Source organism: Metopolophium dirhodum, chromosome 3, assembly GCF_019925205.1.
Source record: "Metopolophium dirhodum isolate CAU chromosome 3, ASM1992520v1, whole genome shotgun sequence".
Lineage (NCBI taxonomy): Eukaryota > Metazoa > Arthropoda > Insecta > Hemiptera > Aphididae > Metopolophium > Metopolophium dirhodum.
In genome coordinates, this window is record NC_083562.1 from 29,884,319 (window position 1) to 30,028,497 (window position 144,179).

At 29.3% G+C, this 144,179-nt stretch overlaps 7 protein-coding genes and 1 long non-coding RNA gene across 14 annotated transcripts; 3 read left to right on the top strand and 5 right to left on the bottom strand.

Annotated features, from left to right (window-relative positions):
- Positions 1 to 45,763: 45,763 nt before the first annotated feature.
- LOC132940739 (terminal nucleotidyltransferase 5C) lies at positions 45,764 to 64,219 on the bottom strand. 2 transcript variants are annotated; one of them, XM_061008468.1, is made up of 2 exons: positions 63,699 to 64,219; positions 45,764 to 49,015 (listed from the first exon to the last, which is right to left on the bottom strand). In XM_061008468.1, exons 1-2 carry the CDS (start codon positions 63,834 to 63,836, stop codon positions 47,699 to 47,701), a joined length of 1,455 nt encoding a protein of 484 aa, XP_060864451.1. In that variant the 5' UTR covers positions 63,837 to 64,219; the 3' UTR covers positions 45,764 to 47,698. The 2 variants fall into 2 exon arrangements, with proteins under 2 accessions (XP_060864451.1, XP_060864452.1); XM_061008469.1 differs by lacking the exon at positions 63,699 to 64,219 and adding an exon at positions 51,730 to 52,141.
- A 693-nt stretch (positions 64,220 to 64,912) lies between these two features.
- On the top strand, positions 64,913 to 73,618 carry LOC132940738 (sodium leak channel NALCN). Of its 2 annotated transcripts, XM_061008467.1 has the most exons (28): positions 64,919 to 65,260; positions 65,332 to 65,517; positions 65,582 to 65,805; positions 65,872 to 66,000; positions 66,073 to 66,218; positions 66,294 to 66,541; positions 66,700 to 66,921; positions 66,979 to 67,146; positions 67,224 to 67,415; positions 67,469 to 67,606; positions 67,676 to 67,882; positions 67,958 to 68,160; positions 68,235 to 68,363; positions 68,449 to 68,805; positions 69,576 to 69,828; positions 69,908 to 70,075; positions 70,146 to 70,354; positions 70,455 to 70,575; positions 71,047 to 71,180; positions 71,238 to 71,403; positions 71,461 to 71,655; positions 71,729 to 71,946; positions 72,023 to 72,246; positions 72,326 to 72,462; positions 72,720 to 72,856; positions 72,920 to 73,076; positions 73,134 to 73,250; positions 73,307 to 73,618. In XM_061008467.1, exons 1-28 carry the CDS (start codon positions 65,159 to 65,161, stop codon positions 73,616 to 73,618), a joined length of 5,199 nt encoding a protein of 1,732 aa, XP_060864450.1. In that variant the 5' UTR covers positions 64,919 to 65,158. The 2 variants fall into 2 exon arrangements, with proteins under 2 accessions (XP_060864449.1, XP_060864450.1); XM_061008466.1 differs by having other exon boundaries at positions 64,913 to 65,260; positions 72,920 to 73,250.
- On the bottom strand, positions 72,587 to 78,234 carry LOC132940740 (acyl-coenzyme A thioesterase 9, mitochondrial-like). 2 transcript variants are annotated; one of them, XM_061008470.1, is made up of 10 exons: positions 77,703 to 78,234; positions 76,255 to 76,367; positions 76,056 to 76,174; positions 75,807 to 75,927; positions 75,638 to 75,750; positions 75,351 to 75,573; positions 75,063 to 75,265; positions 74,815 to 74,988; positions 74,591 to 74,741; positions 72,587 to 74,532 (listed from the first exon to the last, which is right to left on the bottom strand). In XM_061008470.1, the coding sequence occupies exons 1-10, from the start codon at positions 77,747 to 77,749 to the stop codon at positions 74,450 to 74,452; spliced, it is 1,347 nt and encodes a 448-aa protein (XP_060864453.1). In that variant the 5' UTR covers positions 77,750 to 78,234; the 3' UTR covers positions 72,587 to 74,449. The 2 variants fall into 2 exon arrangements, with proteins under 2 accessions (XP_060864453.1, XP_060864454.1); XM_061008471.1 differs by lacking the exon at positions 77,703 to 78,234 and having other exon boundaries at positions 76,056 to 76,201; positions 76,279 to 76,367.
- A 1,597-nt stretch (positions 78,235 to 79,831) lies between these two features.
- Positions 79,832 to 84,250, top strand: LOC132940741 (NADH dehydrogenase [ubiquinone] 1 beta subcomplex subunit 7). Of its 4 annotated transcripts, none has more exons than XM_061008474.1 (4): positions 79,832 to 80,091; positions 80,168 to 80,336; positions 80,865 to 80,979; positions 84,122 to 84,250. In XM_061008474.1, the coding sequence occupies exons 1-3, from the start codon at positions 79,983 to 79,985 to the stop codon at positions 80,974 to 80,976; spliced, it is 390 nt and encodes a 129-aa protein (XP_060864457.1). In that variant the 5' UTR covers positions 79,832 to 79,982; the 3' UTR covers positions 80,977 to 80,979; positions 84,122 to 84,250. The 4 variants fall into 4 exon arrangements, with proteins under 4 accessions (XP_060864457.1, XP_060864456.1, XP_060864458.1 ...); XM_061008473.1 differs by lacking the exon at positions 84,122 to 84,250 and adding an exon at positions 82,166 to 82,468 and having other exon boundaries at positions 80,865 to 81,008; XM_061008475.1 differs by lacking the exon at positions 84,122 to 84,250 and adding an exon at positions 82,166 to 82,468.
- A 245-nt stretch (positions 84,251 to 84,495) lies between these two features.
- LOC132940742 (uncharacterized) lies at positions 84,496 to 87,717 on the bottom strand. Its single transcript, XR_009664100.1, has 3 exons — positions 87,292 to 87,717; positions 84,848 to 85,100; positions 84,496 to 84,772 (listed from the first exon to the last, which is right to left on the bottom strand). It is a non-coding gene; the product is annotated as an uncharacterized LOC132940742 (long non-coding RNA).
- A 15,262-nt stretch (positions 87,718 to 102,979) lies between these two features.
- LOC132941143 (DNA polymerase epsilon catalytic subunit 1) lies at positions 102,980 to 118,832 on the top strand. Its single transcript, XM_061009071.1, is given in 31 exon segments — positions 102,980 to 103,158; positions 103,231 to 103,363; positions 103,460 to 103,678; positions 103,756 to 103,985; positions 104,212 to 104,534; positions 104,595 to 104,832; positions 105,676 to 105,922; positions 110,544 to 111,096; positions 111,159 to 111,600; positions 112,394 to 112,631; positions 112,702 to 112,904; positions 112,963 to 113,113; positions 113,167 to 113,565; positions 113,628 to 113,939; positions 114,120 to 114,547; positions 114,604 to 114,724; positions 114,726 to 114,806; positions 114,880 to 115,052; positions 115,133 to 115,299; positions 115,362 to 115,701; positions 115,806 to 115,945; positions 116,091 to 116,301; positions 116,404 to 116,488; positions 116,583 to 116,654; positions 116,656 to 116,787; positions 116,864 to 116,998; positions 117,063 to 117,325; positions 117,401 to 117,530; positions 117,595 to 117,806; positions 117,899 to 118,031; positions 118,112 to 118,832. Coding segments are annotated over 31 exon segments (6,729 nt in total). The 5' UTR covers positions 102,980 to 103,102; the 3' UTR covers positions 118,274 to 118,832.
- LOC132941465 (LIRP-like) lies at positions 105,953 to 107,120 on the bottom strand. The gene is made up of 3 exons (XM_061009529.1): positions 106,981 to 107,120; positions 106,650 to 106,839; positions 105,953 to 106,199 (listed from the first exon to the last, which is right to left on the bottom strand). The coding sequence occupies exons 2-3, from the start codon at positions 106,831 to 106,833 to the stop codon at positions 106,012 to 106,014; spliced, it is 372 nt and encodes a 123-aa protein (XP_060865512.1). The 5' UTR covers positions 106,834 to 106,839; positions 106,981 to 107,120; the 3' UTR covers positions 105,953 to 106,011.
- On the bottom strand, positions 118,342 to 120,034 carry LOC132941144 (uncharacterized). Its single transcript, XM_061009072.1, has 6 exons — positions 119,939 to 120,034; positions 119,536 to 119,715; positions 119,353 to 119,466; positions 118,845 to 118,976; positions 118,578 to 118,720; positions 118,342 to 118,510 (listed from the first exon to the last, which is right to left on the bottom strand). The coding sequence occupies exons 1-6, from the start codon at positions 120,032 to 120,034 to the stop codon at positions 118,342 to 118,344; spliced, it is 834 nt and encodes a 277-aa protein (XP_060865055.1).
- Positions 120,035 to 144,179: the final 24,145 nt, after the last annotated feature.

The following is a 144,179-nucleotide window of genomic DNA, read 5'->3' on the forward strand; positions in this document are numbered from 1 at the left end:
GCGAAAAACCAGACAACTCCGGAGCTGTCTTGGTTTTGCCGTGAATGTTGCCTATACTGTATTTAACACGTGGTATCGCATATTATGCTATCATCAATTTTCAGTTTTGATAACAGTAATATTGTTAAATTTAAATTATTTATTTGTTTGAATAATCAATAGTAATGTACTAATAATGTTGTCTATAAGGTTGTAGTCTAGTAGACTCTAGTCTGATCTTAGTTGTTGGTTTTATTTTATTATATAAAATATATAACGAGGAAGTTTAATATGTACGCTAGAAGTAGAAAACTTATATATGATGGACTTGAAGAGTCGTTTGATTCAGAATCAGAATCAGAATTTGATGACGATAATATAGATCCCGATTTTGTTATTGAGAAACAGACACCAGAAGCATTATTTATTATTATAAAATTTAAGAATCAAGGGGATCATTAGTTTTGTTTTATATATTTTATTGTTTTGAATTATTATGTTGTTTAAGATTTCAAATTTGAATTATGAGTGATATTATTCATTATTATTATAAAATTTAAGAATTGAGGAGATCTTTAGTTTTGTTTTATATATTTTATTGTTTTAAATCATTATTTTGTTTAAGATTTCAAATTTGAATTATGAAAGATATTATTCATTATTATTATTATTATTATTATACAATTTAAGAATCAAGGGGATCATTAGTTTTGTTTTATATATTTTATTGTTTTGAATTATGAGTGATATTATTCATTATTATTATAAAATTTAAGAATCGAGGAGATCATTAGTTTTGTTTTATATATTTTATTATTTTGAATTATGAGTGATATTATTCATTATTATTATAAAATTTAAGAATCGAGGAGATCATTAGTTTTGTTTCAAATATTTTATTGTTTAACTATGACTGATAAAAAATCAAGTTAATTAATAGTTTTGTTATAAATATTTTTAATGTTTTGTATTATTTTATTTGTTGTAAGATGTTATGTAATGATTGATAAAATCAAGCTGATAAATAAAATACCTATGTTACTAATATTTTTATTTTACTATCTTTTATCTAGTTCATATTATTATTTATTATGTAGGTAGTTAAATGTGTTTAAATTCTACTATGACTAATATTATTACCTATCTTTAAGGTACGATAGCCAGTTTTGATGTAAATTCAAATGAATAACAATTTAATTTTTCAGTTGACATAAAACTAAGTGGTTAAGGTAAAAATACTACTGAAGATTAAATAAAATTCATAAAGTAATATATTTTAACTATATATAACTAATATTATTAGTGGAAAAACTTATGACTTCTATACATTTACTAAGCTTATTTTAATATATTCATTTGTATATTTATCAGAGTTCAAACTGAAAACAATAAATCATTTTTGGAGTTATCTTGTTTATTGTCCAGAAATTATAACTATTTTTTTGTTTATTTTCGAAAACATGTACAGGCTTAGTTTTTTTTTCTTAAAACTCAAGTATGCTGTTTGATAGTATAAGAACATGATAGTTATTAACTTAGTTAAATAAAAAAAACTAATTCTTAGTAAGCTTTTTACATTATATATAAAAAAAAAAAAAGTATTTACTGACTCCGAGCAATAAACAAGATAACTCCAGGAAAAATTTCTTATTTGTGGCTAAAAGTGTAAAAAATATTCATGTAACAACTTCATTAAGGGCACCACGGTTTTTATCACTATTTTAAGTATAGAAAATAATTTTTCTTTTTATTATTCTTCACTTATGTATATATTAAACATTAAATATGTGCTTCCTGAAAAAAATGATAAAACGGAGCTGTCTGGTTATTGCACAGAGCCCTTCAATTGTACACACATTCTCGTCAAGTTCATTAACTATTTTATTGATTAGTGATTACCTTTTTATTTGATTTTCATTAATTATATCTTTAATACTATTAGATTTACTTTAACATAAGCTTTTTACTAGACTCTGTACTTCGTTATTTAAATTGTTGAATATAGTTTTGCCCATGTAATTGGGGGAGCTTTAACTTGTTAATAATGTATATGACGGTTTAATGTATTTTCCTATTCTTCTGTCCATTATTTCTGTAGCATTAAGTGTGTGGATTTTATTACAATTTGTCTAGTACTCTAGTGTATAATATTATATTTGTATGGTTGAATAATATTCCTCTGATGGATATTTTAATGGCAGGGAGAACTCTACTTTAAGAGGACGTCACACCCGCATGTGTTGTCTCCGTCTTACAAATGTACAACATACCAAAAACTGTTTTGCGCGAGACAACTTTTCTCGCACCATATTCGTTGTAGAACTACCAAATTTTCACAACACCTAGAGAAAAACTTTATCTGTGGAACAGCGTGCTTTTTTTTAATAGCACTATCCAATCATTTTTTATAAGCAAGTGAAAAAACAAAAAACACGAAATGTTTGGAAGCAAATAACTTTTATTGTATTTATGTTATCTAAAATATAGGCATGCTGTTGCATAGATAATTTTCTACCCTATATGTTCAGAAATGTTAAAGCCACTACTACAAACACAGAAAGATAAAAATTGTCCCACGAAAAACAGTTTTTACTATGTTGTACATTTGTAAGACATTTGTTTCTTATCTAGTATACTTAGCATTTCATGATAGTTTTGAGCCGTTGAGCTGTTCAATTATTTGTCGTAAAAGTTCCGTTGACGAACAAATTTGAAATGCAATTTAACGTTAAATCATCTTTGCTGCATATTTATATAACCATATAGGTATCCTTTATGAGTTTTCTCTCAAATCTCCAAATTAACAAGCCATACTATTTGTTGTCAAATCATCAATAATAAGTTCATTAATACTTTCATCGGGTAGCTGCGGCGCATATACCTAGAAAAAAATGTATCGCGTTCAATATGGTTATGAAGGCGTAAGGTAGGTACATACATTCTTACACGAATTATTCATACCATAATTTATTTATGATTATTACATTATATTAGATATATGTTAAAATCCTTAATGTCGATGAACAATCTAGATCATATTAATATTATATACGACAACGTGTACCTATGCATACGTCGCGCGTCGCGTGATGTTTGGTTTACATCCTGCTCGTCATTGTCGTCAGTCTGAAATATAATTACACAAATCAGAAGACCGCCATGCTCTCTGCTCTCTGCTCTGTGCGAATCCAGCTTACCTTTCCTCCTTCTAAATACCTAGTGTAATAATAAATGATATAGCTACCATTACCTATACATAATATCATATAGCATTATTGGGGATCTATACGCGCTACACCGTTGCATTTATATGATGCAACTATTCCGCATATTATATCGTCTAGGAATGACATAAGGTCACACATATACACCAGTCGTCCGTTTTACATTATATTGCATTGCTTGTTCTATTAGAAGTAAAATACGAAAATCCGGTTACGGGGGCAAGTATGTATTATTGCTCGTGCTTGGCACGCCCAAACTGACCTTGATCCTTTGCCGTACCGGCAACAGCAGCAGGTCAACATTTCTAAATGTGGACTGCTGGGCGGATTTTTAAACGAAATAATTATTGTACCACAATTATTTTTTTTCTTACCGATATAATAATGAGTTAGCACAGCTGCAAAACATTACCGTATGTCTGTATATATTACCCATACCTGCAGCCATAACTATGATACTATAACCCATAAACATATTCTAGGTAGGCACAGGGCGATTGTTTTCGCGCGTGAAACGGCTATATAATAATGTCTCCTGAAAATATTACAGTCTCCATTTGAACGCCGACAATAGATTATAATAACGGCTAAATTACATTAATATTCGGATATACTATGTAGGCACCTACGATATTTTCATTGTGGTTATAATTACAACGGATTTGTATACGATTGTATATTCTTTCCTTTTTTATATTTTTGAATACTTCAACAAAACTTGATTATTATTTACTCTATATCGAAGTGCAATTAAACTAATATTTCGTTCAGTAGAAAATTCAAATAAAATGTTGTCAAACCTATCATTTTTCGGTTCACTAAAAAAATATTTATTTTACATTAACTAAAGTTTTAAGTCGTGTCTAATAAATAAATAAACAATTTAGTAGTGCACTTTTGTGTTGTTGCATTCTCGTTACATAATTTCATGCATTTTACTGCTTATATTGTGATACTTTTTAGTGCATAAAAATCCGTGCTCTGATTACGATCAGTACATGTTGACTGTTGAGCAAAAGGTTCAAATTATTCACCCTTAAAGCATGAATATAGTAGATATATGATAAAAATGTAAAATTAATATCATCGACTTTCGATAATAAGCAACCACTTTAACAATGATTTCGCACAGATATCTGATGATACCATTGCGTAGGTAATATCATACAGTCGATCCTTTGACGGATTTAGATTTTTAAATATCAAATGGTATGTGATTCACGTTAAAAGAATCACTCTGTAATCTGTATACCTACTATGCATGCATAATTAGATAAGCGTGTACAGAAATTATATACATATATTATGCAAAATATCAAAACACATTTACCATTAAAAATTACAAAGTAAAATAGACAGGTACAGCTATATGTCTATATATAGGTAATATCATAGATACTAACATCTGTACTGCAAATATTAGTTTAACTATGGTACAACTTTTACGAGCAATTTCTAAGAAGTTAAGTACGTTAATATTTCACGTGTTCTTCAATATTCGTTTGCAATTCGTTGCCATTAATTATAATTTATGTACATCAAAACTTAAAAGTAAAATAATTTATAGACGAAATAAGTTTTAATATTTGAAGTTAAAATGTAAAATATCTATGAACATCACCATTTGTATATCTATGATAATATATATAGGTATACATTATAATAATATAGCCTACCTATGTATAACAATTAATACAGGAGTACTAGTGTACTACAGCCCAACCAATTCATTATACATATTATGTTTTATTTGTGGGAATAATAAATTACTTATTGAATTTGTTAATAGCTATATTATATATATATTATAAAAAAAATAAAAATATATAATTATTAATTATATAAAACAACATCTTGAATAAACATTTTTTTAATAATTATATAATAAAAATACAACGTTTATCAGTAAATGCAAATAACATAACAATTGACTGTACATTTTGCCAATATAAACTAGGTATTTAAATAATATTAGATGCTTAAATAAAAAAAAAATTAAGTTATAATATATTATGCTCCAACCCACATTCAGAGAATATATTAAATTCATAGCCCTGGTTATAATAACATAATAATAGATTATGTATATTTGTAATATTCTATCAATATGAAAGTAAAAATAATTCCATTATTATTCAAATTATAATACAATATATGAGTGTAGTTTTAATATTATTTTAATACTTAGGTAATACGAAAGTAAAAATAATTCAATTATTATTTAAAAAATATGTATGGTGTAGATTGTGATTATTTGGTTGTGTATTTATAGGTATTATAAAATGAACATATAGAAATATATTATAATACATAGGGTGATCCACTTTAGTGTCTTACGTTAAATGGATTACTTCATATATATATAATTGTACAAAGCAGGATGCACCAAGCTTACTCACCATAATGTTTTCCTTAAATAATGAATTTATTAAATTTTTGATTTTTGGAACTTTTAAATAATACTTAAAAGCTATATTTTAATTATTTTGATTTTTTAAGTGTCTGAGGCGATATGAACTTTTTTCCAGCCTTTTTGATTGCAAATTGTTAAGTAGATGGTTTTTTTTTTGAAAAAGTTGATGAATCTTAATCAAAATTTGAATGAATTATTTATGTTTATGTGTATATTTCAAATAATATTCCTTAAAAATGATTTTACAAAAATACAAAACATATTTACAATATCTAACTTATTATTTATATTACCTATACAAAGACAATTTTCACAAATTATAAAATGTTGATAAAAAAATCTTTATTACAAAAATGTTTGATAAAAATACGCGTTGGAATTTACATTTTGACAGTTTAACATGCAACTGCAGGGTTGAGTTTCAGCTTTTGAAAATTACGTTATATTAAACCGATCCAAACGTTTCTTATCAGGAATCCTTATAGTTTACCTTGCTCATATATACCAACCTTCATTTCAGTACGGTTTGTAAGTTTGGGGTGGGTAGCTGATAATACTGTATATCCTTCAACAAAAACAAATTCATTAGCATATTATGTCTACTCAAGTGTACTTCAGAAGTCTCCTCTTCAAATAATTTTAAGACCTTTAATGTCCTATTCTGGTGAAATTATTATATAAAAACTGCAATAATATCTTTGATTGAAAATATTAATTATTGGGTTATCACTTATCGTTAATACGAAAACCTAAAAAAAAGGAAAACATGTAGCACATTACTATGATGCAAAAATTATTTATTATAAAAAATCCTTTGGTCGTATAATTCGATTAATTTAATAATAAAGAAAAATATTATCTGCAATCAGTCTATAATGTTAATAAGCTCTAAGCTCGTCACTGATTGGTTGTTATGCCTATTTAGAAATAGGTAGGTATAGGTACTGCCTATATTATAGTGTTTTAATTATTTTATTGATTTTATTTTATTTTATCTTGCTATTTGTATTTATTTAAAATAAACTACCTCTAAGAATATTTTTGTAATAACTACATAACCTACTTACTGTTTCTATCAATTTGTTTAAATTTGTATCATTATTTTTTGTTAATTATCATACGTTGTATATATTTGAACTCTCACCTTTAACACAGGCATCGTTTAAATTATGTATTTAATCCTATAAAACAAATTTTTTATATATTTATAATATTATAATATATGAGATGTTATGTAATTTGAAAAAAAAAATAAAATTGATGGTAAATAAAATTATTTTGAAATCATATTTAAATATATATATATATCGCCCGACTTCATGAATAACAAATAATTATTATAATATACCAAGATTTTTTTAACGTTACGATTTTTTTGTGTATTAGAAGAATTATTAGGATCTTATTTAGAAAAGTTACGGCATTGATGTAAGTAACGCGTGTGATCCACCGACAAGAAAAGTCCAATTCGTCGTCAATCTTCAATTACCGAATAACATATTTTCCTTTACGTCACGAAGAAAATCAAAAAAACATTGTTTCTTTAGACAAACATGGTAGGTGGAACACCATAATTTTTATTTGCTGAAAATTAGTAGATACAAAAAAAAACAGTAGGTACCTATATATAGTTATAATCATATATATTATATGAATATAAACATATAGCTAAAATATCCAAATACGAAAAAATTAATTATACGTGTCATGTCAAACAACTTAATAATGAAACACTACATATTCGCATGTACCTATACATTAAATAAACAGAAAGTACCTATATATAAACAATATTCAGAATATTATATTAATTTAATTATGTGGTGTATGCATAATATATTATGTATATATACAGGGTGATACACCAAGCATGCCCAACCCATTTTTTCATTTAAGAATGGATTTATTCAAATTCAGATTTTTAAAATGATTTATATTATACCTACTTAAAGACTATATTTATGTTGAGCTATAATAATTTAAGTATAAGAAGCTACTAAATTATTTAGTAGATGATTTTTTTGGAAATGTTGATGTAGGTACTCAATTAAAAATTCAAACAAGTAGTTTCACAGTTATTAAAATGTTTTTAAGTAATTTAAAATATGAACTTAAGGTATATTTGAAACTATAAAAATCAAACTGAATAACTGCATTATTGAAGAAGAAAAGGGGGTGAGCACGCTTGCGGTAATATACTCTGTATGACTGTATAACTACTATTCAGTGGCGTATTTAGAGCGGTGATGGGGGGTATTTGCCCCGGGGTGCCAGATTCTAAGTCCTTAAAGGAGCACCGTCGCCAAGGGTTATAACAAAAAAAAAATTTTTTTTTATTGGATTTGTTGAGAAAATATATTAGTAATAAGTGATAACCTGTATCTTTCTTATAGTATTTTTTACATTTCTATACATATTTCTGTATATATATATATATATATATAATGTATTTTATTATATTGTCATATGTAGGTACAATTTAGGAAAAAAAATTCTAAAATCTAAATCTAAATCTAAAACTATAATTTGTTTTATTTGATTATAAAGGTTGACTTTTTTATTAGGAATAAATGGAGTGGCAATAGTAAAATAAAAGTGTTCTCTAAATTAGTGGAAGCATAAATGCAATAAGGGGAAAATATACATTTTGCGCCTTATCACTTTTAACGGAAAGAAAAAGTAAATTGTCTAATAAGAGGGGGCTTTAAAGTTGTTTGTGACAATGAGTAAAAGGAAAATGAGAAAAAAGGGGCGCCAAAATGTGTGTACCTAGGGCGCAAAAATCGTAAATACGGCTCTGTGTATAACGACTAATAATAATAATTTTATGAAAAATGTACACAAGAAATATTCAACATTCACAAATAGTATCACATATTCATTTATACGGTATGGTGATGTATCTAAGTATGTAATCCAGTATAATGATGAGTGACACACGCACAAGTATTATAGTCGTTCACTCGTTCCCGAAATTATATTATCAGTCAATAAACGCGGGCTACACTAATAATAATATGATATTATGCTATTCACATATTTGTATTATTATTAACGCTGCAACGACTAACTATTTAAATATTTTATATTGAAGAAATATGATCGTTGCGCATTTGTTGATATGGTGTTGAACATTTGCCACGGCCACGAAGTGATATTAAAAAAAAACACAAGAAATTAACTATTTTTGATTACTTGGCAGCTATGAGGATGAAAATAATGCATATACATCGTGGGTAGAGCGAAATAAAATTCACTATTATTAGTCAACGGTGTACGGTACACATACAGGGCAATCCAATTAATCTGAAACTTCACTGATACGTTTACCTAGTACCTACATACTTTCTCAGTCAAAACGTTGATGTATGAAATTATGTAACACTAGGTTCATTTTTGTAAGAGTTCACATTTTTAATACTTGAAACGAATATTTTTTTATTTAGATGATACCGTTCAGAGTAAGTATGATGAGTAATGTGGCAGGAATACCCAGACAACTTGCTGTGTGTCTCATCATACTACTCCGTTCTTCAAAACTTAATTGTTACTTTATAAGTTTATTAATTTATTATAGTCATTCAGTCAAAATAAACAGTATACATAGGTATTTAAGTAGATAGGTAAATATCTACCTAATTACTGTACGAAAACAATTGATCATATTTTTGACACAGTGTGTTGTAATAAGATGGTTCCAACTGGCAACTGTATAAAAATGCTTCTCCTAATCGTTCTGTATATTACAATGTAGGTATTTACATAGATATACAAATAACCACCGTAAGCATTTCAAAAAGATGGCCATAATTACAACATTTTCGCACTGTTCATATTATATTGTTCAATGCGACTGTGATGTAATCACTTGTATAATAGTTGTATAATATCTATAATAGTATAATAGTATATCTACATAAATATAAAGGTGGACAAGCTAATTAACGTGAAGTTTACTAAAAGTAGACGTAAGTTACTAAAGTTTAGTTAGTTTGTTGCGTTAAATGAATCACACTGTATAATATACCTGTGTACTGGTTTGTACCGTCATTTAGTCGAACAATATACTAACGACTATAATCTCCGTTTTGAAGGCATTAGGTCTAGGTCTAGTGAGAAATAAAATATGTATGGTATTATCATATTTTAATGTGATCCGAAAAACATAACATACGAATATTTTGACGGACAAATGTCCATAGTACATACATAATATTATTATTATATTATTAGGTAAGCCGTACACGTAATATAGATGTATTCTGTGCACACATCGATAGCTATTGCTGCTGTGGGTTTTTTTTTCATACGCCAGAGTATTATATTATATGCTTTGAAAACGTAATACATAGATATAGTATTATACAGACCGGAGGCGAGAAACAATACACCCGGAATAAGTACTGAACTTTGGTGTATTGATATATATAATAAATCAGATCGAAGCATTTCACTGTTTTCCCGTTCGCAGTAGACGATTTAAGTCTAGAAATATTACTATTTATTTATTTATTTATTTATTTATTTATTTAACGGACGTTAGTCCAATTTACATAATACATAGTGTATAAATTAGATAAAAAAAAATATTAATATTAAAGATAGATATATACAAGATAACATGTTAAATTAATTATACAATAAAGAGAAATAAAGATAAAATATAAAAGTTTATAATAATAAGTATTAACTATTAAGGTATTAAGTGATAGAGAAAAAAAATCTAAATTATTTACTAAATTTCCAATAGAAAATAAAATATTTATAGGTGTATAAGACGTATAATTTTGAGTGTAGGGTTTTATATAAAATAATTCTTTATTTCGAGTGTTAGGTTTGTTTGTTTTTAAAATGATGTTGCTTAGGAGGGAAGAATCGTCTATTTTATTATTAAGGAGTTTGAATAGGAAGGTTATATAAAATTGTTTTTTTTCTATCCTTTAATATTTTCAAATTTAAAAAGTTTAAAATATTTTCATATCCAGAGTGAGGTGGTCTGTATAGATTGCATTTAAAGCAGATAAAACGAAGCATATTATTTTGAATTTTTCCTAATTGTTTGCAATGGCCTATGTTATATGTTTTCCAAATGATTGGTGCATATTCAAATATAGGATGAACAATCGAAGTATATAGGCATTTTAGTGCAGTAAATGGGTCATTAAAGCTAGAGCAATTTCGTTTGATCATGCCAATTAAAGAAAAGGCTTTCTTTTTTACAGCTAATATTTGGAGATTAAATAAAAGTTTAGAATCTAAGATTATTCCAAGATGTTTAACTTGAGTTGAACGAAAAATATTTTGGTTGGAGAACATGTATTCATGGGAAATTAAATTTATTCATTACAAATGTTACCATCAACTCAAATCATCACAGTGCTTATAAACCAATATATACAATGACTACCTACAGCGTTTGTACGTATTAGTGTCGCGTGCCGAAGGGTAACCCCTCTCCAAACCACATTACCCGCCCGATCATCTAAATTCTAAACTTTAACTACTCGGAAGGAGTTCAAATTTTATAAATTGGAATTCTTAAAAAAATATTCAATCTCGGGATATGAAATTTAAAATATATGTTGTCATTCAAAACAGTAAAAAACATTTTAAAAAAAAAATGGTAAATATATAAATTCAAAAATGTTGTTTTATAATGACTTAAAATTATGCGGAAAAATATTCTCAAATACATTATACTTTTTTGATAAAATTAGTGTTTTTATAGCTTTGCAAGAATCACCCAGTATATATAATAATATATTATAGATCATTATTTTAATATAATGTTATGCTGAAAATAATGCATTTTTTAACGACACCATATAATACATATAGCATTAATTCAATTTTTTTCTGAATGTGGCAAACGTTCAAACATTCTGTCGAGCAAGCGTCGCAGACAACCACTTTTATAGGTTCAAGAAATCGAATATTAACTTTATTATAATTTACAGTATAGTTTGTTTGTACGCGTACGAGACACACTGTCGTATAATATAATACTGTAGGTGTACTTTGCTTTATTATGCCAACATCATCACCAACAGATATAATCTATCAACTATTTTTGTGAAAATATATTTTACTACGGTTACCATTATATGCAGGGTTATTCCAGCTCCCATTTTTTTCATTTAACAATGAATTTATTCAAAATCTGAGTTATGAAACTTTTAAGTATTACTTAACTTTGTGTTATAAATAATATAATAATAAGACCACGATAATGCGTTTGGAAGATAAGGTGGCTATGGAACATTTTAATAATAATCTATCAACATTTATAATTTGTAAAAGTTGTCCGAGTATAATAATATAACTCACTATATTTTATTCATTATCTATATATTCAATATTAAATGCGATTTATATTTTTATAAAACTATTTTTAAGGATTATTGTTCTTAGTTTATTTTACACATTATATTATTTTAATAACTTAGGAATTACTCATTCGAATTTTTATTTAGGTAGATCAACATTTAAAAAAAAGAAGTTTTATTGCCAAAAAACACTCCTTAATAGTATACAAATAAAAAATAATATAGGGATAACTCTTTCAAGATCCATAAATCAGAATTTGAATAAATTCGTTATTAAAGAAAAAAATTATGGTGACCAAGCTTGCTGAATCATCCTGTATACATATTGTATATAAGGTAATAATAAGTGTTGACAATCGATCTAAAAATATTATAAAATATATAATTATATATTATATATTTCGACTATCATGCCATCATCAGTGGTATATACGACCACTGAAGTAGTTAATATAAAATTATAAATAAATATAACTATATTGTTTATTATACCTACCAACTGTTTAGATTTCAGTACTTTTTTTTGATTAATCATTTCTGACGTATTTTATATTTACGATATCTGTACAACAAACTGCAATGATGTGACAATCACAATTTTGTGATTAGTTATGTAATGAATGTCAATTGATTCGTTTCAAATTTTGTACACTGACGATTTACAAAGCAATAAAATTGAATTACACAATTTCAAAACATATGATCGAATTGCAAGGTATACAGTCATAAACTAACTTTTTAACATACCTAATTCGCTCAATTGATAGGTAGGTATTATATTTTGATATACATATTATTATCTTTTTACATTTTTAATAATATAACAATTTTGTAGAAGTCTAATATTGATACATTAATTACGTTTATTTATTAAAAATATATTATGCAAAATTGTAGAAAATATAAATAATATAGGTAGGTAGGTATCGGAAAAATAACCAAAATTACAACAATATTTAAATAAAGCAAATTATTGTGTCAGTTTATAATTTATATAACAAAAAAATTGCATAAATAAATACTTGACATTTTGCAGAATATGCATTATAATAGAACTTATAAGTAGGTATAGGAAGTCACTTCAATACTCTTCATATTATAGGTACCTAATTAAAATAATAATAATTATGGTAAATATTAAAACCGAGACTAGATAGGAGGGAGAGTTGGAACACTTGTTGGGTACCCGTATAGTAAAGTGTGAAATTAATAGAGTTACAGTACTCGCAGTAGATTACAATAATAGTAGTGGATATAGGACTTTCGGTTACTGTGAATAGATAAATAATAAGCTTATAGTATATCATTTAGAGCTAGGATGCACTTTGAATTTTATTGTTTGTTTTTTAATTAAGTAATTGTTTTCCGAAGTTAACCACGAGATATTCGTTTTGTAACATATACGTTTCATGTATTTTTAAATCAGAGAGTTTTCAGAAAGAAATTTTTATTTGGAATTTTTTGAATTTTTAAGGTAAATTATTTATTTTTAAAGCTTTAATGCATTCAACACTAAAATCCGGATATTAAAATTGTATTATACTTTGAATTAAAAAATGCTTACAAGGCTTTTACCTAATCGAATATTATTAATCGCGCATAATTTTCGAACAGTACAAGTGACGACGGCAAATTAAATGAGAATAATAAATTATTTATTCAGATTAAAATCCACGTAGAAGACTTGAAATTATGCAGTCCTGCAAGACTTCATTTTAAATTTAATAAAAATATTTTTTTATTAAAAATTTGTTTAAAATAAAAAAAAACTATTGACATTATTTAAAATGTTTAGGACTTATATATAACATTATGTATTTACTATTTAGTATTATATCCGTATAGACAAAGGAGTTGTGCAGGACTGCAGGAGTTGTACTATTATAAATATAATATATAGGTCATAAGAAATCATTATATGTAGGTATGTGTATTACTACTTTTTGCACGTGGTAATTAAAAAATAATTAATAAGTACCTCTGCCAATTTTAGATTTTTGAAAACATTCCGATATCAATTTGTTCGCTCTCCCCCCCAAAAAAAAAACTAACTAATTATCTAACTCACGATTATAAGTCATCAGTTATGATGTTTATGCACTAAAAAATAATAAAAAAAAATATTGAAAAATATGCATTAAACATTTCTATAATTTAATTATTGAACAAAAATAGAAAGTGTTTCAAAACAATTTTTGATAATTAATCACAATATTATAAGTACATAAAAAATTTCTTAATTAAGAGAGTTACATTGAACAACATTAATTTTTTTAAATGATAGACTGTGTATGTGCAATATAAAATTACCGATAATAAATAAGCGACAATTTTTATATAATCTATATAAAATTCAGATATACAAACTTAGATTCAATTTTAGTTAATTACGTTTTATTTTATATTTTGTATCAAAAACCATAATAAGTGATTAAAACCAGAAAAAAGCTAAAATATCCACTTATATTAAATTTCGGAAAATATGCAAATTTATGCGATATACAATTTTGATATTTGAATCTATAGACATCATGAAACAAATAATTGTTAATACATGCAATAGGGAAACCTAAAAAAACATGCAAAATCATAAACATTCTAGCCCTAGTCAACACAATATATTGGTGTACCACCATACCCATAATATATACGTGTTCAATTAATTAGTTTATCAACTATTAAGTATGAAGTATAATATGATGAACTGACTAGGTAGCTACATAGTAGGCAGTAGCATATTGTATGATAAATAGCCATATAGGTAAAATAGCAACTGCCTACTTATTAATTATTATTATTATTATTATTAAAGCGCTTGCAATGACAAATGAAAATTAATAATAATATGTTCATACCTGCTGCAAGTTATAATATGACTTACTAAAGTTATCAGGTATGTAGCATTGTATGGATACTTATTTGATTGTTACTTTCGTTTACAAGTATATTTAATACATTTAGATATAGTTGACTAGGTAGTAAATAAATACCACGTGGATCGTTTTTCATCATTAATAATTTAATTTGTATGAGGAAAAAAATTTTAAATTCTATAAAAACATTTCTGTTGCAGATAAGCTAGGTTACGGTGTACAATGATAATTACCTACACTAATTAAACACAAACGAGAAATTTTATATAACCAACAATAATTATAAGGTTTAATTTAAAATGTATAGGCTAACTATAAGTACCTATTATTTGTTTTTAATGTACAATATTTACGAGCAAAAGCCGTAATGAATTTAAAATATTTTAATTGACTATTGGATTGTTCATAATCCCGATTATATTCTTTTAAAATAAATGCCGTATCCATTAGCATGTTAAACGATTTTTTCTATTAAAATAAATATAAATATGAGCGGTATACAAAATTATTTTAATTCTTTAATACTTTAAAACATAATTTATTTATGAAGAATACGACGTAAATTATACAATATATTATGAGTAGTGACCTACCCCATTCACATAAAATATATTTGCATAATGTTTTTTTTTTCTTGATTTAAATATACCACATATTGTATTCTTGTAATATATACGCATAACTTTTTCACGCATAATAATATACCAAAACCATAATTTTGCGGAAAAAAATTAATCGAGATATTCCATAAAAAATCCGACCATTATTACTTTATATTTAAATATTTTTAATTTGCATTACACAATATGTGCATCTTATTGATTAACCGGTATATTGCAGGTTTCCAGTTTACACTCGTTACGAAAAATTAAATCATATTCCATTGAAATTATAAAATAATATACAGAGTGGTTCACCAAGCATGCTACCACCATTTTTCATTTAATAATAAATATTCTTAAAGACCATAATTTCAAATTCTTGAGATTTTTGTACTATACTTGATGAGTCTTATGGCGTTACAAACTTCTGTTTTTTTAGAGAACCCTCCTTTTCACTGTAAATTATTTAATGCATTTTTAGGTTATGAGCGAAGCGATGAATGTATTGATTTTACAATGAGGTGTGTGTGTTTTTTTTTTATTTTTTTTTTTTTTTGTGTCTGTCATCACCTTTTAGGACAGTAAAAGTGCTTGGATTTTCTTCAACAGTAACTTTTCTGATAGGAAAGTGAATCTAGTTGGTATCTTGGGGGGTCAAAAGTAAAAATTTCCCAGTAATTTTCAAAAGCGACGTGAAAAATAAAAGAAAAATTAAGGAAAAACAGGAATTTTTACGCAAATTCTGTTTTCGAAAAAATCGATTTTGGTTTTTGGTGTAACTCTAAAACAAATGACCGTAGGGACATGACATTTTTAAAAGTTCAAATTTTGACAACATTTATCAAATTTATAATTTATTAATTATTTTGTAGTTAAAAATGTATAAAATGTTTAACTTTTATGGCCAAGGATTAAAAATTTAAAACAAGGCTCCACGTAAATAGGTTATATATAAATTACTTTATTCACAATAATATCATCAAATATACTTGGTAATATCATAGGCTGACTGACCGTTTTCGCTCAGAATCGTTTTTCTTATACAATGATATTATATCATTGAGTTCAAATTTAACACCATCCATTACAGTGACCCACTTGTAACCTACTGTACAGCAGAGCGACATCCACTTACCCACCTTTTTTGGTTTGAACATTTTGACGTATACCTAATTCAAAATTCAAATGAGTAGTTATTCAGTTATTAAAATGTTTATACTAAGGACAATACCTACTCTTTAAAAATGGTCTTATATAAAATAAATGATAATATTTATCGGATCGAGTATTTATTATACTTGCAACATTTTTATAAACTTTAATTAATATTGATTAATTAATATATTTTTTTACAATTTTCAAAGTACCATTTAACTATCATAGCCCACATATCTCCCAAATTCATCATTAAGAAAATATTTTTATCCTTAGTAAGTACATAAAGTTCAATAACTCAAAATTACTCTTTCGAATTTTTATTTTTATACGTAAAAATGTTCAGCAAAATGATCCGCTAAATAATTTACAGTTGAAAGTACAAAAATAAGATTTTGTATAACAGCATTATTGAAAGTGAGTATGCATTGTGAATCACTCTGTATAATGTAAATAAATATACAATATTACAATATGTCTACTTACCCACCTGATTGAAGTATTCCTTTATTTGTTCATATATACTTTAATAAAGTTAAATAAAATTGGACATAATATACTATTATCTCATATTGGCCGATTATCTTTAGATGTATTTGTATAATACATATATATTTACACGTCGACCCTTAACTCCGTTGTGCTATTGATTCATTTGTATATTGTGACATTTCTTGCGGGTCAAATGTACTTATGTACTTACCTAGTTACCTCTGCCATCCATCACCTTTCTGTTTTATTTTAAATGTGACATTCCAATGCTGCGTTTGTCTCAAATCTTTAATAGAGATTCTCTTTTGTCTTTCGTGTAGCAGGGTTATAACCTTTTTACTTTTTCCTAGCCATTGGACATGACCACATGGGTCGTTTCCCGGCCTTCTATTCTGTTTTCACTTTTCAAATTTGTATCCTAAACAGTGGCTTTTCTAACTCATTATTCATATTGTGTGTAATTGTAATACCTGTTTTGTTTAAGTTTTTGAATGATATAGCTATGACGCTATGCTTTAAAATTAAAACTGAGGGCAAATGTTATTTTTTTTAAATACATTAAAAATATGCTAAAATGTGCTTTAAGTACTTAAAAAGGATAAATATTTAATTTAAATAATAATGTAAGTATACATTATTGTTTACAACTTTATTAATTTAATATTTGAGAAATAAATAAAACGCTTTAAAACTTACTCTTATTGAGTTTCTGTTGTACAACCAATTTAATAACGTAACCAAATAAATCAATGTAATCAATATTGTTATTTTATCGTTGCCTATCCCAATTGAATTGAATGGTACATCATGGCAATAATTACAAAGAGTTTTATAATCATAAAAGGGCACGGTTAAACAATTTCGACATTGTTCGTGGTAATTTCCCGTAATAAAATCGTGTGTTTCTTTTAATCAATTTTCAGTTTGACGATGTATATTTTTTTTTTAACTGAGCAAGGAAATATTATTGATTGTGTAGACTCCAACAATTGAATTATATGTATTTCATTTTAACTTGTTTAACAATAATTACTAATTATTAATTATGGTATTATTATTATTAATAATAATAATAATAATAATAATAATAATAATAATATAATGAGCATATCAAGTAATGTGAGAATATTGAATAATAATGTTGTTTATGAGTGAAAATTCCTTTATGTTTTTCCGACAAACCTTAAATGATTTAAATTCAAAACGATTTGTATTAAAAGCTATTAATGTGAGTATATACAAGAATATAATCTTACTACCATACTACGAATACTAAACAAGATATTGTGAAATATTAAAATAGGTATGTAATAGTTATATGGACTTATATGTCATTAAAATAATGTAGTTGTTATTACTTATTTATCATTTTTAAGTAGCTTTAATGAAAATCTATCTTAGAAGCATTTGTTCATAACGACTAGGTACTGATAACCTAATTGATAGCTTTTGATGTAGGTATCAATCTCAATTTTTAAAAATTAACGACAACAAACAACGTAGAATAAAATCTCGTACAGCTGTTTTTAACTTAGGGCTTAGATGATTTAGGATATTAAGTATTTTCGGAAATTATTGGATACCATTTGAAAATTGAAATTATATAGTATTGAAATTAATAAAGTATAGACCTGCAAGTAAGGTATAACATTGTTATGACTTAAAAATCTGATAATTTATGATCAAACATTGAAAAATAATCCATGATTAAAATTTTCTATTATAGGTATTATATACCAATCATATATTTTATACCTAATAAAAAAAAAAATAAATATTTTATGGTATATTTCATAAAATGCCTGATGGCTGATCTAAGAGTACAATCAACGTAGAAAGAGTCTAAAATTAGCTTGCTAGAGTCGTAGAGTCTGATTTGTATTGATGTTTACTTCTCACTCTCAATCTTCACACTTATTTCGAATTAAAACAGTTAAGGAAACATTATGATATTATACACATTATAACCCATTCGTATTGAACCGAATATAAACCATAATTTATTGTATAATATATAGTTTGATTATTTACTTTATTTTGATACATAGCTGTTTCTCGTAAATTGCATGATCTAGTGTTGTAGGTATTATTCGTGATTATAATAACTGTGGTCAGATGTGCTTAACGAAAATCACTCGTTATTCTATTTCACAAATTAAAATGTTTTTGTTATAATACATATTGCGAGTAAACGCCATATAATTATACAAATTGGATGTTATGTAGTGATTCGAGTACTCAGTTATTATTTTCACTAAAGACATAACCAGAATTAATTATTTTTATTGATTAGATTACCCTTTCTTATTATAATTATATTATAAAATAGTAGAAAACTAATCAAACTATATAATAAAAGCTATGCATAAGCAGGTGTAAAAATATTTTTTTTTATGACCATCTGCATACATCATATAAGAATATTCTGTAACTAAAATACAGCAGTCATGTGCATTCATTTTACAATTTATTTGTTATGATAATTATTTATAAGTACCTACCTATAGGTACAAAATAATAAATATACATGAAAATATTTATAACGAAAAAATGAATAGTAAGTAATAAACTAAAATCCCCACTGAAGTGATATAAATGAAAAAAAATTGGAAAACTGAAATGTTTTGAATAAATAGTACAGTTGCAATAAGTTGCAATCAATATAATAATTAATATTGAACATGATGTGAAAACGTATGTATATCTACGTATACGGCTATAAATAACTGATATTATTATTATTATTATTGTTATTACTATTGCATTATATTATTGTACTGACTGAAACTTACTTCGTTTTATATCAATTATGATTCTATTGCTGATGGTAGCAATATTATTAATGTATTTAGGCATACAAAGTTAAATATTGTATATTGTGTATAAGTACTTAGGTATAGGCTATAGGCACCTGTTATAATTAAAATTATATGTATAACTATTAAGTATACGAAATAATTAATTGAGATATAGTTTAAATATGTTTAATTTCTAACGTCATAGAGTACATATTAGGTACCTACGTCCTACACTAGGTACTACGCATATTAATATATTTCATCTTAAATGTTTGTGTAACAATAATAATATATTTCCAATGAACGAATATTTCAAGTATGTAAATTGATCTATTAAATTTATTCAGTGAACATTATAATATAACAAAAAAATAAAAACATTTTTAGCAGTAAAAACATACCATAAACTTATCTTTATGTACTGCAGCATATTAAAAATTTATATTTTGACAGTTTCAATTCTTTGGAACAACAAGCTATGTTAGGATTTTACATATTATTTATATTAAAATGATAATTTTACTGTCTAAGAAAGTGAAAAGCTTGAATTGAAAATCTCATCAAAATAAGTCGAAAAATAGGTAGGTATTACATAGTATGTAATTGCGGCCGAATAATAAATTGAAAATTACATGGTTTCGAAATGTAAAATAAGTCAATAATTTAAGAAATTATATAAACCAAAAATAAATTATTTTACCTATCTACTAGTTTTAACTTTATTTTCATGAAATAATTTGAAAGCACAGACAAGGCACGAAGTACATACAATAAAACTATAACGTATTATTATGCTGTATTACAATAATTATTATGTCGTTGTTCCTAGTAGTGATTCCAGAGGGTCGTTCAAGTGGAGGGGGGTAGATTTTCAAAAATATATATGTATGATATTTATTTATTTAAATTGTTAAACGCTGAAAAAATCAATATTACCGCTATTACCTATATTATATTAAATAGACATTTTCATATATTTCAACCACATAAACAATTATAGAATATTAGAATTACGTAAAAACACACGACCCAAGGGGGGCGATCGCCCTATCACCTCCCCCTCGTATCCACCACTGGTTGTTCCGAAATGTATTGATTTAGACTACCTACCTATACTTTATATTCTGAATTATTCGAACGTTACGTAACATTGTAATAAACAAACGAGGACTTGTGAAACATTTATTACTTTTACATATTCATATAGAAACCAAGAAACATAATATATTTAATATTTATACACAATATATAATTGTATAAGTTTCAAGTTTTTCATCATTTATAAGTTATTAATTTAAATTATGACAAAATTAAACATCTTCATAATATTTAAAAATCTATAAAAACTACACTATACTAACCACTTCTATAATAATAATAATATACTTCTATAAGAACGCCGTTTATTTTAATAATATTAAATATTACATAGATTATAGGTATTATAGGTATATTAGGATTAATGGTTTTCATTTTTCCATATTTTCTGATGAGTTATGGGTATTTTTTGTATCCACTGATTTATAGGTAAATTATTTATATTTTTAGGTAATCTCACATATGATGTCAGTCGTGTAGTCATCGATATGCCTTCGGATAAGTGGGTTATTGGTATAGGTTCATAATATTATGTATTATAATTCAAAAGTCAATACAAACTAATTGTTTAGATAAGATATTGAATACCACTGAAAATAGATAAAAAATTGTTCCTACTGATGTGTACAGGTGTTTAAGTTGGAAAAAACCCATAATATGATAAGAATATTTTGTACGTATCGTGTAAAGATGTATAGTCATCAAAATTATTTAAAATATTATACTCCAAAACCATTTTTAAAAATATATATATTATACATAAGCTGTGCCAAATATCACAAATATGGAAAATATAGGTAAAATATTGGGCACACATAAAAAGTTAGAAAATTATTCAATGGGGATCGTATATTGTCGAAAAATATTCAGTTGGAAGTTGGAACATGTCATATTGCTAGAATAATATATTTTAATTTTGCATTCACTCATATTCCGGTGGAATCGAAATCCGTTTTAAAATATATTATTTAGAAAAGGAATTCGCTCGGAAACGTAATTGCGTATGTGGAAAATATTCTGTTGGAAACATATTATGTCGACGGAACTGTATCATACTGAATTTGGTCGGAATCGTATATTTGCTCAGAAACTTATTTTCATGGGAAATATTTAGTTTGAAATGTGTATTATTGGTTACGGTATACGGTTTCGAACAAATACCTATACTTTTCCCGGAAAAGCTTTTCGACCTAATAGGTTTCTGAGCTATATAATAAACTAAAAATAATTACGATTCCAAAATAATATTTTCCAACCGTTTAATTTCCCAACGCAAACTCTTTTGCGTACCTAAATACTAACCTAACCTAACCTAACCTAACCTATTTCCAAATCAATACAGTTTTAGATAAAACCAGTCAAAAAATTTTCCGAATTATTAAAATATAGTCCTCTTCCAATTGTGTGATGGTCATTAATCATAACGATATAGTTGCAAATACTTGCAATAAATACAATTTGAGTATTTCGTATTTAGTCAAAATTATATTATTTATTATTACATATTATCATGATTCATGATTTCTTTATGTGCATGTAATACTGCAGCATTTATCTCTAACAAGGTCGAATAACTGTAAAAGTGTACAAAAGTTATTAAAATTAATTTCACAAAACATAGAGTATTTATAATATATGTTCGGAATAAAAAGTCATACGGAACGTATAATTTTAATTTTCAATATAACAATAATAATGATAGGTATAATAAAAAAAACAAAATGTTGGAGAATTTTTTTTCTATTGATAAATTTTTGTTTCGAGAACATGTGCAGCTCGTTATATTAAATATACTATTTTAATATTAACTGCTCTTACAATGTTATTACCTATTTGAAAAAAAAATTGTGTTGCTGTACCTAATCAGATTTTTGAAATCTAGAAGGTTAAAATTGTGTGAACAACGATTTTTCTAGACATAATATAATTTGGCTGTTTTTAATCTAAGACCTTATGCATAATCAATTTATGTATCACATATAAGATATAGTGTTCATGCATACTGACATAAGAAATTTTTAAATTCTATAGACATTTTTAATTTTAAAGTTGACAAACTTTTGTTTTTTTTTTTGGGAAGGGAGGCAAAAATATTCATCTCTAAGTGAGGTTCCCCATGAACTGTTCTCATAGCAGTTAAAAAATATCAATAATATACATAGACAGTCAAATTTTGTTTTTGGAAAAAGCGTCTGAAGTTTAAATTTCATGATCAAGTTAGATATTTAAACGAAAAATAACGATTTTAGTTATTTCGTTATAATTGAAACTTGAAACTTTTCACAATATTGTGTTTATTACAATTTCCTTTACACAATGAAATTTCCAAAATATTTATACACATTTTCTGCTATTAATACCACAAACTTATAATGTCATTATATAAGGTACGACTGTTGGGTGATATGTTATAAGTTAAATCATAAATGCGATGTTTTTGGCAAAAATTAGTTCAACTTACGAAATTAAGAAATTAGGTACTAATGTACTATTTAAAATAATAATATCTAATATAAATATTCTTAGAAATAGATACTGCTCTACCTACCTACTTTACTTAAAATCGTTTTTCGTTCTTGTAGAATGATTGAATTTAAATTTAACACATCAATAGTAGAAACCTATTATATACCTATTCAGTACTCAATGATGACGAATAAAAGTAAAAAGAGCAAAATATGTATATAGCCATATAGGAATAATGCTTATATATAGTCTTACATCTTAACATCATTTTTGTATTTAATCATTTCTTAAAGCATTTTTGTTAGTTCTGATTGCTAATAAGTTTATAAGTAAACTTCCTCCGTAAAACTTATCACACAAAATAAATAATATATTGCAATCATTTAATATGGGCTCGAAGTTTTAAAATGTGTTATACTTTTAGTTACTTAATAGCTAATATAATGCTACCTACCGTAACAACCGTTGAAACAATCGTAAAATCAACCTACTGTACCAACATTACCCCTACAACAGCTAATGGCCATAGTCGCCGGGCTTAAGTTCAATAAAAAAAAAAATAGTTTATATAGATACTCTTCAAGAAGGCCGTCAAAATGAGAATTATTAAAATATTTAAATATTGAAAACTCTTTTACCTATATTAATAGGATAAACAGATGTATGACAATAAATATCAAGTATGCATTAAATAATAATTGATATACGTGATATCGCTGACTCGACAAAATAAACCGCGTGGGTGCATATAATATAGTCAATATAAACTATAAATCGAACAGATTCGATACAGATTCTACTGTAATAAAAATATATTATACAATAGGTAACAGTACATAATATTCCTTTTGAATCTTAAACTATTTATTATTATCCACTTTTACAGTTTTACCGGCAAAGAATAAAATTAAACATAATCTTTGGGGCCCGTCGTGGCGTGGTGGTTGGAAGCAGTCTTGAGTGCAGCTGCAGTCAAGCATCGTCCGGCGTCGCTAGCTGCCAGTGATCACAATCAAATATTTTTGAAGAAAAGCTTGCTAACATGTATGGTTTTAAATGGTACTTTTAAACAAATATTGAAGTTTATAAAATTATATTATTAGGTATACTTACCGCGATAATTGTTATACTTCATTTATCCGTTGTATTATGCTCAACCGGTGTCAAATAATATACCACAACAAATGTTATTTTTTAGCGTTTACCATTGATTATGCCCTCCCCCCCAAAAAAAAAAAATTAAAAAATGACCCCATATATATATATATATATATATATATAAATATAACAATTGTCAATTAACAATACTATAACATTTCAAGAAATTCTTTTTCCCTTTTTGAAACGGATATGTTAATATAAATTGAGTTTAAGATGTATTATTCATATAACTCCATCAGTCATTGACGTTAGAAACCAAATAAACCATATAAGTTTAAATTAATATTTGTTATGATTATTAATTTAATTGAAATGTATAAATGGAAATTATTAATACAACAATGTTTTAGTGTATAAAGTATAAGTATTCAAGGGGCGGAATGGCGCTCACCTGCGTCGGTTGTTTATACAAAGTCATAAAAACGTGGCCCGTTGATCGATTTCCGAAAATGTAATTTTATTGCAGGATATTTGATTTTGATATTTTATGATTGGTTGGAACTAATCATTAATTTATCGTAGTACTTACTATTTAGGTACTTAAAATAGTATTAAATATTAATGGAGAATAGTAGGTGCTATTAATTAATCTTTTTATAAATCTGCACTCACTTATGTACGGCGTATAAAAATCACAGTTTTTGTTTAGGTGTAGGTATAGCAATTGGGTTTATTGATGTTAATTTAACTAAGATTGACAACTTGTTGTTTTATATAAACATAATAATATTATTATAAATTATTGTTAAGGCGTTTGTTTCTAACACATTTATATTTGTAGATTTTGTTGATATGTTTTTTTCTTTTCATTAAGATTTATAATTATAGGTTAAATTAATTGTATTACAGTGAAATGAAAAACAATGATAGATATACCTGTATAATAATAAAATTAGGTAATGGAATTTCCGAACTGCATGATAAATGAAATCTTCGAATTTCGAAGCAAGTGTCTAAATAATTAATATAATAAGTGTAGGCTTCAATATTTATTTTTTGTTATAGATTTGTTCAATATAATGTTTATTACAGTAACTATATTGAATAAATTATCAAACTAAATATTATATTATATTATTTGTTGGAAACTTTTAACATCCTTAAACTGGTTGATAGTCTATATGGCAAAAATTTAACAAAATGTTTAAACTATCTATGTCCTATATAAAAGTTAAATTACTTATAATTTTTAGGACAAAAATTTCCAAAAACAGGTGGTTGAAATTTTTTTATAGGAAAAATACATCTATGTATAGTAACAAAAGTAGTTTATTAGTACTACCAACAGTATAGTGAGTAAGCGAAGGGTAAGTGGCGTATACAAAACATTTTATCACCTACATCAATATGCTAGTATGGGACTATGGTGTCGTAAATTTGTCTCAATTTCTGGTTGTGCAGAGAAATATTTAATTGTCCAAGCCACTAATTCTATATGCAACATTCTTGGTCAATCCCTGACTAATAAACAATTAATTTCCACCCACAACAATTTTTTGCAAAAAACAGTAGGTATCGAATTATTTGAACAGTAAAATCTTTACAATCTATATAGTTATTAAATATTATAACATGAATTAAATTCTCGGATGAAAATTATGTCACGTACGATTACAGTAAAATACTAAATTATCATAGATGAAACCTCGAAAATGTCACCAATAAGTGACTTCTTTTCACAAGACTGCATGTCAACATTATTCTTAGGTGTTATTTAAATAAAAATCTTTATATTGTATATTTGTATGCCTAATACAGTAATACAATAGTAAAGCCTGAACAGAAAATTGATAATATGTGAGCATAGTGAATTTAACTCACGTAATTTAGCTTAACGTACCTACGAATACTACTCCTTATTGTATATCATAACCAAAATGACAATAGTATGTACCTACCAGACAAATATTTGCTTTTAAAAATATAAATTATAGATAAGTATTAACCGTCCTAACCTAATCTACCTTCGACAAACCTGTACAAATTTTCACGATTTTCTGGTGGTCTACATTTAAAATGTGGCTGAGCAAGACGTACTACATTTGCACAGGATAATTGACGCCACTGTTGAGAGAACAATTGAACACTGAACAGTGTTCACTAGCCTGAAAATATCTGTTTGCTATTAGTAAAAATTTTGAACCAATTCCCGCCCCTGTGGCCATTGTACTAAATATCTGTAGACTGTAGCGACACGTTTTTACTTTTTAACAATACAATCAAATTATCAATTATCTGAATGTCTGTAAAATATATTACACTTCAACAATGTTTGAGTAAGATCAATAAAAATAATTGCCATATGTTTAATAATAATAAATTTTTATTATTAATAATATTATATAATATTATATAATATCTATAACATTGCTTATTTTCAGTTTTTATATTAAAATCATATAAAAAAAAATGTTACATAATACTTGCACAGCAGTCTCGTGTATAAAGTATAAACGTATATATAAACTTCGACGAATAATAAAAATGTACCCACCTTTACGCATATTATTATAAAATTGAATGGATAAATTGTTATTTTAAGAAAAAAAAAAACGTAAGATTATAAATACTTATATAAATGTATGGATAGGTATGGACTGCAGTCGGCAACATAACTTCTATTTTATGTTCAGTATTTAAATAAGGGCGGGCAGTGAATAATAATATTTTAAATACACGTATCGTGTAATATAAATTCGCTATAATTTGTACCGTCGTCGTACCGCATTTGAGATTAATCACAATTCACAACGTCCATTTAGCATGCATATAATCGGTATTATAATCGTTCATGATTGCAACTGTAGTAAGTATAATAATAACGACGGAACACTAAAGGGTTGTGACACTTTTTTGGCTCCGGTCCGAACAAACGGGTTATTATTTATTTACTATAGTCTCGATATTGTCACGAACGCTTATTATATAATATTATTATATAGTGACCCCACCCGTGGGAATTTTGTTCACCGGGGTGGGTTCATCGCGGGGCGTTCGGACTCTATGTCTCTATATTATTATGTATACTACAGATAAGCACAGACAGTATTTTTTCTCAGATGCATCATGAGAATGATGCTACTAGTAGATAAAATAATTCGATAATTACGCTGCAAATACCACGATAATTTCTAAAATTATTTATATATATAATTCTAGTACAAAGTAATAGGTCATTAGATGTTCTTTTCTAATCAAAAATCTGCAGTAGTACTGACAAATAGCTATAGCGTCACGCAATGGCATACGGCCGATATAAATTTATTGTACCTATAGTTATGTTGTGAAGAAAAATTTTGGCGCCGGATTCGACATCGCGCGTGTCTGTAAAAACGTATAATAATGATCAAAGTTGGGCAAGTTAAATTATTTAAATAATTAACTAAAATTAGGTTAAGTGCGATGAACACGAGATCGTTGAGTTTAAAGTAAGTATAGTGTATAAATAATAAATTTAACTATTTAGGTTTAAATTTACTATGGAAGAAATTCTAACATAACTCAGTTAAAAAAAATATAATATTATATAATAATACAAACAGTTTATTTTTTTGCGCCTATTTGCGTATAATATTATTTTATCAAGAAACTATACCAGAAATGATGGTGTTGTTGCTATTAAAATGTAGTATTAGTAATTTTTATTTACTATACTTACCATACTAATGTAATTAACTATGTAAAAAGCTAAGTCATAACAGTCAATTAGACCGTTTCTTTGTTTTTTTATCCTTCAAACTGTATGGACAGTTTTCAATAAAAGTTGTATCAACCGATTCCTGGAGATTCGATAGGAGTTTAAATCATAGGCGCAAATAAGGGGGTTTTAAGGGCTAAGCCACCCCCCTCCCCCAAAACCCAAACGCTATTTGCACCTATGGTTTAAATCTTACTTTTTAACCCCTATAGGTTGCTATATAATATGGTTTATCACACATTAATTTAGTTTTGGCTCACATAAATTGAATATTTGTTCGTTTATTCAAAATTTAAATGATAATAGTTACCGCCATTGGTTACAGATTAAATTTATAATTAATAGAAATATGGCATATAAATATTTTTACAAATTTATTTTTAAAAAAAAAACAGATCTTAAGATCAAATACTTTATATATAGTTATATGAACACGATTATTACAATGATTACTTTTATGATTTGCTTTCTTAATCCTGGACATATTTTTGACGTTAACACATAAGGGCGAGAATACCAATCGTAACGATATTGGGTTTACGTCGGTATTAGTTGGATCTGTCTCCGGTAGTTTGGTGTTTACATCACAAATATAACGTCCAATATTAACAAGTCGAAAATCATTAAATTAACCATTGTAATTGAATTGAAGGGGTCCGTGCAAAAACCAGACGATTATATTTATTACATAATATTTCTCAACCGAAGCAAAACAAAAATCAATAGAAAGATAGAATAATTATTAATTTTAACCCGGACCAAGTCAGGCGATAATAAACGTCTACTAAAAAATCAAAACATATTCCCAAGTGCACTGCAGTCCTACAGGCGCCACGCGGATATAATATATTATTTGTTTTCCATTTAAATCTTCTGTAAATCGTTCAATTATAATTTCACACGAGACCGCAACACTATACATTATTATTATTATTAGGTATTATTATTATTAATAATAATACGCGTGTTAAATACATAATATAGCCAATAGGTATACGCTCGCGCTTTAGCGTGTTTGTGTGCGGTGTGTGCGGTGTGTTCGCGTATAATTTCGACGTTATGAAATGTCAAGGTCGCGTGTAATAATTATTATAAAAATCACTGGCGGTTTTCATTTTATTTTTATATTTTATTTTTCTCTCTCTTATTTTCGCCGAGGTAAATCGCCCGGACAAGGTCGACGCCGCCGACGCCGTAGCCGTCCTTCTAGAGGTCTGTCGTCCGCGTGCCCGCCGGCCCAAATGGTCGTAACGGCCGTTGCTGTTGCCTCCGCGTTACACATTATAATAGTAATAATAGTAATAATAATAAATAATAATAATAATAATATAATAGCCGTCCGTCGCGTATTGCGTATTTAATTGCCGGATGTGATCGGCGGCGGTGTCGACTTTCGGTCGCATTTAAAATTTTATAATCGTGTGTGTGTGTGTGTGTGTGTGTGTGCACTGTAATATTAACGCCATTGCTATTATTATTATTATTATTATTATTATTGCTATTATGCTATTACCTCGTGAACCGGATGACGTCGACGGTTACGTGAAGTATAAAATGAGTTCCAAAATAAACAGTATTTTATACATAGTAACAATAATCAGGCCCCTTTCTAAGACAATTTCTAGGAGCCCCCTAAACCATAGATCAATATTTCGTTGTTTATAATTTTGTATTTATAGTTGAGAGGACTTAGAAAATGTACGTTCAGCATTTTGCAATGTTGAGTTGTTACCTTAAATATTAGAATGAATTGACTTATTCAGTGGCGTAGCGAGAAACTTGGTGGCCCTAGGGCCATAAGAGACAGAAGCCCTCTTTTAAGGCACCCGGTGCCAATGTAATTTTGTCACAAAAATACGGTCTACGGGAATAATGATATACTGTTCTGTAGAATCAACCAAATTTGATAATTTTTTTTTGAACTAATAGCGGGTAATAATTAATAACTAATATTCTACAGGCCGCATTGAATTCAGTTTTTCAATATTTTAATCTCAAACTTTATAATGTGTCTTCATAATTATTACAATTTCGAGCTTTTTTTTACAAATTATATTTATAATTTACCTTTTTTTGAAATAAAACGAAAAATCAAAGTTCAATGCGGATTGTAGGAAGTCTTCTTCTTTCAGATCCGTATCAACCACCCGTCCCCTGCCCCCTAAATAGGTATTGGGCAGTAAATTAGTGGAAAAGTATTATAATTAAGGTGGCAACCTATTATCAAACATAAATGTAAGAACATTATCCGTATTCTTTCGTTGATTGTTTACAATGTTTTAATTTTCAAGTAAAGTTGAACATTTTTAAATGTTAATATTTTACAAATTCATATGATAATCACTTAAAAATTTAAATATCGTAAAAAACGAAGAACACAGATAATGTTATCGCCTTTAATGTTGATAATACGTAAATTTACTCTAATTCACTGCTAACCACACACAATTGGAACTGCTGAACGTACATTTTGGTATGTATTATACTATTATGCAATGCGTTACCTAGCAAGGCGACGACAACACATGTAGGGACGACGTAATTGGTAACGATTGGTAATGCAAGTAATGCAACCCTTGTGGTATCGTTCGTAATAATTTTATCTAAAAAAACTTCTAGTAAATTAATTTACTCATAACATGATTTCTGAAATAGTTTAAATTTTAAAATACGTGTATTATTTACAGATTTACTAATCTAGAAGTTTTTTTTGCAATGCATATGTGTTTGTTTAAGAACAAACACATAATATAAGGTAGGTAATGTAACATTGAATTATTTCACATATTTGCAGGTTATCAAAATACCATATTTTATACATATCAACATATGTATTTTTACGTATAGAAATAAATAATTATGTTAAACTTAAAATATTTAATTCAACAATATATCTATAGTGATGTTATTTCAACTATTGACTTATATTGATAATATTGTAAAATATTTACAATATTCAAGTTATTCATTTGTTCAACGCATCTATTCAGAATTAATATAATTTCCTTTATTTAATGCTGCAGTATAACGTCTAGTATTAAACCACATTTATTTCATTCTTCGCAGGCACTGTTGTTATTTTAACACTCAAAAGCACACAATTTACAATTTAGTTTGACAGATTTAGTAAACCGTAAAATCAACTACAGATTAGTTTTATAACTGTGTCTGTGTGCATGTGTGGAGTAAGGACTGACTTGTGTGTTAATGGTTAATCAGATAATAATACCATCGATTATAAATACTAGTATTTATAATCAATGATAATACTTATCAGGCTCAGGATTTACACGGCGTTGGTGTGTTAACCCAATTTTACATATCATTGAAATCTAAATCTTTTTCTCAATGACATTTTAACAATACATTTTTATTTAGATTCTGTAGTTTGTACCTAATTAATTACATATTAAACATATTTAAGTCATCTCAAATAACATTAATTATCGTTTAATACTGTTGGTGTGCCGCAGTGCGAATATTGATGGTAAAAATATCTAAATTTATTCGTAGAAATTCGTTATTGCTAGTATCGACGACATTCGACCTGGCCCGCGTGACATACGGGTGGTGACTATATATATATAATATATATATGTACTTTGTATATTATAATTATTATACGTCTTATTATTATAGTTACCCACGAACAATATTATTGAATGTGCAACATTTTCGTTATTTCTTATTCATTGTTTGGTTTCAGCTAATGAAGCTGCCGGAGTATTATTAATTAATAATTATTATTTTAATACATTGTAATAGCGGTCAACACACGTAGTGGAGCATAGACATTTAGACGTGTTTTCATTCCAATGTGATTGATCTAGTGAAGCGATAAGAATTATAAAAACAAATTTGAATTTGCCGTCATGTCTACTTGAGATCGACTATCCCACAATTTTGATTTTATCCCCCTAAATCCTAAAAAAAATATTATGGAAATCGAATGACTTTACTATAAACCTCTTTTTATTATTACTTATTAATAATATGCTATAATATTTTATCTTCATTATCATTTATACATAATATTCAGAATTCCATAACAATATTTTATGCATGCAGTTCCATAAAATAACTAAGACTTTATAAATTAAACAATACTTGTCTGTTATATATAAATGTTTTTTTTTTTGGTTGAGGCTTCGACAACTGAGGTTATTAGCCGGTGGAACTGTGGGGGAGGATACTGTAGGTTTTTAACACGTGTGTGTTTGTCTTGGCAGAATTTTTTTAGTGGGCACCCGTAGGTATCTGTGTGCCCGGGTCGGAGAGGCCGAGTGGACTAAGACGTCGGTTGCGACGCGCACCGACGCCGGTTCGATCCCGGATACGGGCGGAATTTTTCTTCGGGCAGTCAAGGTGTCCGGAGAGAAAGGCCGCCATCCCGAACCCGAGCATGACAGATACCTACAGGTGCCCACTTAAAAATTTTGCCAAATACAAACTCTCACGTGTAAAAACTCACCGTTCCAAACCCTACAAACAGCTAATGACCATAGATGATAGATGAAATTAAGATCTCGGCTTAAGGATCATGAAAAAAAAAAAAAAATACAATAGTTTGGCGTATCTTATCAATACTCAGCGTAGCCCAGGTTTGAGATGGGAAACGGTTAGAACGAATATGAGGTTGATTAAATCTGTATTATAATATGATTCAGTATTTAAACAAAAAAATAAATATAAAATAAATTTTTTTTTTTTTTTGAAAGAGTACTTTCCGTATTTTATAACTTTACAGGAGATCAGCTGACCCGCAGTTAATATTTGCTGATCAAATTGGTCTATTTTCAAATCTTGGGTAGCTGGACACTTGGACCCTCGAATAAACACATGTGTTTATATGGTATAAATGCATTTTTTTGTTTTATATACCTAGAGAATGAACTCGGACGTGGGGGCCGCTGTGACGGTAACAGAAGATAACCGTTTTGACCCAAACCTTACCGAACACGCATTGTCACCAAACTACCACGCCAAAGTCCTCGTCATTTACACTGTCAGGACCGCCACCAGTAGTCAGTTCCGAGGCCACCGCCTCCACCTCCCTCGGTAACCTCAGGTTTTGGGTAATAGACGATGTTAAAAAACTTTCGGGCCTCGTAGAATCGTCGGATTTTGATGACTGTATTTTTTAATTTCCTGCTGGAAGATCCTAACATATTTATAACTTAATATTTGTTTATACATTTTATGATATCTTCTTCAACAGACAAACAAGTAAAATGGTGCAGATATTGTTAGATTGTCGAAGATCTAATTTAAGTTTTGAAAATACTGCGTTTACACTCAACTTGTGTGCACAAGTACACGGAAGAAAGGAAGAATAACAACGTATTTGAACACTACGCACAATGACGTGTTGAATAAACCAGATGTTGAAGTCGTTAATTCAAAAAGAATTTGAAACGTCCCACTCACGACTCGTATAAGTGATTTAAATAATATATATACATTTTCCGATTTGGTTGTATAGGGCCGTAAATATTGAAAAACATCCCGGGGTCCACGTCAATCTTCGCCCGTCGGGTGTAAGCCCTGTGGGCCAGACCGACTCCACTGGGTAATATTATTTCGGGAAAATATCTCCAAAAGAATAAATAATACCTATATGGTCATTTACTGATCCACCAATTACCAGCATGTATATTTCATCCTGATATAAAAACTATAATTAAAACACCGCAGTATAATAACATACAAGACTACGTCGGTGTACAGATTACAAGCGAATAGCTTATACAATGTGTTAGGTACCTACCTATGTTATAACATTTTATTGCTTTTTAAGTACAATTTCCGGAAGAGAATATTGATTGGTGAGAATATACTCAGTAAGTACCGCTGCAGAGATTATTCTATGTTTACATACTAATTTACATTTACCACTCTGTACCACCATAATAATATACTGTCTCTATTATATACTATAATACACACTATGAGCATACGTTGACCCGCGTGGTTATCTATAATAGCACTAGCAGATAACAGTGGTTGAACCATACGCGTAATCTTTGGCGTGGTTTGCCTCCTCCCGCAAAGATATCGTTATCATCCCTGTTTCAACCTCTAATTATTATGCATTGATTATTGACACATAATTTTTTTTAATACTTTTGCTTTGGCTTGAGTATTATTTTTCTACGTGCGTTCAACGTAATTGATAATTTTTTGTTAAATTATTCATATCGTAATCGATACACTTAAAGTTTCGCTCGTTATAATATGGATAAGCACAAAGGTATACTAACTTGACTAATTTCACACTTCTATAAAATTACTGTTTATAATGTTTACACGTATAGATCTATAATTATTGGTAAACTATTATTAGAGCGGTGTCACCTCCTCCCACATTTTATTTTTAGACATAATCGGTAAAAATATTGAATATAATTTGACCTCCCCCCAACACCAAAAAAATACAAATACTCTAAATTATGCCACTGCGTTGAAATGCTGAACTGTTGTATTTGGGTGATATTCCCTTTGGTTTTGATACAATAAACTAATGTCTAATATCATATAGCTACCATTATTCTTCAGTGTGATTTTAAATTTCGTTAATAATTTGAATTAGAGACTGAGTGTTTCTTTTAACATAAATATAATTTTGGTCTGAATACAACTTTTATATTTCTGCCCGATTTTGCGCTGTTACAGTTGCCAATCAAATGTATTGCTATGGTAGGTACCTAGGTTGCCACTATATAGCAACTGACGAATAACATAATTACGTTACCATAACAACCTCGTTAGCCGAAACGATATCTGCAGCTTCTGTCGCACTATTAGGAGGAAATAATTGACTCACGACCGATGAAATTAAAAAAAATCATCTTTACAATTCCAGCCACTATCGAAAATCAATTTTCTGTCTGAAAATTGACGTAAAATAATTGTAATTTGTTAAATGTTGAGCATTTCCTACCCGAAAGCGTCCCCGGAAAAGTGTAATTTTGCACTTTCGCATGATAATTTATACATATGACTAATATTGCTATGTAGCTATTTGCTCAGCGTGCGTGTAACCTACACGCAGCTACGCATTATTTATTGTTTTCCATCTCAGTTTTGCCTGTGTCTTATCGCGGCATAAGTAATTTGTTTACTATTATAAGCTATAACCGCTTTGCTGAGCTAAATGTTGTTATTGTTTTTGTTATTACTGCTGTTGTTGTAGGACCGCATTACACGGCTGATATACGATTCGATATATATTATAATATGTGTACGATCAAAATAAAGTAAACGTCAGTGTGTGTGTGTGTGTGTGTGTGTGTGTAAGCCATTAGGAGATATTATATTATATACGAGCAATGGTTTTCGATGGTAAAATTGCGAAAGAAAAAAATATCAACGCCCCAAGGATACTCTGCAGCAGTGGGTGCAGTGGTTCATTTCTTGTTTGGCCGCTAAGTAACAACGCGTATCTGATGAAAATATTGTTGCGGGCTGTCTGGTTCTTATAAAATCCAGCCTCGTGCCTCTCGCCCTTGTAGCGTGAACAATGATATATTTTTACGTTTTACGTACCCATCGGGTATTGTAATATAACGACCGAGAAAACGATCGAAAAGTAGTGTTTTTGTTTTCAAATAGTGTCCTCGACAGTCTCACCCACTGCGATGAGAGAACATTAAACAACCACCGTCGGTTTAAATGACTTTTGTTTTCTTTTTCCTCCGTTCGCGACATTAAGTTTTAATATTATATAGCCATTAGTCTGCGACTCTGCAGTATACGTATGCGTACACACGGTAAACGTTTTATACTAATACGTTATTATTAGGTGTGTCTCTACTCTACACGCCTTTAATGGTTGACAATACTGTTATTTCTTAAATTCTTAAATGCCTTTATGTATGTGGGGAATATGCGACAGACGGCCGCGGAAGTTCTAGCAGTACCTACTCAAATATACAGGGTGATTCACCAAGTATGCACTTTTTTCTTAGCAGTTACTCAATATCTAATTCTTAGAATTTTTAAAAATATTAAGTACTTATGAAGACCGTATTTTCTTATTCTTGAGATTTTTTTAACTACTTAAGGAGTGCCCTGTAGAGATAAAAACTTCTTTTTTTTATATTAGAACCCTTTTTCTACAGTATATTAGTTAGCAAATAATTTTGCTGAAAATTATGAAGTATCAAAATAAAATAACTACCTAAGGATAATAGTTCCATGCTAATGGGTTTGGAAAATATGGGGTCCACAGTGATTTGAACATTTTAGTCATTAATATCCATCAAAATTCAATATCATGTATTATTTATAAAAATGGCCCAAGTATAATAAATACAAGATCCAATATTTCTAAAACCATTTTTTAGGACTATATTATTATCTTTAGTACAAACATTTTAATAACTGGAAACTACTCGTTCAAATTATGAACGAGCTACATCTAGATTTTCTAAAAAATAATCCACTAAATTATTTACCGTAAAATGAGGGTTCACGTTTTATATAAACAGCGAAGTAAACATATGGTTGAAAATATGATATTTAAGTATATTTAAAAATCCTTAAACCAGGACTTGTAGAAATACATTATTAAAGGAAAAACGGGGGTGATCGTTCATAGTGAATGGTGACCCTGTACAGAATAATATATAGGTAACAAACATCTTACAATTAAAACAGCATTCTGGTCAGTGTTTTTCGAAAAACATTTTTAACCGTATTTAAAATGAATACTCATTAAAACTTGTTTTCGACGTCCGAGGAATGTTTTCAACCAACCGCTCGAACATTATCTACATTTTAAAAATAAACAAAAACAAACTATATAGGTACCCATAAAATGTAATAATTGTACATTGTATGAAAAAATAATGAAAATAAATAACAAGTAGGTAATAAACAAGTTGATTCATTTGGGTATGAAGGGCATAGAATATAAGACAAAAATAAAATTCTTTCAACTTCAAATCAAAGCAATTAAAATATTTAAATAATTATGGCTTTAGGTACATAATATTTTTATTATTTTAGTTAATTTAGGTACCTAACTTACCCTCATAATGGTGTAATAAATCATATTATTACATTCTGCAGTATATACACACAAAATACAGAATTGTTGTACGATAGCTTCGAGTAATATACCTATTTTGTTTCCAGTAAAATCATTTTTAAAACAATAATTGTGGTTTAGCAATCCTATGTGGTAAAAAAAAATTGAACCAAAAACAAAACAAAAATATCCGGTGTAGCTATATACACGGAAATGCTTTAAAAAAAATATCAACACATGTTTTTAATACCTACTATACATCGGCAGATTTATTTTTTTTCAAATCATTTTGAGTTTTGACGTTACAACTGTATATGGCTCTACGATCGAATTAACTGAATAAAAGCGATTTAAAATGTAATCATCAAATATTAAAGGTTTTAGGTCTTTTTTTATAATATATGTATCTAGGTTTACAATGTTTACTGAATATTAAATAATACTTAAACAATAGACATTAACTATTTATAATAATACAATTATAACTAAATTAGTATATAATAATAAAAAAAACTAGAGATGTTACAAACTGTTATGGGTTTTCAACATTTTGATAAATGACTAAAATTCTAAATGGCTCTCGCAGTGGCGTATTTAGGTTTTTGTCTGGAGGGGGGGGTATGATTTTATCCAGTAGTCCCGACTTTAAAGTTAGAGGCCTTAAGTTAGGGCTCCAAAAACTTTTGCATATTATATACAATGACTTGCAAAAATAGTTGTTTGACACGTTCAACGCCGCTTGTGATTTCAGAAACGACGGAAAAAACTAAAACTAAAACCACCCATACCTTTAAATATTTAGAGTTCATTGTCAATGGCCTAGTTTCAGAGTTTATTAAAAAAAAATCCGATTTAATTATAGCGTATATAAACGACGTTTGTTTTCAATTATTAAACGTGTACACGCGTCACCGGCGCCGAAAGTGTTAAAAAATATAATATTAATACGTCGTATACCTACTGCACGTGCAGCATCGGGAGGTATACGAATTTGGAACGTTCCAATTGTGAAGTGCATTGTCGGAGCCAACTTCATTCGACCGAAAAGTGTATTTTCGTCTACATTATTGGTGATATCCATTACAATGTAGTGTTAAATTGTGGATTTAATGTACACGTTTATACGGCGAAACCATTCAATAGGCTATGGCGGACACCACGGGAGAATTGAAATGGTTAAGGTCAAATCGCGTTCATTTATGTCGAATTGCACTCAGTTTTGAAAAAGGTAATGTTTGAATATTACACTCGTTCCGATCGTTGTACATAAAACCTATCTACGTTAGGTATTTACCAACGGATATCAGCCGACGGTCGGCGGAATTATAGGTACTTATACCTAACTAGTATTTTTAGTATGTTAAGTGCGTATAATTGTACACAATTACGTCCGGCAGAAGACGCCCATGTTGAGCGATGGATGCTACCCCGCGTATTATGTTGTCTCCGTCAAATGTAAAACATAGTAATAACTGCGGTTTTTCGCGGGAAAGAACCGAGAACGACGATACAGTGATAACTAAGAAACGAAATTTTCACCACATAAAATGAAGAACTATATAATAGCCGTGAAATATCGTTTTCATTTTTTCGATATCGGAACTATAAAAAAAAGTCATTCAGAAATCTGGAAAACACAAAAATTAATGGATTTTGAAACAATGCGAACTTTTTTCGTACAAGTGATATCAACAAATTAAACCGACATTTCACGGATTACGTTCTGAACTGTATTTTATTATTTTATATCAATTTGGACTTTGGAGTTTTAACTACAGTTGGAGTGGTTCTATCCCGCGCGCAAAACAGATTTTGCTGTGTTGTAAATTCGTAAGACAATTTGGAGACAAGACATGCGGGTGTAGCGTCGTCTTAACTCTGATTGTAAGCGTATTGAGCTAATGAATGATAATATTGACCCACTGTTTTTAATCACAATTCACAATATACTTAATTGTATTATGTTGACAGTCGTCTAAGATACTATGGAGTAGGCATTTTGAAAAGTACCACATGTACACAATAATATTATACAATTATTATATATTGTGTAAGTATATGTGGTAATACTAATTAAGGGTGGCTGTGTGGGTTGTGGAACATGGTTCGCCTTATTCACGAGCGATATCGATCATAATAACCACGTCATTAGGTTGGGTACTTCCTCCGTACCTACCCAATCGAAACAATTTGAACTTTGGATCCCCGCAATATCAAAGCTGAACTGGGACGGACCGTTTATCCGAACGTGACTACTGACAACCACCGTCATAATAATTTCCGGTTTTAAATTTGAACAACAGTGACAACACAGTTCATAGTATTATAATTTATAACAACATATCTCTCTATTATATATAAAAAGTTATGTATAATATTATATTTCGTACATGTTGCGCGCAATAATAAATTGACATGGCAACCAAAAAATAAATAATTATTATTATTATTAACGAAATAATAACTAAATAATTACTTGAAACTTTCTTAATATTTAAAAAAAGTTTTGTAGGTATATTTAAATATTTTAAACTACAGCTGATATTAGATTTCAGGATGTTAAGGCGGCGAATCTTAGGTCGTGTAAATCAAATCCCACAACGGGGTTGACGAGCGAAGTTATAGTTTCCGCCAAAACAAAAAATTTATAGTTTCCGTCAAAGTGAAAAGGTTTGATTTTAGTTTCCTCCAAATGTGTACATAGAACATAATAATATGTCATTTTGGTACTGTTTTCAAAAATTCCATTCTAGTGATATTTTTAGTATTATACTTTTTTAATACAGTTTTGCGTGTTAATTAATCTATTTTGAATATTTTATCCGTTTGGTTTTCTGGATGTTCAATTTATAACCATTTGTTTGTATATTTAATACATATTATATACATAAACCATTGTACATTAGTATGAACATTACAATGTGAATGTTTGAAATATATAATATATTAAAATGTGAAAATACGATTGTCGATTTGTAGAACTTTTAGTTGAAATGTGCATGGAATTATTTGTTGTTTTGCATAAACATTGTGGTCCGGAAACGTCCTGTTTTCGGAAATATAATTTCAAGAATACCATAAAACAACAAGTACACAAAAGCAAAACTACGACTAGTGATGTGGTCCTCATCAAATCAAAACGATAATAATTTCTGAAGAAAAAAACAATTCTGCGGAAACGAAAATCTATTAACCTCTTTCATTTTGGTGGAAACGATGATGCTGCACACGTCAAGGGGATGAGCCCCAATACACATAGAGGCTAGTAAATTTTAATACCATAATATACAGTTTTATATAAAGTGGGTATATACCCACACGTGTACCGGAAACGAATCTCTACGCGATCCATAGATATTATGAATCGCATAACGTGTCCGGTGTTTGGTCATTTACCTCGTTCGTGCCGTTCGGTTACTCGTTCATGTTTTTATCATCACGACTGATGTAAAATATACACGCAAACTAATTCATACAATTATATTTAGCCACGGCACGTCACGTCTATACAATAATAGTCCATGATCAGTCTACGCGCAAGATAGGAGGTACAATAATAGTACATATTGATACATTACTTACTACTAATATAACTTTTGAGTTCCGACTTAAATGCGTTCATTTTGATGCTTAAAAACTAGGTAGGTATTTGATATATTTAAGTGCTAAATTCTATAGGATTTTTGAATTTTATTTGACTGTACATTGTTGATATTGTCGTATAAGTCTATAAAAAAAAAATATTTTATAATCATAATTTAAGCTATTTATGTGAGTACCTACCTGTATAGTACCTATATTAAAAACACCTACCTATACAGTTCATTCCGGTTCTCTGGATTTTATAGACTCTATACAGTCTAAACTATAGAGTCTATATATAGTACATTAGTACCTAAAAAATCTATTTGAACTGTTTTTTTTTTTTTTTTTACATTAAATTTAATATATATATATTATTTTTTTTTCTATTAATTAACTCGCGGCAACTTAGGCCATTGGGTGGTTTTTAACTGTGGGGGAGGGTACTGTAGGGACGTGTTTGTTAGTTTGGCAGATTTTTTAGTGGGCACCCGTAGGTATCTGCCATGCCCGGGTGGGGGATGGCGGCACTTCTCTCCGGACACCGTGACTTGCCCGAAGAAAAATGCCATCCGCAGCCGAGGTTTTGAACCGGCGTCAGTGCGCGTCGCAACCGACGCCTTAGTCCGCTCGGCCACTCCCCCCCCCCCCCCTAATATATTTTATAGATCTATTTAAACACTTGTCGGAAAATAAGTGTATATACCTATTTTAAAAATATACAATATACCTACGTATTAAGTATTTTTAACAAGAATGCAGCCATCTCGCATTGTTACCAATCATATATGTACGCGTGTAAACATACCTATAAGTAACACGGACAACGTATAAAAACACGATTACCTCGAACGAGAAAAACACTTTTTCTCTAAAAAAAACGACGGTAAATAACGTCATCGCGCGCACGGTCATACTAATACGAACGATCGCGGCGATCGGTGACAGAGACACGACGACTGTATTTTGGCATTATAGAAAAACGTTTTCGACCTTGGAAACTTCGGCGGCAGCGACGGGTCGTCTTCGGGACGTTATAACGATATAGGTAGTAAAATATAGGTTTTATCATAACTCGTTTTTTCAACGAAAATCCACATCTTAAAATAGAAAATTGAATAATTATTGTTGTTTCGATACGCCGTAGGCGGAAAGGGCGGTTTTATCGGTGGTCATCTATTCGGTTATCGGTGCGAGGCTGTGTGTGACGGCACATGAAATCCAAAAGGATTGTATTTTTAGTTATTTTCAGATATAGCTACCACACACGACATAATATTATTATAGCAGTGTGCGTATACATAAGTTCCTACACAACATAAATACACTCGTGTTATATATATATTATATGTCATATTATGTAAATTCATGTAGGCGAACAATAAAAATTTTAAATATGTAAGTTCCTAAATTATTAAAAAATATATGCTCCTACGGGAAAATTACAAAATCGCGAAAACGTGACAAATTTCTTTGCACTTTATTCAGATTTAGGACTGGATCCAGTCCAGTTATTGTGAGTAAAAATGTATTTATGTGATATATTATTAAAAACCAGAGATAAGTTTCCAGAGTACCTCGTCATTGTGAAGGTTACTGTAATGGATGTGTTCAATTTGAATTAATTAATTACATAATATATTCATATTTGCGATAAAATACCATTCTGAGCGGAGGCCTATATTTCCTATGATATTTTATCATAATTTTATGTTACTATCAGTAATTAATTTTTCCATTTGTAATAATAAGGTAGGTAGAACTAATTTTTTCAATACCAAACCACAAAACCAGTTTAAACTAGTTTTGCGTGTAAATTCCCATTACATATTCCTTAATTTTTTTTATTATTTTCCCGGTTTCTTAAAAAGTACTGGGAATGTTTTATTTTTAAGTTTTGAACCTCAACATTTAACAGTTGGCTACCAGAAACTCTAGCCTCAAAGATGAAAATTGAAACAGTATTACTGCACCAAAATAGGGGTTGACGGACATAAAAAAAAATGAGAAAAAAGATGTCATATCATTTTAAGTCTTACACAACCAATACATTCATCGCTCGGAATCTTAAATTAAACATATTGTATATGTATAAATCTTACTGGAAAAGCCTAAACACTTCAAAATGTCTTCGTTTTAATCTCCTTGTAGGTACTGACTTATAACATACGACGGGGTGTATTTTATTAATGTTAGCGGATGTAATCGTGATGAGTGATAGCTCATTTTTATTTTGCATATTTAATACATTGTTTGCATGTTTTAAATTTTTTTATTCGCATATTTTACCGGTCTTATAACTTCAATAACTATCAGAGTCTTATAGTTATATAAATATGTATAACACCTATTACAATTTTATAATGGTCATCATTTTCATAATATTCGCTCTAAAATTTAAATATCATTAAAAGCATACGAGATGCTACAGTATAATTTATATAATATTAAATTCTCGCCTTTAAAATTGATGATAGGATAATTCATTCTAATATTAAACTGGCTGCAACACTATTCGCAAAATTGCGGAATCGTGTATATTTTAATTAGCATTTTATACACGGTGCACGATTGCGCAAAATTAATTTTTTTATTCACGATCCCGCATGGTTTTAGATACGTTACTATACTGAAAAACACGAAAAAAACAAATTTGTTATTGTAACGTCATGGGTACTCTGTCTATAGTCTATGCCCTATGATACACTCGTAGTTCTACATATAATTTTTTGCAATAGACGAATTATATACACTGAATTGAACAAAAACATTTCGGTAAAACATGATTTTAGTTTACACTTTTCACATTGTTGGACTTAGCGTATTTTATATTTGACTTAGATGACCATATGATTATAAAATATTATATTTTGGAATTATTAATAAGATATTTTAAAACATTTTATTTACCTAAGCTTCAATTTGGTACAAAAACATCTTTTTTTCATTTTAGATTCTGAGCGAAGCGATGAATGTATTTATAACATATTATTTATATTTTGTAAAAAATGTTTTGTTATTTACTTGCAGAACTCGTCAATACTTCAAGTCATATAAAAACTTTATTTAAAAAAAAACCAAAAACTGACATGGAAAATAAATGCATTCACTGCAGTAAAAGCAATCGTAATATTTATCGGATTTTCGGGACAATCATAATAATATAGCAATATTTTATAGCTGTACAAATATAAGAGACAACATTATAACTACCTTTTGTAGAAGGTATGTAATTTGTTTTTGACACGATCAGCTCATCAAAACACGCGATTGGGCCTCTCCGCATTTCAATCAATCACCATCATCGCAGTGGGTTGGAAGTTGTTGTTTAATCATTTTTCAATGATATCAAGGAAATATACGAGGAAAATTACATTTTTATTTACCCATCTACATATTCTTACTGCTGCTCGATAATTTGGTAAACACTAACACGCAGCACCCACTCAACAAAAAAATATATGTTTTTACAGAGGATGAAATATTTATAAACGTGTTGAAATAACACGAATTTGTAAGGTTTACTTAATTATAGAAAAGTAAGCCACTAAATTCCCTCCACCTATACACACCGTATATTCGGAATTTTCATGCGTGGGTATTCACCACACTCAGTGTCTCCATTGACGATAATATAATATATTATATAATAGTGTACGCTACCTCTCCACTTCACACCTGTTGTATACAGATAGAACTTGACGATTAATCTCGGCGGAGGATTTAATGATTTTCCGCCCATATCATATAAATTCCGTCACCGACCGAATACTACCCGGAATACGTCTTGAACAGCTGTATTTCCTTACCATGTATACAGGTGCGAATTACCGACTTTTCTCGTAAACGTTAACAAAAAAAGGTGGGCGTGCTGGGGAAATGGGTGCAAAAATGTTCGAATCCGTCTACAACCATAACCGGATATGCAGTTATTTAGCAGATATTTTATTTTCCAATGCACACACCGTATGTTATATTCGGAATTGAGAATTTTCACGCGTGGGTTTATCTACACTCCACAGACGATATACACATTAATATGGTTATAATATAACATGTATAATATTATACGCTCCCTCTCCACTTCACACTTATTATACAGACAGTATATACTTGCCCGAATAATTTCAGCGGAGAATTTAACGATTTTCCACCCATATATTATGTTTTTCATCGACCGAATACCTGGAATACGTTTTGAACTCTCGATATACCGCCGAACGAAAAACGTCGTATCTCTGTCGTGTTCTTCAATAAAATTGCGCGCAATACGCTATTAGACCTTTACAAGTTTTTACTCAAAAAATGAGTGGCCCAGACGAAAATCACGGTTGCGCACGATGAAATCTGCAATATTGGTTATTATTTGAAAACAGAACGTACACACGGTACACCTATGTAATAATATAATAATTAATATTTAAATGTAAAAAATCCAATAAATCAACAAAAAATAATTATTACACAAATAAAATGGTTTGTATTTTTTTTTTTGTTTAAAACATTATTACATAGTACACTAAACAAAGACTATCTAATAATAATTAAAATATTCTTTTATTTAAAAATGATTAAACGCTAATGGTTTTCTTTTTCGTAACAATATTTTGAATATATACGTAAAATATCATTAATATCATATATACTTTTAAATGTTTCATTAACACATAATATCGTAAAAGAGAAAAACTTAAAAAGACTTCAGCCTTATTATTTTTATATAAACATTTTTTTTTTTTTTTTTTTACAAACAGCGCGTATTTTTGTGGTTTCACTCTAAACGCCAATCTGGTAATTATATAACAAAAGAAAAAGGGAAGGGGTATCAATTATAATAATTATATAATATTATTATTACTGGAAGAAGTGTACCTATATATATATATATATAGTACGTACTACGTACAGATCTCGGTAGACGGACAACAACCGAGGATATATCGTCACAGACGATAAAACGATGAAAACAACATAATTCAAGAAGAAAATTACATTAAGTTTATAATAACAATAATATATAATAAGAATAATATATATATTTATATATAATAATATATGATGATGATTATAATAATAATAATTAATAATAATAATAATAATAGATTGACATAATAATATCACATTTTATAACTCTAGGACATTCAGAATTGCTCGATAAAAAGACGTTATGTGTATAAATTTAAAATAATTTTTCATAACTTTAAAAAAAAAAAAAAATTTAATACTGAAAAAACATTGGATTGGAAGCTTTATAAAAAAATAATAAATTTTACGATTATTTTATACAAAATAAATTGTAACAACTTGCGGTACACACGTGACATTGTATGGAAACTATAATAATTATATTATAATCCGTGTTTATCAAGTAGTGTACGCGCCCTTAAACGAAAAAACGTTGAAGTTATTATTTTTAATAATCGTATGATTTACAGACACTATAGCGAGAGATGGTGCGCACGCGCGTCACGATGATCATCTTCTTTCGTAAATGTGTTTCCTCGACGTAATATTATAATATTTATAATTATATACACGTTTTAAAAATCGGAATGTTTATTACAAACAATGCAATGTTATAAATAAGATGTATAATTTAATTAAAATTTTTTTTTGTTTTTTATTTTAATTTTTTTTTATGGGGGGGGGGGGGTTAAATTAATAAAAAAGTTTAACTTTTATTCACAATATTTGTAAGGGGGACGATTAATAATATTATATAAGAATGATATATCATAATACGATTTAAAAATTTCGGCGCGGTAACCGGTTCTTATCATATATTTTTTATTTTTATTTTTTTACATTTTTTCCCCGCAATACGCACATCTCACAGGTCGAGATATTATCACGGACGCGCGATATAATATATTATAATATTTTTAATTTCGAGTAAAACAACTGTTTAAATTTTGTTATTGTACATCGTATTACGCATGGTGAATGCGCGTGTGTGTATTTATTATATATACAAATATATTAAAAAGAAAATAATAAGAATAAGTCTCTCAAACTCGGGCCAAAAACGTTTTTTTTTTTTAGCATATAAATACTATATATCATAGGTATATATATATTTACGACAGATTTTCGGATCGATTGTTTCTCCAATATTACAAGACGGTCTGCTATAAAATAAATGCAATATTAACCGTCTAGTGGGCTTCCGAATCATAGATATATGTATAAATATATATTAATATTATTTTGTTTTTAAATTAAATATTGGATTAGAAAAAAGTAAAAACATAACAATAGATTTAGTGTTTCAATTGTTGACCGTTCCGCTCTGTATACTGCAGAATGCATGCCCTCTTTCGGTTCATATAATATAGATAATAATATGCAATAGTCAACGATGGCTGCCAAAACGAAAAAAAAAATTGTAGCCAATTAAGTACGCAACGAAAGTAAATATAAATTTTTTTTTTTGTTCAACCTCATAAAGCCTAATACATTTTTATTAACGGAAAACGTACGTAAAACGCGAATGCGCAATCATAATATATTAAACAACAATTTAAATAAATTAACAGACATTTTAAGATAAATCATTCAGTCGTACGGAAAATATACAAACGTGAAAATTTGTTCACTGGGTCGGCGCCGTTACGCGGGTGTCAAAAAAAAATTTGTTGGGATGAAGGGGGCGAGGCAGAGTGCGAGAGACTTTTTTTTTAGAGATCATGTATATATATAATAACATAATATGAACATTTTGTTGTTAAATTGTTAAACGTATCATTTTTCTAAAAAAAAAAAATAATAATAATATTAAAAAAAAATCAAATTCAAACACACTTATGAAGGGCAATGTAGTTGTGCCGGCAACTGACTGTGGTGCCCGATGGACATGGTCAGCTGCGGCTGTGGATGGTAATAGTAGTACATGCCTTGACCGGCCATCAGCCGCCACGACAATTCGGCGATCAGCGACAGCGTCTGATGCCTCTCGTGTATCATCAGGCACACGGTGCTCTCCTCGACCACCTGTTTCAGCACGTTGAGGTATTGAAGCTTCATGTATTCCTCCTGGGGCGCGCAAAAGTGATTTTTCAAATAGTTCTCCAGCTTGGCACGCTGCTGGTGTATGTCGGAGAAGTCGATAAAGAACCTGGAGCACATGTACCGTTCCAGCTTCTTAGTGCCGTCACCATCGTAGTCGGGTGCGTAGTTGCGCAACAACAGGTTGCAGTACTTGAGCAGCCCGCCGCCCCGGATCTCCTCCGGGTTCCTGGTAACGATCAGCTTGTTCTCCAGGTGGTACATGGCATCCCGGAAGTCACCGTACACAGACTCGCCGACCACGGTCGGGTAAAAGCTTTCGCTGATCGGCACGCCGCTGGAACACTCGTAGAACAGCAGCAGAGAGTCGAGCACGATCTGGAACGAATCTACGCTGAACTCGAACGGCCTCTTCATCCGATCGACAAACTTGAGCTCGACGTTCCGCTGACCCGGTAACGTGCCAAGCGATATCAGCGACCACCGGTCGCCGTCCTTGTTCACCTTGACCATTTTGCTCACGTATGCCTCCTTGATGCTGCACGGCGTCATCCGCTTGCGGCTGACGCCCTCCGGCAGCAAGTCGACCAGGGCTCGGAGCACGGCCGACTTGACGCGGTCGAAGTCCCGGTTCCCTGACAGGCTGATGTTGAATATCAGGTCCAGGTCATTATACGGCTGAGTGTCCGTGGTCAGCACGTGCGAGGCCGCCCCGCCGTTAAGTCTGATGCTCCGCACCTGGAAGCACGTGTCATCGGCATCCGGTGACGGAGGCGAGGACCTTTCAGCCGGGAACGCAACATCGTCGTCTTCTGGTGCGGCTTGGGCACGTAGCCGGTCGCGCACCATCGCCACTAGGTCGCGGAGGCGCACCTCAAGCGTGGGGAAATTTCCGCGGCCGTGGATGCTGACTGTCTCGTCCATCACGTCGTTCAGTCGGGCCACCTGTTCGTAGCTCAGGACGGCCAGGCGGCTGAGATCGGTTTGTTGTGCACGGCCGCCTGTGGTTGCGGCGTTGGTGGTGGACCCACGATGGCGGTCGTCACATGTGGACAACATGGCAGCGGGTCGCACGTGGTTTAAGTCGGCTGTCGACACGTTTAGACGTCCGTTCTGTAACAAAAAAAAACACGAGCAGAGTTGCGGTTAGCCGAATCGAATAGGAGATACCTACATTTTTACTATTTTATTATATATGAGTTGAACCCAATTCGAAATATGTTAAAGCTAATATGTATATCTTAACTAAAAACTGTATAAAAAGTAATAGAAATAAATAGTAAGACAATTACATTGCAATAATATATACCTAATAATAGAAATAATAATAAACCAAATGATGAATGATGGATTCGTTGGCCAGTGTCATCATCCTGTCCAAATTTTGTTTTTTAGATATTATGTATAGGACAATTAATGGGAATAGAAAAGACGAAAGTTCCAGGGAGGGACAAGGCAATTTATATTACCCAATAATACTGAATAATCTATACAGGAATTAATAATTTTATACAAAAGCATAAAATTACTGTCAACCCTTGTGATTAATATCATATAATAATCGGCATTGTACAGTGTACACCCTAACCACACGGCGTTCACTCAAAGGTGAATGGTGATACACATTACACATATTACGAGTGTATCATGGATAAGGTTGGTTGTTGTTCAAGGGCAAACGAACAAAGGTCGACGTTGTACTATTATAATATATTCTGGCATAAGAAAGGTCGATTTCGAAATCATGTCGACCAGAGTCGAGCATGTGCGTTGCCATATGTGTCAAGTCGTTGAGCCTCACACAACACGCACTGCGGCACTGATATAATAGTATATATGTACTGGTGTCGTACCGCGCCGAAACCTACAGGTAATTGCTATGTCGTGGCCAAAAGTTGAGCTCGACTCCCCCCCCCCCCCCTATTTCGTAGTAGACCATGGTTAGCGAATGATACCATGATTACCACGGTTAATCAGAATATGATAAAAGCCACACGACACCACGACAGACGACGTAGCTAGTAGGCTTTACGAGCACGCGAAAACGCCAATTCGCGTCGGTTCACGAATTTATAAACGGTCCGTCGTGTGTTTGCGCACGTTGTGTTTATGACGATCGGCGTACAGTCCACGAATAACACCACGGGCACAGCAGCTGTGCACACCCGCCGACGTCCGGCGGCACATGGTTATAGCGGCGCGGGCACCAGCGACGATGACAGCCGATCATGACGAAAAATACGCGGAGAATGATGCACGCGATGACGTTGCAACCGAGACAATAACGTCAATTGTAATTTTCGTTTGCTCAGATCGATGAAAAACAAAAAAAAAATACGATCGGCCCAGTGACGTACCGACCAGTCGAAACGGCGGTCGACTCGCGGAGTTTGTTTCCACGAACGAGAAATCGTGACGAGTGTCCCACTGTCCCCCCCAACAAATACATTGAAGCGATAGCGAAACCACGAGATTATTGCGTCAATATAACGTAGGATTTGTGTTTCACAAAAATGCAAAGCATATTGAACACTGTAAATTAATGTCATAAAATAATCAATATAACAATACGTTACGATCTATCAATTATCAACGTTTACCTAGGTACCTACCATTTTATTGTTTACGATGCCGTCATAAGCAATTCGATTTAAATGTTATAAATAACAGGTACCTACGAATATTTTATGCAACATTGACGCGTAATATACCAACGCGTTGTGGCGAATTTCATGAAATAAATATTCGAACGGAAGAATTACGTAGACAAATCTGGACCATTGTGCCACCGACCTATAGGCGAGCACATTACGAGTCAAGGACGACAATAATGCAGAATTTTATTTTTTTGTCAGTGTGCAGCGAATCGTTGATCTCTAACGATCGTAATACCTATTTACAATATTCGTAAATTGCTGTAAACAACCTTCTGTTTTGCAAAGTTTTACAAATTGGGAATACAACCTGCATACGATCTGTTTACTCACCATAAAAAGACGATTTTGAATAGGTTACCAAATTTAATTTAATTCAAAAAAAAATATATATATATTTTTTTAATTTACACAACTTAAACAAACAACCGATTTTCGAACTGAAGTCAATGAAACAATATTATTATCGATGAGACTTCGTTTAATCAAAATGTGTTATTTTATGTTTTTGACATATCAACGATAGATAGCGGAAAAATCACGAAAATACAAAACATGGTAAGGCACTTACGCGCGACCTTCGCATATGGTCCGTAATATTATTATATTATCGCCGTAATCGAATTTCCGGTAACCGATAGTAAAAAAACACGAGTGAAAAAAATATCGGCCGTTCTCGGTCCGTTTATAAAACGAAACCATAATGTCACACACGACAACCGGAGAGTAAAACACGCGTAGATAATGTAAAATATTATTGTTGACGAACACGAATTTTACGCCACGATTTATCGATACCCGCTACAAGTACAATAATATTGTTATCGCGGTGATAAATCGTGCCGAGGAAAGCGAAAAAATTCACGGCGGGCAACGGGGACGAGATTTTTCCCGAGAGCAGCAGCTGCTCGCGTACCGTGGGCGCGGCGGCGACGAACCTTCTGGAACATTCTACTCGTCGCGTCCGGCGGGGTAGAGGGAAGAGGAAAAGCCCCGCCGGGAACGGTGCAAATTCGCGAAAGTTCTACGACGACGACTAGACACCGCGTGCGCGGTTTTTTTACGGACGGGTGCATAATACTGTGATATTATCATAGTAAATATGTTTTGTAATATTAATCGATCAAGGACTCGCGACGAAACGTGAAAATAAAAATAGAAAAATTGGCGTACTTTGAGGTATAGGTCTTTTTCCATCGTATTACGCGCCCCGGCCTCAGTGGCGTCTCGGCGGCGGCGGGTTTCTGGCGGGCGTGAACTGCACACGGTTTCGACGAGGAGCAGAGTAATGAACCCACTCTCTACCCCCAGCACGGGTGCGCAGTGATGAGATGCTTTTGATCAGGAAAAGTAACGTATATTTGATGAAACGCACCACACGCGGCTCGGATCACAGGCAGCGGCGGAACACGTGAAAAATAGGACTCGGCGACGGCGACACGGCAGCGACGGCTACTTGGTGACGAGCGGTCCGGTCCGGAGGGCGCACGCACACACTACGTAACGATCGGGCACCGCAAACGAAACGGAACTACTGCCGCGGCACGGCCGATCCGCGATCAGTCGTCGACGGCGACGACCCGCGCTGATCCCCCCCACCATCACCGACGACAGCGACACCACCGTGCACTCGGTTGGGTTACCGCGCCATCAACATTGCCACCGTCTCCGCCGCCACGTTTGGTATTTACTATTTACCGTGCGGACCGGTAATTATTGTACGCGAATCTCCGCCGACGTCGGCGACTGAACGCTGTCGGCCACGCGGGTGTTACCGGGTACGGTCTAAAAATATCGTTCAAAGGGCAAGGCGAAACAGTAGAGCGATGATGCCAGGAAAAAATAAATACCAGCCGCAAAATATCTAATTACTAGATAAGTCCTTCCGCTTTACACGCTAACGGTAAGCACTGTGTCTAGTACATCACTAGCCGTTGCAACGCGACGACAATAACCTATCATGGGCATTGAGTGTAAATGAACAACGTGAGCGGGGGGGGAAAAAAAGGGTTAACGGGAAAAAATTGACTTTGTCCATTAAATCATTTCGAAAAAAAAAATAATACTAATGATAATACATACAATTTTTTTTTAAACAATATTACGAACTTTACGGATTTATAAAAAAATTGTGCAACCACCCCACAAAGAATTCCTGAACACGCATCTGTTGTGTGGTCGATTCTGTCTGGTCACATATGAGTATATGACATACCGCGCCGTCGCACCGATTATACGTAAATTATAATGTATAATAAACGCAACGACTAAAATGTAGTTAATGTTTTAACGATTTTGTATTATTCGTTTGCACGACGATTTACCTACGATATTTTTTCTGATCAGGAACTTATACAAACAGTTCAAAATTAATGATTGTAGTAATAAATCTACTTATGTGGTAACTTTACTTTATAGTACCTACATGATTAAAATACAATATTTTGAAATAAAAACAAGTAAGCAATAAAAATTTTAATAGGTACACGATCTCAATTATATAGTTAAAAGCAAATGTTGAACATTAAACTACGTCATAACACAATTTCTATACGATTTTTTTTATTGTGTTTCATTTAATTTAGTACAAACGGCTTCAAAACTTAAGTTTAAAATTAAACTTTAAATTAAATTAAATACATACTAATTCATTTTTTTTTAATACTCGATCACAATAATATCCTTTAATTATACAAATTATATTATTAAGATTAAAACAAGTTTAAATAGATGTAATCAGGGGGATAACACTTTTGTAGTTACTTGTTACAGCGGTAAATCTAAGTGATTTCAGGTCAAGGGTCACCCATGTTTTTTTTTTATTATTTATCAAGTTATACTTTTAACCAACATTATATATTGTGTACATTTGTATTATTTTTTAATAATTTTATGATTGCACTATTTTTGAACATATATTACATACGACGGAAAATAAAAGAAAATGGTGACGTAAGCATTCAAACTGTGCTTCGTTTAATGAAGGAGAAACAGGAATGAAAAGGGATGACGAGGGATAGCGGTGGTTTATGTATTCGTTCCCTTATTTTTTTTATTATAATCCCAAATGGTCTGACGCCAACGGGAGTAGCGTGGGTGTCAGGCGGTATGACGTCATTTGAACGACGAGAACTACGTCATAGGCAACACTACCATCAGGTCGGGAGCTATATTCCAAAATTCCTTAAAAGTGCATTTGCATCAACTATTTTTTATTTAACTGTTATGCTTTTATAATTTATAGTAATATTAAACTTTATGTATGACAATTGGTTTTGTTGCATTTCTTGAATTAGTGATACAAATTGTATTGATTTTTTTTAATTTATACGAAAAAGTTTTTATTCGTAATAAAATATGGTACTTTAAAAATGTAACATTTGTCTAATTAATCATAATAATTTAGCTGCTATAAAACATACAGTTCATATTTACACACATAATATTACCTAATTAATAAGAATTCTTCAGTAGCTTACGGTATTGACGTATTGTTAAGATTTACAATGTCAAAATGTAAAAGCTGTTTACATACTATACACTTGACAAGATCATAACTATAACCGTGTAAAATACGGTAGCTTATATACTGTTTACAGTAATAAGTTAGAAAAATAAATGATAATAATTTCAATGAATAGTAAATAATTTACAGTCTCTTAATCTATAAAACTTAGTTTAAGTGTTATATTTTTAATAAATATTTATCAGATATATTTTGTTGAACGCAAGCAAATATATTTCCAAACTGGTGGAGGGTGGGGGAAGGAGAAACAAAAATTATATTTAAAATGTATGATTAGATTTTTTTAACACCTTACAAGCGTTCAAAACAAATTTGATAATTTTTTGATTTATGAATACAGATTTATGTTTAAATTAGTTGAATCATCTGTTCAAAATATCAAATATTTGAATATCATATTTCTTTAGAGTTTAGGTATTTAAAATGATTTGTAATGATACTTTTACACTAGAATCAGGCTAAATTAAATTAAAATTAAGACTTCAGACATTTCACAATGCTACCGCTGCACGCTGGTCATTATATTCGATAACCCTATTTTATGAACGATAATTTATAAAATATCTCTGTAGAGTAATAATGATAAATCAACAAAATATATTTACTATTTAATTCAGATGTTTATTTATAGGTATATAAGTTATATCTTATACACAATTTTTATTCAAAATTAATAATTTTTTTTTTTTTTTTTTTTTTATTGGGTAACCCGCGGCAACATAGGCCATTGGGTGTGGGGAGGGCACTGTAGGTTTTTATATTTGGAAGGTTTGGTAGGTTTTTATATTGGGTAGGTTGGTACACGTGTGTGTTGTGTTTGGCAGAATTTCTAATGGGGCACCCGTAGGTTTCTGCCGTGCCCCGGGGTGGGGGGGATGGCGGCAAAATTAATAATTATGTACACAAAATATCTGTATGCTATTAATTATAGTAGAGGTATGTTTGTTATTGTGTTCTATATTAAATATTTCTATGGCATGCAAATTTATAAAACATGCCTTTCATATTGCTTATAACTTATAAGTTTAAATCTCTAATGCACTGTGTATTCGATGATGTGTAGTGTGTACTAAATATCAAATTACATAAACATCCAACAGTGTCATAAATTACGATTTAGCGTGGAAAAAAATGTATGTGATTTTTTAATGCAGTACGTAATTAATTATTTAAATATTGTATAAAAATGTTCGAATACGAAAGATATACTTTACTAGAAATCTAACTATAAGAAAAATTATATTATAATAAGATCATATTTCCTAATTTAATCATAGCAATATCTTTATATTAATTAATGTTATACATTCAAAAACGTGAACATTTTGGAGATTTACAAAATACAGGTTATATTACATGTTGGACTTCGAACTAAAAAGCTAAAAATATTGAAAAACTATTCTTCAATTTTAAACATTGAAAAAACAAAGTTTATTGGACATCAGAACATTTCACAGACTAATTATATTAATAATGTTTTCAGATAGTTACCGTTGCATAATAATGTTCTAATATTGTTCTCAAGGTGAAATGTCAAACACAAATTATTTTATCTCACCTAGTGAACTTTGCTTACATATTTATGAATTTGGCCAAAACCAGATTGATGTGAAACTCATAAAATAAACTCGTAAATAATAAAATTAATGAGTTTTTTTTTTGCTACTCCTAGGGGAAAACGTTTATTTGGGTAATTTGATCAGATTACCATTAATAAAATAAGCCTTCTTATAGTGTCAGAAAAAAAACCATGATAAAATTATGAGGGTGTGAGTATGTGACGTCCTCTAAAGAGTTCTCTGTTTACCTGAAAGTGTTTATGTCAACAGACAAAAATAATATAATATAAAGAATTAACCAACATGTTCCTCTGTTTGTTAAGAAAAAACGTATAAAAACGCAATGTTGGTTTCCATACAAATAAATCCAACCAAAGTGTGGTTGTAGTAGTATACTAGTATTAATATGTTAAAAAATAGTTATTAGTAAGATATTCGAATGCATGGTGATCAAATATAATCCAAACTCAGACAACATTGACAATAATAATTAGTATAAGTAATAACAAATGGTTGAATATACTGGATTGAATAAAAATAAAAATGCATGTTAGTTAATTTTACACGTTAAAGTTATTAACTGTGTGATTTATCTTAATGCATACATAATGGAATCAGTTAATACTTAAGAGGACGCCAAACGTCATACATGTGTTGTTTCCATCTTACAAACGTATAACATGACGCAAATTTTAAGTTGACGGTAATACATTTTACTCTTATTCCTAAAACTCACATAAAATTTAAAGGTAAGATTATCAAGGGCATCTAGGATGCTATTATTGATATTTTTATTTAGAAGCAATAGTTATGACCATTTTTAAACTGTTCATTTTAAAGCCCTAGATAATCATCTTTTAAATTTTATCATGGGTCAATTCACTCTAATTTTAAAAATAACAGTAAAATGGATTATTGTTAACGTAAAAGTTGTGTACTAAATTAATGTACTATGTTGTACGTTTGTTAGACGGAGACAAAACATGCGGGTGTGGCGTCCTCTTAATACAAAATGGACAAAAGTATTTCTAACATATTTTAATTGAAGTGCCTCAAAAATAGATTTGGAAATACGAAGTGGGATAGTTCTAAAATAGATATTAAATAATTTTAATTGTGTATATACGTCTAAACCGTATATTATAATATAATATAATAACACACAAATCATACATTCACAAAAAAATAGTATTATAAGACATAAGTGCATTCGAAACTTGAAAGACAATTATTTGCTGGAACAAAATTTTTAATATTATGATTTTAAAGACGTATTTGTACATTAAGACATTAGAAATTATTACCATTTAAATTTTAAGGAATGGGAGATAATTAAATTATCTTATCTTTTATACCCCAACCACAAGCTCTTTCTCAAATTATAGAAATTATGCAGGAAAAATACAATAATTATTATAGTCATTGTCTGCAGTTGTCACATGAGGAACCATTACACTGCGAATGCTACAGTTTATGACGTATGTCGTATACAATACAAATATTAATAAATTAATTGATTGATGTCCAACGACAAACATATTATAATAAAATAAACTAGAATACCTATTAATATTTAATAATAATAATTTATAATAGTAAGTTGTATTTGTAAACAATAAAATAATACATTTTAAAAAAAGTTTATGTTGACTTAATAAAGAATGAAAATCAATATTTCATTCTCCGATAAATAATTATGTAATTATGTGTATTATCTAGGTATAAGCTATAATAGGAAAAAATGTAAGTGGTTGTTTTAAATAAATTTTTGCAATATTGTAATATTGAAATGTTAAAATGTTTAATATTTGAATTTGTAAGTAGGAGGGATCATTATTGATTATTTAGAAATAGGTACCTATATTATATTCAATATAGTTAATAAAAATACATCAGCTGTCTTAAGATTGTAAAACAAATAAATTACAAAATAGGTAGGTGGTAAACTGAATTATTTAGATTCAATCGAAGTTATTGTCAACAACTAACAAGTGACTCATGCTAGGTCATTTAAAGAAAACTGTTTGGTATCGTCACAACGGTAACATTTAAGGTGGTTCTCCTCCGTCGATTAATTGTGGGGGAGAGTGTGTCCACCAAGGTCTTCAGGAGAACGTGCGTTATTACACAATCATACGTTCGAGAATATGCGAACGGTTTATTAATCTGAACCTCCGATCACTCCCAACTTAAGTAAACATCATAACGCATTAAATATTGCATATTATGCGTTACTCTAACTTGGGTGATATATATCATAATATAGACACATGTAATATGTAATATATTAACATTTGAAATATATCTCCACTTTTTTAGGAATAGAAGAAAAAAAAATATTATATTATAATATACAGAACCAATGTCAGGGTAGTAGGTTAGTCTTTCAAGAGAGAATGGCCACGGCCTCGAAATACCTGAACAGTACCCGTGTATAATCGGCGGTTAAACGCATGCTAACTATGCGGCTCAAAATTGATGTAATTGGTGGTAAAGGTTTTTATTATTGCGACTATCTCCTATGAATATTTAATATTGCATAAGGATATTCTACAATTTAAAACCATTTTATGAATTTGAGTTTGAAGAAAAGAAAAATTCAATAACGATTAGCCACCCTTTTTTCAGGACATGTTTTAAATTAAGTACATTATGTTTTTTAATCGTTATGCAATTTTATTTATACTATGATAAAGTGCAATAAATATAAAGAGGAGTTAATTTATTTTAAATATTTTAGCTTGGATAGAAAATGTTATCGTCGAACGACGAACATTGTAATAAAATATGGAGTAGGATATCTAAAACATGTGTAGGCGTCATTGAAAATAAAACTTATTTAAACCTTTTGATGCTACTTTCCCCGCAGTTGTATTTTCATTGTTAATATAAATTTAAGGAACTATAATAGTAGTGGGTGGAAAACTCCTATGGAACGTCGACCGGAAGGAGATGACCCGTTTTCATTCCGGTGGCGTACATCCGAGTTTTAACAGTGTTTTGAAACCTCTAAATTACAATACTATAATTTATAAACAAAAAATAGCAGAATATATTTAATATTTAGATTTTAATAAGTTAACTGTAAGTCTTACTGTAGGTACTTACAGACAAGCTTACAATAATCGATTAATTTTATAAGTACTTGTTTTAGTAATTTGTATGTGTTAACAAAAAAAAATATAATTAAATCAATAAATTATAATTGTATATTTGACTAGTGATATTCCTGGTATAAGTTTTATCTTTAAAATAAGTTTGAAACTTTCGATTTGGGTATACGTATATTTGTAATAATTCAACTCTATAGAGAATGTGCTACCTGTTATTTACTTGCATTTTATTACAATCGAGGTCCCGCGAATACAAACGAATTTCCGAAAGAATGACCTTACTGCGTCATTGGGTACAACGCAGATCTGCCAAAAACAACGTACTATTACGCTCTGTGTTACGTTTTTTTTGCCTAATGTGGAACGTCTCAAACGAACGGCAGTAACAAATAAGTATACAAGGTAAACAATCAATAAAATATTATATGTTTAAAGGTGCGGTTAAAATTATAAAAACTAAGGGTAACATATATAATTAAACTTTCTTTACAATAAAATAAGGATTTACATTTTTTTTTCATTAAACAGTATCATGGTTGTATATAATGCATTTATAACTGATTTATTGAATGTCATTAATATTATACCTAACCAATTTGTTTATTTTACTTACGACGGTCGGCATTTGAAAATGTGGACTAAAGACTGAATTGCTAATCACATTTTATAACATTTTGTTGAAAAACAAAAATTACCTAAACATTTTTCTTCTTAAAACATCAAACAAATTATTATTATTACTTAAAAATTGGAGCACATTTTGGTATTGGTACGAATCATATATTTAATAGACCTCAAACTGCAAAAATTAAGAGTATTATAATTTATAAGTGACGGGTGTTAAGTCAATTGTCAAGTATGGTATACCACAAGGAACATTATTAGATCCTATATTATTTTCAATCATGCGTACATAGTTAATTAAAACTTAATTTTAATTAATTGTTATGTCATTTTAAATTATCAAATACATTATTTTTTTAGTAAATAAAATGTTACCGTTGATTTTATAATTTTAGGTAATTTATAAAATTAAATATTTCTAGCTTATTCAGTCATTGATACCACAAACTTGAAAAGTTGTAACTATTGTATGCCGTCTATGAACATTAAATTTTTTTATCAAAAAAGTAAAAACTTGGTTGACACTGCAGTATTGCACTTGGTCCCACCACCCACTACATTTTAAAATCTATAAAAGCAACGTTCCTAGTTCTGACTCTGAATCGAGTGTAATAAAAATCACTCTAAAAAAAATGTTTTTATTTTTAATTTAAAAAAAGTTTATATTGCGATATTTTATATTACAACGGTAATGATTGAGGTTGGGATTACGCAAAGTGCATGCATTGTTTTCCAAATCTAGCTACGCGATACTCGGTTTATAACATACCTACATTGAATTTTTTGACAATTTTAAATTTTAAGGCCATTTTTCGCATTTAAAGATTTTTGGAGCATTTTGAAGTTTTAAAAAACTATTTAATTTTTAGATTAAATAAGTAGTCCAAATGATAAGTTCTGTCTGTAAAACTTTTATACAATCATTTAAAAGTTTAAAATGTAAGTAAATTAGAATTTATATATTTAATATAAAAAATAAAAATAATTTAAAATTGGTAGGGCATTTTTAAGTTTTTTAGACTATTAAAATCATCAATAATAATACATGATAATCAACCCAGAAAAAGCTAAAGGGGGGGGGGGGTTTAACTGTCCTTACTTGCTCCCCTCTGAGGACGCCCTTGATACTAATAAGTGGAAAGAAAAATAATATAATAATTCATGTATGTAAATAAAATTGTATTTATATAACCAGAGTAACTTCAGTCAAATACTTAGGTGTGATATTTATTATTTAATGATTATTTTGAATGGATTGTATACTATAAAAAAATTATAATTAATTAATTGTAGTAATAAATAATAATCAACAAACTATCTAAATAATGATCTAAATTATTGTAGTTGGACTTTACTTCCACCACAATCTTGTTTACAGAGAGTTTGGTAATAAGTATCAACTAATGTAAAATAAAATAAATGTAAAGTATAATGTTATAAAGTTTAAATAAATAATGTTATTACTTCAACTTGTTATTATCAGATTTTAAACAGAAAACTTTGTAGGTATATTACTTTTATCTCCAAGATTAAACTTTCAATAAAGAGTAACTTAAGCTTTAAACTATAAGAACTTTAACCAAGTAGATAAAGAAATAATTAAAATGTTAAGTAAATAGGTATCGCTTAACTCATTACTCATAAGTCATAAAAGTGCATTAATCAGAGGTCAGGGCATTTGATGAAATAGTAGTTTAAAAATGACGTAAAATGCTTACATAATGCAGTGCTAATACATAATACTCATAGCTGTCCCTCGATAATTTGCCAATTTTGTTATAGCAATATTGGTTAAGTGGCATGCCTAAATATACGTATTTACACTAAATGTCTATACAGGATAATCTATAAAAATAGAACTGAGAATAATTAAAATGTTTTCTAGTTTGTTACACCTGGCTTACACCAATCGGACAAGTAGATTTTTAAGCGATTTTAATAGTATAAAAATAAAAGTTCTCAGAATTTAGATATTTATCCCTAAAAACTCGTCTAACTCACGAAAATAGCATACCTACCTATATTCAATATTTTAGTATCTAAATCAGAACTTAGATATAATAAACTTTGTGTTTTAGCAAATAATAACAATAGATAGAGCATGATTAGTGATTACCTGGATTACCAACCAATAATACCTTTATTGCTATACATACATTTAAGAATAAAACATCTATAAATGTTTCATTTTCCGTTCCCGATGCAAACGGAAAATTAAATGTCCAATAAGTAACCGGTTTATATTAGGTATCGTACAATTTGAAATAAAAACATAAAATTGCTATTATAGGTATCCGTGTTGTTATTTGTTTCGTCAGACAGGTGTAACCAATACAACCACTTTACATTAACAATTAGGTTGCAAGTTTTACCGTTTTTTATTTTTAGAAGATGAAATAAATTAATAAAATATATTTTCTTCTTAAAGTTTATGTAATGAATTTAATTTAATATTTTTAAATTCTTGACTAACCATCAAATTAAAACTATTTAAAAAAAAATAAACTAAGTAGTTAAATTAATGGCATAATTCTAGTTTAGCTCTCAAGCGATTTTTTGAAATTTTTTTTTTGCAAAATGTGTAATTTTGTATGCTTTTTGTAATGGTACTTTAAAAAAAGTCAAAGTCTACAAACTGTAATCACTGCCTTATTTAAAGTGTCATAACTTCGGAACTTGAAACTTAAAAATCGAGTATTTTAAGTTTTTTGAACATAACTTCCATTAAAAGTTTGAGCGACTTTTTTTTAAAGTACCATTACAAAAAGCATACAAAAACACACATTTTACAAAAATTTCGAAAAATCGCTTGGGAGCTAAACTAGAATAGTTACGCCATAATATTTAACACTCATCTCTCAAAGTGTAAGAACTATGTTTATTATTGCATCGTCTGCGTTCAGCGTTGGCATATTTAATATGTTAAATCATTTAAATCAAATATAATAAAAATGGTGACATTTTTTTTTTAGAATAGAAATGGTACTCATTGTAATTATACATAAATCAAGTTACCAAATATTTAAATCAAAACATTATAAAAATATAGAAGTATTTTGTCAAGTATTAACAAAAACTATTAAATAATTTGCATACTTTTAAAAATCTGTATTTAAATTACACAATGTAACACATTAATTCAAATATATTATCTTCTCAACTCGTGGTTTCGCCTTCAGGTGTCATTAGCGGTGTATTGTGCATCATTCAGTTTAAAAGTAGATTAAGACGGGCGGTCTTTCGAGACAAGAATTTGGTAAGGATTCACGGCAAAGTATTTTTATTTAAATTTGTGTAAGTATCTAGACTGAAAGCAATTTGACCTATTTATAAATAACTTCTTTAGTTTTCAAACAAAAATTACCGAACTATGCAACAGGATTACCCTCGTGGGTGTGTATATTGTGTTATTAACAGACTACCAACTACATACTAAAACTTATATGAAATTGAAACATTAATTAAATCGGGCACGATGTGCATGTGACTCATACATTCTTATCACATCTGAAATGCATCAGCAGTTGTTATCATAAATAATTTTGCAACGGTATTATAATATGAAATTATGAAATTATAAAGTATGAACCATCGGGATGCAACAATTTGTTGATATTATTATCAAGATGATCGTGCACTCGTGCAGTGATTTAACGTTAAACACTATTATCACTCATAGTTTTAAAAGTTTATTACTATAGATAATTTATGTATCGTTGTGTCCCACAATAACGGCAAAGGTACGGTTTCCGAGGCGCGACCTTTCGTCGCGACACTCAAAATGAATAGCACAAGCGAATAATAAAATATTTGAAATCTTCCGTTGCACCGTAGCGGCTAGAACCCGATAACGAGCAACCAGAATTATAATAATATTGTTTTATTATTACGTAGTGTGAGAGACAAGAACGATCGTCATTACGCAGGTGCAGACCATAATAATAAGTAATATTAAACAATAATCTAGAAAAACACACGTGAAAACCAGGACTCGATTAACCGAAAATAGAACTTGCCGGCCAGAAAGAAAGCGAAAACCGAACGCCACCGCCTACTCCTCCTAACCTCCCACCAAGCAAATAGCTACGCGACCCGGTCACCGCAAGTCGTAACCGGTCCGTGGTGGTCCGCCCCCGGACCGAACCAAACTTGGTCATGCCGATGGTGTACGACCGATATTTATTATTTAATGCAAATATGTTAATAATATACCATTTAGCGACGACAATTATATTCTACCCGCCAGCCGTTCACATACTTACTGATTACTGAATAGTAATTAGTAATTAATAATTATACTATTATTATTGTCACACTGACCTGCATTATAGGTAACGGCGTGCCCTGTTCAACGGATTTCATTTTCGACTGAAAGTCTCTGTAAACGTGCCTCCTTCTGTAAAACGAACAGATACCGTTTCTGTTGCAACTGTGATGGTGGTAACCGTCGTTCCACATGTTGTTATATTTCTGACGGAAACGACGCACGTCGGTCTAGGGCCGAAAAAAAAATTGCCCAAAGACGGCCGACGACAACAGTTTTGTGGTGCGATTATGTTACAAACAATTGGTTCAAACGTATAAAGGTATCGTCGAATAGTTTGGAAAAAATTAAACGACAAAAACGGAAACGGTTAATTAATTAAAAAACATTAACAACGATTATTTCTGGGACGAACGCGGGTCTGTCGCGACGATGACGAAAATTATAAACGCAATGAAGTACGACAGTCGGACTGTCACAGTCGTCAGCCGGCAAACTTTTATCTTTGAAGCCGATTTTTTTTTTCGTTTGAATAAAACGTCCGGATTACTCGCTTTGCGCTGTGCACCGGCGGCGAAGGTTTCGATTGGCGCAGCTTGTGGTCGACCTAACGTTGTTGAGTTCAGTCTGGTGGAGGAGACTGCGCGACGTTGCCGGTTTTCCAACGTAGGCCGGGCGTTTGTGACCATAGATAAGAGAATTTGCTATAGCCAGTTAGTAGTTAGTATATTATAATATAGCCAATATAGTACATTAGTATTTAGTTTATCGTATATAGTATTTGGATACAACTACTACTTGTATATTATGATCTAAGGTCACTGGAAGATGATCTAAGTCACTGGTCAATCTGTAGACTGTAAGTTTTTGTCATAGATATTCGATATATGACATATTGTTCTATATGACTATGGTTGTTGTTAATTAAGTTAGTACCATAGAATCACCGTCGGCTCAAACAAAAAAAAGTACCATAGAATACCTACCGAGCACCGGTTAAAATTTACCGACTGTGATCGCAAGCGAAATAAGCCAAAACAAACAGCAATGTCGTAAAACAATTAATAAAATGCAGTTAAAAATGCTGTTAAAAAATATTTTTAAGCTCGTGGTAATTCCATAATATTATAGTTCATAGCTTAGACTTATTAACTAAAACTTGGTAAATATTTAACAAGTCCATGGTTATAATTGGTTCATAGTAAGCTAAGCATAGACATCAGACTTATATATTATATAATATTTGTATGTCTAATTTTTCGTCCATGATCCCGTGGCTTGATAAAATATGATAATATGTTATCAAGAGTTTTTCGTTATCGTCAAAAAATAAATTAATCAATCCGAGATTCGAGTGGACGATAACGATTACGAATTAAGAATACCGAATTTGCAGTTTGCACTGCACCGTTCTTACCAGCGAGCGATTAACGACTCTCCGAAGTCAGAAGTTTGGAGTCTAGACTCTTGAGGTTTAGGTTCGGACCGAAAGCGAAAATGTGAGGCAATTTAAGGCATGTTGGGCCGTAAACAGAGCATCCGGGCGGATATAATGGCTCCTGACTATGTTCAGGATGAATCTCTAAACGAGAACGCTGAAATCGATTGGGTGAATAAGGTAAATTTGACAGCCCTCCCCCGAATATAATAATATTTTCTAAATTAACCCTACATGCTTGATCTCTATAGCTTTGGGTCAGACGGTTGATGCGCTTTTGCGCGCTACTGAGTTTACTCTGCGTCAGTCTCAACACTCCAAAAACTTTTAAGGCTTTTCCATTTCTACAGTATGCGACGTTCATCTGCGATTTTGCCGTCACTGGTTTGTACACCGCCGAAATGATAGCAAAAATGCACATTCGCGGGATATTAAAGGTATCAGTGATTTTTTTTTTGACATACCAAAGGATTTATATATTATTATTGCTGTTTTTTCCAGGGAGAATCGCCATATATGAAAGACCACTGGTGTCAATTTGATGGCACGATGGCATTTTTCCTTTGGGTATCTGTAATTTTACAGATTTTTGAAATTGTGGAATTTTTACCCGAATTTAGTTACTTATCAATACTACGAGCACCGAGGCCTTTCATAATGATCCGATTTATACGTGTCTTCCTAAAATTCTCAATGCCAAAATCTAGGATAAATCAAATTTTCAAGTACTAAATCTTAAAATATATTTATTATTTTTTATGTTTGAATTACATTTTATTTAATTCTTCTAGGCGATCAAGTCAACAAATCTACAATGTAACACTGTTCTTCCTGTTTTTTATGTCTTTGTATGGTGTACTTGGTGTTCAGCTTTTTGGTGAAATGAAAAACCATTGTGTTCTTAATACAACAGATCCAACGTAATTCATCATTTTTAAATGTATTTATTACAGTATATATTGCATAATAATATGTTTTAAATTACTCAACAGGCGTGTAACTCTTAATAATTTAGCCATACCAGACTCATTCTGTTCTAAGGAACCAGGTGCTGGATATCAGTGTCCAGAAGGTATGAAATGTATGAAATTAGAGTTGTCAAGGTACATAACTGGCTTCAGTGGATTTGATGAATTTGGTAAATTATTATGCTTTTATGTGTACTTTGAATTTCTAAATATGAATATCTATAATATAATATTGTATTTTTTAGCAACAAGTATTTTCACTGTATATCAAGCTGCATCACAAGAGGGTTGGGTGTATATAATGTTTCGAACATTTGATAGTCTTCCAGCCTGGAGAGCAATTTTTTACTTTTCTACATTAATATTTTTCTTAGCATGGTTAGTTAAGAATGTGTTTATAGCAGTAATAACGGAGACATTTAATGAAATGCGTGTGCAATTTCAACAATTGTGGGGAAGTAGAAGACATGTTGGAAACAAAACATCCACCGAAGTAAGATTATAAATTATAATATTATAATTCATTTTTTATATTGAATTTAATTTGTAACTATTCTTTTGAAAAATAACTATAAATATTATTATTATGAGCATTTTGACATTTTTATTAAATTGAATATAATAAATATAATATAATTATAACACTTTTAGATTTTAGTTAGTGATGAAAATGGTTGGAGATTAGTTACTCCTGAACAGAACAAACATCGAACTTTAGCATCACCATTAGGACATAAAATTCTTAACTCTGCTTGGTTTCGATTACTTGTTATGTGTATTATACTAAGTAATGGAATTGCTATGGCTACAATGAATTTTAAGCATGATGGACGGAAAAGAGAAGAATTCTATGAACAATACTATTATATTGAAGTAATCATTTTTAATGTTTATTGTAAGTTTTATATTCACTTTTCTATATTATTCCAGGTTGTATATACAATAATATTTAACTTTGAAACATTATTTAAAATGGTTTTACTCGGATTTAAAGAATATTTCAAACATTCATACCATAAGTTTGAACTAATGCTAGCTGTTGGAACTACATTACATATTTTCCCGCAATTTTATTTATCAGGATTAACTTATTTTCAGGTTTGTTATTCTTCATTATTAAAGTGGATAATAAGATAACAGTATTTAAGTATGCATTATAATCAATTTATGTTTAGGTATTAAGAATTGTTCGATTGATCAAAGCTTCACCTATGTTAGAAGATTTTGTATACAAGATATTTGGACCTGGAAAAAAACTGGGTAGCCTTATCATATTTACTTTGTGTTTATTAGTAATTTCATCTGGAATTTCCATGCAACTATTTTGCTTTTTATGCGATTTTCCAAAGTTTGAAACCTTCCCAGAAGTAAGTCTTATGAAAATGTATTTAAAATTGTAACATGTATTTATATTTTGTAGGCCTTCATGTCTATGTTTCAAATTCTTACTCAAGAAGCTTGGGTTGATGTTATGGATGAAACAATGTTAAGGACTCGTAAGACATTAGTACCATTAGTTGCTGTCTACTTTATTCTCTATCATTTGTTTGTTACACTTGTGAGAAAATTATCTATTTTTGAAACTCAGAACATTTTAATAAGCTAAAACCTATATTTTTTTTATTAGATTGTGTTAAGTCTTTTTGTAGCGGTGATTTTGGATAACCTTGAACTAGACGAAGAATTAAAAAAATTAAAACAATTACGTTTTCGTGAACAAAGTGCTGAAATCAAAGAAACACTGCCATTTAGACTAAGAATTTTTGAAAAATTTCCTGACCGCCCTAAAATGACGTCCATACATAAGCAACCATCTGATTTTAATTTGCCTAAAGTAATATTTTAAATTAAACCAAGAATAAAAAAAACTAATATTAATTATTAATTTTGAATGATAAATTTTTTTTAGGTTCGTGAAAGTTTTATGAGACAGTTTGTTTTGGATAAAAGTGATGAAGAAACTTCTACAGATAGTATAAATAAAGCAAGTGAAGTAGTCAAACCTCCCTTGATCACTCGTAAGCAGCATCCAATGCGGTTATTATCCAATCCACCGAAAGTGAGAATAGTAACACCAGAAATTCGTAAATCAATTATATCAAACATAATTAAGTAAATGCTCAAAATATTTTAGTATTATGACGAATAATTAGTTTTTAATAATCATAATTTGTTAATTATTACAGTGATTCTAATAACCAACGTTTGCTTTTGGGAGATTCAACATTTTTGCCTCCAAATTCTGGTAATAAAGGTGGTTTACATGCTCAAGGCACTGTTAATAATATGCAACATACACGAATGGATCATAAAAAGTATTTAATATTTATATTTACAAATATTAAATAATTTATCATTATTATTATTATTAATGTATTTATATATTTTAATGATATCAAGATCCATGAGACATAGTATTCGTCGTGGATCAATGAAACTCAAACAGACATATGAACACCTCATGGAAAATGGAGATATTGGTGGCATGAATCGTTTAGCTACAGCCACACGAGCTAGGCCCCATGATCTTGATATCAAGTTATTGCAAGCTAAACGACAGCAAGCAGAAATGAGACGTAATCAACGAGAGGAAGATTTACGAGAGAATCATCCATTGTTTGATACCCCTTTATTTATTGTTCCAAGAGAATCAAAATTTCGTAAATTATGCCAATTGATTGTATATGCTCGATATGATCTGAAACTAAGAGATCCACTCACAGGAGAAGAGCGTCAGGTTAAATATAAAGGTTTTCAGTAAGTTAAAAATTGTATTCTTAGCTTGCTATAAATTTTATTACACCCTAAATTATTTTATGGTATTTTTTTAAACTGTGTCAAGTTTATTAAATTGCTACATAATAATCGGTTTATTATTAAATTGGTCATTTAACATTTGACTCTATATGTAAACATTTTAAGTATTTTATATTATACAGGGTGATTCATTAAGTGTAAAACAGTCATTATTTCAAAAAGTATTAATATATTTGAAAATATTTTTTATCCTTAAATTTTTTTAAGTTTTTACTTTTTTGAATGACACTTAACTTCTAACTATTTTGATACATAAAAATCTAATTTAGGACGAGTAGTTTATGTGTTATAAGTATTGAAAGTTTAGACAAGCGGAGTAGTGGATAAACATTTTGCGGGGTAACCCCTACCACTCCACTCCGCCCATCTAAACTTTAAATAATTATTTTGAAATATATACTAAATTCGATTTTTATATCTTATGAATCAAAATACTTAGAAAAATATTCTGCTTTGGAATATGAAATTAAAACTTTCTGTCGTACAAAAAGAAAAAAACTTAAAAACTATAAGGATAAAAAATATTAAAAAATATTGTTTTTTTAACAACTTGGGACTGTAAAAAAGTATTTTCAAAAACAATAATACTTTTTGAGATAATGAATGTTTTACACTTAATAAATCACCCTGTATATTGAACTTTTCTTTGATAAAAAAATTTTTTATTATTTTATAATATATAAAGTTAATTACATTTCAATTATTTACAGTAACTTTTTGGGTCTAGTAACTTACTTGGATTGGTTAATGATATTAGTGACCACATTAAGTTGTATATCAATGATGTTTGAAACACCTTTGTATCGTGTAATGGAAACTCCAGCTTTGCAAATAGCTGAATATGTATTCGTTTGCTTCATGAGTATGGAATTAGCATTAAAAATCTTGGCCGATGGAGTTTTTTTTACACCTAAAGCATATATGAAAGATGTTGCTGCTATATTAGATATATTTGTTTATGTGGTAAGTAATTTACCTGTATAACTGTTATACATTTTAATTATTTTAATTATGTTTTCATATTCAATTTGTTTTATTTTAGACAAGTTTAGTATTTTTATGTTGGATGCCAACCAATGTAGCCACAAATTCGTCAGCTCATTTGCTAATGATTTGCCGATGTGTACGTCCACTACGTATATTCTCACTAGTCCCACACATGAGAAAAGTAGTTGATGAACTTTGTCGTGGATTTAAAGAAATTTTATTGGTTAGTAAAAATAATATTTATATTTAAATTTTAAATCAACTTGAATTAAATATATAATATCTGTTTTTAGGTATCCGTACTATTGATTGTGCTGATGTTTGTATTTGCCAGTTATGGTGTTCAAATTTTTGGTGGTCGTTTAGCTCGTTGTAATGATCCAACTATTAAAGACCGTGCACTTTGTACTGGAGTTTTTATGCGTCAAATTTATGTAACAAAAATGAAAATGCAACCGGGACCAAATGAAACTTATCCTGCCATATTGGTGCCTAGAGTTTGGTAAATATGAAATTGTTAAACCATATGTTACCCACGGGTACATTTTAATAAAATTCTAAGAAAAAAAAACAAATTGAGGAACTATGTATTCACAATGAAGGGCGAACCCGAGGAGGTTCAATTTCGATAATATAGGCTACGCAATGCTGACGCTGTTTGAAGTGTTATCATTCAAAGGCTGGCTGGATGTTCGTGATATACTGATCAGCGCTTTGGGACCAGTAATGTTTAATTTGTTTGCCATGATCGGGCATGCATCTTTGAAACTTTTCATTACAAAAAAGCTTAGGGGTTTAGCCCTAAAATAGAATCAAAGCATGGCTGGAACTGTATATTACTGATATATTTTTAGCCTTAATTTTTTATATTTTTAGTGTCTAATAAGGCAATTAGCTTTTAATGTTACAGCTATAAATAATTATTTCTTCGATATTTATTGGCTACTATGACAGTCTAAGGGAACCTAGATTTGTTAAATTTTTGAGTTGAAAATTCAATACCTATTTGGTTTGATTTTATTTGATTCTCATATGTGCTTTCTAGCTTCAGTTTTCTTTTTATGATTATTTGTTTTATGCTCAAAAAGAGGTTGAATTCTGTATTTTTAATTTAGTGTGAAAGCATGATGTTATTTATTTTTACAAAATAAATATAATATAATATTGTAAAATTAATTATTTTTGTTTTATTAGATTCATGCCATATACATTCATATATTTATATTCTTGGGATGTATGATTGGACTCACTTTATTTGTTGGTGTTGTAATTGCTAACTATTCTGAAAATAAAGGAACTGCATTACTTACTGTAGATCAAAGACGATGGTAATCTATAAAAGGCTTTACATACTGAAAGGTTATTTTAAAATTGATTAATTGCAGGTGTGATTTGAAGAAAAGACTGAAAATTGCTCAACCTTTACATTTACCTCCCAGACCAGATCGTAGAAAGTTCCGAGCATTTATATATGATATTACGCAAAAAATTCATTTTAAGAGGTTTTTTGCAGTTATCGTGTTAATCAACAGTTGTTTGTTGTGTGTTTCGGTAATTACTTATTTGAATGTAGATATTATACAATATATTTATGAATTATTGTTATAGTGGCGGGCCGTAGACCAACATACTGAACCTTTATCACTGGTTAGTGCATTTCTAACTTTAATATTTGTAGCAGAAGTAATTATGAAAATGATTGCATTCACTGCTCGTGGTTATTGGCAGTCACGTCGGAATCGATATGATCTTTTAGTCACTGTACTAGGAGTGATTTGGATAATTACACATTTTGTATTCCATGTAAATATTTGAATGCACCTATATTATTTTGATTTTTAAATTGTGTTTTTGTTGAATAATTATTTAATTTCAGAACGAATTATCTTTCTCATTTGGCTATATAGTAGTCGTATTACGCTTTTTTACAATCACAGGCAAACACGCAACACTTAAAATGCTCATGTTGACTGTTGGAGTTTCTGTATGTAAAAGCTTTTTCATAATATTTGGTATGTTTCTATTGGTGTTTTCATATGCCTTGGCTGGAACTATTTTATTCGGTACTGTAAAGTATGGTGAAGGAATTGGCAGGTAATTAATAATAATTATCATATTGAGATATTTTTATTAATAATTTTTGGTTTTACAAAAAATTTTATTTTTATAGACTTGCAAATTTTGGTTCTCCAGTTACTGGAGTAGCTATGCTATTTCGCATTGTTACTGGAGAAGATTGGAACAAAATCATGCATGACTGTATGATATTACCACCTCAATGTACACCCGCAAATAATTATTGGCAAACAGACTGTGGAAACTATGCAGCTGCCTTAATTTATTTCTGTTCATTTTACGTAATGATCACATACATTGTACTTAACCTATTAGTTGGTAATTTATTTGTTTTTACAATTTTAATAAGACAGCCCAATTGACCAGTATGAAATAAAAAACTAATTTACTCTTGCAGCAATTATAATGGAAAATTTCTCCCTATTTTATTCCAACGAGGAAGATGCTTTGCTTTCATATGCAGATATTAGGAATTTCCAACACTCGTGGAACATTGTTGACGACACACAAGCTGGAGTCATTCAAGTATACAAAGTGAGTTTGATAGAAAATAATAATTTTATACATTTTAAGACAACACACATCACATCCGTAAATTAAGTAAAGCTAAGTATCTGCAAACTGAAAATAACATCTTAAAAAAAAAATGTTTTCCACAGACATTAACTTTTATGTAATTATTTTTAAACTATTTGGTTATATTTTTATAAAAACTAGAATATATTTCTGAGACTGGCAACTGCTTGCTAATGTTTTTTATTTCAATCACAAAATATTTAAAATGTTCATAGGTGAAGTTTTTATTACGCCTATTGAAAGGTAGATTAGAAACCGATCCACAAAAAGGAAAAATGTTATTGAAACATATGTGCTATGAATTAGAAAGGCTTCACAATGGACAAGAAGTAACATTTCATGATGTTTTAAAGTAATGTTAAAATACTTAAAATAGCATTCAACATTTATTTATTATTTATTTATTTGTACATAGTATGTTATCGTATCGCACGGTCGATATAACAAAAGCTTTACAGCTTGAAGAGTTAGTCGCACGTGAAGATTTTGAAGTAAATATTCAAGAAGAAGTTGCTAAACAAACCATACGTAATTGGCTTGAAGGATGTTTACGGAAAATGAGGGCAGCTAATGTAAATTTAAATGCTAAATTTCTAAAGATATCATTATTAAGATTGACATTTTTACAGAGGCAACAAGGTAGTCTATTAGCTGGCCTTCGTGCAACAAATGAAATGATGCTTAGGGATTTTGAAGAGAAACAAGCTGCCAACAATGAAAAAGAAAATGAAGAAAAAGATTTAAAAGTATGTTATTACAAATGATTTTAAACAATTCATGTTTCATTATAACTTGATTTCAGTCTGATACAAATCGAACAAAGCTCAAATCAACTTCAGGAATTACACGTTCAGATAGTGTTGGCAGTGGATCTGGACGCAAATTTTTGACACCAACCTTATCAGATCCTTCGGATAAAGAAAAAAATCGTAAAGCTTCATACAGGAACTTAAAACCATTAAATATGTCTAATTTAAATGTGTCGACTTCTTCAAGAGAACAAAGATCAAGTACCCCTAAAGTTATAAATGCAGTGAAAGAAATACATGAATGGTGGTTAGATCAATTAGACCATTATTCAGATATATCATCTAGTGACGATGATAATTATTAATAGATTAACAATTGTAATTAGTTAACTTATGTTTGTATTTATGATGCCGGATTCACAGCATAAGCTTCTATCATTCACATATTCAATAATTGAATAATATAGTTGAACAGCCCGCATGTTACTTGCGTCCCGTAAGATTCTTTGTAAGAATTTCTAATATTATGGCATGTGAATTGCATCCAACATGCAAGGACACAACTTACTTCTGGTAATAACTAACTAGTAATTTTCATCAAAACAGTTGGTACGCAAGTTACCTACTATTATCAATTTGGGACGCAGGTAGTATCACTGCATAGACCATTCAAGTTGTACGTATGATTATGATTAGTGATCTTATAATATTTTTTATGTATTTAAGACCCGCTAGTTTGAAATAGAAATAAAACATACATTTTTTTATTCAACAAAATGACTAGTTTTTGAATGATTCCGACTTGCTATAAATTGGCAGCTAAAGCTTATGCTATGAATTCGGCATGACTCTATTATTAGTTTAACACAAAATGCATACAAATATTTTTAATACTAGGAATGATATAATAGTAAAAAAGTTATTAAGTAAATAGTTCTGAAGTACTATTATTAGTTAACAAATTATAAACTCAAAAATGCAACAAATAAAAATGTTAAGTTTTTAAAATTAAAGAGGTAACTTTTTATACAAAAAAAAACTGTTTTTTTTATCGAAACTTCTTTTGGTATTGAATAAAGACTGTTTACCAACACCCATTTAGTTTTAAAATTTCTTATGATAAAAGTTAGAAAATTAGTTTATTAGAATGTGTTATTAAACTCCTTCAAAATATTATAAACCCCATTCCCATAATCTTAGTTATCCTCTGGTTGTCCCTTTTCTAAGTGGTTGACAAAATCCAAGTACCGTCTACGCCCATCAATGTAGAGCATAGAATCTAAAAAAAATAAGTTTATTTTATTAGTCTAATGAATTACATAATTTATCATTTTTACCATGATAATTTTGAGGTAATACTGAATCAACATCATTTGGAGCAACATAAACATGGTAAAATGAGTTAGAAGTTAAACTTCTTTTACTTTCAAGTTCTTCAACTTTGGCAATAATTTCAACTATCATTACTCTACCACTGGTGTAACATATCTAATGAATGAATAAGAAAAATATCGAGGTTATTTTAACTTAAATAATTGATTAATAAAAATTAAAGTTTTACCTGTCCATTTAACTTCAATTTGCTACCAATTGGAACTGGTTTTCGAAAAGTAATACTATTAATTGCTTCTAATGTCACTCTTGTTTTGCTGTGTGCACTTGCTACTAAAAATGCAAGTTCAGTAGCAACACGCATCAAATAACCACCAAAAACAGTGTTATGTAAGTTTCGATCCTAAAATAGTATTGAAATTTGCTATACATAACGGCAAAACAGTATTATATTATTTGTTATATGTTATAATATACTTCAGGATGGCAAAGAATGTTAGTCTCAAGCATCGTATCATCCATCCACACACTATTTTCTGGTAATATTTTATTACCAATTATTGGCTCTTTTCTATCGACTGTTTTCATAAATGTTTCATAAATAAGTGATTGTTCTTCAGGTGTTGGCATTTTATTCAATATTGAGTTTTGGCGAGCCATTTTTCTATCCTCGTTTTTTTCTAAATCACAAATTTAATTAATTTTGTTTACATTTGCTATTGATGCAATTTTTTTTTATTCAAAAGTGTTCAGTTTAATATTTACTTGCAGAAAGAATCATTAGATTTTTTTCGCGTTCTCCAACTGGTACTAAATTATTTACCATGACAGATGATGTATTTGTTGGATCTCTAGCAACAAAAACAAAATGTGCTCTTGTAATACGCTCAAATTTATCATCATTAAATTGTTCAAGCCACAAAGTAACCTCTAATGAAGTTTTGCCAACATGAGTTACTTGGCCGCTTAGAATTAAATCTTTATCTGGCTGAAATAAAAATCTTGATTATTATTATTTTTATTTAATTTTAAGTATCAAAATATTAGCTTACAAATCGATTAGCATTTATGACAACATCATCTACTAGTAATGTTACAACAACATATGGTGTTGGAACATCCAGTGGTTGCATTGGATTATAAATGTGCTTCATAACAATCCAAACTAAAATTATGAATAATATTATTAGTATTTTTTCAACATTTTTTTTTTTTTTTTACCAGCAAAAAGATCCATATCTTCTAAAAGGCGTCCAATTCGTAAGCTTTTGAATGTTGTAGTGTACTTATTTTGCAATGTCAAATTAGTGCTCAAGGGAACTATAGCTCTGTCAAAACTGTCCTACAAATATAGAGTAAAACATACTACCTACATAATTTGTTACTAATTAATGAAATCATAATTGCACTTAAAATGTCAAATGGATTACTTTAAAATTATTAATACATTTTAATAACTTATGAACTTACATTCATAGAGCGAGGTGGTAGCTCATTTTGTTCTTTTGGCAGATACTCAGATAACCATCCCCTTTCTTCATTTTCATATTTTCCAGATATACCCATTATATTGGACAATTTTAGTTTAACTTAACAACATTATAATATAGTTTAGACTAAAAACAATGAAATAAGTACTTCAAATAATATAGTATATACTAATAATTACTGTCTTGCATAGTCTGTAAATTACTAAAGTCTTTTGGCGGCCGATGTGATTCATTCTTCCAGCGTCTGTATATTTGCTGAACATATATTCCATGTGTTATTTGTGTTTTAAATCTAAAAATTAATATAATTTCTATGTATAGTATGTTATTTATATAAATTAATAAATGTATTAGTATTAATTTTTATTGGTCACATTCACATGTGTTAAATTATGTGGGGGGATGTGGTGGTCACTTCCCCCTCCTTGGGCTTTGCTTAACGAATAACAATTTAATTACGGTCAAGTCCTCATTGTACTTTAAATATCATTCATAAATATTCCTACTCGCCCCCCTTTAAGCAAACTCCATATCCGCCCCTGATTGCAGATGTTATTAAACCAATGTGTGAGACTACAAAAAGTAGTTATATTTTATATAATTAAAATTAAGATCACAAAATATCTAAATATTACATTTAAAATGAAGGTATATATAACTGTAACTTTAAATAAGTCTGTAATTGGTAAAAAAAAGTACTAAAATACATATTTTATGGTAAAACTTTATGACTTTTATCAATTTCCATCAAGTCTTTATACTGTTAACAATTTAAAAACCAATACTTAAACACATTTCTTCATAATTATTTCATTAACTTTTTGTTGCGCTATTAAACTCTGTCCAGAATAAAGATACATATTTGGTCGCCAACAATGTTTCTGATTAATCATTATAAACAGTAACACAATCGAGTGTAAGGACATTATCGGAAACATGTTCCCTGTTAATTTACAGTGATGTTTGAAAATGTGTCCATCTAAAGTTAAATTTGTCTACCATTTACAGTTATACTAATAGGAGGTAGTAATTCTCTAACTTAGTTTAGAATCTTAATACCACATTATTTATTATGAAGTCAAATTCTTATTATCTCCACAGCTTAACTCAATAATAAAAAAATAGTTCTTTAATTAAGATGGAGGAAATACTTATTTCCAATCATTGTAAATGTGATTAAAAGTGCATTATATCAAAATAATCCTAAGATAATTATTTCCAATATTTTAGTTTATTAAATTATAATAAATAATATTTTACTAGGTACCTAGGTATAATTCTTTATTTCTCTAATTAGTTTATTATCAATAAAATTTTAATTAATCATATTATGTATCATCGTTATCTACTAATAATACCTACTATTAACTTTTACGGAAATGTTATATTCCCAGTTCCCACTTCTAAACTGCTAGAACAAAATATGTTCACTAGAAAAGCTAATCGAGTAACATGTAATTATTGTAATTATTTACAAATCAGTATAGCAATCTTTTCCTCAGAATAAAATAGACAAATATATTTTAGCATAACCAATAACCATTAAGGTAGGAGGTTTATTACAATTAACTGTTAGATACTTTAATAAAATTAAATAAATTATTAAAAATATTTGTATGATACTTACAAAGACTTTGGAGAAGTCAAGATGTTAACAAATATTTTAGGACTCATTTTATTTTATTCTTTTTTTATTTTAAAATTACGAAATTATTAATTTGTCAATTAGGTTCTTTTTGCGAAATGACTGGGTAAAAGAAGAGATAAGTAGCATAGGCAGCTACTTGCAACTTAGCGAATCTTGGTAGTTTTGAGATTATTTAATGACAATTATTTGATGTTAGCTAGTCTTTGGTTCGTGAATGACGATTGAAATATTGAATACCAGATTACTCAAAAAACGATGATTAAACATTATATTGTAATAAATAATGCATAATTATAATTAAAATATGCAAGTGGTATTAGAAATTTTAGAATGTTATCTACGGTATGAGTATGAGTGGCGAATGACTGACAGTATGACACACAGCTGTAGACTGTAGAATTCCTAGATAGAGTGTAAGCCACACACTACGGAGTAGTGGGTAGCAAACACTAAAGAAGTAGTTGTAGTAGACAATAATAGTACTATCTACAACTTGCGAGTCACGATACAGCCCCGTGTTATGTTATCAGCACATACACCTATAGGTTAAGAGGACGTTGCGCCCGCCATGTATCTCTCCGTCTTACAAAATATGTACATGGCAAAAACTGTTTTGCACGGAAAAGAAAAATTTTCACCACATAAAAAGGAGGACATTGGCTGTGCAATATCGTTTTAATTTTTTCGTTTATCGGAACACCAAAAAAGTTATTAAAGTTTGATAAACACAAATAAAAATGGATTTTGAAACAATAAGAACTTTTTTCATGTAAGTGATATCAAACAAATAATAACGATATTGCACAGCCAAAGTTCTCCTTTATACGTGGTGAAAATTTCGTTTCTTAGTTATGACCGTAACCGTCTCTCGGTTCTTTCCGGCGCCAAAACGTTTTTGCTATGCCGTACGTGTGTAAGACGGAGACATCATATTATGTGGGTGCGACGTACTCTTAAGGGGATTGGAAGCTGTGATTTTCTGTCTTCGTCTAACACACGTGGAAAATAGGAATTTAGACGAGTTTTCATTCCAACGTACCGATTGATCTGGTAAAGCGATAAGAATTAGTTACAATTTTATTTTTATTTTGTCCAGTCCAATCATTTTAGACGTTTATTTGAGGTATTTTAAAACGTTTGTAACTTCGTGCTTCGCTGTTACGTCTTGCTTATTGTAGTTGACAGTTGAAACTTGATAAATATTTTTTTTTTTAAGTAATAATACGAACAATGGGGGTGGGGGGGGGCTTCAGCCCGTTAGCTCCCCCCTGCGAACGCCACTGTGTTATACACTAATAATTTATAGTTGGGAACATAATAGTCAATAGAGAAGTACGCTCAACGAATCACCCTGTATACAGTATAGGTATAATAGGTACCTACAACATTTTTGTATTCATTGATCATTTTTACTTTAAAATAAATATAATGGTCAATGGAAAAATACTTTTATTTTTTGGGGGTGCAAATTTTAAACTTGTGATGCACGAGTGCCCTGCTGGCCTTAAGACATTTATAATTTTTCATGTGACAGACGGTAAATTTCATCTACTTGAGTCCCTATATTTATTACCATTTACCATGGTTGGGATTTTATATAACTTCAAATTCCATAAATATGCTCTATAAATTATAATATTATCTTAAATTTTGCTAAATATAAAACGCGTTTTCGCGGAAGTACTGAGAGCAAACAGTTAACTAAAAATTGTTTTGGCGATAATTATACGTGAAACAGTTGGGAAATTAATTGATTAAATCTTAAGTATATATTAAGTACAGATACCAAAAACCAAAAAAACCAAAAAAGGTTTTGGTATAAAACGGGGTTTAAAAAATAAAAGTTAACCGCTTTGATGTTAATACTTAGATATTTATCTTGATTACCGGTCACCAATTTAGGCAATAACTAATAAGCACTTACACAGATATTTATATAATACGATATCGTCAATATTGTCAATATTGTATTATTGTATAATATGAAAAATATAACTGTAGGCTATTATTAATTCCGTGATTAACTTCAGGCCATTAGTTATTGATCAGCTGTGGTATGCTTTTTGTTTCATGATTTTAATCAAAGATAATTTCTTATCATTCCGTTTTTTAACATTCGTTTTACTTCAAAGTTACACTAGTTACAGGCTACAGCAGTTACAGTCTACAGAATACATATTATAATTTATTTTACAATTTTACATGCAATTTTCCAGCTAAAACTATCCTTGTAGATCATCGTTTTGCGATATTGCCGTTATGGGACACACATGGTCAGAATATGTCGCTCCGGAGACAACGCCATTGCGAGACAAACCATCGCAATTTGAACCTCATTTTGGTTTTTCCACGGAAAGACGAGAGAAAAGTAATGTATCACCACACGTTGACGACTTAGGTTTTGTCGTACAATGTATTAAACATTGGATTGAATTCTCCTTTAGAAATGATCGCTTCACTAGCAGAAATGGAATCAGCTAAAGTTCCGTTGGACGCCAGAGACTTTTGTACACACATGTTATTGAATTTAAGAGGTTGTATCAGAGATAACTTCCCATTCAACCACCATTGTCACCACGAAAGAGAAGAATATTATGAATGCCAGTATCATGAGTAAGTCATACCTACACATAGTCTAAGATTAGTGTGGAGAATGTATTTCTATACTTTGCCCTTTACTCCTTCATCGAGCCATTGGCCTTAATAATCATATATATTAAAAGTCTAGGCCTATCAAATAAATATGATACACATTTGACTTGCCCAATTATTGTGGCATTTTATAGGATATACAGTGTACTCTCGGTAACTCGTACCTTGATAACTCAAAATTTTTGACATCTCAAACAATTAACAATAACACATTAAGATTTTGATAACATTTTTAGTGCGTCAAATTTTTTTTCCCCCCACGAGCATTAATTTACCGAGAGTACACTGTATAGCTCATGAAAAATTTGCTTTATAAATGTAGTATGATTTTAATTGCAATTATACGATATCCCTACTGATACCACTATTTTTGTAACCAAATTCTGATTATATATACTTAAAATTTCCTATATTTTTTTTATAATATATATTCAAATGACAGTTCAAACATAACCAGGTAATTTAAGAATTTTTAATAACAAATTTTAGTTATTTGGATCGCATGAAGGACTACGAAAGAGAAAAGCGATTATTACACAGAAGACATCAATTGAGACAAGGAGGTGCACCAAATGCAGAAGAAGGCACTATCAGTGCTTAAATGGTATTAATATAATTTAATACCTAGCTTAGGTAATTATAATTTATATTTAGAGTAGGTATAGATATAGACTATTAAATATAGTGTTTGATAACTATCTTCTTGTTTCATAATAAAATTAATAGAAGTTTAGATATTAATAAAATTATTGTATCAATGCTTTTTGAGTATTTTTGTATTTTATTTAGTTATACAATTTACAGTTACATAGTTTTATTATTTTTGATTTATGTAGTAATATACATTTTGTTAGTTCTTAACAATTTTTCCACAAAAAATAGTTTTAAAATGTCACAAAGTAAATATTTTTATTATTTTATAAACGGTTTTATACTTTTTTATGCATAATCAAATATTATAAGTTGGATGATGTTATAAGACACTTAGTATTCCAAACTATTATATATATCAGTGGTTTTCAACATTTTTTTAACCACAGTTCTCTTCACAATATTTTCACAGCACATGTCTCGGTCATGAACACTTTCTTCATCAAAGGCCATTATATAATTTTTCACACCAAATTAGAAATACAAAATCATACTTTATTTTATTTAGGTATATTAATAGTTATTAGTTTATATTTCATTATATTATATTTTTATTAAGTTTAATTATAATATAAAAACATTCAGAAGTTTGCAGTACACATAGAGAACGCTTGAGACATACTGCCGTACACCTTTAAACCACTAATTTATATACTGATAATTTTAATTAATTTGACAAACATGTCCACTAAATTTGGCCATATTCTAAAATATAAACCCATTTTTTCAACATAAAATGTTATTTTTATCAGAAAATCTTATGAAAATTGTTCAACTCGTATTCATTTATTACTATATCAGTGTCTTCTTCTTCCAATTTTAATATAATGAATTTTTAGTTTCTGTTATGTCAATCAATATTGAGGGATTAAAATCTTTAATGTCTAATTGAGTAGGTAGCAAAATGTAATGCTTTATTTGTGAAAATAATATTACTTACCGGGACATTAGTTTTTCTTCAATAACTGTAGATTTTGCTGCTTGTTTTCTTTTACGTCTCTTATACAAATGTAATTCCTTAGTTTTATATTTATTAAAGCATTCATCATTGTAATAATATGCTTAAAATTTACGTGGCTCTCTTACTAAATTTTAGTTAACTATCAATAACTTGAAAATATATCTTTTTTCGTTGACAGATAAATGATTTAGTTTTTCAAACATTCAACATTGTGTTTTTAAAACAAACTGAAGAACTTTCAAAAGCAATCTACATAACTACCATATAGTCTATATTATTTATTTTATAATGCTATAGAGTATAGATCAATAATTGTATTATATTAGTTCAGGCAAATTATTATTTTTGTTTTGTGATATGATATTTACAATTTGTTTATTATGTGATCCTTGTCCTTCAAATTCAATTTTATAATTTTTACAATTTTCAAAGTAATGTGAAAATATGAATCATTTAAGTAAACATTTTTGAATTTGTCCAATTAACAGTCTTTATTTAGAAAATCAGAGTACAAATTCTACAAATTTAGATTAAATAATACATTTATCATTAAAATTATAATTTAATGCAAACTTTAAATGTTAACCTTCCTGAAATTAAACAGTTGCACAAAACTGAGCGAATAAAACAAGATTGGTTTAAAACAACATTATGAAATCTGGTCCTTAAAAAAAACAATTAATATTATTTGGGAACTTGATTTAAGTAAACACTAAGCTGCTGAAAAACATTCAGTTTCGTATTACAACATTAGAATGTTGTCTTTATCAAATTTCTACTTCCTATTTTTGTTTTAAATTGTCACATTTGTGTTATAAACACAATATTTGCTAATGAGTTATGACTAATACAGTAATATTATATTATATATTGTTTTATATTCATTAAAGCATCAAAATTTAAAATTTATTATTATTATAATAATAATTTTACAATTTTTGTAAATCTATCAAATTAATAAATCAATATAAAAATATATATATTAATATATATATATATATATATTTCACTTTGAAATTTGATTTAACCTAACATAAACTTTTATTGATACATTTATAATCTTAAAACAAGTTGATAGCATATATATTGTTGAGCATTCTCAACATTTCACTCACCTCGAAATAGGATTTGTGATATTAAGTTATATATTAACTAATAATCATAGTTAAAAATTATTCTAGGCAAGGCTTGATTAAAATCATAGATATGTTTAGTTATACTGTTGTTAATTTAAATATAGTCAATCATTTTTCTTTACACTTATAAAATCTCTTTTTAATAAACAAAATATTTGCATGAATTCAAATGTTTCTAGAAAAATTAAACTGTATTGATTATTTAATTTTAAATATTTTACATAGGTACCTATTACTCTTTTATTATTTCAAAAGTCAAATATTTCAGTTCTTATAACTACTTTAAAAAACAAGTTACAAATACATTTTAAAATAAAAATTGTGTTTTAATGAATTATTGTATATAATTTTATTTGAAATATTGAAACAACCATTTTACTACGAACATTTTAACTTTTAGTGTTAATGTCTTTTTAACCAACTAATTATATTTATTTATCTGCAAGATTAATAATAAAAGGGTGGTAAACAATAGATAAATCAATATGAAATAATTTAATTTAATCTAGAATTTTAAACACTTTTTATAAAAACTTTGCTTATTTACTTATGTTTAAAAAATCTGATAAATTTAAAATAAATTTAAAAATTTCTCTTCAAAGTATAATGGTTCCCAAAGTTAAAAATTTTATTTTAAAAAAAGTTAGTAAAATGTACTTACCTATTATGTAAAAAAGAAAATTAAAGATTGTAAATAAAAGTTTACCTGAAAACGAAAGAATCTTCATAATCTATTGGTTAAAGAATAATTGTATTTCTTAATTTATTGTTTAAATATAGATAAAATAATAAACAATGATGTACTATATAATGAAAAAGTCATACTTAATAAATATTTTACACGTCTAAGAAGAAATTTAAATATGTTTATAAAAATTAACAATATTAAATATAGGTAATATAACATAAGGAATAACTATTATTTATAATTAATTTCGTTCAAACGTATTACAGATTACACAGTATAATATAATTGTTGTTGAAATGTTTTTTTCCAGAGACATACTGAATATAATGAAGAAACACGTGCAAATAAATGAGCAATAGGTATGTTTAGAATAATTGTGTTATAGATATTTTGTTCTGATTAAAATTTGTTATATAAAATAATAAATAAAGCTCACTTTGTATTGATATAAACAGAAAATGTACAACTTAATTCCTAAGTGCACCATGATTAAAATAAACAAGACAATTTACAAGAATACAAAAAAAAATTACAATTATATGCATAATATTATAATATATTTTAATAGATACCTCCACTAATTGAATAAGTTCTTCTGGAAGACATCCCGTCGATAAGTACTGGTTTCAAATGGTGCTAGACAAGTTACAAAATTAATACTTCTATTCACCAATACGAAACCAGTATTCACCGACGTTTAACGATCCGATTAGGTACACAGCTCTCATATATAGACCATACATTAATGCATTATATAGTAATAGGACACACACTTTGATACGTCCAAAAGAAGAGTCTTGCGAATACTGCGCTTGTCTGCCCGGAATCCTTTGACTTATATACGCAAAACAGTATTGTTCTATGATGCCCATATTAACCCATGCCTATTATCGCGTGTAGAGGGAAAAAGGCGTGCAGCAGCGGCGTTGCATAAAATATAACAGTATTCATTTGTTTCCGTCTGCTTGATTCATAAAAATCATATTATGTTCTTGGGTATTATTATTGTTTTAAAATATCTGTCCTTAAAACTCACCGTGCGAGTACAATTTCCTCAGGGTTGATGGGTGGGAACACGTGGTAATGCAAGACGACAGTCGAAACCCGATAGCTGGTGGCTTACGGTCTCGTACCACCGGTGTCTGGTAACAATATTATACGGCTTCGTGTGTTGGTCAATGAATAAAACTCGTTTTTTCTTTCTTTTTTGTTTTAGTTAAATCTAGCGAACATTTTTAACTGAACGCTTATTTTCATTGTTCTAATCTTGTGATGGGCGAGTCGTCTAACTGTAAAATATAAATACATTAATATGCATATTATTATGTTATATAATTATATTATATTTAATATAATAGTTTTGGAAGTATGTAAAAGAGATCAATAAAAAATGAATATTTTATGTTAAAAATAAATTCAAACGAAAAATTGGTACTTGATTTAATAATTAACATATTATATTATTATAGTCTTGTTTCGTAAATTTCTATATATCAACTATTAAATTAATTGTATAAAAATAACATTAACTACCATCTTCAGATAAAAAAAATGAATTAGTAAATCTTTTTAATATTGTACACTCCATCATATCGAAATTGATTGTAGTTACGATGACGATGTAATTGATTTGGTTTATCGATTTGAATTACAGTACTACTGACAAAATCAAATAATATTACATTACACGCGTATATTTTGTCTAGACGTAAAACGTAACTTATGGCGTACACAATAATTAACCAGTAGGCAATAAACAGCTATTTGCCAGCGTTTATAAAAAAAAATATTTTATATAACCCATGTATGTCATATTAACCTATATAGTTCTCGTTTTGTATGGAAATTACCAAATTTTCCTAATTCTATTGAACTCGATCGTAAATATATTATATATTATATTATATGTGTACATTTACAGCGACCTTATAACCTAATATATACTAAACAACATTAAACCAATTATGTCCACTGAAATTTCTCAAGGCCATCGGAACTTTTTTAACGAATGTATTTCGATAAACAAATATACGATTTCTGGTCGTTATTGTTTAAGCAACTTTTCTTCTGCGGAATAATCGCAGTATGATTAAACAAACATTTTTACAGCGATGACAATGATATGAGGATATAATATAATTTACTTATATAAATTCTTTTTATGACAGCTCTTAACATCAGCTAACGTTAATCGTTTACTTACGAAATCTAAAATGATTAAATTAGATTAGATTGATTATATTATATCTAACACAGACTTATTGGTCTATAAGTAAAAATGTAAAATATTCTATTAATAAATTTTAAATAAATTTTAAAAATTAGCAATTTCATAATTATGTTCTAAAATTTTAAGTACGCATGTACTTATTATTAGTATGGCTTAAGGGCTGTAAAGTTAAAGTAAATTATTATTCTATTTTTGCTTGTTGTCTATGGTTCATTAGGACAAAATTATTAATACGCTCAAAGTAAATTAAAAAACACCTAAATTTGAAATTTAAATTTTAAAGTATTTTTTTTGTATTTTAAGGTATTTTCCTATCTATTTATGGACATTTTGTCAATTTGTGTGTTCTGAACAAATTGTTAAGAAATATAATTAAGATTCATTTTCAAATATCATTGTTTAATAATTAAAAATTATTTTTTTTACCTCTTGTATAACGTGTAAAATGTAGATTAAATCTCAACTGCAAAGCACATTATTAAAATTGAACGTGTTTTATGTTTACAAAACGTGTACCTATAATTTATATTTATATGAAAAAAATATTTTGGCACCCACTGCAGATGATCGTCTTGTGTGTTTTAATACAACAATGTTATACGCGTAAATAATATTATATACATCGCTCCACATCGCTCCGCAGGTAGTACGTAGGTTATATATAATAGGTAGCTTACGCACACATCACAGACCGCGGTGCTCTCCCGACTTCCCTTATATTATTATGGTACAGGTATACGTGTATGCAATTTACGAACCAACCCCCTGCGGGTTTTTGGTTTTTTTTTTTTTGTAATCCACAGCATTCCACTGAGCCATTATTATTATTATTATTATTACTATTATTATTATTATTACTATTGTTGTCGTTGTCGTTGCATGTACAGCGCCCGCTCAAAAGCAGCTTCACCACCTACCACCTATATAATATTTACCGTGGAGATTATAATACACCCGTACGATAATAAATACGAATTCACGCTATACTCTAAACAATATAATTATTAAATAATTTAAAAACTACGGAATATATTATAGGTAATAATAATATTAATTGTATTAATAAAATAATAATGATATCGTAGCTTTTCGTTCGAAATCGTAACGATGATGAACTATCAATTCGCGATCTTATTATTAATACCTAGGTACATACTATTTAGCGAAGTTATATACCTAAATAATAACTGCGTTATATTATTATATGTATGTTATAAAAAATCTATTTATATATATTATTATAATATTACCGGTGATAAGCGAGCGATGTCCTGTGGCCGTCTTGCCCCGGGGGTGTAAACGCCACCACTAACTCGCTGCCGACGACGGCGGCCGGGAACGAATAAACCGATGAGTCCGCGGTAGAGAAAAACGGCGGACGACGACGAAAACGATCGGACTACGACTGCACGAGCACGGCACACACCGCGGGCGCGCGCACACTCACGCGCGATTGGTTTTTAAGGTTTTATTTCTCTTCTTCTTTTCCCGCTCGCTTTTCCTTCCGTAGTTCCGTACGCTATGCCGCCGCCGCTGTCGGACGACTCATCCGATCGGTGCCGGGTGCCTGATGAATGAACCCACACACCCGCCGGAGCGCGCCCGTCGACGGTCGCGTTTCGGTGGGAGTTTCGGACCAACGGGCTACGGCGGCGGCGATCGACTGGCGGGAAAATAATGTCGATTATTTTTTTCATCATCATTTCATTATTATTATTATTTATCCTTCGCTTCTTGTTCTTTGCGCGCGCACACACACTACACACACACACACACACACACACACTGAAATATGCGATCGCACGCATATCATATATTATACAGGTTGATTCATCAGGCATGTTCATTGCTTACCCAGTTACCCTCATTTATTTTTACTCAAATAATGTATCTATTCAAATTCCTATTTTTGAAATTTTTGAGCATACTAAAATATCATATTTTTAATTACTTAGATTTTTATAGTACCTATTATTAAGTAGAAGTATCCTGCTTGACGACACAATTTTTTTTTAAATGAGCTGAATCATATTTTTTTCTATTAATTATTTAGCGAATGGTTTTTTTTTGGAAATTTTAATGTTTCTAAATTGAAATTCAAACGGGTAGTTTTTGAGTAATTAAACATTATGTAAGTAATAAATATGTAATGTCCATGATAATGGGAGTATAGGTACTATAGATTAAATATTACATGTATTTTATAATTTTGTAAACCATTTTTAAGGGTAATTATCATTTACTATCCTTAGTATAAATATTTTAATAACTGTGAAACTACTCGTTCAAATTTTAACTTAGGTACCACAATATTTTCAAAACAAATTAGCTATTTAAAAATGTACAGTATAAATAGAGAGGTACACTTTTGAAAACCTAAGTTTGTATTGCCACAGGATACACTCCTGATAATGTAAGAAATATCTAAGTCGGTGTCAACAAATATGGCCTTCTTTAAGTAAATTTAAATATTCCAAAAATTAAAATTTGTTTAATAAAGGAAGAAAGGGGGTGAGCTTGCTTGGTGAATCACTCTGTATGTGCAAGGACCCGCCGAAAAAATCGTACGCCGCTCACACGCGGGTTCGCGCGCGCGCATATTACACAATATATATTATTATTATTATTATTATTATTATTATTATTATTATTATTATTATTATAGGGGAGAGAGTGTGTGCGTCGAGATCCCTTTTGGCAGACCTTTTGTTTGCAGTGCGCTTTGGAGTCGTGGTCGGTGATGGGGATTTTCGCGGCTATTTTATAATACACTTTGTATAGTGACGCGCGCGTATAGTATTTCGAAGCTCGCTCGCACGAGAAGCCAAAAAGGGGTGTGGAAAGGGCGACAGAGAGAGGTAGTGAAAAAAAAAAATATAAAACCGGTAACATAGCAGCACCACCCCACACCTCTACTAACCTTTTGCGCGCTTATATAAATTATATATTATATTATTATTATTTACGTACCTACGTATTTTTTATTGTAACTGCTGCTGCAGCGGCGTCCGTCGGTTCCTAATATTTCTATCTAGATTCTAGACCAGTGTTTCCCAACCTTTTTATTTCAAGCCCCCTTAGCAGATTAAAAAAAATCTCTCTTCCCCTCCCCCACAAATAATTAAAATTAATAAAAACTGTTCTGTCTTAATAGGCAAAAAAATAAAAATAAAACTATTAAGTTTTAATAGATACCCCGGCAGAGATTTCGAGTGTTTAGTGATATTTGGTAACCGGTAATTACTAATTGTTTGTCTTTTCCCCCGTTTATGTAAATAATTAAAAACAATATTTACTCCGTGCTCCGTGGAGACTGATTGCGCCTCCCCAGCAGTGTGTTTCCCACAGATTGGTAATCATTGGTATAGAGTCTTTTTAAGGGGGGGGAAGCAAAAACTAAAAAGTATAAACTCAGTCCTTGCATATTATTATATTGTTATTATTTTAACTTGCTTATTACATAATAATATTTAGTATTACAATGTTATTATAGTTTATTAATTTTTATAAATTTGTTTTAACATGACGTCATACCAATGCATTACGCATAACATGGCAAATGTTACGTTCAGAATAATCTATTTTACACTGTTTTTAATATTTTAACGAAATTACCCATTGTAAAACTTGAAGGTAAGAATATTTGTTAGGGTCCTCTATAACCTTGTTTTGGTCTATTTATTTCTAAGCAAATTATGAGCATTTACTATTTTAAAATTAAAATATCAAAATAATAATGGAAACCTAAATAATATTCTTTTTTTTAAATCTATAAAATAATATTTACAATCTGCGTTGGAATTTAACAATGAGCAAATATATGATAATTAATAATACATTTTAACTGTAAATAATATGTGGAGGGAAGCCAACTTGAAGTAAAGCAACCCAACCTGATTCATTTTAGACTTTAGGTTAATTAATCGCAACAATATTTTCTCTTGAGTGAGTCGATCGGTAGGATTTATGGGTTGTGTATTGGATGAGATTTCCAATATTAACGGGTTAGTATAGGAATGGAGTTTGGAGTAAAAATATCTGTAATGTATGGTGGCTAATTTGTCAACTGATTCGATTTTAATATCAGAGTATAGTGTGGAGTTAGATACAATTATACAATCTAAGGTGTGGATGTTATCATACGGAGAGTGATCGACTGGAATGATTGTATAGCGCGAATTTGGAACGGCATACCACAACCACAAATTTAAATCATATATTATGCCCATATCGGTCGCGAAAGAGCTGATTTATACATAATATGTATAGTGCGGATTGGGAGCTTTGATTTCAAATCGGACGAAGTAGATAGGATTTAACTATTTGAGTACCCTGAAAGTAAACAGGTGGAGCGACGGAGCGTCGGTTCTTTGTAACGTAAATGGTACCTGGATTTATTTTAATTAGCCACTTATAGTTGCCCAGTTGTCAATTGAATCTAAGTGGACTTGTAGTAGGTTGGATGACCAGGGTCATTACTAGCATAAAGTATTTCGGTGTCGTCTGGGTAAGTGGTGGTCTATGGTGGTATATAACATTTGTTCTAACTGTAAATAAGTATGCCAGCTGTATAAATATTAAATAGATGTAGACCTAACCAGCTTTAATGCAGAAGTATTATAAGTATGAACTTCCGTATCGGATTATATATAGGAGAGGATTTCGAGATATGAGCGAATAATTAGATAATATGGTGCAAGTAAAAAAAGTTTGAGTATAAGCGTAACATTAATTGCTGTTGTGCACTATATATGGTGCGTTAGGTATAGTTAGACAAAAACAACAGGTGTGGGTACGACGTCCTGTTCAGGGGTTATAGACAATCTTAATCACATTATAAAGACAATAAATCAAATATAAATATGTAACTATTTAATTTTTATATTCTGAGTGTAGTGAAAGGATGTATTGATTTAGCAATATTTATTTTTCGTGTCTGTCATCTGCTATCTGCACTTTTTGGGGCAATAAATGTTTAAAATGCATTGATTTTCTACTTCAGCATCTTTTTTCTGGAAGGAAAGTGGGTCGGTACTTTAGGTGGTTAAAAGTAAAAAGGTAGGCAAGTGTGTGTCGCTCTGCTATACAGTAGGGTACAAGGGGGCCACTGTAATGGATGGTATTAAATTTTAATTTAATGATAAAATATCAATGTATATAGGTACAGAAAACGATCCTACGCGGTTGGTCAGCCTTGGATATTTTTTATTATATTTATATTGTTATTTTTAATACGGTAGCCGGTTAATTTGAATTATTATTATTTGTTTATTCTAACATATTTGTATTTAATGATATACTTTAGATTTTAGAAGTACCCACAAATAATATTTTTTAAATATAACTCAAAACTAAAATTTAGTTCTTCTTCGTTTAAATATATAATTTCGTTCAAATATTAACTTAGAATAAGTTAAAACTATGAAAAAATTGTGTTTTTTTATTTTTTGGTTACAGAATAACCTACTTACGTGGAACTTCGTTTTCAATTTTTAATCTTCAGCTATATAAGTTGAACATTTTATACAATTTTTAACTACAAAATCATTTTTAAATTTGATACATTTTATCAAAATAAGAACTTTAAATGCTTATAAAAAAAATTGTGCTTATATGTATAAATATTATTTTTCAACTGCTATTGTAACATCATATCAGGAACCTTGTATTTTTTTTCACACTTTTTGGACCAACAAATACAATTTTATCGACATTTATAGAAAAAAAAGGTGGGCAAGTAGGCAGTGGCGTGGCAAACGGTAATTTCAGAGGCAATTGCCTCTGAGATTTTTCTTAATTAGTGGGGTGGGTGGTAGCCAGTGGGTCCCCTAGTAAATATAATATGATATACTCGATAGGTAATCAATAACGATCTGAAATATAATTAGTTAGGTATATTATATGAACACATTATTATGCATTAATACTTGGGATATTTGTAACTTGCATTTGGAAAACTTTTAGTTCGCCACGCCACTGCAAGTAGGTGTCGCTTTGTTGTACAGTAGGTTACAAGTGGGTCACTGTAATGGATGGTGTTAAATTTGAATTCAATGATATAATATCATTGTATAAGAAAAACGATTCTGAGCGAAAACGGTCAATCAGCCTATGATACTGTGTAGTAGTTCGTGTTACTAAGTATATTTGATGATATTATTGTGAATAAAGTAATTTATATATTTACCTATTTACGTAGAACCTTGTTTTAAATTTTCAATCCTTAGCTATAAAAGTTGAACACTTTATACATTTTTAACTACAAAATAATTATTAAATTTTAAATTTAATAAATGTTGTCATAATTCGAACTTTAAATGCTTATAAAAAAAAATTGTGACCATGTATTTTTAATATTTTTCTACCGCTAACAGCTCAAAATGAGTCAAATATTTGAAAATTGTTATAGTGTATAGAAAATGCTAATATAAACATTCAGTCAAAATTTCATGTACCTACGGTAATGTGTTTAAAAGTTGCACCAAAAACCAAAATCAATTTTCTCGAAAACATATTTTGCGTAAAAATTCCCGTTTTTCCTTAACTGTTCTATCAGAAAAGATACAGTTTAAAGGATTTTTACTGTCCTAAAAGATGATGGCAGACACAAAAATAAAAAAAAAAATACACATCATTGTAAAATCAATGCATTCATCGTTTCACTCAATATCTAAAAAAACTAAAAAAAATAGAATCTGAAACTCAAACTCAAAACAAGTCAAAATATTTTGAACATTTTATCAAGTATAGATAATACTAATATAAATTGCATGTATATGCGGTGATTTATTTTAGAGTTGCATAGAGTTACACCAAAAACCAAAGTAGATTTTGACAAAAACTGATTTTGCGTAAAAATTCTGCTTTTCCTTACACATTTTTTATGTTTTTCCCGGTGCTTTTGAAAACTATTGGAAATTTTAAATTTTGACCTTCTGAGAGTACTAATTAGATTCACTTTCCCATCTAACAAAATACTGAAGTTGAAAATTAAAGCATTGTTTCGACTACTTATCGCGTACACAGACACAAAAAAAAATCAAAAAAACACACACATATCATTGTAAAATTAATACATTTATCGCTTCAGAATCTAAAATGATAAGTACCTACTTTTTAAATACGTCAGGAAAAACAAAACAAAAAATTTTTGGGAACACCTAACTTTAAAAATTAACTGTAATTACATGCAATATTCACTGAATGTTTGTATTGGCATATTCTATATTGACCAAATAATTTTGATTATTTTTAAGTTATTAATAGGCATAAGAAATTTTTGGTTTTGCTTATTTTTTTTTAAACTATTCTTAATAACGGGAGGGGGTAATGTATATAAATATATTACAAAAGATTGTAGATACATAGATTTGGACGTCTACCGAGGTTTTAATTGTGTTGCTTATTTTTCTAATGTGCCGATAAATCCTCAGTTCCTGCCTCACAAATTTATTCGTTTCTTTGTGTGTTTACACTTCGCAATCCTGCTGCAGTCAACGCCTTCTTATCGTAAATATATACGATTAACGAATTACATATACTTCAGCTCCCTCCCCCCCACAATGCTAACCTTAGATACATTATTGGTTACAACAGTACCACCTAACAAACACACGCACAATATCCATTATTCGTTGAAATTAATTCGGTACGTGTTCCGAAAGTTTAACGGTTTAAGCGGTGACTTCAAATGTTACAACCTGTACTTTGGTATTATGTAATTTTTTATGAACTTATAAAACATAATACTATTAATATAAATTGAAAACCCATTTTTTAATAAGACACGTTATTTTTAGATTCTGAGTGTTACAGAATTATGTATTGATTTTACAATAATGTGTATTCGTCAAAATCGTAAACATTTGAAAATGATGTAGTAGTTAAAAATGTATAAAATGTATAATATATTTAAACTTAATATTTGAAAATGTATTACAAGGTTCCTCATAAGTTATTATAGCCATTTAAAAAAACTAAAAATAGGCCTATTTACTTACCGGTAAGTATACATAATACCTATTAATATATTATCCACGGTTTTTTTTATTTAAGTAGAGGTACCTATTTAAACTTCAACGTTATTCAAATGTTAACAACATTTTTTAAATTTACTATTATAGTTTTTTTACAGCTAATAAGGCTTGACAATGTTATACAAGGCTTCTCATAAGAACTTACTTCTATAGGTACTGTAACCAAAAAATCTAAAAATATATAAATAACTTTTTTTTAGACTTAAGTTTATATTTTGACGAATTAAGACATTAAACGAAGATAATAACAATTTTGGTTATTCATTAATTATTTTTATGTAATTTAAAAATAGTAAATGTGGCCATCATGACTTGAAAATGTCAACGTATACCTATTATTGCAAGTTTAATAAGATCTAAGCAAGCTCTTTCATAAAAATTTAAAAAAATCCAAATAACATAAAACTAGCTTTACACTATAAAAAATATAAAAATAATTACACAAATATTTAAAGACTTGCAAAAAAGAATTTCTGTGAAAACGAATTCTAAAGTGTCTCATGAATCATGATCCAAAATTAACATGGCAAGTGACAACTTATCAATGAAGTAACGGGCTCTAAAACTAATAGCAAGAATAAGATTGAAACCATATAATAAGTAATGACAAGGTATACGATGCAAATATAAAGTCGAAAGTAGTATCGGATATTTTCAATGAATTTTTATCAACATAGGAAATAAACTAATTAAGAACTCCGGTAATGTGTTGAATAAGCACGTGCATGAACATGTGAATGTATATGTTAAGCATTCAAATATTTTTTTATGTATACATATTAGATAATAACCTATTTTGTTTATTTATTTATTTATTTTTTTTTTTTTTAATTTTGAGATGTTACTATATAATATTATTTTAATTATTTTACTAAAATGTATACTTTCAATCTCAAACCGAAGTCAAAATGAATATTTTTATAAATTAAAAAAAATAATATATTTTATACACACGCAATGAGATTATTTTCAAATACAATGTTTTCGACAAAAATTAATTTAACCTACCTATAAATAATAGTTAAATAAATTACAATAATAGCAATATAAATATATCATAAAATACGTACTAAGTAGTAGGCATAATATAGGCTGACAGACCGTATTCACTCAGAATCGTTTTTCGTATATGCAACGATTTATCATTGAATTCAAATTGAACACTTACATATAGGTAGTGACTTACTGAATGACGAAGTACACTTGACAGCTGCTACAGGCAAAACGGTTATTTTAAATTTTAACCGGTATATATAGCCATTAGCCATACGCCCATACATACCTAAGTATATGTATTTATATATATTTGCTATGAATTATTATTTTGTATTATATAGGTACTTTTATAAAATCAGCTCATTTTTTTATGTATTATTATATTTACGTAATAATTCGTATTAAATAAATACTGTACATATAGTACCACTTACTGACCTACTACCTATGTAATATATATTAGTACATTTTTCTTTTATTATTCCATGTTAGCTGCTTACCTATTACCTTTAACCTTGCAACTGTGTTTTTTAATCAGCGTTTTCTTATCTAACCGACAAAATATAAGCTGTATTTGTTTTTGATTTATATTCATATGTATATGTACTTATTTTTACAGCGTGTACCTATACCTTTTTATTACAATTTTAAACTCGCATATTGTACTTTATTATTATTATTACTTATTCATACAAAATGTTGCTTGGGTAGTTGGGTAATAATATCTCCCTATATATTAGTGATTAGTCTCAGGTTTAGTAATTAAAATATGACATGTAGAGAAAGACTTTAATACCTATAATACCAGATTATAATACCTAAATAGTACAATAAGCGTGTATATACTACTTACTATATAGCACTCTCCCCGTGTCCTATATTACATAGTTCCGCATATACCGTCGTTGACGCAGTTATATACTTATATATGTATCTCTAATTATACAAAATATTGTGTTGCATTATTTTCTTTACCGACCAAAACATACAGATTACAGATCGACAATGAATAATATTATAAGAGGACAACCGAATTTCTTGTATTATATACAAGACACAAGTGCACAACATGGCAATTTACACTCAGCTGTTCACGTTTTAGTTTTAATATTAGACTGAATTGACCTATGTTAGGTTAGGTTTAAATTATTTTAATTGGTTAATGAGTTATGAGTATGCGTAAAAAAGAACGATATAAACATCTTCATAACACGTTTAAAATTTTAATATCGTAAAAATCAGACGTATAAACACAGATAATGTTCTTATAGGTACCTTTAAGGTATTGATGATAGGTAAATTTTCACTAATATTAAAACTAATGAAGCTGTTGTGAAGTGAACTGCTTACTGAATTTGCTATGTTATATTGTAACGCACTTAGTATTGATGGAGTCGATGGAGACCTCAAATGCGTGAGTGGCATCATTTTAACTACTGAAGTTATAACTTATATAAGTACCTATATGGATATATATAATATGTTATATTATATACATATTATAGCCTATATGGCTATATAAGTACTAACATTTTTGTTTACAAGTTATCATCTTCTATTGAAATATAACACGTGGAATTGTGGAACTGTGGTAGTATAAAATTTATTATTATTATTATTATGCATAATATCGTATTTCAAATAATATACATTACAATATTTAAGACATTTAACATTAAGAAATACTTTTACTGCAGTGATACCTACCTATATCGTAAAAACTTACAATTTCATAGGTACCTATACGGCTATTCTTAAATTAAAGAATTAGAATTTAAGAATCAATTTGTAGTTTTGTAAAGTTATCAAATACTTTAACTAAAAACATTACTCAATGAATATAATAATATTATTATAAGTAGGTAGGTAATAACCTGCAACTTTGCGTAAATATAAGTAAGTATCATTATTAAACATGTTTATGAGGTAACTTTAACAGATTGTATAATATTTTTATATCAACACTTAAAAATATAAATCTATATTTCTAAAACAGTATACTAAATAATAAAATACATATAATATAATATACGCAAATCTACTGAAGATTTTAGATGTTTATACTTTTTTTTGTAGTGTTTGCATTTTTATATTTTTTTAAGAAGACAAAAGTTGTACATTTATATTCTACGCTAAGTACAGTACTAAATTTTTATTTAACTTCAGTCATAGAATATAACAAAAACTAGGCTTTCATACAACTTTACAAGATTAATTATATAACATACTATATTATAATCTAATGTTGACAAATATAAATAGTTTAAAAAAGTACGTTTTCACATTAAATAAATCTGTTGTAGATCTATTAATTTTCGTTTTTCAATGATGTGAGTTTTTTTTGTATCTCTCATCTGGACATTTTAAAGAACATTTACTCCATAATCATCAACAATTATGGAAAATTAGGATTTCTGTTAGCAAGTTCTATCTATAGTTAGTAATTTGAGAATGGTCAAAAATAGGAAATTCCCAATTTTCTGAATAATTTAGAAAAAAGAACAAGAATATTTATGAAACACGTGGTTTTTGACCAAATCGATTTTGTTTTAGATTGTGAGCAGAGCGTAAGGGCTTTAAATGATTTTTTTTTAAATAACCCGGAAAAAATTCCGGGGTAACGTAAATATTTATGTACTTATTAACTATATACGACTATACCTATGCAAAATCAATAATACAATTTTCAAAATATTTTGAGTAGGTTACAATAGCACATTAGGCATACTAATAGTGTTTTACTAATTTATAATTTTTTACTTATATGTATTTTTAATTCCTTATTCTAAAGCAGAATATTTTTTGAAGGTCTTCGAGATAATTAAATCGAATTTTAGATGCACAGTTTATGAGGTAAGTATAATAGTAGGGCCCGGATTTTAATGCAAAATTCATTATATTTAATATAATTTTAAGGTATTTTTCATACGTACCAAATATCAATCGTTCTACATTTCTACCTATATGAATGTGGTAACATCTTTATCTATCTTCAGCGATAATCAGATGTGGCGTCTCGTGTCTGATTCAAAAAAATAAGTACCTACCAGTGGTAATAACAACTATTAACAACTAATATTATAGTCAGTTGGAGATAGGTACATGGCGATCTCATTTTTTTTCTAGTAGGTACCTATACTATTTATTTTTTTCGCTTGTGCGTTTGTCTAAGTTTGTTTTTATGTTATTATTAGTTTAGTTACCTAAGATTAAAAAGTATTAAAAATTCTGAAAGTAAAACAATCGTTTTCCTATCGCTTGCATAGTTGCGTGCCTATGAAAAAAATTATGGTAATATTTTAATGGCATTATTGGGTTTAAAATGCAATTTTGGTTATTTTTTGATAGTTTTTATTCCATTTAAATTCGGAACATAGTATTATAGGTATTTAAAGTTCATATGAGCGAAGTGCAGGAAAAGTACAGAGGTACCAACTACCAAGCAAAATGTTAGTCCACGCTATATTTCGCTCATCTAAATTTAAAATACCTAGACTACTTGTTCAAAATTTGATTTTTATAGATGAAAATACTCCAAATAATATTATGCTATGGGAAGTGAAATAAAAAATGTATGTTGTCATTTAAAAGTGTAAAAAACTTAAAAAATTAAAACGATAAAAATATAATTATTTTCTAAAAATGTTGTTTTGTAACGACTTAAAATTATGTAAAAGAAATATTTTAAAAAACTTGACTATTTCCTGAAATAATAATGAGTGTCTTATTACGTTAGTCACCACGTATACCTTAGATATATTTATTATTTATGTGTACATACAATTTTCGAAGTAAAATTGACGATCGAGAGTTTAAAATTATTACTGTTACGTTTCAGTTTTATAGACGTGCAGTATATTCAAAGAATACGGACGTCAAGGGCCCTCGGACATTTCCCCCCAAAACTAAAAGACCCCCTGTTTTATATTTTATTACATTCGATGATTGTGGAACAAAAGAGGGCAGATGTTAGCTAAAAACTGGTCCCATTGGGGATATTCGGTTCTTCCTTATGTAACGTCTTTCACAGGAAGGAACATAAGGCGGCGGCGGCGGCCCCGTGAATTAAAAAAACCAGGTGTAAAACGGAACAACTGCGGTATTGTAATACCTTTACTATATAATCCATTGGTTCTAAACATTGTGCTATATATAGGTACGATTGGAAGAAGCAAATCATTGGTTCCACGAATCTCGATATATTTTCGTCGTAATGTTAGTTATATACCTCACATATTGGACAATAGATTCCCTATACAAATTGCGTGCCACCCCTTTTTTTCTCAGCAATACATATTATTATACATTATATATAGGTAGATAGGTAGGTACATATATAGTGCGGTGGTGGTGGCGGTGGTGGAGGTGGTGATGTGGCAGTGGCAGGCCTCTGCAATAGCGCGGTGACAGCGCCCGCGTAAGTGGCGGGTGCTTGAAGCACGCACAAAAACGCTCCTCATTATGATATATAAAAAAAATCCCTTACGTGTGTTCTAACGACGATGCGGAGGGAGTTGGCTTTTGTCTTATAGTTTGGTGAAAAATAATAATAATTGGCGTAGAACAGTGAGCACTGTGGGTAAAAGTAGAGGGAGATGCATAACAAAAATGAACAAAAAAAAAACCTCTTTTGTTCATTGTACACTAGCAGCTACTATACTACATATATATACCTCCCCTCTTCGACATATATTACGGTCGCACCCTATGTCACCGCCGTCAGTGCATACTTGAAAGCCACTCTTTTTATATACGTCGCCCAGTTGCATTTTTTGACATTTTCTAACACACATGTACCTATGCATTTTCACAATGATTATATTTGCAGCCATTGGTGTAATTAATGTGCGGACCATGTCTGGGTCCTTCATCGAATAGAGCATTTATTTTTGTAGAACACCAGAGAGGACTTTACTTGTCTGGTACTTGGTAGGTACTTTTTCCCTTGATGAGACAGCGCATCGTATATTGGAAAAGTGGAAAAAGTGCTGCAAAAGGAACGAACTTGCGCCTGATTTCACTCGAAATAGCTACTACCGATTCCCATAATGTCCTTAAAAAACACCGAACAATATGTAAAATTATACATTTAATTGTTGAATTGCAACATGTTTTCTTATTTTAAATGACGCGTATTGCGTATAACAAATAAGTAAAAACTTGAAAATAGAATACTTGTAAGTATTGTTGTTAGTGGAAATTAAAAAAATGAGCGTGAATCCACAATAATTTGTAAAAATCATGAAAATGTGCAAATTATTTTGAGTTAAAAATTCATTAAAAATTTTCTTATTATATCTAAAATTCGAAAATTTAATACAAGATTCCTCATAAATATGTCTACCTTCATTTAAGGTTTTTTATATAAAAAAAGTCTACTGGTAAGTCAAATTAAATTTTTATGATCGTTAAAATAAAGTTAAATTTTTTACAAAATTAGATATTCACTCGATTTCTCATGGAGCAATTTTCTTATTTTCTTGTCAATCAAAAACGAACAACCATCAATAGGTACATTTGAAATTTACATCATATGTTTATTCTGTAATTTTCTATACTTGACAATATTTTCAAATTATTTTGACTTGTTTTGAGCTGTTTACAGACATTATCAATTAAAATTTTTTTTCTTTAAATATCAATAACATTTTATTCATTGGGTCGAAAAGCTGGAAAAATTAATATAAGGTTATTCACACATTGTTACAATATCAGTTGAAAAATATTAAAAATACATTTAAACTTTAAAGTTTCGATTTTGATAAAATGTATAATAATTTAATTTAAAAAATGATTTTGTAGTCAATGTATAAAATGTTCAACTTTTATAGGTAAGGATTAAAAATTTAAAATAAGGTTCCACTTATAAGTATCTCATACTGTAACCAAAAAATATAAAAAATATATAATCACAGTTTTTTGAAGTTTCGACGAAATTAAATATTTAAACAAAGAATAACGATTTTATTTTTGTGTAATAATTTAAAAATATTATTCGTGAGTGCTTGAAACTTCTAATGATATTTCACATGAAATAATCACTTTGAAATATTTCAATCTTAAAACTTTCATTCCTCTTGAAATATTGAAAAATATATTATTTTCATTTTGTGATATACGCATAAAATTATCACTAGCCGATGGTCAGGCTGACTTAATACCTGATTAGTGATTATCAATGTTTAATTTCCCATCACGATGTAGATGAGATATTTTTGGGAGGTTGAAAATGAAAATTCTCAGTACCTACTTTTTAAAATAATCGAGAAAAAAAATTTTAATTTGTTAAAATGTTGGTAGTATTATTAAAATAGTTAGACAGTCTTCACTTATACCTAGATTGTCTTTGATTAGTTTTAGTTTTTTTTCTAAAAACGTCGATAAAAAATTATTCGTACGATCAAAAAGCTTAAAAACTTAATATACAAGTGGTTCCTCGTAGTTTTTTATTATTGCTATTAAAAATATTAACGGTACCTACATAGGAACAATTATTTCTTATAAGCATTTAAAATTCACATTTTGACAAAACCGCAATTAATTCGTAGTCAAAAAATTATAAATTGTTCAATTTGTATAGCCTGCAAGTCTTGAATATTTAATACAAGACTATACAGCATGCGGGTATCGGGCCATATGACGTCCTCTTATGGTGGAAAGAAAGTCGTCTTTATAAATGGACGGTGAAATCAATTCGACAATACATGTCCATTGTCCATTAACAAAATAAAGATGTCTACTACCTATTTTTTCCAAATATATCTTCATTATAATGCATGAAATAATTAATTTTTTTTTAAAATTAAAAGTTGTAATCCATCTGACTTAAAACTTGGTTGACGGCGCCTTTCGAAAATTTCAGAAGCATTTGATGCAGTATCACATTGAGGATTTAAAACCCAGTCATAGAAATGTCCAGTATGCATATTAAAAAACACGAATAGTGATGAGCAGCATTTGTAAAATTTGATGAGATGCCTGAGGTGTTAATTCTGAACAAAAATGTTAAAATAAATGCCTTAATAAGGAAGATTCTCTAGTGGCTAGAGGCTACACTCTATAGCTAATAATCACAACATCAGCTGTATTGTCACGTCCGTAAATTAAGATATTGTGTTCTGGCATGGATATAATCGCTCGATGTGCAATATAAATAATACACTAACGGCAGCTTTAAGCCAAGTGACCTTTAACTTTGCAATTATAGCACCCTGAAACATATATGTTCTATTACAACCTAACCATTCATTATTGTATACTGTATCTTATACGTTGAATATATTTTGTACATACAGTACACGTCATGCATAAAATTATTGTGCAATAACGTATACTTAATCGTACGCGAGAGGCACTATTATTCTACATGGTGAAAATGAAATAAAACGATTGAGCAGTAATCTTTTTATTAAATTCCTCTGATCTGAGTCAACGATATAAAATATTATCTTAAAACGTGTCTAATTCTGGTCTAATTCAAATAACGAGAAACTTTATTCATACAAATTACAAACACAATGTATTCATTTGAATCACGAACATGTTCAGTGGGGCCCATTGAAGAATAAATAAAACTAAAATAAATAAATAATATTCAAGATAAAAAAATTTAAAGAATTAAATATATTTATATTATTTCTATCTCGTTGACCCGGGATCTATTTGTCAGTATAGGTACCCCTTTAAATTATTCAAATATGCAATATGCATAGATTTCTATGATATTATTATGGTCCATTGTCCATTTGGTATTTTTTCCGCCCAATACACGATTAAAGATAGTACTATCTTAAATCGTACCCAATATCAAAATGTTATCAATAAACACCGAATAATGTTTCATCCATGATTAAAACTCCCGCCAATTTGTTCAATGTATTATCTTAATTGGGTTGTACCTATTTACTATTCAGAATTTAGGTATTATTCAGTATATTATTATTTTACTATTGGGTATTGACTGTGGTTTATGGTTTTGATTACATTGAACTTAGATTTAGTGAACGCGTTTTGATTTTAACATGCAAACATGGCCCCTGCGAATACAGGTCGCTTTGTTAAACCCTTAGAGAAGTCATTTTTTAAGTATGTACCTATTTAACACAATCATGTATAATATTATAATTTGATTCTTATATTTTGAATATTTTTATGAAGCCAATTCAAAGAAGATTCCAGTGATGTTCGGTTGAAGCAATCTATAGAAAATGATTTGATTGACAACAAATATGGTTTTTTACGCGTTAAAGATTACCAAGAGCATACTGGTTATCTCATCAACATGCATAGCGTAAGTAATATTTGCATTAAAAGAGTAATATTCTTTGTCTGTTCTGGGTTATTACTTGTTTTTGATTATAATAATAATTACTAATATTTTTTGTAGACCGAAATTGTTGATGAGGATAAACGTTTGGTAGCTGCTGTTGATTATTATTTCATCAAAGATGATGGGTCTCGATTTAGAGTCACCCAACCATTTCAACCATATTTCTATCTATTAGCTAAAAAAGAATATATTCAAGAAGTTGTTGCTTACATAAGTAAAAAATTTGCCGGTAGTTTTACAAGTATTGACACTGTCATGAAAGAAGACCTAGACTTGGTAATGATTGTATAAATGTATATAATCTAATTATTAGTCATGTTATTAATTAATAAATTATAATATTATATTTTTAGCCAAATCATCTGATAGGCTTAAAACAAAGATATATAAAAATTTCATTTGCAACAGTTACTGAAATGAATAAAATGCGCCAAGCTATAATGCCAGCAGTCCGTAAAAATCGTTTAGCACTAAAAAATAATTCTTATTACACAGAAATGTTGACAGAATCTTTAGCTAATTTATCTGAAGTAGTCTCATCAAAGAAGCAAGTTGATCACATGGAAAATATAATTGATATCAGGTTATACATTAAATCATTTTATATTTAGATACATAATATATTATATATAATAATAAATAAGGTTGATATATTGCTCTTACAATGAACCCTGTATTAAGTTGGCAATTCAAAATATTTAAAAATAGCTCAAAAAGTGCCAAAATATTTTTAAAAATGTATGAATAGAAAAACCTATTTGCATTTGTTTTTGTATGAAAATATAATAAAATGTTAAGAATTTTTCTAGAGAGTATGATGTAGTATATCATATACGAGTATCTACAGATTTAAAGATATTCACCGGATTGTGGTATACAGTTCAATGTCGTGGACCCTATAACCAAGCAACATTTACTCAACGCGATGATATTATAGACCGACCTGACATGATTGTTTTGGCATTTGATATTGAAACCACAAAACTTCCACTTAAATTTCCTGATGCAAATACAGATCAAATTATGATGATTTCATATATGATTGATGGTCAAGGATATTTAATTAATAATCGAGAAATTATATCTGCAGATGTTGTTGATTTTGAGTATACACCAAAACCAGAATTTGAAGGTGATTCAGTAATTTTACTAAAATACTAATATTATGAATTCTAAAGCTTGAAAATTTTAGGTTTATTCATTATTTTTAATGAACCTGATGAAGCGGCTTTGATAAATCGTTTTTTTGAGCACATAATGGAAATTCGCCCTCATATAATTGTAACATACAATGGTGACTTTTTTGATTGGCCATTTGTGGAAACTCGAGCAGCAGTTCATGATTTAAATATGTCTCAAGAAATAGGATTTTCTAAAAATACAGCTGGAGTTTATAGTTGTCGGCCCGCTATGCATATGGATTGCTTATGGTAGGATACAACATATAAATAAGCCTTATCATTATTTAAATATGGGTTAAACTATATACCTATTTATTTTATATAAATTATTTTTAGCATGAATAATGTCTTAAAAAAAGATTATATTAAGATTTAATATAAACAAAAAATTTTAATATGTGTAGAAATAAAATGTATGACATAATTTTATTATTCTATCATATTTTAATAAAACATCCAATTTTTTTTTACTAAAAGTTAAAATATGTATCATATTTATTAATAAGTTTAGTTTTATCATTTAAAATTTGTTATTAAAAAGATTTTAATACAGTAAAACTATGCTAAGACGGAATCACTTGGGGCCATCCAATTTTTCCGTCTTATTAGAGTTTTTGACTTGACGGGGTTCACATTCATTATGTGTATTCGAATCGGGACTAAATAAATTGTCCGTGTTACCTGGGTTTCCGTCTTACAGAAATCTGTATTTCATTCCTTTAGTATTAATTTGAGTTCAAGATAAAGATTCATTTTTGACTCAACTCAACTTTTTTTATCTATTAAAAGTATTAAAAAGTTCCTAGTTGGAAATATCAGATCATACATTTTTAAAGTTTTAGTAGTTTTTTTTTTTAATGTTAAATTTTTTAGTACTTGATTAGTAATAGCTAAAATAATTATAAAATATTTTACTAGTGTATGACTGCCATAATGTTCTGCATATTTTTTTATTAATTAACAAAAAAATTACATATTAGTAATTTTTTTCTATAATACAATGTAGGTATTATGATATTATAAATTACTAATTAGAATTTAATTTATTGAATATTTAAATGTTTAATATTATGGAATATTTTAATTTTTTAGTTGGGTTAAACGAGATTCTTACCTTCCAGTAGGATCACAAAATTTAAAAGCAGTTGCTAAAGCAAAATTACGTTATGATCCCGTTGAGCTTGATCCAGAAGACATGTGTCGACTAGCCACGGATGAACCTCAAGTACTTTCTAACTACTCAGTGTCAGATGCCGTTGCTACTTATTATTTATATATGAAATATGTTCATCCTTTCATATTTGCTTTATGCACTATCATCCCTATGGAGCCCGATGAGGTATGGATTTTAATAAATATTACGTTTATATAATAATAGTTAGAACTTTATTCAGCAACTAAAAACACTTATAACTAAATCTATTAGTCTTAATTAGCACAATAACTTTTTAGTTCAGATATTAAGCAGGGTCTGCGACAGCATTCATCGATGATCGTTCTTTTAGAAGAGCGTAGTATACGTGTGGGCATAAATGACATTGAATCTTGCCTAGGTTGGTATGGATAGTCAATTGCATTATAGTCTTCTAGGTCCTTGTAATCCCATACTTCTGAATCTATTAATAAAATATTAAAATACGTATTGTTGTGAATTCCATATTACTATTATTATTATTTTGTATTGTAACAATAATAATACATTAATATTTTTAAAAAATGTATAAGCACTACATAGTAAATTAAAATAAATTTTAAAGTTAATAACAATATATTACATAATATTATGTAGTAGAATTTAAATTTCTATATAAATCTTAAATATGATAGAATTAAATTATTTTATTCACAATGATATTATCATATTTAAATTTAATTTGATATATTTAATTTTACTAAAAATCTTGAAATATTGTAAGTTTTTTAACCTATAATGCCTTTAAATTTGAATCAACAACAGTGTTTTTAGTGAACTTAACCTTGCTAGAATTTTACTTTGAATTTAATCACTTGTTATCATGCTTAGGTTATTTAAAAAGGGTATATAATATGTAACATTATGGACTTACCCATTTTACTTCTTTTTTGTCCAATTGGTGGGCGTGGGGTATTGTACCTGTTTTTGCATACTACTTGCATTATGTCTGCCAATCTAGAACCACAGTATTGTTGAGGTGGTAGTTTCAATTCGGATGTTACAATTTTGATGACTAATGTCAAGAGGAGTGAACTCAAATATAGATTTATCTTCATTGTATTCTAAAAATATAAAAAAAAAATATGTTTAAAAAAAGTTACAGGTTACTCTAAATAGATTGTCAGAAACAATCACACAATTTTTAAATACCAAACTAAAGTAATATCCTTATAATACTGGTAAATATTTAAAAAACTACGTACCTTGAATGAATGTTTTAATGAATGTAGATGTGGTTCTTTGAAAGGTGGTAAACTGATAAGTGATTATTGTCAGCCATTGTTGGTCTTTTATATAACGATGTCATTCCGGTTTTAATATTGTGTAGGAGTTCTAAATAAAGACACAATAACTGTAAATAATTAAAACACATCAAGTTACATTAAGGTGATGATTGAACAAGGGTCAAGATTATTAATAATTTTAGAGGGAAAATTAATTTAATTTTTGATTGACATATATTAAATGTTGATGGTTGTTATTACATTTTCCCGTTACCCAATTACAACTTCTGAAGGTAAATAAAATAAGATTAATAACGCGTCAAAATGTCACATGTCTTGTGTTGTATCAGTTGAGTTTTAGTAAATGATTGAATATATTTCAATTACTTAAACAAATTTTTTTATCCACTTATGATGTACATATTTTTAAATTTAAATTTTGTTTTGCTAATTATAAACCCATAGATATTTGTACTAAATACAGAACATCATTTAGGTTGATTGATTAATGTTGGGTAATTTATTTATTTTATACTGCCATACCTAATAAGTGAAAAATAACTCAATACTGTAAATATCTATATAAAAGTAGAGAGTATTAGAGTAAAGAGTTCAAATTTTGATTAGAGTCTTACTACTGTTTGAGTATTGTATGATTTAATTCTAAGATAATTGTAAAAAAATGTTAAACTATTCTTAACTGAATTAATTTTTGTTTTTCTGTTTTTTCTTTTATAATACATAAAACAATAACTATAAAGATTAAAATGTTTGCTCATTTTTTGGTTATACATATTAAAGTACAAAAATACAGTTGTGCATGTTTTTTTTAAAATGTTGATAACATTTGACTCAATAAATAGAAAAACAAAATAAAATACCATCAAAAAAAAATATATCTTAAAAGAACATAATTTTTTTAAGAGCGTTTCGAGCAAGTCAAATTTTGAAGACATTGGATATTCAAACATATAAAAAATAACTGTGTTTATATATTTAGATTTGCTTGTTATAGTTTGAACTATTTATGAAAATCGTTCTTTTAAATTTTCATTCCTTAGCTACCTATAAAAATTGAATATTTTATAATTTTTTAACTACAAAACAATTTAATAATTTTCGAGATTTTGATAACTTTTGTCAATATTTGGACATTAAATGCGCTCGTATATATTTTTAATATTTTTAAACTGATATTGTAAGTGTGAGGCGCCATGTATTACAATTCCAAGCTTTTTGACCCAACGATTAAAATTTTATCGACATTTATAGAATAAAAAACTAAACGAATTTAAAATTTAAAATGCCTCAATAAATACTCAAAACAAGTCAAAATATTTTGAAAATGTTTTCATGTATAGAAAATGATGAAATAAATGTTTGATGGAAATTTCAAGTATCTACGGTTATTATTTTTTAAATGACAACAAAATATAAGAAATTTGCCAATTTTCGTGATTTTGATGAATTTTGTCAAAATTTTAACTTTAGACATACACTCAAAATTATCGTGGATTTACGTTCAATTTTTTTTTCAACTTCCACTAACAACAACTTATAAAGAACGTTGTATTACGTTGTCATGTTTTTGACCAAACAAAAAAATTTTAATAAACAATAATATAAAAAAAAAACTCGAAATTTTCTTATGTCTATAAAAAGCTCAAAAGAGTCGCAATATTTTGGACATTTGCATCATGCATGGAAATTGCTAATATAAACATGTGGCAAGTCAACGGTTAGTTATATTTACAGTTATACTAGAAAATTGACAATGTCCGTAAATAGCTCAAAAAGAGTCAAAATATTTTCAAAATTGTATGGTGTCTATAAAAATGAAAATATAAACATTCAGTTAAATTTTCATGAATCTACAGTTATTTGTTTTAGAATTACACCCAAATTTCAAAATCCTTATATTATGAAAAATCGAACGAATATCCAATCTTTTAAATGATTTTAATAATATGAACTTCAAACGCTTATAAAAATGTAATTTATTTTGTCAATATATGAGCTTATAAATGCTTATAAAAAAAATTGTGACTGGATTTCTAATGCTTTTCATTTGTTTTTCAAACATTATATATTTGGAGCTTTCTATTAAATTTTCAGGCTTTTTCACCCAACAAATAAAATTTTATTGATATTTATAGAATTAAAAACTAAAAAAAATTGTAAACTGAAAATGTCCGTAAACAGCACAAAATAAGTCAAAATATTTTGAAAATGTTATGGTGTATAGAAAATGCTAATATAAACATTCAGTCAAAATTTCATGTATCTACATACATTTGTTTTTGAGTTACATACTTACACCAAAACCAAAATCGATTTTGTCGAAAATCAATTTTCCCTAAAAATTCTAATTTTTCTTTAATTTTTCTTTTGTTTTTCACGGCGCTTTAAAAACTACTGGGAAATTTTTTCTTTTGACCCCCCAAAGTACATTAGTTTCCTAATTCAATTACAAAGTCAAATTACAATAAAATATAAAATTGATATGTCATTCTCTCTAAAATATTGTTCTCTATCTTTTTTGTAATGGGTGATTATACTCTAAGATTACTTAAAAACATAGAAAAAATGATTCTGCGTAAATGCATTTTGTCTATGTTGCGCGTTGGCCAGAGAGAGAAAACAAATATTGCGCTGACATTCTCTTAAGAAAAAACAGATTTTTATGTAAAACTAGTTACTTTATTTTCTAACTCTTTTTTAACTATAAAAAATAATATAGACACATGTATTTTTTATTGAATACTACTAGCAATTTCTATACAATTTTCCAAATATTGCGACTCGTTTTGAGGTGTTTATAAGCATGAGAAATTTTTTAGTTTTATAATTTTTTTTTTTTATTATGTCGATAAAAAATGTTTGTACTGTTAAAAACTTGAAAATGTTGTACAAGTAGTACAATGTTCCTCATAAGTTGTTAAATTGTAATTTTTTTTAATAAAGTTGAGCGTTTTTGAAAATGTTTACTTTAAAATCACCACATTCATCACTCCGCTTAGAATCTAAAATATGTATTATAATTTATAATATACAAGGTATAATGCAGTATAGTATTAGGCCCTGCATTCTACTATTATCACTCGATAACAAAATAATCGCAATAACATGCGTTTATGGACAATTTATGGAACTTGTTTTTATGTTTATTTTAGTCTGCAGCACAAACTATATAGTTTACGTGGTATTTAACGGCTGTCCAGATTAATGAGGGTTTACTGTATGTAATAACAAAAGATTCAGTTTTAATTTTATAACTTTTATATCTTATACTTATAGGTTATAATTTTTACAGAAGTTATTATAACACAATAACACACAATTCTTTAATTTATTTAAATAACACCCAAAACTAGAATTAATAAGTAATAGGTAGTATTTTGCTAAATTAAACCACATGAAGTACTTATTTAAAATGTATGTTGTTTATTATTATTAGTTGAGCTAATAAATAAATGTTCAATCCAATTAATATATCATTAAGCTAAAAACTTTTACTATAAGTATTTATGTATACATTTTAGGTGTTAAGAAAAGGTTCTGGAACTCTATGCGAAAGTCTTTTGATGGTGGAAGCATTTCATGCAAACATTATCTTTCCAAATAAACAAGAACAAGAGCTAAATAAACTTAGTGACGATGGCCACGTATTAGATCAAGAGACTTATGTTGGTGGCCACGTGGAAGCTTTAGAATCTGGTGTATTTCGAGCTGACATACCTTGTAGATTTAGACTAGATACATCAGCTTTTGATATGCTCATTGAGAAGGCATCTGAAATATTTAAATTTGCAATTGAAGAAGAAGAAAAAGTTCCTATGGATAGTGTGACAAATTTAGATGAAATATTGAAAGATGTCGTTGAAAAATTGGAAGCCCTAAAAGCAGATCCTTATCCATTATTGAAACCATTAATATACCATTTGGATGTTGGCGCTATGTACCCCAATATTATACTTACTAATCGATTACAACCTTCAGCTATGGTTAATGAAGAAATTTGTGCTGCTTGTGATTTTAATATTCCAGGTGCTAAATGCCAAAGAACTATGACCTGGCAATGGAGAGGAGAACTTAGTATGTTATAATATATTGTTAAACTATTTAAAATGATCATTAATTTACTTATTTGATTTTAGTGCCTGCCTCAAGAACCGAGTTTCAACGTATCCAACAGCAATTAGAAACTGAGAAGTTTCCCGGTCAATTTCCTAATGACCCTCCTAGAGCATTTCATCAACTAAGACGAGACGAAAGAGCCACTTGGGAAAAGAAACGATTGACTGAGTATTGTCGCAAAGTATATAAAAAAACTCACGTAACCAAAATTGAAGAACGTTCTACAACTATTTGTCAAAAAGAAAATTCTTTTTACGTTGATACAGTACGAGCATTCAGAGATAGACGTTATGAGTATAAAGGGCTCTGCAAAGTTGCTAAAAAACAAATATCTGAAGCAATAACAATTGGTGATCCTGTTGAAATCAAATCAGCTAAAAACCGTGAAATATTATATGATTCATTACAATTAGCACACAAGTGTATTCTTAATTCATTTTACGGATATGTCATGAGAAAAGGGTAATTGATTATCATGTATTTAAAATGATTCATTAATATAACATAAGGCTTTCATTTTAGCATTTAGCTTAAATATTTTTTTTTTATAAAAATATATGCACTTTTAACATTTAAAAAGGTATGTTTCAAAATTATCTCTTACAATTTGTGTTCTTGTCAGAAATATTTACAAATTTTCAATATTTTATTGTTTTAGTAATATGTTTTAACAAAATTATTTTTAAAGTATTTTACAATAAGTACAGAATCTGGATTTATTCTTTTTTGCAAAGTTTAGATTAGCATAACATTGAAAATGTATAATGTAATATTGTGATGTCATAATATGCTTATTTTTAAATATTAAAATCTAGGTAAAATATTGTACTACAGACAATAATTATTTCAATAAATTAATTTTGTATTATAAAAGATAGCAATTTTGGGATGAGTGTAGAGCACTTTTGAAGGTTGTTGATAAAGTGATTATTCCCTGTTCCACATTACTATTTTAAAAATAATAAATTACGTTTGGCTTTGTACATTCAAATCCACTTTATATCCAAATGTGACAGATAGAGTTGAATATTAAATCTTAATAACATACATATTGTTGCAAACTATTATTTTTATTAATTATAATTTTATATATATTAATGTGTGCATTTTCAATATGAACAAACTCTTCCCCTTCCATGGAAATGATTTAAGGGGAAATCCTGAAATGGGTATTCTATTAAATTTGACCCTAAACTACATAATTAAATAGTTTATTGTATTAACTATTTTGTTTAACTTATTGATTTATTTACAGTGCACGTTGGCATAGCATGGAAATGGCTGGAATAGTGTGTTGTACTGGTGCTGCTATAATTAAAAAAGCTCGTGAAATAATTGAGAAAATTGGGCGGCCTTTAGAATTAGATACCGATGGTATATGGTGTGTACTTCCATCAACATTTCCTGAAAATTATAATGTTAAATCAACACATACAAAAAAAACTAAATTCACTGTATCTTTTCCAAATGCAGTTTTAAACTCAATGGTCAAAGTTTGTGGAATAAATTATTTTATAATTCTATTTACTTAATTAATAAAAATTAATCACAAGTCTTGTTTAGGAACATTTTACCAATCATATCTATCATGACTTAGTTGATTCAAAAAATCTAATTTATGAACAAAGAAGTGAAAATTCTATTTTCTTTGAAGTTGATGGTCCTTATTTAGCAATGGTCTTACCAGCTTCTAAAGAAGAAGGGAAAAAACTAAAAAAACGTTATGCCGTGTTTAATTTAGATAAATCACTAGCAGAATTAAAAGGGTAAGTAATATATTAACGGTTTAAACTTTAAATTATATGAACCTTGAACTTTTAATAGTTTTGAAGTTAAAAGAAGGGGAGAACTTCAAATTATTAAGATTTTTCAATCATCAGTGTTTGAAGCCTTCTTAAAAGGTGATACATTAGAAAAATGTTATGAAAGTGTCGCAACTGTTGCTGATTATTGGCTAGATGTTTTATACTCTAAAGTAAGCATAAAATGTAAATTAAATAAAAAAATCTAAAAAATGTTTTTCTACAGGGTAAAAACATGCCAGATTCTGAATTGTTTGAACTGATATCAGAAAATCGTTCTATGAGCCGCAAGCTTGAAGACTATGGAGCTCAAAAATCAACTTCTATATCAACAGCTAAGCGTTTAGCTGAATTTTTAGGCGATCAAATGGTGAAAGACAAAGGACTTGCTTGTCGCTTTATAATATCCAAAAAACCGGAAGGTACTCCAGTTACACAAAGAGCTATACCTTTAGCTATATTTCAATCTGAGTTAAGTGTGAAGAGACATTATTTGAGAAGATGGCTTGGTGACAATTCAATTGATGATATTGATATTCGTGATGTTCTTGATTGGGATTACTATATAGAACGTTTAAGTGGCACCATTCAGAAAATCATTACTATTCCAGCAACTTTGCAAGGAGTAAGTAATTTGTTGTTACTTTTAAATTCTTTTAAATTTTTAAATTTTCAAATTTGTTTTAGGTTGCCAATCCAGTCCCAAGAGTCAAACATCCTGATTGGTTGCATAAAAAAATGTTGATGAAAGCTGATCCATTAAAGCAAAGGAAAATTACAACTATGTTTCAAGCAATGCCTGTGCATGTGCAAGAAAATTTGACTGAACAACATGCACTTCAAGATATTGAAGATTTTGGAGAAAACGAAGATAATAACCATGTAGAAATTAGACCAAGACCAATGGTAACCAAAAAACGTAAACGCGACCCTTCGCCAATTGATGCTAGAAACTGGAAGGAAGCATTAGGACCACCACCTCCAGCCAGTGATATTCAGGTTTGCATACAATTTAAAATCAAATATTGATTATTTTTTCTAAGTATAAACTATAATTATTATATTTGAAAACAGTATTGTATTATTTAAATATTTTCTTTGTTTAACAAGTTGACAAATTATGACAATAAAAAATGTGTAGAATTGTCACTTATTTATAGTTTGATATAATATTTTCAGAATTGGATTGTATATCAAAAGAAAAAATGGAATTGGCAACTTGAAATGAGAGCTAAAATAGTTGGTAAACATGGGAAACGTATGCGGGACGATCAAATACATGTTCCTAAAGGACGTGCTGGTACACTAGGAGGATTTTTAAGACGAGCACAGCAAACGCTGTTGAGTCAACCTTGGCAAATTATACAGGTGTGTCAGTCTGGTGAACCCGGTGTTTTAAAACTTTGGGCCATGATTGGAGATGAGTTGCACAATATTCGAATGAATGTACCTAGATTCTTTTATGTAAATCAGAGGCAAACTGAGATTGATGTTAGTGAAAAGCATATTTCTTGTACCAAAGTGAACATGATATTGCCCAGGGCCAGACCAATTTTAAATTTGTATCAGTACACAGTTTTGGAAAAAGATTTTGGTGAAACTAAAGAGTAAGTGACTTTCATGTTTTGGTCTTAAAATAATTTTACACTCAATATCTGTTTAGTCATTTTATGTGCAACCTATCCAAACCGGGCGTTGAAGGAATATATGAAACCAAAGTTACGCCTGAATTAAGGGCTTTATTAAACCTTGGATGCATGTGTTCTGTTACTTTGGAAGCAGCAAAAAAAAATGGCCGCATTGCCAGATCTTGGAAATTTTTCATTAGAACAAATGAAACAAGTGTCTCATAAATATTTAACTAACGTTTGTATAATTTTTTTCTTAAGTTGAATCTATCAAATATATATTAAATATCAATTGATAAATTTATTTTTAGAGTTCTATAAAAGATATATTCTTGTACTGCAATAAAGCACCAACAGGTTTACGAGCCATGTATGCACTGTTCTTAACACCTAATAAAAAAGCGTTTGTTTGGGTCACGGATACAGTTCGTACAAATCGCATGGCAAATTTAAACACATTGTACAGCAAAGAACGTAGTACCAAGTAATATTTTTTGATAAATAATTGATTTAAGATTTTTCTATTAATTAAATTTTTTTGCTTTACCTATGTTATGTTTTAAGAATTTCTCGTGGGCACAATGAATCAAATATTCCTCCATCTGATGTCACTTTTGAAGTTAGAGTGGAAACAGAAGAGAGGCAAGTTTACAGACAGATACAGAGAACTCTTCAATCATATAGGGATGAAAAACGAGGACCTACCATGCTGGTAATTCAGTCCCCAATAGGTAATAAAAAAAATCTATGTAATATGTTATTTCTTAATCATTAATCGCGTATGTAAATGTAGATAGTCAAGTATTGCTGTCCAATATTCCAATAATGGCTGAATTCCCAGTGGTAACTCTCCACGTACAAGACTCAACTGCCTCTATGTACGCTCAAATGGAATGGCAACGTTTAGGGTGCAGCTTGATTGTTAACCAATATCTAAATAGTCCAGAAAATATAAATATTATGTTGGAGCAATGCAGATACCTACAAATACCTCTTGGAAATTTACCTGCGGATGTAACATTGTTTGCATCAGATATTTTCTTTGCTAGACATTTGATGAAACACAACTTTGTGTTATGGATTTCAGAAACTGATAAACCCGATTTAGGCGGTCGTGAATCAGACGACAATAGGTAATCATCCATATTTGTATAAGTAACTAAACTATGATATTGTTACAGTTAATTTATACTTATTGCCTATATTTAATACCAATTATTATTATTTTTTTAAATAGAATGTTAATGGACTCAGAAGAAAGTTCAAGTATGCTCGTCAATAATGAAGGCTGTTATACTTCCTATTGTATAGAACTTGAAATTGATGCATTACCTGTAACAACATTATTACAGTCACATCATATTCATGATTTTGAAGGTATATAATATTTAAACAACATATAATTTGTATTCTTTGTATGTATGCATGCCTTTTGATTCACGAAGGAGACATCTACTCTAGTTAAATCATTAACTATCATTATTATATTCAATTGAACATCTTCTATAAATACATATTTTAGGCACAAGTGCTGGTGTTGCATTTGATCAAATACCTCAAGCTTCACTTGAAGAAATTATGGATGGTGGAACATTTGTTACACCAACCTACGATGAAATAGCATTGTGTTCAGCTGCATTTCGTGTTTTACGATCAATGGTAAATGTTTGGTTTCGTGATGTTGTGCTGCACAAAAATCCATTTGCCGATTTTCAAATGGTACATTTTTATAGGTAATGTAAATATAATTTAATGTATCAAACCACTATATCAGTCATTAAACAAATACTTTAGCTTTTATATAATTGAGTTATCATTTTTGAATTATTTTTTAGGTGGCTAAGATCACCAAATGCATTATTGTATGATCCTGCTTTACGCAAGACACTTTACAGTTTGATGAGAAAACTTTTTATGCAAGTGAGTACTGTATTGATATAAAATACTATAAATATATTTTTATTAAATAATAACATAATATGAATATGACTGATACCTACCATTGTCTTTAAAGTTAATTGCAGAATTCAAACGGCTTGGTTCTACTATAATATTTGCCAACTTTAATAAAATAGTGATATGTACCAAAAAAAAAATCACTTGAAGATGCAATTTTTTATGTGCGCTATGTTGTACAAAACATTACCAACAAAGAATTGTTCCACAGCTTACAAATATCATTAGGACCGTGTTGGGAATATTTGATGTGGCTAGATTTGGTAAAACTAATTTTTATAACCATTGTTAATGATACCACCGTTAACATCTAATAATTCCTTTTAAAATTTTAAACAGTGGAATTATTCTGGAGTAAAAGCTAAGTTTTCTGATAAATTAAAAGAAGCGATGGGTGATATAATTGATATGTCTAATGAAGACGTTGAACATCTTCTCAAAGAACACAAAGCACCTGGACCTGATATTGAAGAAGTAATGTTGAATTTTACTGAAAAATAAAAATAATATTTACGTATTCTATATCATACATTCTTAGGTTGGAATTGAAATGAATTGGAATATATCTGAATTTTTACCTAATGTTTGTCACGCTCGTAAACATTTTGAAGAAACAATTGCTGTTTACATGAGTGCAATTTATAAACACATGCGATCAATTGATTCTGCGACGCTGAAATGTATTTCAGAATCTTTATCACAAGTCACCCAAAGTAACATGTTAGGCGTTGCATCATGTGAAAGTATAGCAGAATATGCAAAAACTGTAATTTCAGATGAACTTACCACAAGATTATTCTCGTAAATTAAAAGCATTTATAAAATTATATTACCTTATTTAATTCAACAATAATTATAATATAATGTTCTAAATAGGATAACACAAAAAATGTATAAAAAATATCCAGTGTTGGATGTAGAGCTTCAGGAAACGCTTTCACCATTCTTGCAAAATAAAGGAAAACATTTAAACCCAGCTCTGCAATTTGTGAAAACTGTTTGCAAAGTGAGTTATTTTCTCTAAGAAGTATTTGCTTATGGTATTAATTTGTGTGTCAAATATATTTTAGGTACTTTCACTGGATTTTGGAATTGAAGAAGATATTATGAAGCTAAAAAAAAATCTATTACGCTTAATCTCTGTTGGTAATTTTAGTGATGAAGCTGATTGGACAGACCCATGTCTTTCTTGGACATTACCTGAAGTAATTTGTAAAAGTTGTAACCATTGTCGAGACATAGATTTGTGTAAAGATTCTCATCGAAGTGTACTTAATGGAAAGTATGTTTACTGTTCAGAAATAAAAGTTAAAACCAATAATATCAAATCAAATGTTATAAAAAATAATACATGTACCGATATGATACTTTCAGAAAAACATGGCTATGTCCCAATTGCAATAGTAGTTATGATAATATGCTGATTGAACATTTTTTGATTGATGCACTTGGTAGAAAAGTAATGGCTTATACTTTACAAGATCTGCAATGTACAAAATGTTCAGAAGTATGTATATAATAAATATTACAAATTTATTTGTTTTAATTGTTTCAGTGAATTGTTATAATAAAGCTATTGTTTTACAGATAAAAATGGAAAATCTAAATGCTTATTGTTCATGTGCTGGTAATTACACAACAGTGATACCCAGAAATGATATGATGTCATATCTAAAGACATTTAAAGCAATTGCTGATTACTATGATATGACTCTACTACAACAAATATTAAAACAATATTTAGATTGAAATTATTGTAAAATTATATTTTTATAATCGTTTAGCTATTTACTATTGTATAATAAATTTGTGTATTATTAATTGCCACCAATTATTGAGTATTCAGTTGTGTACATCCCAGGTACAGACAATATTTGAGACAAAGTTGGATTCCTTGAAATGGATATTGGCATTTCTACAGTATCAACAAATGTTGATGCATGAAATGGTTTTTTATATGAAGCTCTCATTTCAGATGTGAGGCAACTGAAAAAATAAAACACAATTTACCTAATAAATTTTATTTCAAATACAATTTGCAAATTTAATTTACTTGTGTGGAACATGTTTTAAAGTGTTAGGCAATAAACGTATGGTATTTTGTCGATTGAATATTGGTTCATTGTAAAACGGCTTGTACGCCGGTGTACTGTGTTGTAATTTTGAATATTTAGAATTTATTTGTTTTGCTATATCCTAATGTTAAATATTAAATGTATAAATGTAAATCAAACCAATGTATATTATTATAATATTATTTTTCAATAATCTGTTGATTTCAACTCTCAATAAAATATACAATATAGGACTTGGTACTCACTGGATTTATTTCGATGTAATCTAACTTCTGCGTACTAACATACGGGTCTACTTTTTTGATTGCTCCGGCATCACTAACTTTTAGCGTTTGTACTGTGTCAAGATGTTTACGTGCAACCGGAGTTGGTTGAACCTGTTTTTCAATAATAACTAAATTCTAATGTCTAATTGCATTAGAAAAAAATTGATTCATTTAATGGTTCACTAGAATTTAATGGACTAACCATGCAGGGGCATAATTAGGGGGATGGATCCCCCCCCCAAAAAACTTTTTTTACCGTTAACATTTTGTTCAAAGTATTGATGATGACCATTCATGTTTGCTAAAAACGTATATCCCCCCCCCCCCCCCCAAACCAAATTCCTAATTACGCAACTGTAACCATGGATCATTAAATCATGTTTAATCTTGGACTTGGTGTTACCTTACTATGGATAATTTTTAGTGAATGCTTATGCAACCAGGTGCCTACTAATTTCTTAATAAATCATTTAATTATGGGTCTTACACAAATCATTGTTGTAGGCATCTGTTTGATGTTTGACATCAGTTTTGGTTGTATATATTCATCAATGTACTCGGATGGTGGTATGAACATTGGTTTTGGAGGATTCGACCAATACTACAATGACAATTATTGTATATTATTTTCAAACATTAAAAGTAATTGATGTATTTTTATGTTTTGTACTTTTTCCAACTGAGGCATGATATAGTGAGTTTGGTCAACATTTAATTTCGTAGATCTCTGCATAGGGTCCATGTTATTAATTTTAAAATCATGATAAACGTTGGTCGACGTGTCATAATTCCATAGCCTTAACTCTGGAATATTGGGCATCGATCCAATTCCAGTGTCCAGTGACGATACCTATAGGGGGAAAAAACATGATTTGTTTACCCTCTTAAAATATTATGCTTAGGTTAATTATAATAATGTGTACATTAATATTGTCGTACAGTGACCAAAATGAATTATAATAAATTAAAAGTTGATTTCATAATTCGACTGTACAGGCAATTTATCCGACCTTAAGAATTTATACATATTTGGTGAAATATTATAAAACGTACAATTCAGTAGTTGCTCTTACATTGCTTTCGAACGGTATGTTAGGTATAAATTTATGACCCTCTCTGTAAGACGTCACATAATTATTATTATTATTCTTAGAGTTCGTTGTGCACATAATGTAAAATTTTTGTATTTATCTTTTTTGATCAAACGTAGTGAGTAAACAAAAATAAATAAAATTGATTATTGTTCACTACACCTAATCGTCTTTTAATTTTTACATTAAATATTATGTAGGTAACAAACTAACAAACTATAGCGAAACTCATATATCCATGACAACCAACTCCCACCAGTTACAGGTTTCAATTATTATTCTACAAACATATGATGTAAAGCTTGGGTCATCAATCAAATTCTATGGCGGTCCAGACAGTTTTAATAAAAAAATTTCGAGAGCCAGAAAAACATAAATATTAGTACCTAGTTAATGCTAATACAATATTAGCCAGCTCTTTAAAATTTGGTACTCTTGGAGAACAACTAATGCGCAGTGTTTTCATGGTGGAGATCAGTTAATCTTGAACGATATTTAAAAAACTTAATTTTGGAAGTTTGAAGTTTCACAGTGTAGGTATGTGGAGCCAAAATACATCCAAATACAACATAACAATAGATCAAATATCATTTATGAGCTGAAAAGTGAAAACTAACATTAAAAAAAATATTCCTGGCGGTCCAGTTATTTCCCGTCCGCGGGCTGGATTTGGCCACTTATGCCCGACCCCCGATCTAAGGTTTTCCACGTGTCCTATTGCCTATTACCTTTTTCGGAAATCGGGTCGGAGGCTTTGGTAATCAGTGACCACATTATAGGTCTATTATCCATTTACGGTATTTGTCGCATTCGGATTCGGTGTAGGAACTCGTCCAGATTTCCAGTTTCCACTCATATTATCGTCGCTAGAATGCTGGGTACGCTACCCGATATAGGGTGAATGACGTTATTTGGTTTATAAAAATATTTTTAATAATTTATACACAGCAAGGAAATTCGGAACCATGATGTATCCGGGTATTTCGATTTGCGTTTCAAATAGACTTAGATAGTTATATTATACATGGTAGCGGTTTAAGGTTACAATAAATATGACAATATGAATTATTAAACCCTTTGAATCAGTGGTGTGGCGAACTTGAAATTTTTCAGAGGCTTGTTTAATATTTAATAAAATACATATTATAATGATTAATGTTATTTAATATGATTTGTAACTTTATAAGTACATAGAAGATGCCACTTAATTAATTGTTTTAAGCTCAATGAAATAATGTTAATAACATTTAGGTTTTGAGAAAAAATCGCAAACGCACAATTTTTTTTAGGGGTTTTCAGGTTTTAATCAGACAATTTTCTTCAAAGTATCACATTTAATTATTTTATATAATAATATTATTGGTTAAATTTTTATTTTATAATAGATCTATAGCCAAAAATTGGCCTAAATCGCAGTTTAAATTTAAATACCGGCATTCGAGTTTTGGTCAAGTACTTACATAGGTAACTTATAATAATTCATATTGTAATTTAATTACCAAAGATATATAACTTCTCCAACACTGTGTCTAGGGGCACTGGCGAGAGAATGCATTAGAATGTCTATAAACTATTGTGGACTAGTTTCTATGGTTAAATTTCGAATGCGAACATCAACTGAAATAAAAAACCAGAATATTATGTATAGGGACATTTTAGATAATAGATATTTATGGGCAATTTTGAACACTGCAGTAATGTACCTATTTTGCCTATACTATACGCCGGACAATACTTGTTCGCGTGAGCCGTGAAGTAGGTATTTAAAACGATATAATATTATTTATGTTTATATTGTTAACCTTTCGATTACACTTAACAAGTAAAATACGCAATATTCATTAACTCATTTATTCGTGACACTTATAATATTCGATACAATACATTTAATAAGACACGTTTCGACACATAGACGCATAAGGCGTACTTCTCGTCACACACTCTCGTACTACACTCTCTCTGCACTCCTCACTCGGCCGAACCTCACCACGGATGGCAGGGAGGGGGCCGCCATCTGGAGGAGTTTACAATATTTTATATGGATACACCTAATTTTAACCATAAGTAATTCGAAATTGCGATGAAGACGGATGAAGAAAGCTGTCCCTTTGGTGTCGGTGTACTGCACCTAGATATATAGCTCACCTATACTTAACCAGAAAGTCGATGCATCCGTAAGTTTGTTTTCATATTCTTTTAAATTTACTTATTAGTCTTAGAATAAATATTTATTGCCACAGATAAACTGCTAACCGGATGATCTAAGCTCAAATTTTAATCCCGATCGCGCAATATTAAAATACTTTGCAAATCATTTTTCATTCAATCAGCATTATTTAATTATATTTTACCTATAGGTATCTGTAATTAGTGTATTAGAAATTACACACATCACAATTTGTTTTACAGATTAATATAATTTAATTATTAATTTAATCTAGATTCAATATAACATATCAATTTTATATTTTAAACATTAAACTATACCTACTCGTTCAATTTTTTAAAAACGGTATTATCAAAAGAACGTTCTAAGTAATTTGCCGTAAGAAACCGTAAAAATTGGAAACCGGTATTAAATATAAATCCGAAATCAGAAAAAATTGGAAATCGTTATTTTTTTTTTAATTGACTTGTTTTTAAATACGTAAATTCCATTAATACGCATAATTAATACTCATAATAAAATTGAGATCATGATAAAAATGTTGATAACCATTTCACTATTCGCAAAAGAAAATTGGAAACCGGTATACAAAACCGAAACCGAAATTTCTTAATACCGGTATTGCTAAGTTGAAACCGAAAAATTTAGAAACCGGTATTTAAAACCGAAACCAAAACCGAAATTATTTCAATCGGTTTCAAGCCCTGCTTAATTTCATGCTGGCACCGATTGCCGATGCATCTGTTAAATTGAATTAATTTAAATAATTAATATAAGATAAAATTATTTTATAAATAAAGGGATATACATAGATATACTTAGATATTAAAGATATAAAAATAAAATTAATGTTTATTAATGAATATAACTGATATTATACTAGTGTTACCACTTACAATTAAAAATTCACCCAGAAAAGCCTTAAAAACTTTATAATGTCTAATTCACATGTTTGCCCACTTCAATAGAACTTTATTTTTTATCAAGTTGCCACTTACTGGCAATGTCCCAAAATACAGATCCAATTGTCATAACAATCAGATCAATAGTGACGAGTTCTAAAATAACTTAAATAATTGTATGTTACAATCTTAAAATATCCATAACTTGTTTTAAAAATAAAATACAAATAAATGCTTAGTATAATAAGGTTCCTTGAAAAATATTTTTGCTTTTTAGTTTGATCATAATATTATGTTATTTCACTCTAATATTAAAGCTAACAGTATAAAATTGGATTTTCTGTACCCACACTTGCACGTTGCTCGTTATTCAAAGAGAGAAAACTAAATATGGTGCACTGACATATTTTTAACAAAGTTTTAATTTTTTAGGCTGTACAATTTTGTTGAGCAAGAATTCAATTTCAATAACACAGAGGGCCTCATATTTAGCCACATATTTAAATTGTAAAGAAACACATAACTAGTTTGGACTTCAGCATATTTTCTGAAAGGAAAGTGAATCTAGTTGGATGACAGGTAAAAATTGAAAATTCCCAGGTGTTTTCAAATACATTGAGAAAAACAATTCTTTTAGCATTTTCTATACACTGTACAATTTTTAAAACAATTTTACTCTTTTTGACATAACTATTGGGATAAGAAATTTTGGTGGAATTACATTGAAATTATTAATTTTTTTTTTATTTACTGTCATTTAAAAAAATCCCACACCTAATTGATAAAAATGATGATTAATGATAATATACGGTTATCAACTACATTTGTTTTTAGAAACAAAAAGTTATTTTAGAACTCGTCACTATTGATCTGATTGTTATGACAATTGGATCTGTATTTTGGGACATTGCCAGTAAGTGGCAACTTGATAAAAAATAAAGTTCTATTGAAGTGGGCAAACATGTGAACATTGTGAACATCTAAAATTTCATATAAGTACAAACTAATAAGTTGTACACCTTAATTATTGGCATAGGTTAATATGAATTGTTTATTTTATATATAATATTACGTTTATTTATAAATCATATATTTCAGGTCCTTTGTCCATGTGTTGTTGTTTAGTAGATGTGACTTACACTTAACGGTTGTTTTCAAGCAACGGTTATGACTATATTTCAATGTTAATAGTAAAATTAAATCTTAATTAAAAATTTAAATATTTACTTTCCAAATACTTACAAAAAAAAATTATATCACATATTTTATTATTGTAATGTTTTTAGAGTTTACACACATATTTTTCCTGTGTCTTGTTCTAAACAATTGGATCAAAAGCCACCTCCAGCTGTTATCACACATATCATTTGTGAAGTCGTAACTATTGTACAAGATTTTTTGACAAACGCTTCATCTGTCAGAATGGTACTGACATGAGCTGTGAATAGATATATATTAAAGATGTTGCTGATAAGCTGTTAAAAGAATTGGGGTGTCCTACATACATACAAACACAGTATGTACATTTCTTGATCATAGTAATATTAATTATCAAATTGAATTAAATATGTAAATTATAGGTTTACTGGTCGTCAAACCCGTTCCTATTCATGGAACTTACTTCTCAACAAAGAAAGACAAACTTCTTTGAGAGAAGACTAAGCGAACACCAATTACCTTCAGTTCAACTCTGAGTCATGTTTGTGAATAAAATTATTTGTCAAACACTTATTTATTATTTTATAAGATAACTTTATTTTTTAATTTTATAATTAAAGAAAAAAGTACCGTTGTTTGGGGTTTTTTTGCTCCAATTTTTCAAATTTATAGTTAATAAAAATGCGGATGTTTATTTAACTTCATGGTTTTTTTTTTTTTTTTTTTATTGAAATCGTGTAATTAAACAATCGGTTACCCATCACTAGTATCAATTTTATTATATTACGTGTAAAATCATCGGCACCTTGTGCAGACAGCATTTTAAAAATCAAAAACATAAAATAAAATATAAAATAATGTTGTAGTAGAAGCTGGAAACTAGTTTATTTTATAGTGTTTATACTAATTTATAATCAAATTGAATGTAACCGGGAATGTAACTATTAAATTCATCTTTGAATTCAGACATCACTTTGGAATAAAAGCCAAACGTATAAATGTAAATTACCTAAATTAAGAATAATTAAAAAACATTTTGTAAAAGGAACAAGATTACTGCTAATATTTAAGTCTTAATTATTATTAACAAATAAATACAAATAATTGATATTTGAATAGCTTTTTACTATTAACATTCAGTGTAAATAGTTTCTGATCGACTTTATGTAAAAATCTTCTATAAAATAATTATTCATATAAAAATATCCTAACAATTTAATGCAAGGATTCTCATAAATTGATCTTACAGACATCAAAAATACATTTATACATTATTTATGCACTACACCCACCAAATTAAAATTTTCGTTCCCTATTATGGTGTAGGTACTTATAGTACTAACACAAACCATAAATTGTTATTCGAAAACACAATTTCGTATACCTATTATTATTTACTAAATACCTAAAAATAAACTAAAAATAAACATATGATTTCATACTGAGTTCCTTTAATAAAATATTATATATGAAAATTGAATCTTTATTACGAATACTTATCGTTTACACAGACCACAAGAAAAAATGATTTAAAAAATTAAGAAATTAAAGAACACATCATTGTAAATATAATATAATATTATTAATTTCATACTGAGCAGTATTCGGAGAAAATGATAGTCTTGGAATTTTAGAAATCTAGTTGGTATTATAGTCTGTACTCACCTACTGTAAATTTGATGCATTTACTGTACCTAAACCTTTATGTTAACTCTAAAATCCAGTAATCACATTTTTATTTAATGATTCATAAAATACAATATGCTTTTATAAAAATATGCTTATGTACTTCTGTTATCTATTCACCATCTTAATCAATAGTTAAATTAATAAACGAAAATAATAATTTAAATAATACCTATATGGCTATATCATATTATTATAATTCAAATTCAAAATTATAAACTATTTTGCTTTATTGTCATATGAAATTTCAATGAACAAATTTATTGTTCCTTTACACGGAACTCTTTGATATAAAAAGTTGCATTATATTATATCCGTGGATTCATCATATTGACGTACCTAGTAAAATATCAATCATTTATATTCTATGATGGCAAATCTCAAAGTCATTGCAGAAGACATAGTTGATTAAAAATTCTAAAATTTCAATAAGCAAAGTAGATATGAGCAAAGAACTTACTGCGTTCCGTATAATTTTATTTTTCATAAATCACAATATTTTAAGTTTTTTATTCTGTAGCGTCGCAGTTCACACACGTCACGGATTCCGCCGAAAGAGTCGATAATTAAAGTAAGTTTGTTTTCATATTCTTTTGGGGCTTAAGTTTACTTTTGAGACTTAAAATAAATATTTAATGTCACGAAAAATATACTATCCAAGTGTTGTAGGTGCATATTTTAGTTCCGAACTAGAAATGTATAAAATACGCGAGTTATAAACGTCGTCGTCGTTTTTCCAGTCCCTGGTCGTAGAATAATTATAATTAATAGGTGCATACCTATATAGGGTATTTGAAATATATATATTTTTTGGTTTAATTTATAGAAATGTATGTTATAACTGATAATAGTCATAAGATACAATTTTAATTTATAACTGGTAATTTTTTTTCCTATTACAACGTTATACGTTATAGGTAACGGTTAATACATTTTGTGTAACATACTCAACTTCTATTGTTCACCTAATATGTATATCATAGGGATTAGAGGACGTACGACCATGTACACATAAAAGTAATGTTCACGGAACTGCTTATCCTGTGTGTGCACTTATGAATAATATACTCATGTACCTATATAAATAGTGTAATACATACACGAATGCGTTACCTATTATGTCCCTGAAAATTCAACAGTTATTATTATATTTATTAATTTTTACGTATAGGTAGGTACATTGGGCGCCGCGGAAGCATCATTGCGAAAGCAGTTCCCGTGGCGTCGTCGGTTCAAAACAGGAAAAAAAAAAGAAAAGGTAGGTACATTACAAGACTCTAATTAAAATAAAATATATTTATTTATTCGAATAAATAATGAAAGTTAATACATATTTGATGGTCATTTTAAATACCTATGGCAAAAATGACCATCGTATGTAATCAATGTATTTTACGAAGCTTGGCTATTTTTGCGTACCTAACGAAATAGCTTCTTTACAATCATTAAAATCATCATCAACATAATCCACTTTTTTAGGTACACTCAACGAACATTTAAAAGCTGTAGGTGCGGGCAATCTTGTTACACCTCTTTTTGCAGCTGGAGTTTGACTAGTTGATGCTATAGGTTCAAGTTCACTTCCAGTATCTTCTTCAAAAGAACTTTCAACAGTGGTCTTTTTAGGGTCTTCATCTGAATCGCTGTCACCTGTCAGATCAATAATAATTGAATTTTGCTTTGGATCCATTTTTAACTGCTGAAACTGGGGTCTTGGAACTTCGAAGCTGATAAATCGGATTTATTGATTTGATTAAATGACCCAAGGGTTGTTATATCATCTACTCGTACTCTATTTAATGATGTTGACTGCAAGTTCTCCTATAAAAATATTCACAATATGTTAATTTTGATCTATATTGAATTAAATAAGAAAATTAAGGCAATTGAAAGCGGTTTAATATTTCATGTATTTCTTCCATATTTTTGGAAGAAAAAATAACAATTTTAAAAAATAATTTTATTTGTTAAGTTTATATTTTTGTTATGTAGAAAATGCAGTTGTTTATAAAACGAAAATAGCATGTTTTATGGAGGAATATTTAGGCAATTTATATGTAATAGAGTGTGTGTAATCAATTATCATTTAAAAATTATAAAAAAACCATTAAGTATCTATTCACATTAATCGAATCATTTCAAGCAGGGGCTCAGTTAGATGTAGTCTATACAGACTTTAAAAACGGCGTTTGATTCTGTAAATCATTGTATTCCCATTAAAATTCTAGAAAAATCTGGTTTCGGTGAGCCACTGTTTTTTTTAACCTGGTTTAAGTTTTACCTTGAAAATATTCAAAAAATAAGAGAAATAATTAGTAGAAATTACTAATTAGTGTTTATTCATTGTTGGTGGCCATAAGTTATTCGGACAAGAATGCATCAAATCGAATTTTCGCACATTGTCATCCGAGGTGGCTGAGTTGCACTTATAGCAGGTGGATTGCCTACTTGATATTATGTTGTCGCAAATTGTCCGCGATTAAAATATTTTTTTGTAATCAATAGCAACCATTTAAATAAACCAAAAACATGTACAAACAGCACGGGGTCCGCGATCTACCGCAGGTAGATTGCCTACCTGATAATATAGGTACTGCTGCGAATAAGAATTTTTATTACGGACAACAGAAAAATTAAGATAAATCTAGAACATCATACACCGAATATTAAATAAGGCATTGAACAAAGCAAACCTAACCTAACCTAACGAAAGTAACAGGGATGACTTATGCCCGGACAACTAGTATATTATTAAATATAGGTACCTATAGTATAATTGTAACCTTTTGAAACATATATAATAATTAACAATTATACTATATATTATAATTTATAATATAGGTACCAGCTGTCCCTCCCAGCGTTGCCCGGGAATAAGTCACTTTTGTTACTTTCGTTACCCGTTAAATTCAGTGTTTGGAAAGAACGTTGTTAATATATAGTGAACGATACGCGTGAACGTCACTCGTTTTTTGCAAATAGAACGTGGACGACGTTTATATTTTTAATGAAATTGATCGATTTTCAATTTATTTACCATTTAATAAATATTATATGTATAAAATATATTAATTAATTATTTTATAATAATAATATTTTCATTTTTCCCAATATAATCCCTGTAATATTTGTTTATATAAATTAAATACGTGAAATTCCAGTGTCCCCGGCCAGACATACAACAACAATAATATTATGATTTCCACGAATTTGTAATAAACCTAATCGGTTTACCATAAAAGTACCCTAGTATTCGCTTAATTTTATCACTAGGGAATCCTTGTCAAAATGTAACTCAAATAACGTGTCAGATATTAAAAATTAATTCAGATTCTTTATAAATTGTATATGCTCTATAGTCTAAATTGTATTTTTATTTTTTGGTTGAGTCGTATATGGCCATATGGGTATATGTTTATTGGTTTTTAATTTTTGTATTGACTGCAGACATAAAAAAAAAAAGGTGGATAAGTGGATGTCGCTCTGCTGTACGGTAGGTTACAAGTGGGTCACTGTAATGGATGGTGTTAAATTTGAATTCAATGATATAATATCATTGTATAAGAAAAACGATTCTGAGCGAAAACGGTCAGTGACCCTATGATATTACCAAGTATATTTGATGATATTATTGTGAATAAAGTAATTTATATATAACCTATTAACGTGGAGCCTTGTTTTAAATTTTCAATCCTTAGCCATAAAAGTTAAACATTTTATAAATTTTTAACCACAAAATAATTAATAAATTATAAATTTGATAAATGTTGTCAAAATTTGAACTTTAAATGCTTATAAAAAAAAATTGTGCAAATGTATTTTTAATATTTTTCAACTGCTATTAAAACGATATATCAGGAGTCTAATATTAAATTTTCACGCTTTTTTACCCAACAAATAAAAATTTATTGATATTTATAGAAAAAAAAACTAAAAAAATTGAAAACTGACAATGTCCGTAAACAGCTCAAATAGAGTCAAAATATTTTCAAAATTGTATGGTGTATAGAAAATGCTAATATAAACATTCAGTGAAATTTTCAAGTATCTACAGTCATTCGTTTTTTAATTACAATAAAATAAAAAAATCGTTACATGAGAAATCGAGTAAATATCAAATGTTGTAAAAATATAAATTTCAGACGCTCATAAAAATTTAATTTAAGTTTCTTCTAGACATTTTTTTTTTGATAAAGGTAGACAAACTTATGAGTAATCTTATATTACATTTTCAAATCTTAGATTTAAAAAGAAAAATTTTTATGAATTCTCATCAAAATAATTTGCTATTTTTCGTGATTTTTCCGTATTTTGTCAAAATTTGAACTTTAAATGCTTATAATTAAAAACTGTGACTAAGGATTTTTAATTTTTTTCATCTGCCTTTGAAACAATAAACTAGGAGCCTTCTATTAAATTTTCAAGCTTTTTTACTCAATAGATAAAATTTTATTGATATTTATAGAAAAAAAAACTAAAAAAATTGAAAACTGACAATGGCTGTAAACAGCTCAAAAAGAGTCAAAATATTTGGAAAATTTTATGGTGTATAGAAAATGCTAATATAAACAACCAGTGAAAATTTCATGCATCTACGGTCATTTGTTTTAGAGTTACACCAATAACCAAAATCGATTTTGTTAAAAATCGATTTTGCGTAAAAATTCCCGTTTTTCCTTAATTTTTCTTTTGTTTTTCACATCGCTTTTGAAAACTACTGGGAAATTAAAATTTTGACCTCCCCAATGCACCAACGATATTCACTTTCCCATCGAACAAGATACTGAAGTCGAAAATCGAAGCATTATTTCGACTACTTATCGTGTACACAGACACAAAAATAAAAAAATAAAAAAAAAAATAAAAAAAAAAACACACATCATTGTAAAATCAATACATTCATCGTTTCACTCAGAATCTAAAATTAAATGAACGCGTTCGTTTTTTAAAAGAATATGAACTCGTTCACGAGAACGATTTAATTTTTTTAGTGAATGTTCCAAACACTGGTTAAATGTACAAACTGTATATGACTCAAACTTTGTTCAATGCCTTATTTAATATTCGGTGTATGATGTTCCAGATTTATCTTAACTTTTCTGTTGCCCGGAATAAAAATTCTTATTCACAACAACATAATTATTAATACTTATTATAACTTATAAAATGTGTACCACCAATTTAATTTTAGCCAAAATTAATTTAATAATTTAATAATTATAAACAAATAACTTATCAAGTTTAAAAGTTAAATTGACTTAACTTAAACTTTTTAACGAGTTCATGCCCAGCCTTAAATATTAATTATTCAGTAGTAGGTAGGTTAGATTAGGTTAGGTACCTAACTGAATAATAGTCTAATTCAAGTTTTTTTTATGTTTATTTAAATACCCAGTTAGATGCTTTATTCAATTAAATTTGTATTATATATTTTAATCTACATTGGGCACTATATACAATGCCAGGGCAATGTTAAATTATTCCAACTTTGCCCTTGAAAATCGGGAAATGTGCACAATGCCCGACTTCATACTTTGCCCGTAACACATGTACCTACAGGTTAGGTCCTATCTATTATAATATATGAATATATTATGTCTTACACGTGTGTGTTTTTCCGTTAAACGGATGAATTAATATAATGGCTCGTAAACGAGTTCAAAGTTTAATCACATTGATATAGATTACAATACACTGGACTACTGGAGCACTAACTCGGCCGTATTCGGCGGCCGCCGAATTTCAATCTATTGGGCTCTGATAAGATTAATATTAAACGATAACACTTTTTAATAATTAACTATATTATGTTTTTGTAATAAATATCATCGTATCGTGTTTAGTTCGACATGTTTGCCTTAGCGTGGACTATGGTCATTAAAAATACTTATTCAATTTACAACTAGCGATATAATTGTATATTATTATTTGTATACCAGCTCCAAGTCACTCATTAAGAATAATAGTCGATTTCCGGCGAGACGACTACGTAAAACCCATACGGGGATTTGATCAAATTATTTTCCGATTATTACTCATTTATTTTACAATTAGTAATAAATGTTTTGATAAGTATATCTGCTAATGTCTAATGTTTAAAATTTAAATGTTATTCGATAAAATATTGTTAATAGATTTTTTTGCACATTAAATGCATATTATAATAATATATACTTATTAGTTATTTGAGAAAGTCAAAAAAAGTAAATCCCCTATTTAACGCATTATAGATACTTAAAGAAGAATAATTTTTTAATACCAGTTATCGCATACCAACCTACCTATTGAACTCTTTTTGATAATTTAATAATTACCCATTATTATATGTATATAAAAGTTTTACTAATTAGTTTAAATATAACATATTCATGTGCTCCTAAATAAATATTAATAGGATGTGAATCAGGAAAAAATATAATCAGAAATATAACTTGAGTTGTCGTTGAATAACGTAGAATATAATATCATCAAATAGGTAAGCTATAAAGAGCATAGGTATTTTGAAATATCGATTTAAGGGCCCCTAGCCATGAATATGTATTAAGTATAAGTATTATTCAAACTAATTACTATTTTTTATTAATATAAGTATGGTCTATTATCAAAAATAATTCAATAAACAGAAGTTATTAAAAATACACAACAAAATTATTTCAAAATATTGTGTTTAAAAATTTGTCACATTTAGATTATTTACAGAGTGTTATATATTTGTATAGGAGCGGTTGTCTCCCGGTGGTCCACGAGAAAATGTCGGTGGTCCGCAGAACATTATTTGAAATTGTATTTTAGTAACATTCCAGCGGGCATTTGTTATGTAAATTAACAAAAATATTATATTATGTAGCTGTGTGTAACTTTTTGAACGTGGAGCTGCTATACAAATAATACAGATATATATTGCAAATTGCAATAATTACATGTACCTACCTACCTTATATAATATATTTAAATTCCACATGAATGCAAACATTTTGGTACCAAATTATATACGTGATACGACCCTTTATCCCAGAAAAAATTTAAGTTAAAAACTAAAAAGTGTACCTAATCGTTTAATGCTAGTCTTACAAACTTTCAATATGTTGACCTATGGTGGGGGGAGGCATTCCAAACAGCTCGTTTTTCATATCATTACGAACATACTAAGGGACCGTGTCACCATTATATTGTTATCTACCTCAGTGTTTATACATAATTAATACACAAACACCCCACTTTCTCATACACATGTTATATACACTTCCAGGGGTGTATGTATTATTCCAATTATTAAATATTTTGTGGTAACAATTTATAGGTAAATGGACATTTTTCCCCGATATAATTTTGATGCGGACAATATAAAATTTAAATAAGTATTAACTAATTACACATTAGACAATACATATTAGGTTTGTAAAAATAAAGTACATGTTTTCCTACTGTGATAATAGTAACAGTCGAAAGAACATTTTGCTTCCGGCATAATATGGTTAATCTCACCATGTATTTGTTTTAGGTACAGTTATTTGTGGCCTTATTGACTGTATAAATTCAGTAGCTGACTATTGGTAATTAGTCCGTATCGCACATCAAATATCATTTCAACCGGTTCCATTGTTGTGAGATATATTTATATATAAACATACATCATATATAATATTATGCAAACGCTTAAAAGTCATGTTAGAAGTAACATTTTACATTGCACGTCCAGTCCAAACAGTATTGCTGTTGGATGCACGTCACCTACCAACAAGGTGAATTGTTTATTGAATTAATTTATAATGGGTGAAATACAAATTTTGGGACATCACACGTGGCGAAGAAACTTCTTATACATTATACGAGACTAGCTCTCCGGTCTAGCCAAGGGATACCCCGGAACTCCCCCCCCCGTGTTAGTTGTAAGTGAGTACTGATTTTGGAGACGACAGGGTCCATTTAATTCAGAATTATAAAAGTATCACAGATCGGAGGTGATTTGGTGATAAGAATTATTGATAAGACCTTTGATGGATCTTTGGCGGTCTCGTTTCGATGGCGACAATGTTTAAAAGTCGAGTTTCAGTGTCTAAAAATCTCCCATGGCCCATGAAAATCGGCAATTAAATGATACGATCCCCCGGCGTATGTCCGGTGCTTTTTTGGATGTGTAAAAAAATGTAAATTTGAAAACATGGATGTTAAAGTGTCTTGCAAAATGACACTTTGAATTGAAAATTACATTTTTGGAGAAAATCAGTTATCACCCGTCTAAGACAAAACCAAAATGAGCAAACCACCCGCGACGAATAGAGCCGCCGCTTGTCCGGTGCTTTTTCTTATTTTAAAAGTGTCAAGTCGAAAACCGTGCTGGAGTGTCTAGCAAGTCAGTTATCTCAACTGTAATCATTAACATTCAAGTTAGCCACCTAGGCAGGCAATCCGACTTCCTCGAATCGCGGACAATGTGCTGCAGCAAATGAGGTAGGCAAACCACATGCGGCGAATAGCAGACCTGACGTTAGGCGGCTATAAGTGAAAAGAAAATATAGTATTTTCCAAAACCCAATCACACAACATCCGAAATAATTTACGAAAAATACAAACTATATACATAAAAACAAATATAATATGTATATCTTATTGTATGATATATAGCAATGATAATTTCGAGAAAGGTGCAATTATAATTCCTAATAATTTAAATAACAAATAGATACATAATATATTAACCAATACAATACATATTAACGCTTACCTGCAGGTAAATATAAATATATACACTATACATGTATAGTGTATATATTTATATGAAAAAAAAAATGTGAAAAAAAAATGACAAAAAACTCGGGAGACGGGCGACCGTGCTAAAGCATACTGCGCATACAGTCGCCGACTGGAAGGGCATCGTCCATTTGCGCCATAAAAAATGAATTCGTTTTGGGTACAGCCCATTTGCGCCAAAATAAAAAGGTATGTTTTTTTGAAACCTCAGTTATCCGGGTATAGGCAATTCGTCGATAGCAGACAATGTGGGACGGCTGGGTGGATTTTTTTATAAGATCTATAAATTTAATGAAAGTTTGAAAAAAAAATTGCAAAAAAAATGATTTAACTCCCTGTCCTCCTCTCCCGTGTACATCACTCAGTTAACCTACGAGAACCGTCAGCAAAAGTGAATCGTTAGTACCGAATGAAAAAAACAATAACATTTATGTAGGTAGGTAATCATTAAATAACTTATAAGCTAAACAATTATAATAGTAATATAATAACATTAATTTTATGCAAAACCAAAATATATGTATACATATGATCAGGGCTCGGGACTTAAAGCATTTGATTACTTTTATGGATTGACTTAAAATGTAGCAGAGTGCTATGGAAGTGTATGTCGTGTTACGACACGTTCAATTATAAAATTTGAAAGTGGTTTTTTTCATCGATATTTCAATAAAATTTCCATCTCGGAAAATCTATAAATAATAATGCAAATTGTCTCAAAAGTAAAGTTTGAAAGTGAAGTCTCGGAAGTTAAGTTTTTTTTATATAATATGAAGATTTATTTATTTATTTTGATTTTTTAGTTATAGAAACATTACCTAATCATTATTTTTAGCACAGTTATACAAATTATGTCTATAGTATCTGCTTTATGATGTAAAAAGAAAGTTTTTTTTTTGATGAAATATTTTTGATTGAATTTAAGTTTTTTAAATGCTTATTTGAGTGCTTATATAATGATGTTTTCAAGCGTTTTTTTAAGCGCTTATTTTAATGATTTTAAGTTCTATAAGTCCCGATCCCTGCATATGATATATATCACATATCACTAACGTCACACTTACCTTTATGGAATTAGTGATGCGCGAACGTCGCCACTTCGGAACAACAAATTAGATGCACGCTCCCACACGCTACTTACACAGTCGAAACTCGATTGAAAAGACTAGAGAGCCACGACCTGCCCTTCGGCACACGCTCGTACGACACTACAGCCTACAGGTGGCGCTATTCTGTGGTAAGGAATTGTACTCAAGGTCATCTCGACGATATATTTTACACGTTAAAACTACAATATATAATATATACACATTAATAACCAAACCACCTTATATTCTTAAAAACTATGTCAAACTGTTTAGTGGCCGTTGTTTTAATAACGATGCTAAGCTGAGTATTTAATAAATAAATAGCGTCGTTTACGTATATAATATAGAATTGTGCGCATATCACACGCTAACTTCCCTATATATATTATATATTTACTGGGTAATTCATATAACATAAGACACTCATTTTTTCAAAAATTATTAACGTTTTTAAAAATATTTGTTATTGTTTTTTATCTATATAATGTGTTTTTTATTCATCACCTCGTATTATTCCACTCATTTGATTATTGTACACACTGTATAAACGAGTCTGCGTATGTCACTCATCGGTTCTAGAAATTTAGATAGGCGTGGTCCTAGCAACGTTCGTAGAAAACACTATACAGAAGTCTTGCAGGACTCTTTGTTGAGCTCTTGTCAATACGTGGGAAATCCGTAGGTACATATAATATAATATATTTGGCGCATCCTAGTTGGGTCCGAAGCACTAGGTGCTAATCTCAGGTACTTACTACACCAGTTGGGCCCGGGATTATTTTAAGTACTACAACTACACTAGTTTGGTCCCTAATATTTTTTGGTGAGTACTATACTATACAATATTTTAACAGACTCAGAAGTCTATTTAAACAAAGGTATGTTTAAAAATATTTTTTTACAGTTTCTTTTAGATTTTGAGTGGAACGATGAATGTATTTTTTAGTTTCTTTGCTATTAAAAATCTAAATTATTTGAATTTTACAAATATGATATATATAATACAAATATGGGTACAATGCCAAAAGCTAATGTCCTATATATTTTTTCCAACACAAAAGTAATTTTTTTAAACAACATATTTTGTTTTTATTTGCATAATATAATAGGTAACCTACCTAATATGTGTACTGTTTTATATTTTTTGATTTTTAAAATATTTAATATTTTTCTTGGTATTATAAGATGTAAAATTCTTATGGTTTATATTTCTGATGGCAAAGAAACAAAAAAAAACAAAATAAATGGTTTAAAATTATTTTAACCATACCTTTGGTCTACACTCTAAATATTTCACAGACAGTTACCCATTTATCTAAAGTATATATTATATATATCACAATATTATAATTTATTTATAATATTTATCTTTCCGTGTTTTCGGTATCTGCAGTCATTGCAGTCGCTTCACGACGATAATATATAGTTTTATCGTGTATAACATAATTACCACTATCGATAAAATATAATAATATGATATAATATTATGTATGATGTATATACATATATTTATATAAAATATACATAATGCTCGCATTTCGGGGTTATCCGAGCACCGATGAACTCCAGCATCCGGCAGTAACAAAGTTAATTTATATTATATTATGGTGAATTTATATATTATTTTGAACCACTGAAAATAAAATATCGTATTGTTCAATAATACCTACCAATAGTAGCTGGTTTACTGTAGAATGCAAACGCAGATGTTTATTTCTCCACTGTGACACCCCCGTGTGCGTGTATTTGTATACTTAAATATTTCATTTGACTGCCTTGGGTATACTCCCCGGGGTTCTCGCCATTATCGGTCGCACACACGTTGTATATTGTTATGTCGAAAGTCTTGTTCCAGGATTTCCATGAAACTGAAAAAAAAACCGAAAAAACGATGTACAATATAACAATGTTAAATCTTCCACGTAAAAGAAACCTACTCTCAACAAAATATTATTCTGAGTAAGAAGGTGTGCAGACGGGAACCGGTTTAATTGTTTAGAATACCAAGTTTTCCAGTATAAGAAATAACAATAATAACAATTTATTGCCTACCCTTGTCATCCCCAATGACCGCCGCCTGTATCGACGCCGATCGTATCGACGTAGTAGGTAAAACGACCTTCATTATTTTACAGTCCCAGAAAAATACCATCTACTAACAAAAATAGGCCTATAGAAGGTTATTCGGACGTTTATTAAAATGCATTTTATTTCTGTCTTAGAATAGAATTCTGTTGTAGATGTTAAGATATGATATACGAGTTGTCAACTTCAAATAAGGTATATAAGGGTCGAAATTAAAAAAATGCTTTATGACATAAATGTGCTCGACGAGTAAACTCTGATATTACAGTTTATTATTTATCATATGAGTAACTTATTATTACTTACGTATTTTGTATACTAGTATTTTAGTCCGTGGGACACTACCATCCGATGTATCTTAAAAATAAATAAATATAACCTCTTCAGCCCCTCCTACCACTATAGTGCTACCCTCTTCAGCCAAACGAATAGAAAGCATATTGAAACATCGTGTGTATAGCCGGAGATTGGCGGTGCAATAAAACGTGTTTCAAGGCCGAACGACAACAAGGACTACGGCCGTGTGGTCGTTACGTGTTATATACTATACTATAAGTGACCGTCCACCGAAACATGCAGCGGCTCGAGCCCCGCTGACATTTTTGAAAGGTGCTAATGCGCTATGCATTAAATATAATATTCACTGACGGCTTGACGTTTAACGATGCACCTGACACTGATAATAATATAATATGAAATAATACATTTTTTAGACGGGGAATTCAAAAAACACGGCCACATTTACTAAAACCTGGCGCCTATGACTAAATATACAAAAATATACAATATAAGACTAACTATGAATAAGTCAAAACAAATTTTGGCCGAATCCATTTTAAATTCACAGCCCTGGTTATAATTAATAGGAAAACAGGCTTTCATTTTACTCTTAGATCATTATATTATGGATGGATCTACAGCGTATTATACCAATACAAAAAAACTTTGCCAACATCAACGACGAGTCGCCAAATTAGGTATTCAATATGCGCATGCGCGACGCAAATTCTTGCATATTTATCCACAGATATTTATTATCAAATCAGCATATTATGTTTAAATATAATATTATATTGAAAAAATAGTATAATGCCTACTATAATAATATAATAATTACTATAATAATATAATTAACCACGAACTATGATTTAGAATAATTCAGTGATAGTTTTTATGGATAATTATGCAAAGAGTTGCTCGCGCGTGTAATCGATCACCTAATTCGGAGACTCGTCGCTAATATCGGTAACAAAATAATACGCTGTGACTCCATCCATAGTATATGAACTAAGATTTTACCGAACCTTAATGATTTTTTTGGAACACAGCAAGGCTGCAGTTTGCCGTTTGGTTTTGTTTTTACTCATTATTATAATTATTATCATGATATATTACGATGGCATATCGCATATGGCAAATGGCAATAAATAAATACATTTCTTTAATCTTTTAAAAATATTATATTTATCAGTTTTCTTGAAAAAATAATTCTTACAAATCTAAAATGCCTTTTTGATAATATTTTTCAAATTAATTTACAAAATACCAAAGGGGGCAATGCTCACGTTAAATTTTTTGAGGGGGGCAGTCACCCCCTCTCGCGTCGCCCCCTCCAGTTTACGCATATGGGGTAAATGGACTATTTTCGGTCTAGTAGGACATTTCCCCCCGATATATTTTTTTAAAAGTAAATTATTAACTAATACTATTGAATTTAAAAGTATAAAATATAAAATAGTTTTTATTTTCATAAATATGTATAATAGACTATAAATGTATATGTTTGATCAACTGAACTACCTACTTGATTCAATAAAAATTAAAAAAATAATAAAAAATAAGTAGAATATAAATAAGTAAAATATAATTAATATTTAATAAAAATGGTTAAAAATTCCGACATAAAAATTATACAATATGTAAAAAACATTTGAATTCTGATTCTTTTTATTATTTCTTAACTTATATTTTTTAGCCTTTATTCATATTTATTTTTTTTTTTTTGATAAAACCGTACCAGTTTGAATATTTAACTATTTAATAATTGCTTGTTAATTTGATTCAAGTAGTTCAGTTAATCAAAAATATAATAAATAATTTATTATATTTATCAAAATATTTGAAAATATTACACAATAGGCATAAATTAATTTCATATTAAATAATAATATTATAGGTAGGTATCATTAAATATTAACCTTTTCACTGCCCGTGACGCACCGGTGCGTCGTTGAAAAACACCATCTACAAGCCCTTGACGCACCTGTGCGTTTCATATGATTGTTCGTTAATCGTTATATAATAATGATAATAATATTTGACTGATACTGCCATCTAGTGCTCGAAATGAGGAATCTAGTGATTTTTTTTTGTTTATCACAATTTCCAAAAAAGTTGTTAACAGATATTCATTTTTTTCTTACCAGGGGTTATCAAACTTTTGTTTTTATAAAATATGTTTGTTTATTATTACTTATGTTAAAATATTGTAATTTTTAGTTACATTTTGTAATAATAATAATAAATTACAATAATAAATGAACGATTTGGTTCCTATTGAGGAAATTGATTGCCGTAAAATAATTATAATCGCTAAATTTTGGGCAACCCTGGCTGATCGATTTGCATTAGCTAATTACATAGTAATGAATTAGTGTATTTTTTTTTTTTTTTTTATGGAAATAATTAATTATTTGTTAGTTGTCAGTATAAAAATTGAAATGGGTGTGGTGAGGAAATGTACATGAAAACAGTAGGGGGAAAATGTCCACGATTCATCAACAGATGACTGTATGACTGTATATGTTAAGGTGAATGACGACATTTGGTGAATGTTGACATTCACTGCTGTTTTTGGTGAATGTCAACATTTTGAATGAATATTAAAAATTTGCCAACAGTTACCGGTGAATGTCAACATTCGCAACGATTATCGGTGAGTGTTGACATTCACAATTGAGTTTTGGTGAATGTTAGACATGTTTAGTGAAAATTGGAGTATAGACGTTATCGTGTCATACGTTAAGATAGTAAATGTTTTCAGATATGATATTGTTCACACAATATTTAATCTAACGGTGTTTAATGATCTATATAATATTATCATAGACATTTAGGCATTTAACGTTACGGTATCTGTCTGTCTGCCTGTACCCACTACCTATATCTCTCTCTCTCCCACACACTAAGCTTTTGCTTAATCGCATAATTGGCGATACGTCAGTCATCGTACCTAATTTAGTAGTGATGAAAAATACGTTTATATCGACCTGTGTCAACGTATTTCATTTACCTTTCTTACACGAACGAAAAGGTAGACTGTTGTGACTGATTGAATTTGTGATACGTTCGAGTTACCTACTAATTGTTCACGTGTATAATGGAGAACATACGAGAAGTTTTTTACGAAAAATTTAACGCTATATTAAGTACAAAAAGAGAAGACAACAATTTTTATTTGAGTACTGAAAAATATAACAAATGTGTTGAAGACGTTCTCAAGTTTAAGGGGAAAGAAAGTAAGCAACGCGCCGTGTGCAAGTTATTGAAAAGATATGATGTCGTTAAAATAATGTCTCTCAACCAACTTATTGTTCCATTGAAACCTGGTGAAACAAAAATAATTTACTTCGTGAAAAATGAAGATTTATTCGATATTATCCATGATGCCCATATCAAAACAGGCCACGGAGGACGAACCCGTGTAATTAGTGAATTACATAATGAATTTTACACACTAGGCACAAAAGAGGGTGTAATAAATCAATTATACACCCGTCATCAATTTGATGTATGTAAAGAACAACTATTATCTCCTGAAGAAGTTGCTACAGACCAATCCGTGTCCTTAAGGAAAGCTTCCACTTCAATTTCTCAAACAGGTGGACAGGGGTACATGAAATGCAATTGTAAGGCAAAGTGTGTATCGAAGAAGTGTAGTTGTAGATTCTCAGGCATTTTATGTTACTCAAAATGTCATAACAGTTTATCTTGTTGCAACAAATAATTATTATAATATAAAATAAAATAACTTATGGTTAATTAATTTGTAAAAATTATTTTATCACTAGGTATTCATCTTTTTTTTACAACATGTTAACATTCACCAAAAACAGATGGTGCATGTCAACATTCACCAGTGAATGTCTACATCTAAGAAGAAATTGACATTCACCAGAAATTTCGGTGAATGTGACATTCACCAAATGTCGTCATTCACCTTAACATATACATGAGTATTATAAAATTCTAAATTATTTGTACACCTTAAATACTCATATATTGTAAAAATATATAGTTTTATATTTTTATAGATAAAAAATAAAAACACACACTTATAATACATACAAAAATTGAAAAGATTAGACAGTAGGTAGTTACTATAATTCGTTACTAAAAGACAGGGATTATATCCTAACCTAACCCATGGTTGAAATATACAGGTTATTGACTTATTGTAAAGGGATATCACAGATATAATTTTTTCTTATCATCAAAAATACGCTGACAATAGCTAACAAATTCAAAATCCCGCTCATATATACTTGATTATTATGGACTCCTTTTACGCTGGCATTTTTATTTTTATCATAAAAAATGTGGGTAAGTGGATGTCGCTCTGCTGTACAGTAGGTTACAAGTGGGTTACTGTAATGGATGTTGTTAAATTTGAATTCAATGATATAATATCATTGTATAAGAAAAACGATTCTGAGCGAAAACGGTCAGTCAGCCCATGATATTACCAAGTATATTTGATGATATTATTGTGAATAAAGTAATTTATATATAACCTATTTACGTGGAGCCTTGTTTTAAATTTTCATTCCTTAGCCATAAAAGTTAAACATTTTATACATTTTTAACTACAAAATAATTAATAAATTATAAATTTGATAAATGTTGTCAAAATTTGAACTTTAAATGCTTATAAATAAAAATTGTGCCTATGTATTTTTAATGTTTTTCAACTACAATTGTAACATTATATCAGGAGCTTTGCATTAAATTTTCACGCTTTTTTGCACAACAAATACAATTTTATTGATATTTATAGAAAAAAAAAAACTAAAAAAATTGAAAACTGACAATGTCCGTAAACAGCTCAAAAAGAGTCAAAATATTTTATAAATTTCATGGTATATAGAAAATGCTAATATAAACATTCAGTGAAATTTTCAAGTATCTACAGTCATTCGTTTTTTAATTACAATAAAATAAGAAAATTGTTACATGAGAAATCGAGTGAATATCAAATGTTGTAAAAATATAAATTTCAGACGCTCATAAAAATTTAATTTAAGTTTCTTGTAGACATTTTTTTTTTTTGATAAAGGTAGACAAACTTATGAGTAATCTTATATTACATTTTCAAATCTTAGATTTAAAAAGAAAAATTTTTATGAATTCTCAACTCAAAATAATTTGCTAATTTTCGTAATTTTTCCGTATTTTGTCAAAATTTGAACTTTAAATGCTTATAAATAAAAACTGTGACTAAGGATTTTTAATTTTTTTCATCTGCTTTTGAAACAATAACCTAGGAGCCTTCTACTTAATTTTCAAGCTTTTTTACTCAACAGATAAAATTTTATTGTTATTTATAGAAAAAAAAACTAAAAAAAATGGAAATTGACTATGTCCGTAAACAGCTCAAAATAAGTCAAAATATTTGGAAAATGGTATGGTGTATAGGAAATTCAATTATAAACATTCAGTCAAAATTGCATGTCCTTACGGTCATTTGTTTTAGAGTTACACCAAAAACCAAAATTGCAGAATTTCTCAAAAACAGATTTTGCGTAAAAATTCCCGTTTTTCCTTAATTTTTCTTTTGTTTTTCACGTCGCTTTTGAAAATTACTGGGAAATTTTTACTTTTGACCCCCCAGAGTACCAACTAGATTCACTTTCCTATCAGAAAAGTTACTGTTGATTTACTTATTTTAGATTACCAATTTAACTATTTAAGTAAATAAAAAGGTTGTTTAGTAGTTATATAAGAAAAAATTATTTAGCTCTTGTACCTAAATGAGGTATTTCAGTTAAAAGTATTAATGCATATTATACTAAACTTCAGAGGACCATAGTTAATAACCTAGCTAACCAAAATTGATCATTTGACTGTCGAAATGTTCAGAAAAAAAGCTTTACCGGAATCCATCAAAAGAATATAGTGGTTACCATTTGAAAAAATAAAGTCGATTTTATTATTGGTACAACTACGTGTTGAAAAATTTTGAAAATGTTATAAAAAATTGCCTGTTAAAAATAAAGAAACACATGTCTTTTTGTGTTTTAATGAAACTCCCTATCATCGATCCATAATTGTTAAAAAAAACCTGCGTACAATGTCATAAGATACACTCTGTATATTTTTTGTATAGT

Excerpts from the sequence above, each read along its gene's own strand:
- LOC132940739 (XM_061008468.1), bottom strand. The coding sequence starts at position 63,836 with ATGTGGAACGACGGTTACCACCATCACAGTTGCAACAGAAACGGTATC. Across the intron at positions 49,016-63,698 it reads CGCCGTTACCTATAATGCAG|AACGGACGTCTAAACGTGTC; the intron begins GTCAGTGTGACA and ends TTTTTGTTACAG.
- LOC132940738 (XM_061008466.1), top strand. The coding sequence starts at position 65,159 with ATGTTGGGCCGTAAACAGAGCATCCGGGCGGATATAATGGCTCCTGAC. Across the intron at positions 66,219-66,293 it reads CAGTGGATTTGATGAATTTG|CAACAAGTATTTTCACTGTA; the intron begins GTAAATTATTAT and ends TGTATTTTTTAG. Across the intron at positions 70,576-71,046 it reads TGATCAGCGCTTTGGGACCA|ATTCATGCCATATACATTCA; the intron begins GTAATGTTTAAT and ends TTGTTTTATTAG.
- LOC132940740 (XM_061008470.1), bottom strand. The coding sequence starts at position 77,749 with ATGAGTCCTAAAATATTTGTTAACATCTTGACTTCTCCAAAGTCTTT. Across the intron at positions 76,175-76,254 it reads TTTACAGACTATGCAAGACA|TTAAACTAAAATTGTCCAAT; the intron begins GTAATTATTAGT and ends AATGTTGTTAAG. Across the intron at positions 74,989-75,062 it reads ACATTCTTTGCCATCCTGAA|GATCGAAACTTACATAACAC; the intron begins GTATATTATAAC and ends ATACTATTTTAG.
- LOC132940741 (XM_061008474.1), top strand. The coding sequence starts at position 79,983 with ATGGGACACACATGGTCAGAATATGTCGCTCCGGAGACAACGCCATTG. Across the intron at positions 80,092-80,167 it reads CACGGAAAGACGAGAGAAAA|AAATGATCGCTTCACTAGCA; the intron begins GTAATGTATCAC and ends ATTCTCCTTTAG. Across the intron at positions 80,337-80,864 it reads TATGAATGCCAGTATCATGA|TTATTTGGATCGCATGAAGG; the intron begins GTAAGTCATACC and ends AACAAATTTTAG.
- LOC132941465 (XM_061009529.1), bottom strand. The coding sequence starts at position 106,833 with ATGAAGATAAATCTATATTTGAGTTCACTCCTCTTGACATTAGTCATC. Across the intron at positions 106,200-106,649 it reads ACAAAAAAGAAGTAAAATGG|ATTCAGAAGTATGGGATTAC; the intron begins GTAAGTCCATAA and ends TTTTATTAATAG.
- LOC132941144 (XM_061009072.1), bottom strand. The coding sequence starts at position 120,034 with ATGTGCACAACGAACTCTAAGAATAATAATAATAATTATGTGACGTCT. Across the intron at positions 119,716-119,938 it reads ACATACCGTTCGAAAGCAAT|GTATCGTCACTGGACACTGG; the intron begins GTAAGAGCAACT and ends TTCCCCCTATAG. Across the intron at positions 118,977-119,352 it reads TGCCTACAACAATGATTTGT|GTTCAACCAACTCCGGTTGC; the intron begins GTAAGACCCATA and ends ATTGAAAAACAG.